At 31.8% G+C, this 144,179-nt stretch overlaps 3 protein-coding genes and 2 long non-coding RNA genes across 5 annotated transcripts in view; 3 read left to right on the top strand and 2 right to left on the bottom strand.

The window, feature by feature from the left end:
* LOC133189672 (polypeptide N-acetylgalactosaminyltransferase 5-like) overlaps positions 1-3,424 on the bottom strand; it is a 12,796-nt gene extending 9,372 nt beyond the window's left edge. The window contains exons 1-4 of the mRNA XM_061325069.1: positions 3,274-3,424; positions 1,001-1,154; positions 598-764; positions 1-31 (exon numbers count right to left, since the gene is read on the bottom strand). The exon at positions 1-31 is cut by the window's left edge and continues 134 nt beyond it. Coding sequence (XP_061181053.1) covers positions 1-31; positions 598-764; positions 1,001-1,154; positions 3,274-3,424 — 503 coding nt within the window. The remainder of the gene's footprint in view (positions 32-597; positions 765-1,000; positions 1,155-3,273) is intronic.
* Positions 3,425-11,509: 8,085 nt separating this feature from the next.
* LOC133189671 (snaclec jerdonibitin subunit alpha-like) lies at positions 11,510-12,439 on the top strand. The gene is made up of 2 exons (XM_061325068.1): positions 11,510-11,699; positions 12,201-12,439. The coding sequence occupies exons 1-2, from the start codon at positions 11,510-11,512 to the stop codon at positions 12,437-12,439; spliced, it is 429 nt and encodes a 142-aa protein (XP_061181052.1).
* A 48,323-nt stretch (positions 12,440-60,762) lies between these two features.
* LOC133189670 (cell migration-inducing and hyaluronan-binding protein-like) lies at positions 60,763-96,018 on the bottom strand. The gene is given in 24 exon segments (XM_061325067.1): positions 60,763-60,876; positions 61,088-61,135; positions 63,663-63,840; positions 63,971-64,150; positions 64,290-64,495; positions 64,709-64,921; positions 65,225-65,405; positions 65,514-65,645; positions 65,777-65,812; positions 66,004-66,067; positions 66,181-66,310; positions 66,530-66,664; positions 67,590-67,659; positions 67,811-67,941; positions 69,252-69,382; positions 71,455-71,527; positions 88,530-88,666; positions 88,764-88,868; positions 90,041-90,259; positions 90,588-90,767; positions 92,373-92,549; positions 92,645-92,881; positions 93,909-94,134; positions 95,896-96,018. Coding segments are annotated over 24 exon segments (3,342 nt in total). The 3' UTR covers positions 60,763-60,846.
* A 6,017-nt stretch (positions 96,019-102,035) lies between these two features.
* On the top strand, positions 102,036-102,770 carry LOC133189748 (uncharacterized). The gene is made up of 3 exons (XR_009721517.1): positions 102,036-102,119; positions 102,469-102,499; positions 102,735-102,770. It is a non-coding gene; the product is annotated as an uncharacterized LOC133189748 (long non-coding RNA).
* A 919-nt stretch (positions 102,771-103,689) lies between these two features.
* On the top strand, positions 103,690-107,470 carry LOC133189747 (uncharacterized). Its single transcript, XR_009721516.1, has 3 exons — positions 103,690-103,746; positions 103,901-104,005; positions 107,344-107,470. It is a non-coding gene; the product is annotated as an uncharacterized LOC133189747 (long non-coding RNA).
* Positions 107,471-144,179: the final 36,709 nt, after the last annotated feature.

Genomic DNA, 144,179 nt, shown 5'->3' with positions numbered 1-144,179 from the left:
ACCTCCTGTTCAAGCTTCTTTCCCAGATGTTCTGTAATTAATCCAGAATAAACAATAAAACCCATTTCTGGGTAATTTATGCTTTTGTTTGAAATGGAAAATTCAGTTGTATAACAATTAAACAGTAGAATATGCTTACAGAGAACCTTCAGGCGTAAAGCTCTCCTATAGTCAGTAGGCGACATTCTTGTCATTGCGTTGTTTATTGACAAGATTTCAATTAAAATTATGAATTTATTTAGACCATTCCAAGTTAATTATGTTTAGAGTCCATCTTAAAATCATAAACCTATCTTTGTATCCTGGAAAACACACAAACCAACACATTTTAATGAGATGCCGATACCAAAAGAGCAAATGATATCGCAAATATTTGTATGTGTGTATTTTTTGATGTGTTTTTTTTTAGCTTTTCATTTTCTCACATTATCTTAAAACAACCCGTCCACGTACGCTAAACATGGGAAAAAAATCCATGGTTTTACTTATCGACTGCAAAATACTATATCTAATACAAAGGTATCACTTAATCAAAAAAAAAATTGTAAAAGGTTAAAAAAAACCCGGTTTCCTTAAGTATAAATTATGCTGAATTACCTTGGACCGAGGCGTCATCTACCAATATCACTTTCTTTAGAAGATGGGGTGGTGAGTTGTTCCATATACTGTGTACTGTCCGCCAGAGGACGCTCCAAGCCTCGTTATAGAAAATTATCACCACGGAGGCTGTTGGTAGGTCCTTTCTGTAGATTTTCATTTTGCATCTAAGGAGAGAATACCTTAAATTTAGATATGTTCACACTTTGCATTTCTGAGCAGTAGGCTTCATTTTTGTATTATCATTAACTGAGCATCGTAAGACAAAAAAACTTTAATATGTCTGTATATAGAGAAACATATTTGCAAGCAAAACATTTTCTTTTATGAATCTACTCCAAAAAATGAATTAGACTTTTTCGTCTGGGGTGTTGAATACGTTGAATATATAGAAGCATTATACTCTTTATTCTTCACATCTCCCACATATCTATCTAAAGGTATCTGGTCGCTGACAAATTGGTTAAATCCGTTCTTTTTGTACCCTTCTTCATACACCTGCCGTTCCTTGTCTGTAAGTAACGCTTTGTTTACCGACATACCTTTACCAAACTGACCTACAAATAAATTTTTAATTTTGAGAAGAAAACATGCGTGTGTGAAACACAACTCCACCATCCACTTTCTATCTTAGTGACATGGCTGTAATTGGCACAAATTGACCTAGATCTTGATCAAATGACCATGTCTTTTGACCATGACACAAACTCTGATTAAAAACGTACTTTATGTTAAGTATCAACTTCTAATATTTTTTTTCCATTAAAAGTTATAGATCAGGAAAAATCAATGCGTCCAAATGACATAAAGTCAAGGTTATGACACACCCCCTGGTCCGAGACCGTCTTTGAGTCGAGTCCATGTATGGATTATGGATTTTCCCATCTCTATGTACTTTTCTATAGTTATGAGGTAGATCAACATTGTGTACATAACATGAGACAAAAAGATTTGATCTGGATAGTGCAAGAATAAGTTGTAGACTACATCACTTGTCTAAATTAACCTTTACTTATAATTTAAGTGTAAATTTTTATTGCAGGCATATGAGGGGTGTCCTTTAAATGAAATATGGAGACAACGAATAGTTTTCAAGCTCAAAGTCCATTTGGGAGCAGAGCAAACACGGACCTTCAAAAACATCAGAGGTGGGATCAGGTGCCATGAAGAAGTGAACATCCCGACAACAACCGATCGGTCAAACCGTTTCTGATGCGAGGTGAAATATTTTACCTGTCTAACATTTTGATCATTTTTGATCATGTTAACACCACATCGCTTGACATTAAAATAGGACTTAATTTCTTAATGTCCCATATCTGCTCCCAAAATCAAACTTCGATGTAGAAATATTTAATTTTATTATATAGTCTATTTATAGTCCCTATATAATCTATACAAACGCAAACAGTTCATAACACTACATATTCACTGGTTTTGAAGCCGTATTCACCGGAGGGTCGGTGCGCGTGCAGCGACATTGTGACGTCACAATCAACACTTCAAACAACGATGTAAACAATGGTTGCAACGGCTGGAGCCAGCTGTGTATCTGAGCAGGGAAAACATTAGCCAAGCCTATTGCAGGATTATTTTCTAAACATTTCGATGCCTTACAAACAGCAAAAGGAAAACATGGAAGCTATAACTTGTAATCTGGACATTTTTTAAAAAAAAATTTCCACGACAGAAGTTCGTAAATGAAAGTGATATCATCATGCAGCCTTCAATGTGTTATTTATTCAAATCCAGACTATATAATAAAACAATTATGGACTCTTTCGGTGGTAAATATGGTTTGTTATTCACCAGAAAAATATCAATATTGACCTCGGCTTCGCCTCGGTCAATATTGATATTTTTCTGGTGAATAACAAACCATATTCACCACCGAAAGAGTCCATAATTGTATAATATTCTAATCCAGGATAATATTTACAGACTTCAAAGCAGTTAATATTTTAACAACCATGACATCATAAATTAGTTATGAAGTCATGAAAATGGCGTACATTCTAAATCACAATGTTTTATAAGAAAATGGTATCTTTTACGTCAAATTGTTTACTGGAAAATTCCAAGCGCAGATCTGCTCAGACTTGATTTTTATATACAATGTGAAAAATGATTATATAAATGAAATATGTGGATATAGTACCTGAGCAGGTCTGTGCTTTATTATTACTTTAGTTCAAACTGATCAAAATTTTTGCATTTTGACTTCTTTTTAAAAAAAAAATGTTTAGAAATTCCCATAGTTTTGGACTTTACAGAGACAGAAAATGCCATTTTTTGTTTCCAATCCATTATTAAATCGATTAATTCATTTTTTATATACAATCTAAGCAATTCTGTACATTTCAAGAGCAAATTCAAAATTTGACCATTATGGGGAGGGGAGAGGGGTGGGTGGGCAGAAATTTGCCTTTACCGTATACAGTTCTTTAAAATTTTGGTTTAACAAATACAAAAAAGTCCCTTTATGAAAGATTTCAATAAAAATGCCGGACATTCTCTTACAATGAACATACAGCTATATACATTTTTTCTTATGTTGTAAAAGCTTCATTAATTGCATTCTTATTATCTTCGGTAATTTTAGTGTTTACAGCCAAAACGAGGTACATGTATTTCATTTGCAATATAGACGTTTGTAACATACTGCACGAACAATACCTGGAGCTGATAAATTGTATCTCTGATGTAGTGGAATGGTGGCTTTCGAAATCCTCTGGATCTCCTGGGATAGAGATCCTCTATGAACCTCTGAATCTTCAGTTTTTGAACGGTGGAATGCAACAATCTTTTTCTCGTATTTGTTTGTCATTTCTATTTTTTCCTGCTTAAACTCTCTCCTTTTGAAATTAATTTTCCACTCCTTTCTGAATTTAAATAACTCATTTTCTCTGATAGACTGAAGCTGAAAATTTTCTTGCAAACCCCGTAAAATCAGCATTATTGTAAGTATCCATATAACTCCAAATGTTGTCATGATATAGAGAATTCTTTGCTTCATGGCTAACGTTTTATATTTAGCAAAGACAGGCTTCTAGTAATCTACAAAATAATAGAAAATCAGTAATTAAATCGTATTTTACATTTACACTGTAAATTCTAGTCAGCATATTTATCCTTTTTTTTTTAAAGGATTATATTTAATATATTATCTTGTATGTTGATGCATTAAAGTTACATGCTGGCATAAGTATCGGGAATGTTAACATAATCAAAAATATAAAAATTCAAAAATTTATTTACAAAAATATAGGGTAAATAAATACGATTTTTCCACATAAGCTGATACTCATTCGAAATTCAGTTCTTATTCCTCTTGACCAATATGCTGATCTTTAAACCAGAGTAATTATCTGAAAATATGTTCTGTGTAAATCACTCGCCAGTGATTAAATCAATGATACACATGCACGAGCACAAAATAAATAAATTACTTAGTATTTCAATAAAAATATATAAATGTTTATATTCTTTTTAAATACGACATCTCTTTATCCAGAATAGCTCATTCTTATATTGTATACAAGTACAATTGAATCCCTTAGTTTAATTATTTACAGAAAGCTATCCAAATGAAAAACCCATGAAAGTCATAAGAAAAATAGGATTTTTTTCATTCATGTTTTTTAAAGATTATTTTTCCCCTATTTATGCTATGGTACATATATTAATGAAAATTTTAGATAATTATTAATCAAGTGTGTGTTTTTGCATCAATCATTTTTAAAATTCGAAATATTCTTTTTATCTTCCTGAAAACTTAGTATGTACATGTAATATTCATTGAATAAACATACTTTTTTCACTCTCAATTTAATTACGAATTATAACACTTTTTGTTCTGGTTTTTACCCAGAGTGGGTGAGGCGAATATGCCTTACCGTATACAAACACTTGCGTCAATAAATTTCCTCTTTATATGTAATATGAGAATTCATAAAATGGTCGTTTAACATCTATTTGATGATCAAAGATTTCAAGGCGATATGGGTGAAAAATTAAACAGAGGAAGACGCAACAGATTGAGTAGACAACGCAATCATAAAGAATCACCGGCAGATGCTGATTGTGTGGCTATGGTGTGGGCAGCTAAAACCTAACACCTTTGTCAATATAATACGATTAAACAAGAATTATCAAACAACATCAACAACTGAAGACCAATTTATCAGTCCAGCCTTTGGTTTAAGATCACATTCTTTCATACTTATCCATCAATATTTTTCTTCAAATTTTGAACACCTTTGAAGAGACTATGATTTATACGATGTGTCACTTAAGGACACATACTACGATGAAAAAAAAAATCAAATGTTGATATATATTGTTGAACTTATTTTTGGTTGTAATTGACTTATATCAAATCCTTAGAATATTAAAAAAAATGAAAACTTTCTATGATGTTCAAAATTCTTACTTTTTTTCTATCGTCCTTAATCTATAAAATATTTTATCGCTTTAACGACATTTTTGAGAATTTTGAATGAAAAAATGAAACAATGCGACTAACTTACTTATGTAAAAATAAATTAAGTTATTTTCACAAATTTTTGGAAACAATTATATGATCCGTCCTTCATACATTTACAGTAAATCTTTTTTTTATTATCTAATAAAATAAAATTTTCAACATACTAGTATGTTATTATTTTTACAGAAAAGAATGATGATCAAAGAAATTTTTTAAAAGAAAACTTAACGAACATCCAATTCTCCACGTAGAGAAGTATCTTGAAATTTAAATTTCCTTTCAAATAGAAAAAAAAAGCTTTGAAACAAATATAAATTAAAAGGCCTCTTGACAAGACAATGTTCATAAATCAACTTTCCTAAATGCAGCCTTCACTGCTCATTCTACATTTATCTATACATAAAACTGTGATGCAGGCCAACATAAAGAATGATCCATACAAGAACAATAATTGCTCACTACTGTTATGTAGAAATGTCTGCATGTTATATTGAAGTATTGTGAATTCATTTGTCTTCTAAAATTGATTATTCAAATGATTATTTTTCACATTTCATCAAAACATAGTTAACATCTGTTGCAGCCCATCCTAATATAATATATGTACAGGTGCTAAGATCTGAACAAACTTAGCATATCATTATGGATATTAGTATATTGATTTAACCCCTGTTTTACAATATCATTTTTTTAAGAGTTTACCTCTTGTCACACTGCTTACAAAGAAAGGATACATGAACTCTTTATTGAGACTTTAAAACCTTAGTATGGTCCTATTCTTTCCCCCAGACTACGATTCAAACAAATTATACATTAATTATAAGTAAGAAATTAAACTATACTCTACAGTATCTATACTCAATGTATATATAGAAAAACTACATACCCTATTCCATATCACATCCTGTATCAGCCCGATATAACCAGAGGGCTGATATTGGCCGAGGGCTGCTACAGGATGTAATATGAAGATAACGAACAGTATTCAATATCGAAAGTGGATCTCAAAAATTTAGAGGTGGGATCAGATGTAATGGAGGAGTGAGTATCCCTGCCGACCGATCACACCCGCCGTGTGCTCCTTCTCATAAACGAAAAAAAACCCCGGAAAAATCTGCAGATAGTTCAGTGTATAAATAATGGCCTAACAATTAGTATGAAAAACATCAGTCAGCTTTTGACTCAATGATAGATTGTATGTGCTGACAAGGTCATTGTATCGACCATAAAACTTGCGAATAGAATCCTTTCAGTAGGAATTTAATCGCTTTGATGAGTGAATTAAACAACATCAGTCGATCTAATTGTTTTCATTCAACATACTATGAGATAAACGTAATTTCTTGTATCTTTTGATTCATCTCCTTATACATGTCAATCTCTAATTCATTTACGATAAGAAAGCAATACCTTAGCATGTTACGTATATATTCAATTCAAAATATGTTTCAATTATAAAGTGCATGCAAATAAGGTAAAAATTAAGTTTTATACACGCATTTATATTTCGGAAAACACAGTCTTAACAGTGAAATTTCTTAAGTAAGAATAAAATAATAACGAATCTTGCCTTGGAATTAACCGTATTAAAAATATAATCTAATTAAGGACAACATACCTGTGGATATGAGCTAAGGAAAACAAAAAAAAAACAAAAAAAAACAACAGCAGCAGACTTTAACGGTGCAGTGTAGTGATAAGAAATATATTGAGTGTTATCGTGCCGCGATAGGTAACCAGACCTCACGTTTATGTTAGACAGAAATCAATCAAGTGATAGGGTATTCACAGGAATATCAAGGTACCTGCATAATCACCGATTTCACAGCATATTTGCATACTTTTGCAAGAGATCTTTAAACATTGCACTAAGTCTCCAAATATAGAAATAACAATATTCTTTTTAATTGAATAATTTTTTATTAAAATAAATGTATTTGCCAGATCCTGCGCTATAACATATAAAATATATATTAATATATGCTAGGACTTCAAAAATGTGAAAAAATCAAGGAAGATGACAGGGTTTGCTAAACGAGTTTGTTTCATTTTATCATTGAAATATATAATATCCTTTGTACTCGGTGAATATTGTACTTCGAGGTTGGCTAAATCATCGTATCGACTGATAAAAAAAACAGCAATATACAGTCAAATTAATACACATTTTAAAGATAATTCCTTTAGAAACATGTAAAATAAATAATTTCCTGTTTGTTCATTACTCTCAGATCATACAATGGTATATGAGGTAACAACAGGTATCTGACACACAAAACATAGTATGAATGATCCAACATTGAAACACTTAATAACGATATCATTTATAGGTGTGGGTACTGACAATTTAAGCTAATTTTGGATTAAAAACATTGAAAATTTTGAAGAAGAGCCCGTTAGTTTTCCCTCCTCCCGAATCCACTCTTCTAAGTTTATTTTTGCAAAAAATCAACTCTGCTCTACAGTTCCCGACTTTATCAAAACTGCAAACTGAAACCATCATTTTTTGATTAAACAGATTTTGCAATTTTTCATGTAATGAGGATATGAAATTAATTCAAATTCTAGTATTCCAAAGTTCTTATTATAAATAACTTACAAAATGTAATTCCCTTTAATCCGTTTCAGGTCAGGCGACACGTTCCTCAATAATATAAAATTTTTCCTAAGAATTTGTCATTGAAGTATTGCAACTTTAACAAGTTTCCTCACAAAAAAAATTGAGATACCTAACCAGGCATTTGTGCAAAATACCAGATGATGGTGTTTCCTACATAATCCTATTGGAAATCTCTTAAATTGTTATCACAATTTTTGTTGTATGTATTTTTTAATACGTTTTCAAAAAAAAAGTTTAAAAATCACAAGATAATGATAATTATGAATAATTTTCTATATATTATAAAGAGATACAAAACAGATATTCGAGGAAGGTGTAGTCTAACCTAATTTAAGTTCATACAAATAAACAATATCATAATTATTTGAAAATAAACTCAATAATTTTAAAATAAACTCAATAATTTTATACTTATGCATATTCGCTAAAATTTATCTTTGATAGCTTACTTGGCACGAAGTAGTTTAATATAAAGTAAACAAGACGTATTTGTAAAACCTGATGTCTATGACAGCCAATGGCGAAGTTAAAGTTTCTCAAATGCAAGCCAAACTCCAAAGCTAATATCAAGAGATCAAAAATGTGATACCAAAAGAAAGGCCTTTTCACAAGAAATACACCTGTGAAATGTGAAAGCCTTTGCGCAACCATTCAGAAGTTATGGTCGTTAAAGTTTTTGAAAAGAAGCTGAAACTCCATGGTTAAGGTAAAAAATATTCATATCCAAGGAAAGGTCTGTCTTGTCACAAGGACTACACATGTGAAGTAGGAAAGCTCTAGCACCAGGCATTCAACAGTTATGGCTTAGGTCAAAGTTATTCATAGGTAAGGTAAACTCCAAGGTCAAGATCAAAAATTAAAGTTGTTAAAACCTTAGAAAGGAATTGTCACAAGAAATACACATGTGAAATATGAAAGCACTAGCATCAACCGTTCAAAAGATATAGCCAAAGTTAAAGTTTTTCAAAAGTAGGTCAAACTCAAGAGTCGAGATCCAAAAATCAAAATTATTGATACCCAAGGGAAGATCACATGTTTGGTATAAATGCTTCTCAATAAGCGTTCAAAAGTAATGGCCAAGGTTAAAACTTGGAAAAATTTTGCAAAAGTGAGTCAAACGTCAAGGTCAAGAGGTCAAATTTGCTGGTACCAAAAGAAAGACCTTTTTTTTTTTTTAAAGAAATACACATGTGAAATATGAAAGCCCTTCCTCTTTCCAATCAAAAGTTATAGCCAAGGTTAACTTTTTTTGCGGACAAAGAGACATACAGACAGAGCAAAAACTATACGCCCCCAAATCTTTGATTATAGGGGCTTAAAAATCTGATTAACAACATGTCATAGACTAACAAAGGTAAACAGATTAAAGATACGATCTGTAAAATTAACGATCTTTGTAACAGCTGCCTCTCATGTAATTACGGTCAAATTAATAAAATGAAGTGCATAAACTAGATAAAATATTAAATGTCAAGAAAAATATGTATGTATCTTTATATCCTGAAGGAAAATGTTTTTAATCATCGCTCTGTTGTAAATATACAACATATGTTAAAAGAGGGAAGACACTTGGATCTTGTTCTAGATACTTATATAAGGATTGTCCCAGAAAAACCGCCAAGATTTTCAAAATTTTTGTTTCACTAATATTATTAACTTTAAAATTGAAATTTTCAATGAATTTAGATAGAAAATTTCCAATCATCGAGAATAAACCCAACTCCAAGTATGACGTCCAGCTACTGAATTTTCTTTTCGTTCGTCATATGTGTTTGTTTATCAAACGCCTCTTTCGCCGAATTCGTTTCCATCTCTATTCCAGTATGAACAGGAGTCAAATCACGCTCAACAAAGTAATGGATGATAATTTGGTGTGCTGCATTATCGCCCGATGTCGCCAAGTTTTGACAATCCTTATATTTTGGCATTAAAATGTCAATTTAATTAATTTTTACACATTAGTATTTAACATCATAGAGTTATTATGGTTGTATGGATGTATATTTTGTCACATTACATTTCTGTACAACATATGGTAATATAGAAAATATCGCTGGCAATGCTATTATTAAGTAAAAAAATTGTGATGCGCCGACCACCGATTTCAAGCACACTTTAAATGCTGGTTCTACACGCATATAAAATTTCAACCATATAATATTTGGTCAAAATGACAAAAATTTCAATTCCGTACAATGAAAAAAAAACAAACTTTTGGTCTGGTATTTTCTGAAATATTAAAAAAGTTAGCATTTTTCTGGGACAACCCTCGTACTTAATGTAGTTGTAATGACCCTATACTGTCAGACTGCTTTTGATGCATTGTTCCAATATGTTAATCTCATAAACTCTAGTCAAACTGACCGTATCTAGTTATTAATTAAAAGGACAATTATCTATCAGCTGACTAGTATGTGATTAATTAATTAAATGGCAACATTTGGTCGCTTATTTATAAATGACCACTATCAAGTCCTCCTCAGCATTATGTTCTGTGATTTCGCTACAAAAGTAAGTACAAGCTATATTGGTCATTTGTACTTATAATGCAATTATGAATAAAATTCACTGTGGCGTCATTTTTAATAATATACACATTTCTTAAAAAACATTCTCCTTCAATGATACTGAATCGTTAGATTAACTGCAGGAGTGACTTATTTTGAATATTTTCAATATAACACCTTTCTGATCAAAAAGTTGATTCCTTATACGACCATACAAAAAATGGGAATGCAATTATATAGAACTAAAATGTAAGCATAAGTATACCTACCAAGTTTTTATTATCTGGTGTAAAATTCAAAACATATCTTATTCAACACTTGAATTAATCAAATATTTCTAAATCATCATAATTACAATATTCATGTTTATTTATTTATTTATTTATTTGTATGTTGTTTAACGTCCCTCTCGAGAACTTTTCATTCATATGGAGACGCCACCACTTGCCGGTGGAGAGCTGCAAATTTTGTCCAATTTTTGTCCCAGCACCTACTGCGACACGGGACCTCGGTTTATACGGTCTCATCCGAAGGACCGGTCTCCAAATCCCACAGTGGGATTCGAACCCGCGACGTAAGGATCAACTTCTTACTTCGCGACTCTAGAGCAGACGCTCTAACCACTGCGCCAAGCGGGCGACTACAATATTCATAAATATATTTTACAAGACTCCAGCTATTCTTACGATGAGTGCCTTTAGTGCAACAGACGTAGTGCATTAAGACTATGTCACTGATGTGTTCAACCAAAACGATTTTGGCTTTAATACTGTCAATAATTGGTAATGAAATAAGAATATAATAAATGACTAATAATATCATGATAATATATGTATACTACAAATCTTTCTTTCAAAAAAAACAAAAACAAAAACAACTAAAATCAATCGAAAAGTTTGTAAAATATATACATGTATACATGAATTTAACGCATTACTCTTTAAACAGGAACGTTAACTTTAATGATCTTTATAAGATCAAGAATCGTATGATTTTGTGCTCAGTCTTACTACTCTTTAATCATTAATGTTATCTTTAATGATCTATTTTAGATGAAGAATCATATGCTTTTGTTCTCAGTCATTCTTGCTTTCCTCATCTTAGGTATGTTTGTTTGTTTTTCTTGATTGTCAAATTTTTTATTTAATAGTTGTCATTGAATTAAACATTTACCAGATAAAAAAAGAATGTAATACGCAGGATTTTTTTTAATACTTTCTATTTTTAACTACGGTCATAATTATTAGAGCAATGAATTCAACATCATAAGTCATATGAAAAATATATAATTTGAATGACATGAATGAAATCATAGAGGCAGTCTCTGGTCGTCGACATTGTCAAACATACGACATTAACCGACAGAATTCAAGGATCCGTACTTGGAAGGATGCAAAGAGAGCTTGTGAAAGGAAACGCATGTCCCTGTTGAAGATTGACCATTTTGAGGAAGATGTCTTCCTTCAAAAATTTCTACAAAGAGAAAATCGTAAGCACAAACAATCATATACAGCTGATGACAAGCATTGTCAAAACAATCAAATTGATAAAGATCCTCTCTAATTGATACTTAACAACACCTGAACAAAAAAGAAAATATACTGAGTTAAAAGACGAACTTATTTTCCAAAATATGTACGTATAAATTCTAATATTTTGTAAACATTTTAGGTAATATTTCATACTGTGGTTTGAATGTTATGTGTTATTCAATAAAAATTCTTTTAAAAAGGTATTTGAAACCACTATGTAAATTAGAAAGATTTACCTTATTACAATTATAATCATAATGTAAATTAGAAAGATTTACTTTATTACAATTACATACATAATGTAAATTAGGCAGATTTATTTTATCACAATTATAAACATGATGTAAATTAGGAAGATTTACTTCATTACAATTATAAACATAATGTAAATTAGGCAGATTTCCGTTATGATAATTTATATATAAATCATAATAAGGGGAGTACTCTTGCTTTTGCAGCTGGATTTGATGCCGACGGATGGTTCATTGGAGGAGAATATCGTAGAGGTGAATGGAGATGGACCGATGGGTCCAGTATGACCTACCAGAATTTCCCCGGGTCCGACAATGCTTTTATGGCCCGCTCCCAAGATGTCACAAACTACGCTTTTATTATGAAGAGAGGTTACCAGTGGGGTTACGTTTCTCCTTTTGGGACCCAGAGAATGGGGTACATATGTGAAAGTACAAGATGTTGAGCTTAAATAAATTAGATTCGGAGTTACATGCATTTTTCTTTTGCCATAGAATGTTATATTTGCTTTAAATTGCCAATCTTTTGGAACCATTATATGAAAGAGACCGATCCTTTCGTATATTGATGTCAATGAAGTAAATATCGATCTTGATCCTGCATGAAGGTCATCTCTCAAGGAATAGACCTTTGCTTGGTGTGTTCGGGATATAATAAATACAAACTTCAGGTCTTGAACCAACGACATTGTCCGAAGAACACATTTTTTTAAAAAAAAAAGTCCCGTCATATCAGTAACTTGCCATGGATTTACATGTTCTAAATAATCAAATTCCCACTCACAGACACATGCCATTTCCTGTTTGTCAGGCACTTACTAATAGGAAGTTTTACGCGTATTTACGCGAATGTAGTTTTTGCAAAAAAGGTTGGTCTCAGAAAAAATCACAGCGTATTCGTATAGAGAAAACAAATACTAGTAGTTATTTTTATGTTAAAAATTTAAATTCTGAAATCACGAATCTAACGTCAACTGCATATGGAAATTAGAAATAATTCATCTCGATAAAATACGCTAATTAAATTTTTAATCTTAGGTTCTGAGCACAAATTGCAATTAGTTCAATGTGATTAAATATTCTCTAACTACATATATCAAACACCGAACATCAAAATAATACATTTCGATGTCTTTATTTTATGTCTTTATAATTATCACGGAACTTTATCTATCATTATTAAAAAATAAATCGCAGAAAATGTCTGATACTATTTGTAATACAAATCACTATGTCTATCATTAAATAACAGATATTGTTTGGAAATTTTACAGTCAATTCATAAAATAGTTTTCGTCACTTAACATATATTTCCTAATATATATTACACAAGCAAATAATCATATTTTGAAATCTAGAATATATATATATATATATATATATATATATATATATATATATATATATATATATATATATATATATATATATATATATATATATATATATATATATATATATATATATATATATATAACATGTCGTTAATGATTAAAAAAAATATCAAAACGGCGAATTGATTTACAAGCTTTGAACGAGTTATTGTGTGTTATAATTTTTAAAACAATGCCTGATAAAATACACATCAGACGTCAGGAGTGCAACGAAGTAAGAAAAACTAGGATAATTCAAAATCATATTTTATGTAAGAAAACTTGTTTATCAAGATTCTTTTTTGGCTTAGATTTAAAGAATTGACTTAAATAGACAAAAGTAATTTTTTTGGAATTCAAATGCTGGTACTACACGCCTATGAAATTTCAAACTTAAAAAGGTTAGCTTTTTTCTGGGACAACCTTCCTACTACAAATTTTGTAGTGACCCTACATTGTCAGACTGCTTTGATGTCTTGTTCCAATATGTTAATCCCATAAACTCTAGTCAAACGACCGGTTCTAGTTATTAATTATAAGGACAATTATCTAATCAGCTGACGAGTATGTGATTAATTAATTAAGTGGCAACATTTGGTCGCTTATTTATAAATGACCAATATCAAGTCTTCCTTAGCATAGTGTTCTGTGATTTCGCCACAAAAGTATAAGCTATATAAGAATTATCACATGAATTTAAAAACAGGAGGCAGACATGAAACTGTCCACAAATCTTCTTTTGTTATTTGGATTAATATATGCAATTATGAATAAGATTCACTGTCGGGTCATATTTTAGGTGACTGTACTCATTTCTTAAAAAAACATTTTCCTTCAATAATACTGAATTCTCATATTAGCTGCAAGAGTAACTTGTTTAGAATATTTTTAAAATAACATCTTTCTGATTTAAAAAGTAGTTCTCTTACACGATCATAGAAAAAAAAGGGAATGCAATTACAATTGTAATTAAATTCTAAGCACAAGTTTACCCACCAAGTTTATATTATCTGGAGTGAAATTCAAAATATATCTTATTCAACACTTGAATTAATCAAATTTTTCTAAAACATCATAATTACAATATTCATAAATATAATCTAGAAAACTCCAGATATTCTCACAATGAATATGCAGTTGGTGCCCTAGATTTAGTGCCTAAAGATTTTGTCACTGGAATGTTCAACCAAAACAATATTTGCTATAATACTGTAAATAATTGGTGATAAAATATAAATATAATAAATGACATACTATCATGTAGATACTTACAGATCTTTCTCTCTAAAAAGCATGAAAAATAAAAACAACTTAAAGCAAGTAATAAGTTTAAAAAATGAATTAAACGCACTACTCTTTAAATTTGAACGTTAACTTTAATGATCTGTTTTGGATGAAGAGAATAGATGGATTTTTTGCTCAGCCGTACTACTCTTTAAACACTATTTTATCTTTAATGATCTATTTTAAATGAAGAATTGTATGATTTTGTGCTCAGTCGTTCTACTCTTTAGACATGAGCATTAACCTTAATGATCTATTTTAGATGAAGAATCATATGCTTTTGTGCTCAGTCGTTCTTACTTTCCACATCTTAGGTATGTTTGTTTGTTTTTCCTGATTGTCAAATTTTTCATTCAGTAGTTGTCATTTAATTAAACATTTACGTCCAGATAAAAAGAATGTAATATACAGGATCTTTTTTTTTATACCTTCTATATTAAACTGTAATCAAATTTGTTAAAGCAATGAATTCAATCTTATAATTCATATAAAAATATAATACTTGAATGACCAATGAAATCATAGGCAGTTTCTTGTCGTCGACATTGTCAAACATACAACACTAATTGTCAAAATTCAAGGATCTGTATTTTGAAGGATGCAAAGAGAGCTTGTGAAAGGAAACGCATATCCTATATACTCCTCCATGGCACCTGATCCCACCTTTGATGTCTTAGAGGTCCGTGTTTGCTCTGCTCTTATTTTGTAATGTTGAATGAACTTTTGAGCTCGAATACTGTTCGTTATCTCCACATATTTCATATCTCTGTTGAAGATTGACCATTTTGAGGCAGATGTCTTTCTTCAAAAATCCCTGCAAAGAGAAAACCATAAGCACAAACAACCATATACAACTGATTACAAGCATGGTCAAAACAGTCAAATTGATAAAGATTCTCTCTAATTTATGTTTAACAAAATCTGAACAAGAAAGAAAATGTAATGACTTAAAAGACGAACTGTAGCCCTTTTCACAAAAAATCTTAGATTTTTGCGTAAGATTTTAACTTAAGAATCTCTTACGACAAATCTTAACGTAGGTCGCGGGTTTGCAGACCAGTTAAAAGTGTCCGAAAACATACCATGAAAATTAGTTATATGAATCCTCTACCTTTGTTTTATATTCGCCGAAAATTTTATAAAATTCGTCTGCATCGTTCTTGTGTAATTAAATCCCAAACATGCCATTGTTGTCATTACATTTTCGACGTTATTCTATTGAATTATATGAGAAAAACGTCTTTTTCAGCTCGTTTTGAGGCAAGATTTTGTTTCAAAAAATATCAATAACTTTTAAATGGTGCAGACGAAATTGTTTTCCCTTTGGTATTTTAACAAAGAATTGATTTGAAATAAATCAATGTAAAAAAATTAATATGTCTTCGGGTTAGTTTTCGCGTAATTTAAATGTGAATTATTGCTTTTATATCGCAAAATGTAACATTTTTAAGAACGACGTCGTAAAATATCGCGACGTCATGCTTGACGTATCTATCCGGTATTCAGTGCAGAAAAATAAGCTAAACTAATTTTTATAAAAAAGAAATTCACATCTATCTGCTTTCAAGTGACCCGTATCATAATAGCGAGCGCAGCGAGCGGCGCGAAGCGCCGCTCGTCACTGCGAGCTCTAACGACAACGCCTGGGCGAAGAGAAAATTCGGACTACTGCACATTCATTCAATAGAATTTTTTTCCGCAGTAATTCTGACCCACAATGCATCGCTTCTTGTTCTCGCTGCTAACTTCGTTCACGCGGTGACAACAACTAAAATTTCACACAAAATTAACTCACCTTAATTTAATGGATATTGCATGCAGATAGTAGATTAAACGTTCTTTGTTAAAATATTTGCACTTTTTAAACTTTGTTTATGGAAATGCAGCTAACATACGACGTCATGTGACGTCACAGTCTGTCTCGTGCGGTTTGAAGAGGCGGATCATAATAATGAAGTGAACACTGCGCTCGCCCCAACGGTCGCACCGTCAACATATTAATTGAATATCTATGAAATGATTATTAGATGTTTCTCTTCAGATTAGGGTTTTTTACGTCTTATATTAGTGAAAATTCTCGCAAGGGACATAAAACAACAGTCATTTTCTTTAGTTTCGTTCTTCCAATTTACTTTCTTTATGTGTTGTTTTCTTACCGTTTCTTTTCTGTTTGTTTTGTCTTGCTTTTTTTCGTTGATTAGACGTATCCTTACATTTGGCTGTGTATTTTTCTTTTCAAGCGTGCTGGCGGAAAACGGTATCCTTTAAATCAAGTAATTCAAGTATATAAAATATTTTTATTTAGACCATGCAGCAAAGCGCTCAAATCTACAAATTTCTGCCAAATATGGTCCCGGCTAAATACAATATATTTTCAGTAAATATTTATTTTTACATACCACATTTTCAGAGGGGTAAATGGGACAAGGATTTAAAAATTAATTTTATTTGACGTAATCAACAGCCAGTTTTTTTTAGAACATTAATTCTACTTGTTGGACATGGAAAGCAAAGTAGCGAATAAAATCTGTAGGTAACAGCATTGCAAGCTGTTGCTTAGGGGACGATCATTTCATGGGGGGGGGGGGCTTACAGATTTTGGAAATAAATAATCTGTCCTCGAAAATGTTGAAAATAAATAATCTGTTCCCGACTGGGCAAGAAAATAAATAATCTGTCCAAGACTAGTTCTAGCACCCCCGTGGGAGTTTTCAACTTTGACGTTTTTTTTTTTTTTTTTTTTTTTTTTGGCTTGTCAGACTTTTTTCAGTGAAGAAGAAATAAATAATCTGTCCTTGTTTTTTTTTTTGTGGAAATAAATAATATGTCCTTCACCGACATGAAAATAAGCAATCTGACTCAGTAAAATTTGCCACCCCCCCCCCACCCTCTCCCTCAGAATCAAATAGTTGTCCCCTAACAGGAGGTCTGTGTAGCTAAAAATTGTCTTAATGTTTCATCGTACCTTAGCAGTATTTAATTTATGATAATCTTGTACATCTATATATTTTAAAAAATATCCTGTTTAAAAATAAAATTTAATTTTTTGATGTAACAGATGTATTTGCGATTGTTTATTTTAAAATAATGGCTTCTTTCTTAATAAATCAAACTGATAATTCAAATACACATGTACGATCAAAGGAAAAAAGGTCAGTTGAACCTTGTGTCCATATCGTTTCGCGATACCAAGTGAAAACAAATCAATCGCAATTTCTCGGGCCTTTCCGACAAGCCGAAAAAGAACCACTTGTTTTTCCAAGCTTGCAGGAAAGGCCCGAGAAGATGCGATTGATAACAAATAAATAAATTAAACCTTTTATTAATGTTTCCAGTGTCGATCATTCGAATCGTAATAAGCCTTCTTCACTAAATTACCAATTCCAACAAAAGTTTTATCTAAATATTGTATCAACTATACAAATCGTAAAAAGCCCTCATTATTTGTGATAAGTTGTTGCTTAAATAATATAACACTAAACTATCAATTCCAAGAAAAGTTATAACTAAATAATGATATACTGAAGAATTTAATAAAACAAAAATCATCGCAGATTTCTTTTTCATTGTGACGTCATAATCAAATGTGCACAAGAAAGTCGCCCAAATCATATAAATTGCGTACCCAGTTTTAACGACGTCAGCAAACCCACGACCTACGTTAAGTGCGTTTCCCGAACGCATTCGTAGCAGATTGAACTTAAGATTTTACTTACGACAGACTTCATCCCTAGCAACGACTTCAATATGCTTTATAATCCTCAAATAAGTGGATGAAAATAAAAATAAAACATAGTTTTCAACATTTGTCAGCATAACAAACATTATTGACAACAAATATCGAATGCAATCGTTTGTGAAGCAAGAAAGTTTAAAATCTGACGTCACAATCACAAGTCTGACGTAAATGTAGGTCATACGAAAATCTTAAGTGAAACTATTTTGTAGTGTATTTCATTTAATTTTTCGACAATGATTGTGAAAAAATTTAAAATGTTATTGGAAATTGCTTTAAAATGTTTAATGTAACGTGTATTATGTTTTTTGCGGTTATATTTTTACAATAAAATCGATTTTAAAATACTTAAGAGAGGGTTGGGGCTCTCGTAAAGTTACGACAGATTTTGCACTTAAGACTTTCTTAAGAATTTTTGTGAAAACGATTTTTATCATAAGTTTTCACTTAAGATAAAAATATGTCGTAAGATTTTTTGTGAAAATGTCCACTGATTTTCCAAAATATGTGTAATTCTAATATTTTAAACATTTCAGGTAATATGTCATACTGTGATTTGAATTTTATGTGTTATTAAATAAAAATTCTTTTAAAAAGGTATTTGAAACCAGTATGTAAATTACGAAGATTTACCTCATTACAATTATAAACATTATGTAAACTATAAAAAGGCTTTTGTATGGTGTATTCTGGAAAAGGTGAAGATAACGAATAGGGATTGATCTTTAAAAAATCTACATACAATACTTATCTGTAAAGAGGGCATAAAACACGGACTATTGGAAATTTCAGAGGTGGGATCAGGTGCCTAGGAGGAGTAAGCATCTCCTGTTGACCAGTCACACCTGCGTGAGTCCTATGTATTGATCGGGTAGAGAGAACATTCATGGTCAAATTTAATATAAAACAAAGGTGTTACTATTGGTAAAAACACGTCAGTCAAAATACGACCAAATGATAGGTCATATTTGCTAACAAAGTCATTATGACGACCATAGAATATCTTACTAAGATGAATGCAAAATTCAGTTCTTGAACCAACGACATTGCCTGAACACATTTTTCAAAACATCCGTCATAGCGGTAACTGGTTTATTTGCATGCACAAAATAATTCAACTTCCCAACTATGTAAAAGTGTTATATTTTTTAACGTTTTCTAGATTTCATAGAAAATATCATATGGAAATGAATATTTTTATTACATCGTGTTTTGAAAGTGGGTATAACTCTCAAAAACGAAGGCTGTAAATCTCATAATTTTTGACTAGATTTATTCAATTAACGTCTGTGGTTTTCAACTCTATGGTTATACTTCTTTTAAAAAAAATAAATAATAGGATATAAAACCCATTTCATCCATTTTTTTCTCTAAACGGGCATTTTAGACTTTCTATATATATCATGTTTTTGGGTGGAGGGTTGCATTATTGCATTACTTCCTTGGTGCAGATTTGACCTGTTCAAAAAAACGACAACTTGTCAGTAATCGTGTCTTTCCACCGAATAAATATACATCTGTACCTGTATTTGCATGACAATACATGTAAATATTAGAATGCAGGAATTAATAAGATTAAATGAACAAATGAAGAACATTTTTCTTAATATACAGTTTCTTTTTTTTTTTAATTATTTTTTCCCCAATTTTCTATATTGGAAGTTGTCCAGGGAACAGCATTAACATCAAACACTATTTATAGATAAAAAAAAAAAACACTCAATTTAAAAATACCATATGGTTTCATAGTTATGAAATCACACTACAACGTTAATGGTTATTAAAAAAAAATTCACAAGAATGAAACCAGGTTCTAATACCATACTCTGATAAAAGGCATTATTCAAATTTTCAAATTAATGCTTTATACATATATAACAATTGCTAAATTTTTCCTGAATTTTCCTGAAAATTTTACAGAAAAATAAAATACATATGTACATACACACATTCTACACTTGAAATATACATGTCGAGTATAGTAATATAGAGCAAAACATTCATCCATTGAATAATTAAAAAATAAGATAAGGATAAAGCACTTCTTATTCTTTAGCAAAAATCTATAAGTATTGTATATACGCTGAAATAAAGAGCGTTCATAGTAAAATAATCCAAAAATATTTACACGAATAATTAAATTTCAGCCACAAATAGAAACTTACATTTTCAAAGACTTTTTAAAAAGTTTGCAAGAATGTACTAAAACATAAATGTTTCTGAACATTGTAGCAGCCATATCCAAAAGTTTTTTGTCGTAGATGAAGTTCTTATTGGCGGTTTTATTAGCAATGCAGTTAAACTCAATGCATTTTGGTGCTAAATGATATTCATCAAAAGGAATTTATTGTTCTTTTGGAGGAAATATTTTTTAGAATAAAATCCACTTCACTTATATTGACACTCTAACTTCACAAAGAGTTAGAAGGCCTTTCGTTTGTAAATTCTTGATTTGGATTTTAACAAACTGCCCACGAGCTGTATTTTGACACACTATGTGAACAACCTCTGCATTTTCCCCCGGTCCTTTGAAAGTTCCACAGTCGCTTGTAAATGCCGAATTTGTTTCGCCAAAGCTTACAAATACGTCATGAAGACGATGACCTAAAAATAATTTAATCATTATTTCCAGCATGCTATCTAATTCTTATGTTCTTAAAAATAGTAACATCTCATTCTGTAGAACCATGCAAAGAGAAAGCAGAGATGTAAAAGAGTACATTCATAAAGAATCAATGAATTTAAGCATTATTGGATAACATATATTTGATGTACACTGCTGCTTTGTGTACTTAGTTTGCCTGTTGAATTCTGACATGGAAAATTAACACCTTTTTCAGAAAGCAAACAAACAGTAATTTGATACTAGGCATATTCTGCACAGTTACTTTAAATAACTTAATAGTAGTCTATAGTTAGTTTACATGTAACGCAAGGATTGTAAAAGATAAAGATAATGAACAGTAATCGATCTCATAAATGCAGATTACACAACGAATTGTGAACCGGGCAAATACATAAACCATCTAGAAACACGAGGGCTGGGATCAGGTGCCTAGGAGGAGTAAGCATCCCTGTCGACCGGTCGTGAGCCCTATTACTGATCAGGTAAACAGAGTGATCCGTGTCATATTTTATACAAAACATTGGCCTAACAAGTGGTTTGAAACATGTCAAACGAAATACGACCCATTGATAGGTTACAACAAGGTCATTATAACAAACTAAGAATTTGAAAAAGCTGACTTTAAAAGGGATTGCGGAAATCCTTGTGATATAATTTTTTTTTGTCAGTTTCATGCCTCGGTTTAAAAATTGATCTTTCTCGGAGCATGCTCTGAGAATGGAAGAAGACAAAACAAAGAAGGCTTTAATCTTAAACTAAAATCTTTGAGTTTTTTAAAAGATGAACCTATTACTTTTGATAAGTATAAAGTAAAAGAAGTTTATAGCACTAGACGGAAACCTTAATTCCAAAGGCGATAAAAAGTACATATTTAATTAAATCTCGCCTTTCAACTGAAGTAGATTCACTTAATAAATGTTGTGAAACTCATCAATAATTTGTAATGTCAATTGATCTAGCCCAATTGAAATGAAAAAAATGTGAACGTTTTGCGGTAAATTCTCTTAAAGCTCCAGTCCTATTGATCTAAAGTAAGTACGTTACCATTATCGTCAATTCTGTTAAATAGTGTGACGTATTTGATGTTGAAGATTGAACCTAAATCAATGACAATCCATGGGTTGATTTCACCCTGAGTGTGCACACACTGACCGGCAGAACCGTCAAGAACAACTCTACCATCAACTGCATATGTCCGATCATGATATGGCGGGTTGTATTCTGTGCTCAAACTTACAGACTTTTTGAGTGCAACATTCACGGATTTTATTTCTGTAAACAAAGATCTATTAATTACATTTGAATATTTTAAAACAATGAAATCTCGAAATAAACTCAAATTTTAATAAATGCGAAATCAAAAGATAAATCAATATGTTTTTATTTGTTCCTAGTTTTCTATTTACCAATTGTTTTAAAAGACAATTAAATAAACATATAACATAAATAAATATATACTATGCCCAGTAACCTTCAAAGAGGAGTACATGTAAATGACATTCTCGGCGAAAAAGTATATAATACAAAGATTGTGGAACTGACAAATAAATACTTCATTCAACGTGAACATCTTCATTGAAAAAAAAAAAAACAAAAAAAAAAAAAAAAACAAAAAAAAAAAAAAAACAAAAAAAAAAAAAACGTAAAAAATATTGCAGTTATATAGCCTGTGTTAATAAAGAGAACAAGTATTTAGTACCATACTTTTTCAGTAAGGGACCCGTTTCATAACTAGTCGCAAGTTTTGGACTTACTTTAGTCTAGTTCCTGGGCCCGTTTCATTAAGGTCGTACGACCAGTAGTAACTCCAAGCCGGAGTAAATTCAGGACTAGCCCAAAGATCTGCGTTTCATTAGAGAGCGTATCTTTAAGCCGGACTAAATTTAAGCAAATTACTTATGATTAATAGAGTGTAAGCTATTTTACTCAGGTCAGTATTCATTGTCTTCCAAAGGAGTAACTAAAGCATGGAAGCAATGACTCTGCTTGACAAAGTATGCTTAAATTCTTATTTCTTTTTTAATGATGAAACAAACAACCCTTTCAGGTCCATTTTCGATGATACGCATAAAAACCTGTCTCCATTTAGGGAAATACTTACACAGCTACTCCAATGTTGCAAACTGAGTCATTTTGAAATTTGAATAATTTTTTGAAAGCAGTTCATTATTATTTCAAAGATTTCAAATATAAACACACCTACCCTAAGAATACATAGACATAAAGGAAGATAAAATAAATTAGAACAAGTGAGGAATCAATACACATATATATGGACTTTAACTTCCTTTGGAGCAACAGGTACATGTGATTATTCCAATTATTTGTTTGTGAGCGAAAAAAGAGAGCTGTCCCTAATTTAAGTTTGCTTGGCTATTCTTGCCATAATTTATCAATACTACATAAGCTGTCTACTTTGGATGGTGAATTGAAGGATTAATTTACCTTGCAACATAGCGAAAAGGGTACCTTTCATTTTTTTTGTTTGGAGGCAAAATAAGCAAAAAATACTTTTAATGCCTACATAAAATGATAGTTTCTCTAATCAGGAATGTTCTGTATTAAGAAATGTTTGATTTCATTTAGAAATTTTATGAAATTAAAAGAAAGCAGAAGAAATTCTCACCATAATAATGCCATGGTCCTGCATCACTGAAATCAAAGGAGAGATATATTTTCCCATCAATCTGGCATAAAAAATTGAGAATATTAAAGAAAAATGAAACACAGCTGGCAATCTTTTCACACGTTGAAGCGCAGACGGAGATACTGGGTACTGGAAAATTAAATGCACTGATTTGTCTTCTGTACTCCAAATCTGTTCTTCTTTGGTACAAATTAGACGACATCACTGATATAAAACACAATAGGAAAACGACATTGGATTGGAATTTGCAAAGCATTTTATATCGGTGACTGATAAAAATGCTCAAAAGTCAAAAAAAAGATTACAGGAATAATGATTTAATCTCCTACTATAGGCATGTATATATTATGATTTTACAAATACAACATCCTTGACTGCAAATGAATATCAATAATGTATGACTAGAACAACAGCAATAAGAGACTTTATAGCACTCCGAGGTAAAGTGTTGATGTTTTATAAACATAACTATTCCCTGGCGTAATCATTGTTTTGTAACAGACTTTTTCCATTTAAAATTTGTTGCTTGCAACGATCAATTCTTAAGAAGGAATTGATGAAAAAGATGAAGATAATGATCGGTGATCGATGTCATGTAAATCTTTTGATCTTTCAAACCGCAAATTCTATGTTGCAAGCATTCATTTTGAAAGAACTGCGAACGATAGTATTGTTTCGCCGCCTACCTTTAGGTCAATTTTCAAAAGTTGTCATTTGTAAATGAATTTTTATGTCAATATAGATATTTATATGAATTTTCATAAAAGTGTATTTATTTGACAAAACAAAGCGAGGTAACTCTGTAATTTGGGTTAAAATCACGTTTTTCACAATAGAAATCAATGAAAAACGGAAAATATTTTTAAAACATCTTCCCCCCCCCCCCCCATGAAACACAAATTCCTTTTTACAGGTATTATAAATTGTCGTTTTGCAAATTTACACCAAAGCTTTTGTTGTTTCACGGGGGGGGAACATATGTTTACAGACCAAAATACGGCGAAAATGTACCCTTTTTTGATCAATTGCAAATGGGATTAAACTATGAAAATTAAAGTTAGAATCTGATAAGGTTAAATTTATATACGTTAAATATATTGTTGCTTTTATATACTGGTACTTTGCTGATCAAAAATAATGTATCTGATTTAAAAGGGGATTAGGGGATCAATAATCTATATCAATAAAACATTATTACACTGTTCACGGATTTCTTTTCTATTTTTTTTATTTTGCGTGTTAGTCCTATCTAAATTTAATCTCAAGCGGAAAAAAAGAAAGAAAAAGATGTACATAATCTGTAAAAAATCTATTTAATAAAAAATCTCACTGATTTAAGAAAATAACTAAAAGCTTAATAAAAGGACTTATATTACTAAAGCAGCATAATTTGTTCACGCTCTCTCTCGATAACGATTCATATAAAACTCCTTTCTCTCTTTCCGACTCTCGTGCTCTCTTTCTCTCATTTGTGTGTATTTTTTTGTGTGCATTTTTTTATTTTTAAAATTTTTTTTTTCAATACGATAAAACTTAAAATAGGGACAGTAGTTCGCACTGCCCGAAATGCCTATTTCGCTTTATTAACATCTTTTACCAAAGATCTTAATTTTCGTTTTGGCTGAGGGTTGCCTACATGTCTTCCATGACCCAAATACCCAAGCACAGATGCTACATGGGCACAACAACCGACTGTGTGCATCCCTGCTTTACATTGACAATACCACGAAGTTATTGGATCTTCTTTATCTATCAGGGAATACTGAATCCAAAGAAAATATTTCTTTGATGAAATATGTCTTGATTGTATCCTAACACGAATAATGTCATGGGCTTCATGGTGAACTTCAATGTTATAGTCGCCCTCTTCGTCTAAATGCTCTTGGGTGTAACTGGAAGCCTTTTTCAACTGATAAACTCCAAAAGTAACCACTCTAAGTGCAGACTGACTGAGAATGGGAAAATCAGGAGCAGCATCTGAATCTTGCAGGGGTCGCCACTTACCCCTGCTAGAGAGTGAACCATGCTCAACCCTTTCAAATAAGACGTTTTACTTTTCCTGACTCTTCCTTAACATGTCATGTGCATGTTTTCGATCTTCTGTAGAACTGGTACAAAGTGGGGGACGATATGCGTTAATAGCCGCAGATAATATGCTATTGACTTTGCCGATGATTTGAATAAAATCATTTTCAATAACGCAATCAAAAAATTTCCACCTTTTCATTCGCCCATGATAAGCTTCCACAACCCACCTGACCTTAGTTACTAACCTTGACTCATTTGCTTCCTCGATAAAATGCTGATTTCTACCTTTTTCGAGGAAAGCAGGCATCTTGCATTCAAATCCCAATTGCTTAAATGCGTCCAAGACATCTCTGAAACCCCTGTCAACTACACAGACATCCCCAGACTGTAATAATTCAGTTAGCTCTTTATTCGTATCAATTATATGACGCGTGAGTGCAGCATCATTGTGCTTTCCATCGCTTTGGTATGGACCAAGAGACTCTAAAATGTAACCATCAGGCAATACAATGGACATGAATTTTAACAAAGGGCGATGTTTGTGAGCAGAGTAAGTTTTTCTTGAGAAGTCATACTGAGAACTTTTTTGTATGTAATAGTAAGTACCGTCCCATACAGTGGCCAATGTCTCCTCGCCATAAAAAACTCGAGCAATTTCCGTCATGTGAGTCAGGGCGTCATCACGCGAAATGTGTGACATACCAAGAAGAAAAGGGACGAACTTCGAAGACAGTTCTTCAGTTACCATTTGAAAGGCTCTGGATACGGCCATACGACCACTGTCTCCTTCACCGATATCAAATAGAGATGCTATTTGTGAAAAGGACAAGTTTGTTTTTAATTTAACCCAAAACAACAATACAACCAAGAGTTTAGAACGCACAGAAGTGTTACGGCATGTCACAAAAACCATCATAGCGTTTATTTGCTCACGACTCCAAACAGTCCAAACCTTGCACTCTTCATTAGTGAGAAGTTCTGCCGATAAATGAGACTTATCTGCATTTATTATTTCGACTAACAATTTTATTATTTCTTCTTCATTATTCTGCCCAATAGCAAGTGTCTGTTTGTTTGCCAACAAAACAAGACCGTTTTTAAGTTTTGAATTGACAATATGCTCACTGCACAGTCGAACGCCTTTGGGTGCATATGTCTTGTACATAAGAAGGAAATCAATCTGTAATGATCTTGTAATTGTTTGACAACCCTTTTGAACAGGACGGCGGCAAACAACACAACGTGTGTGTTGATTTCCAAGGGAGTTAAACCCCTCTAATACGGTGACTTTACTCGAAGAATCTATATCTGAAAACATTACAGCGTCCTCAGACGTATGTCTGTTCTGGTCTGCCATAACTTGGCCGGATATGACGCTCGATTTGCTTATTTCGATTCGTCTTCTTGTACTAGAAATGCATTTCATACATACAACACTAGTTTTGGTGCAGCTTATACCCCTAACCTCAAGTTCATTTTTCACCCACAAAAAACCCTCCCCATTTACATATCCGCGCCCTTTGTACGCCTTTTGTGTCTTTTTAGTATTGTAATTACAAAGTACACACTTGTCAGACATTATGAAACTTTTTTCTTTGTGATAGTTCTCACATCTTTTATACTCAGGGTGTCACGTGGTTCTGCTAGTGTGTGACTTACGGTGGCCGAGAACTTCCAAAAGACAGTCTGGCGCATATATTAGGTTGTCAAATAATTTTCCAGAAATTGAATATTATCCACTTTTTATTCAATAAAATACAGTAATCTGACAAATAAAATGAATATTTATTTATTACAATAAGCATTCTGAAGTATACGATGTTTTAAATCCTGATTTCAAGGCGCAGATTTTTCTACCCCCTAATCAAAAGAAGTAGTAATTAAGAGCAATTAATTAATTAATCCTGGGATTAAAGTTAATAATAAGTTCCAAATGAATTCTACTTTGCAATTAAAAAAAAAAATCTTCAACAAAATTGCAAAGCTTTTTAAAATATACGAGTCTAAAATGTAGGCGGGAATCGAGAGTTAGCGTGCGTGGTTCTTTAAACCTTTTTGTCTTGTAATACTGCTTTTTCCACGATAAAGAAAAGTAACATATTTTAAATTCAATAATTGTAAAAACATTCTTAATACATACAAGTATAATCTGTTTTGTAAAAGTTGAATACTGTAGATTCCTTATTTTACGCGAGTACTTAATATCGCGAAATGGCCCAAGGACGTCAAATCGCGAGAACAATAATTCGCGAATGGGTGATTTATCTAGAGATTTTACATACATTAAAGCATCATAAAAATAAAAGCGAGTAATTTTATTTCGCGAGCGGTGCTTCTCGCGTAATTACGCGATAATTTATTCCTCGCGTATATTTAGGAATCTACAGTAATTGAATTGAATTGATCAAGAACGCAGTAATTGCAGTCTCTGTCATGCCTTTATTTGTATACGTTTGATTTTGTCTCATTACACTATTTTCACCCCTCTCCACTATTACACTAGGAAAATTTTTTACCCCTTTTAAATTCGCCCAGACACAGTTTTGATAATGAAATAATGCTGTTATCTTTGAACTCGCCCTATTCGACGAGGGCGAAAGAGGTGGCGAAAATTTCCCTGTATATTGTATTATCAAATATAAAAATTTACAAAAAAAAGAAAGAAAAAAAGAAAAAAGAAATTACATGTATTTCAAAAATCTTAAAAGCAATCATATCTTAAATACCAAAATAAATGGTAATGTACATGTACATCAACTTTTGATCGATATAACATCAAGAAATAACTCAAAGTAATAAATCAATCGGTCTATCACTCACTCACTAACATACTCATTTACTCAATGTTTCCTTTGAACAATGTATCGATATATCAAAGAACTTCAATCAATATTTCAATCAATGAATATCAATCAAAAATCTAGCTCAAATAGTCAAGCAATGAAATAAGCTCATTAACTTATCATTGACTCTGGAGATATATAGAATCTGGTTCCGCGCTTAAGTAAATTTGGCCAGTTGACTTCATGTTAAAAAGGCATCGTAGATTCCTCAACCGTCATAATTTTTTTAAAAGATATACACGCTATAACTTGCGTCAGATAAAAATAAAGTTGGAAATTTATTTATTTTGTTTACCAAATAAAGTTACGAAAATACTGTAAATTAAATAATTAAAAATGAACGGGTTATAAAGATCTCAAATTATAATTCTTTATTTTCCTACTAGGAAAGTAATGCTTCTATATTTAAATTCATGGATCATGTGACACCGTCGCTACTTTTAGAACGATAAACAAAAATGGCGTCAAGAAAACGAGGTAGGCTGTTTGGTATACAAATAACTTTTGAAATGGATGTCACACGTCTCATGCTTAAAGATACTTATCCTTTGAAACAACTAGTATTAACCATCTACTCCGTAATGACCTTTTATTCATAATTGTAGTCAAAATGAAACGTACCTCGTCGTCTATGATTTCCCGCGGACATGCGTGTCTATATACTGTTTACGCACTTCCTTCATCAATATTCATGACAAGGCTGAATTCTTTATTGCAGATATTGCTTAATTGTTTTGTAATTACAACGACTTATTTAGTAAATCTTTGTGGAAAGTATTATTTTTTATTACACATCATGTTTCTCAAATCATTCAATCATTTTGTTTCACCTAAAATATGGCATTTATATAGCGTGTATATCTTTAAATTTTCACCAATAGATGCGATAGATAAGGTTTACTACACTCTAAGGAAGCCAAAGAATATGGCGATTAAGAATATGACTTTTACAGAACCGATCGGAAATTCTATTTCTGTCTTATAACCACTGCTAAGATCAGAATGAATTTTGACACACATATAGTCATAAACATATGTGCTATTTCTAAATTTACTACTCCATACCTGTATTCATGCAATGTGTTAACATTTCTATATAATGGTCCACTTTGAGTAGTATCATAACCACATCCTTCTGTAATAAAGATTTTTTCTCACCGAAAGTTTACATAAAGCCATGCATGGTCAGCAATGCTTTCGATTCATCCAAAACATTTCCATCAGTTTGGAATTAAAAAAAAAATCTTACAGAAAACTTAAATACAATTGGCATTTTTTTTAAAGTCTTTTGCATTTTAAAATTCTTGTAACGATAAATCCATGGCATTAAACAAACATTTATATTTAGATCTATCTATTTTTTGTGCATTAAAGATTTATAATGTTTTTATAAAAAGATTAATACTTGAGAGAGGAATACTTGCATTATTTATATTGTTTGTATGTTTCCGATATTCTTCAAAATTATATGTCAGTTTTGAATATTTTTAATATTCCCAACAACCAAAATGAATTTGAATTGCTATACTTGTATTTTTTATATTGGATTCCGAAACTTCATTACAATCCTTACAAACAAAGATACATAGCGGATTCCAGTAAATGTTCTACCAAGCCTCTCTTTTTACTCCCTTCTATAATATTAACAGCAATGAAGGAGAGCCTTCAGGAGTACTGTGCAACAATACATTCGAGAAGTGATGTAAATCAAATGTGAATACTTAAAAATTCCAAGGAACTTTTGGAAAATTGAAATTACAAACTTTTATTAAAATCAGTAACACAAAAACTTACGACTTTGCAACTCTAAATACAACCATTCCCAAGATAAATTAAAGTCCAGGCTTTTTGATATCATTGACAGCTGCTTTTTCAATCAAAAAAGAACTCGTAAATTAACTTACCTTGTCATTGGTCATTTGCAAAATTATTTTGTTAAAAAACATTCTGATTGTACACACAAGTACGCTGAAGTTGATATCGAACAGATGCTTGATTTTCTGATTGTCAATATCTATGTGGTTTTTGGAGACAATGTCTTCAAACAATCTGTTGAAATTCCCATGGGTACCGTTGTAAGCAGGCCTATTTTTGTATTCATATTAAGCAGAATTTATTCAAAATTTTATACATGAGAAAAAGAAGTCTCTGTGGCCTTCAACTCGACATTTAGATATATCGACAACGTTTTATCAATTAACAATAGTTATTTCCATTCATATCTCGACACAATATATCCCAGTGAGCTTGAAATAAAAGATACCACAGAGTCCGACACATCTGTTTCGTATTTGGATATTTTACTAGAAAAAGGCGTTAATGTTAATCTGACGACAAAGTGTTATGATAAATAGTTTACCTAAAATATTTGTACTCAATTCTTTAAGCTGTTAAAATTGAGATATTTCTATCTCTTAACATACAGTTCTTTTAAGTGTTACAGGAATTTATCATATATCAGTTGCAAAATTTTCAAAAACATTTTTTCCCCTAAAAGATAACTCTATTAAACTGAAAGATAACTCTTCTAGATAGATGCATTTTTATTTTACAAGCACAGGAAACAATGTGATATTCTGATTTAAAAAGCAACGCTTCATTATGTTTTCTAATATGAATTTAATAGGCATAAGAGTAAATATTATTTTTATATATATACCTCAAATTTTTACTTTTATGTTGAGATAAAAAATTAATGATCTTTCTATTCACTGTCTCAATTTTTTTTCTGATATCATGATTAGACAATATTCGCTGAGGAAAAAGTAAGAAACGCTTCATATTTCAAACTATTTTCCATTTTAATCCAATGCTATTGCTGTTGATGAAAATCAATGTTTGAAATTTTAGAAAAAAAATTGGTGAAATTTAGAGCAGAGGGATATTTCATCTTAAATCATATGTTGACTAACAATTTTCAGACTAATTGTTGGGCCATTATTTACACATTGAATTGTCGACATATTTTCCCGTTATTTTCCGTTATTTATCATGACAAGGATCACACGGCGGGTGTAACCGGTCAGCAGTGGATGCTCACTCCTCCATTGCACCTGATCCCACCTCTGATGTTTTTGGATGTCCATGTTTGCTCTGTCCCCGATTTGTATTGTTTAATAGACTTTGAGCTTGAATAATGTTCGTTATCTCCATATTTCATTGCACAGAGAATCTGCATCAACTGCAATTGTTCTAATTGTACTAAAAGATTTTACTGTAATATCAAAAATGTAAACAAAAAATTCTTTATTTTTATATATTTACATTTGCAGATGTTTTCTTTTATATAACACTATTAAAAGCAACGCGTATCTATATCCGTATAAACACGGGTACCTCGCGTCATAAACGTTCGACGTAATTTCTCAGTGACGTCATAAAGGGTCGAGGAATCAGAGGATCAAACACGTGCTGTTGGGTTTGAAAAATAAAACGTTTCACGCGTTTAAGATTATAATCAGGCAAATATAAAATATGAATAAGTCATAAATGTAAATATAAGTAATAAGGTATCATTTGAAAACATCTATCGGGCTATAAATACGGGTTGGTACGAGATCAAATTTACCATAAAGCCATTCGGGCTTTATGGAATTTGATCTCGTGACCAACCCGTATTTATAGCCCGATAGATGTTTAAAAATGATACCTTATTTCTTAAATACTCTATCAGTCCTTTGTACCCCCGAACCATCACGCCATTGGTGACCGTGTATCTATTGAACGTGACGTAATTTTCTCTCTAGCTATAGTCAATGCATTATGACGTCACAAAATGCGTCATTTTCCCATATCCTGTAAATTCCCTTAAAAAATGGCCAAAAGTTGAGGTATATTTTCAATATTTCATATAGAGCACAACCTCTACTCCAAAATATGTAATTACATAATGAAAGATCTGTTTCTGAAGATCACAAAACATGTTTTAATTTTTGGATCGTGGGCTGTGCTCATATTTTAATTCTTTGCTGAAGGTAGTCAAATACGCATGTTTTCTGCAAAATTCAAGAACATTGCATTTTCTCAAAACCTGTTTTCCAATACCTGGATTCTCAAAAAGAAATGTTGTTGTAGAAATGAAAGCACAAAGTCTCTACTTTATTTTGATATATGAAATGGGACTGAGGGTGATAAACAAATAATTAAAATAAGGACAGCGCCATTTTATGCATAAAGTGATCCTAGCTCTTTAGGGCTATATTGTAGGAGCTGGAATTTCCACTTCTCATGGCATTGTGATATCGCACTGTCGTCATCGCATTATCTTGTCATCGCACCGTCAACCCAAACCTTGATTGCGCGATACCATACTTTACAGAATTAAAAGTGAAAGTTATGAGATAACGCAGAAATTTTGTGAATAACATAAAACACTAACATCTAAATACTAATAGGGCACAATTTTAAATACATGTATTTTTGGGTATATATCAATGTTTTTCATGTGATCAAATAAAAAAAGAAGATAGATTTGATCTGAAATGAAACAAAAATCATCCAGATACATACACGCATTCATTCCCTTCTAGCAATTTCATTTCAATTCTTCAATTTCATTTATTCATTCACCAAAACTATAAGCACAGAACCATGATGACATAATATAAAAATAAACATCAAACGATTATTTAGATATGATTACAACTTTTACATATAAATATATATACGAGGGTTGTTCGGAAAGTTCGTGGACTACCGTCATAACTTTTTTACTTAACGTAATATCATATCCAAATTTGGAAGAAATATTTCAAAAGTAAATTCAAGTGATATGTATTAAAAAAAATTAAAATATCATGGTTTCTTTGAAACTTATTTAGACTTAGAAAATGCGAAAATCGGATCAAGGAGCAGGTCAAAATTTTGTAATTTACAATCTATACACTAAATAATGTCTGAAGTCATCTTCTGTAAAATGACACAGAGACGAAAAAATTCTACACATTCAAATTAAGAATTGTTTCATCGTTTCTAATTCCAAATTATGACTTAATATTTTGCTTCGTTGAAAAGAAATCAGTTTCAGAAGATAGGCGGTATTCATTGAAAAAGGCAAAAAAATGACGTCGTAGAACGTCACGGAGCAGCTGTTAACCTTACGATTTTGAGTTGTACTCTGGAAAACTCCAGAAAAAAAACTGAAAATGCCGGAGGAGGTAGTAAATATATGAAAAGCGAGGCATGATGTGTATGTACATGGTACAAGCGGTATTCGAATGGTAGACTACTCTGCTTAGACAATTGTGATCTGTGAGAAAACGGATTATCTGAAAAAATCTTATCAAAAACATTGAAAAGTTAGTAACATCGTGCTAAGAGTTTGGCGCTTCACAGATGCTGATGTTGTGAAAGCACACTTATGCACTGAAAAAAGTATAACATTGACAAATAATGCTATGGAACGATTGTTAGCAACATAGATTTCAAGTGATAGAGAAATATTTTATTGAGTGCACTGGTATAGGGCAATACTATGTGAAATGTATAGGGATAGTATTTTTGAGAACCTCATGTCAGTATGTTTTTGACGTTACAGTGTTGTTGAGTTTACTCAGTGGTTACAAAACGTATTGATTTTAAAATTTAATAACATGGACTCTATTAAATTACTTGGAATGAAACTTCACAATTAAACAAAATTAAATATTTTTACATTTGATAATGTGCTCATTTTAAATTTCTTGAAGATAGTATAACGAAGATTGGCATAGTCCACGAACTTTCCGGACAACCCTCGTATGTATATATATATATATACTTGTGTAAAATGCTTTTAATATTTCTTGTTGCAGTTTTTTAAGCATTTTACAAGCCATGATTTAAACTAAAGGAAACAATGTTGGGAATACTGGTATGAAAATATTTTGCGTCTCTGAGAAAGCAAATACGCGTATAACTATAACTATATATATATATATATATATATATATATATATATATATATATATATATATATATATATATATACATGTATATATATATATATATATATATATATATATATATATATATATATATATATATATATATATATATATATATATATATATATATATATATATATATATATATATATATATATATATATATATATATATATATATATATATATATATATATATATATATATATATATATATATATATATATATATATATATATATATATATATATATATATATATATATATATATATATATATATATATATAGTTATAGTTATACGCGTATTTGCTTTCTCAGAGACGCAAAATATTTTCATACCAGTATTCCCAACATTGTTTCCTTTAGTTTAAATCATGGCTTGTAAAATGCTTAAAAAACTGCAACAAGAAATATTAAAAGCATTTTACACAAGTATTTCAATTCGTGTTATATAAACATGAAAATGTTTCCTGTCTCTATAACATTTTAAAACGTGATGAATATCATCAGTGAACAATTTTAAATGCCAGTAGTTTCATTACATGTTTTTAATGGAGCAATCACAATTTCAAGTTGAGCATTCTTGGTTAAATGAAGGGGAGTGCTTCAGTGTCTCAATTTTTTTTGGTAATGAATACAAATGAAGACTTGATAATAATTACTTATTATAAAGTAGCATTGATAATAATTACTTATTATAAAGTAGCATCAATCATGTATAATTATATTTGATAATATTGTAATATTTTGAAATGCTAAAAGTAGAACTACTTTAATAGACTTAAATAAAGTAATTTATGAACAAAAAAAATAATTTTATTATCATTTCATAGAAAATCCGGGTATAAAAAATACCCCCCTCGTCTACTTTATCGCCAATTAAATGATAAAATCGTTTCCGTGTCTCATCTGTTTTGAAGACAATTGGGCTGAGAACCAGAAAATTAAATTTATGTAACCTAAGGACGTTACCATCAAAGTAAAAATAGAAGTAACTCCAGCATATCTCTAAATTACCATCACAATTACATTGTATTACATAATACAAAGTAAAAAGAGAGGTAACTCCAGCATATCTCTAAATTACTATCACAATTACATTGTATTACATAATACAAAGTAAAAAGAGAGGTAACTCCAGCATATCTCTAAATTACCATCACAATTACATTGTATTACATAATACAAAGTAAAAAGAGAGGTAAATTCAGCATATCTCTAAATTACCATCACAATTACATTGTATCACATAATAAAAAGTAAAAAGAGAGGTAACTCCAGCATTTCTCTAAATTACCATCACAATTACATTGTATTACATAATACAAAGTAAAAAGAGAGGTAACTCCAGCATATCTCTAAATTACCATCACAATTACATTGTATTACATAATACAAAGTAAAAAGAGAGGTAACTTCAGCATATCTCTAAATTACCATCACAATTACATTGTATTACATAATACAAAGTAAAAAGAGAGGTAACTCCAGCGTATCTCTAAATTACCATCACAATTACATTGTATTACATAATACAAAGTAAAAAGAGAAGTAACTCCAGCATATCTCTAAATTACCATCACAATTACATTGTATTACATAATAAAAAGTAAAAAGAGAGGTAACTCCAGCATATCTCTAAATTACCATCACAATTACATTGTATTACATAAAACAAAGTAAAAAGAGGAACATTGATCAGGATTAGAGAAATCTTCGTACCCGCTTTGATACCATGTTTTATCATCATATGCTTCCATCTGGAGAAGAGGTACGGGGAATTATATGAAATGATTCTAGAAAACAAAAGACTGATTTCATTTATGAAACTCTTATCAGAATCCGATAATACCACCATAGGTGAGTTTTTCTCCTGTCATGTTTGGTCTTTCAAGGCATGAATTTGAATCACAAAATATTACCAAACCGCAATTTATATGATTTTATTCCACTCTTTAATACTATGTTCAAAAGACAACATATATAAGTAAAAAAGAATTAAAGGAAAAATAGAAAAGAAGATAAAATCAGAACAAACCAATATCCCTAAAACTGGGAAAATAAAATAAAAAAAAAAAACAAACAGAAACGAAAAACAACAACGTTCAATCACACACTCACACACAAATCTGTATTTATGAAACCTACTATTACGTCATTTAGTAAATACTTCTTTTATAAATTGATTTTCTTCTGCTTTTTAAACTCATCAATAAGCGTATAAAATTGTAAAGTTAAATTCAGTTTTAAGGAATGACTACACTGTACAACATTTGTTGTGGAGATCTATTTTCGTAGACGATATTGTCCAAAAGAAAAACCAAGAACATGATGAGAAAGAACATTCTTATATATCTAACATAATTTAAAAATCTATTCAGTTCTCTTTAGTATGCTTCTTATTTTGAGCTCAGTTTTCAAATTTCAGAAATAATGAAGATGGTAGCAGAATTCAAAGACAATATGCAAAATATTGGCGGTAAAATTAACGAATTCGAAAAACAAATGAATAAACAACCAGCACCAGAGCCATTGGTCTGCAGGGAAAATCATGGTAATTATCTAAAATAAAATCATGGTAATTATCTAAAATAAAATCTCTGACAGAGAATATTGACTTTCGAAATAATTTTTTCATAGAATATATTGAGTTATCATTGCATTTATTTATTGTATGGAAGTTCTATTTCAAAGTAAGTTTTCAAACAATGAAAAAGGTGAAGATAACGAACAGTGATCGAACTTAAAAAACCTACAATCAATACAAATGTGTAAGCAGGGCAATAAACATAGACCCCTAGGTATTCCCGAGGTGGGATCACGTGCGAAGGATTGATTGATTTAATAATCATCGAGCTGAAGACAATCAACCATTTATATTTTCTAATCTTCATTGTTTATTTGGAAATGTAGTCACAAAATATTTACAGACAACACACACAAAAAAATAGGTATCATAAGCCATTTTACAGGTATCACAAAACATTTTACAAATATCAAATGCTATTTTCAAGTATCACAAACAATTTTAAAGTACATGTATAAAAAATTTAATATATGATACACAATATCCCGAACCATCGCATTACAGACACAGAGGAAGCAGTGCCTTGGTGGATGTGGATAACTCAGAAACTGATTCATATGACTGGAGGTGTCATGGTTATAATGAATCTTTACATTGGTGGAATAATTCTGACTGTAAGTTGAAGTGTTAAAATATGTCATTCATTTGTCAGTTTAAAAGGAGAATTACATATGTCGATCGGCTGTTTTCTTATCATTATCGTTTAGTTGTTCTCTAATTAATTTAAGAAAATTCCCACAGAAACAGATTTTGCACAATTTTGTAAATCTAATGAATAATAATAAGGGAATAATGGAAAGAAGTGTTAAAAGTCCTTTGTGGAGAAAATGCTAACGAATATATGGTGCGTTTTTCTTTTATTTTTCAGGAACTAATTGGAAAGATCAGGAATTTTTTAACATGGAAATAGGGAACAGATATATATATATATATATATATATATATATATATATATATATATATATATATATATATATATATATATATGACTGTCGTCATGAGAAAAGGGCCCTTATCTTTTGACGTCACAATGCGCAGAAAACGACGTCAAAGTCGCGGTAGTGTAAACACGGAAGTAGTTTCTGTCGACTACGTTTTGTGAACACGAAATAAAATTGGATTTCCAGGTGTTACAAGAAAATTATTAAATCATATGAAATATGATGCGGAAAGTTGTAATAAATAAAATAATTACACACTAGTTCATGCATTTGTTAATTATTCTGTTTAAGCATATATCACATAATTAAGCTAAACGCGACATTGAACGCATTGTTAATTACGACGATTTATGGCGATGTGTATATATGATGCGTGGCTAAAGATACGGTATATGTGTTTTCTGAGCAATTTGCAAGTTTAAATTTGACTCATTTTCAGTAGACTAAGTCTTAATATTAAATGGTATTCTACATACACGTATATTTTTTTCAGAGAGAGAGAGAGATCGATCAATGCACATATACATAAAAAGAAATACCTTCGTGTAAAATGTACGAGGGCTGTTCCGAAATTATTGGGACGTTTACTTTTACTCCATAAAGGACAGAGATAAATTCATGAAAATTCGTCAACATTTCATAAAGAACGAATAAAACAAATGTGCAAAATTTCTTATTTATAGGATAATTAGACAAGTTCCCGTGAAATTATAAGCATGCATATGTCTATCTGGAGCTACGTCATTTTAACGTCGAGTCAGCCGGAAATGTTTTCGCATTTGTGAAACGATCGGGAAGCGTTTACTCTTCTTTCTCTGTTATCACATATAAAATTCTAAAAGTCAAATGTCTCTTTTCTTAAACGATTCTTTAACAAAAAAAAAAAATAAAATAAAATGTGTGCTCTTGCTACTCCAGTGTAAAATAAATTACATGACGTGTTATATACAGGTTGACTAGTGCATCGTGCAGTACCGATTTATGCAACGCGGATCAACGTTATTTAGTCCGTAATAATTGATGGTCATCCGAAGCTTTTGTTTTTACTCTGGTTGAATTATATGTAAGAAAAAAAATATATACCAATGAAAAAATAGAACCTTTAGACATGGGTTTTTTTTCTCATTGTTATTGTTTTAGCAGGTCGTTTAGTCTGGAAAAGAATTAGCGCTACACAAAATTTTATGCATGTCCGCTGCGCCGCCTTGACGTCAAAATCCATTTTGTCGTCGTTCTCAGATTTCTATGTCGCGCTTGAATTTATTTATGATCTCCGTATTTCTGAACGAAATTCTAATAAACTTGCACAAAATGAAGTCAAAATAAAATTGAAAAATTATATACATAAATTGAATTATTATCGCTCTTACTGTGTGTCCACCGGGAGTTTGAACGTTGGTGTTACATATTTTCAATAACTCATTTCGTGACTGCGCCGGGTACCCCTACCATTGATACATTAATATACATGTACCATTGAAAAGAAGAAATAAAATATTTGTTAAATATTTTTTGCTTTTATGAATTCTTAGTGTTTGTTAAACGTATATCAAATTTTCACTGAAAGACGTTCATTACAAAGAAGAATATACACAATGTCTCAATAATTTCCAAACAGCCCTCGTATTTAGTCATTTTAATTTTGATTCCTAGTTAATCATATCGATATGCGCAGTTAGACCACCTCAGGGAGAAGCGTCGATATCCAAATGTGTGTTTGAGGGAGAAGGGGGGGGGGGGGCAGAGATCATTGAAAAGCAAAGAAAAAAAAGAAAAAATGAATGCGAATGAAAAAGCATGAATCGGTAAAAGTTCAATCTAAAAAAGAGAACCTATCTTTTTTTTTTTTGGGGGGGGGGGGTATAGATACTGGTATCATGGGAGATTCGAACCTCCTACTAAAACAACGAATGAGAGAGGGGGGTCAAACGACCATTATATATATATAATTCTTTGCTAAATTAACATCAAGAGAATATGCTAAAGGGAAAAACGGAAGAGGGGGATGCCACGGAAATTTTGCAAAAAATAAATTGTGATAAAAAAAAAAACATTTTGAAATGATCATATAAATACATTTTTAAAAAGTAGTGTCTGATACAAAATACTATCGTATGAATTTTCTTAAATTGTTCCGATAAAAGCTGACTTGAAATTTATTGCAATATGTTTAAGAAATAAATGCAGCTAATGTGGACTTTTTCCAAAAGCATTATGATCAATGCTGAAGAAAATAACAATTACATCGACGGTGATATTAGGATTAAAATATTTATGAAACAGAAGAAACAACAGATTAAACAATAGATTAGGCTGTCAAGAAATTACAAACGTCTGATAAATGTTGAAATGGCGACATCTTTTGAGAATAAATCACTGATAGATTAGTAACAAGTGTTTATGGGTGTCATATTCAAATGTTAAGAAAATGTTCAAAAATATCAACAACAAGTCGTAAGACAACAAAAACAATCAAGAAATCTTCATTTTGAGAAAGATGAAAAGAAATTAACACTGATGATGTTTCGAGCGAACTGCTGAATTCATGTACATTTGCATGTAATAAATTAGTCACAGTTCGTGTGGAAATCTTGGACTTCGAGTCCCAGCTCTGATATCTCGATGCCCGGATATCTCAACATTTTTTTGAAAGTTCCGTTGATGTCGGGATACTGAAGGAAGAGGATTAAACAAGCACATACATCTTTCTGATTTTAAAGAAAAAAAATATTGTTATTTCAGTGGTGTGGTTACAGGCAAAAATAAGAGTCATGTTCTTTAATTTCGAGATTTTGACAAATTGTTATTTTTTGAAACAATAACTAGGAAGAAATGGTTTGTATAATTTATCTTTAGATTTCAAGACAAAATCAGATACTAAGTCGCCTATGAAGGTCAAGTTAGAGTGGTAGAGTTACAAACATTCAATGGGATATTACTAAACCGAATTGCCTCATATACAAAAAAGTATAAACATGTGTGTTGGACGTAATATTTAATTCTTGTTTAAGAATATAATTTTATGTACATTTCATCGCACCGAAATATATGAAAGCTTAGGTGTCAGGTTAGCTGATACCACAGAGGAAGATGATCAGAGGACCTTAATTATGTTAAAATACATATATTCAAGCAGGACCGTAGCTACAGTTTCAAAAGTTTGGGGGGGGGCTTCCTCCAAAAATATGACAAGCAAAAAAAAAAATAAATACCTACACTGACTCAAGAGTGTGGTGTTGGGGGGGGGGGGGACTTCTTAAAATAATCTGACAAGCAGAAAAAAGGAAAACCTTATCTGTAAAAATCTTGGAATTTGCCAGTGCTCCACATTACAACAAAAATCAAAATTGGGGGGGGGGGGGAGCACCTATAAAAGGAAAATTTGCTATAGCAAATTACTATACTCAGAAAAAGTGGGGGCAGGCCCCCTCTGCCCTGTTAAGTCTCGCAAGATACTCGGTTTCAATTTCTAATAGATTTCATAAAAAATGTAATGCAACCGTATTTCATTTCGCTCAAAAGTCTGTTTAGTATGAGTGTATATTTGAGCAGTACAAGCATCTCTTTGATCAAATTATACAATATATACGTAAAGGATAATGTTTGATTGGTTGTGTTGGTTTAAATTAACGGCCCTTTTAAGAAATGATGAACGATAATTGATGTGTTCAAGTGATAAAGCAGTAGCGTCGAGGGCACAGCTGCCTCAAAATAAAGCAAAAGTATAGAAATATTTATAACCGCTTTTGATTAAGTGTGATTTACTTAAAAAAGTAAGAAGTTGACAAAAAATTTAAACTTTCATGTACTGAATAAACGTTCCTAAAGCAATCCTTGACATCATTATGTGCCTCTGTGAAAATATATTTTTTTTTATATCGGGATCGATGTCCTCTTTTGCGAGGGGATGCCCCGCTTTAATTAAACGAGGTGCCCCTCTGGGAAATCTATATAGATTTTTTTAAATATATATTTTAATATTACAAGTACTTTATATCTTTTATAAAATGAGCTAGAGTATTAATTATAAAAAAAATACACTGTTGGGAATTCAACAAGAATTAATTTTTCGATTGAATAGAAACCGTTCCTAGATCCTGTCTAGACCCCCACTCCTCCCTTTACAAGACTACTAAATCTGCTCTAATACAGTATGAAAATAGTATGCGACTTCCCACATGAATAATCACATAATAGTTGTTTGGAAAAAAAAAATAAATTCTCAAGTTTATATGTGTCAAAACGATAAAGGTTATTTTAAAAAATGTAGTTTTAAAGAATGTTTGACGCATGCGACGTCATTACGTATTCAGTAAATAACGTCAACGTTGTTTTGAAACGGCCTCACTAAAATGCTCATAAAATACTAAAAACGTGAGATATTTTAAAAATTGATCTATATTTGTATTCAGAAAGAGTCAGGCTATCAAAATTTATCAAAAAGTCAATTTGTGAAATTTTGACCTTAAGGGCCCTTTTCTCATGACGGCAGTCATATATATATATATATATATATATATATATATATATATATATATATATATACATATATATAAGCTCAAAATTTGTTTTCAACCTAGCATGCTTTTGTGAACTAATTAAATGCACTTTTGGAAATAAAGATACTGTTCCTAAAAAAAGGCACAGAATTTATAAGAAATATTTTCCAACTTTATTTAAGTTTTTACCTTCAAAGTTGATAACTTACTTTGTAGTATATATCTGCTTCCCTTTTTGGACGAATAATATCCTTAAATGCATTTGGTATTTCATAAGTTTTCACAGAAATTTTTTTTTCGATTTGAGCACTATTCTCGCTGAAACTGTTTTCCAAATATATTTTAATTTATAAGTTATTAGAATTTTTTAAGTAAGATCCGGACTTCTTTATTTGAACCCAAATATATATTTTAATTGGGTTTGAATCAGGACTGTCCAAGGACAACAAAAGTATTCGTTTGAGAAACTCTCTTATGTGCTTTCTTATATGTAATGGTATACTGGTACATAATACATCCAAATCATTTTGTGGAGAATGCTTAACAATCACACATGGTATTGGCATCTTTAAGTATCTTCTGATGAGCAAAACGTCATGAAAAGGAATTTTAGGGTGGAATATAAAGAATTTGCCTAAACATTCCAACGGCTAAAAGATACTTCAGCGGAAAGGTACTTAACTCAAAATATGCTCTGTGAAAACATAGTTAATAACATGCTTAATTGCATTTAGGCTGTGACTCGTGCAAAAAGATGAGCAGCTTATTACTTCAGGAAAATTGTCAATCGTGAATATGAAAAGTTCCCTGAAATTTCAAAATTCATCTTATCTTTTCTTTACACCCTTGCTTAGTAGCAAAATCTTCATTTCCTCAATGTGCATAAATTATATATACACGTATAAGATCAACTCATGTTGATACATGTAGTATATTGAAATAATTATTTTATGTATGAAATTTATTTCTATTAAATTCATTGAGACTTTTGCTGCTTTTTTTGTGAAAATTTCTCAAAATTTCTCTTCCTCATTATTTCCGATACTGTCTGTACCATACCCATTCATTACTATAACACTCGTCTGTTTTCAATTGCTTGAGTAGCAAAACTTAGTTTGTCCGTAATTTAATTTTTTTTTTACAGTGCCTATAATTCGTTTCCTTGCAGACTGTCTATCAACCGATTCAATCTCTACCGCTCAAAAACTATCTTTGCCACCAATATATAAATACATGACTCACTTTTTACATATTTCCTCCTGCATTTTCAGAGTTTGTATTTGAGGTTTTTTCGAGTGCAATAAAAGCTCATGAAGTCCTGCGAATAGTTTGACTCTTTTGATGTCGAGATTAAATAATTTAAAAGTTATGTTTGCTGTCCTTACAATAAACCTTTAAAATCAAAGGGATTGATATATGTAATGAAACGATATGAAAATACACTACTGGTTTCTTTAAATGCATCACAGCTAACGAAAAACAAAGAAGTTTGAATGAGAGCAACAAAAATAAAACATTTTAAACGGCTTTGATTGTTTGATTCATTTCAACATCTCTCATCTTATGCATTCAAGCATCAAAACTTATCTAGAAAACTTTAATCTAATAAATTCAGAACACGGATCAAGTGCATTTTTATTGCAATTGACTTTTGATGGCAGTGTCAGGAAAGAGAATATCTAATGATATCCGACTATGTAGGTATTTTAAATCAATTATTAAACGATTCTGCTAATTCCGTATGCTTTAGGCCTACATATAATATATCCATGTGTCTTCTACAAAAAAACTGAATTAAACTTAAATAAAATATGCTGAATTCATAGATAGTTCATAATGATATTCCCAATGAGAATTTGTACTATTTTACTTGCAATGACCATAAAAATTCTGGTGTTGATGTTTGTCAATATTTTATCAATAAATGCAACAAATAACGACTAAATATACACTTCAAATGCGTTGATATGTAGCTCGCTCAGAAGGAAAGTGCATATGTTTTACCAATGAATTGCTTAATTACACCGTTCTTTTATTTCTTCAAGGCAGTTCTTTTGTCCTGCAGATACATGTTATTTTGAGTTATAACTAAAAATGATATGATGCTTCATAATCAATTTAATCTTGTACAGGTGGCCTATCACATCTTAAATTTTACTTGAATCAATAGTTGTCACCCGAATGCGTAAAATCATGCATATTTCAATATTAAGTAGAGATGATGTCTTGAAATCTTTGGATAATTGATATTTGGGGATTTTTTTTATCACAAACAATTCAGGGTTGGTAACATTTGGAACATTCTTTCCACATAAGACATGTATCTAGTTTTAAAATTTAATTTAAATAGCAGACATATAGATTATAATGTATTGTACAAAACAAAGGACACGTAGAATGTAGTACATATTCCACATTCGTAAACCAAGTAATATGGAATGATTTTGTAGCAAGGCACCGATTGCATGAAATTTTCATATTTTTAGATTGTGTTTGAAAACAAAACCATAACTAGGTTGTTCTTTTGCCAAAAATACCTTTAATTATTACATATATTACAGGAAGCATTCGTTGCCATATATTACTGTTAGGTTCTTTTCTGTCTTAATCACGTGAAGAACCAGCACCCCAGGACTAAAAAAAAAAAAATAAAGGCTTAAACAACTTGGTTCTTTCAGCAGAAATGTTAAAAATCCAATAAAGAATTAAAAAGAAAACAAGAATGTCAAGATCTAGAAAATGACTTTAGACTAACTTTTTGGTGCTAGAACCATTATGACGTCATAATCATTTTCAACTTTCTTTTACCCGTACTTTACGGCTCTAATAAAATTATGTAGAAATTTCATGGAATCCAATTTGAAATCACGTGAAAAGTAATCCCGATACCTATATTTAATTTCATATTATTTTAAAGAAGAGGCCAAGAACATGCAAATTACCGTTTTCTGAGAGACGGTAGGCAATCTGGATACATTTCATTTGTCTGATTTATTTAAAAAACTCCCCTATTCATGACAGGTTTTCTTTCTTTTTTTTTCATTGAAAATGACAGTTTAAAATATGATTTTTCGTCTTATTTACCTAAAAATTATGACCCGAAACAACTTCTTTGACCAAGCTAAAATTATGAAGCATCATTAAAGAAATTTATTTCTCAAATTTGAGAAATCTGTAGGCACGTTTCATTTACTAGATCTTGACCCTAACAGTGATTTCAGTCTCCTTGAAAAAAAAAAGAGAAATGAAATCAAAACTTCCAAGTCTATACCATTAGTATATAGAGGATATTCAAAGTTGTATAGTTGGATATGGAGTTTATTTCGTAAGTGGGACAGGATTTTTTAAAACTTTTTATGAGTGAGAAGCACGAGTGAAAATATCAAAGTATCATATATTACGAGGTTAATTCTATATCCAACTAAAACATATTTAATTTTCTGTTTACTACATTTTTTGATTATCCTTTTGCCCCTGTTTTTCCCTTGCTGTAATGTCACAGTTGAAGGGTTGTGAGACGTCATAGGTAGTTGATTAAAATGTAAACAAGAATGTTGAAAAAAGAGTTTGTCAATCTTACTCCATGTCAGGATGGTTTACATATTCTCGCCATCTTACAACACGGAGTTTTGCTGCACTTTTGATATTTTTACTCAGAGGAAAATATCATTTTGATATTTTTTCTTTCACCCAGAAAAACAATCACTTTTATACCATGGATAAATTACAGTGATTCACTGTTGACAATGTAAAAAAAAGTGGCTAACTAAACCTTGTGTGCGCTAAAAATAAACGCAATTCTGAGAGTAAGTCACACTACAGATACATACAGGGGAAGAATCACGTGTCTCCCGCTTGTATTTCTCAAATGCACAGGAGGTGCAGTCCGAATCAGAGGGATCCCTACCAGTCGTCTTCACCACTACACTGGGACATTGGCCATCAAGACAATACTGCACAGCACATCTAAGGAGCTGTATTCCCGTTGATGCATCATATTGAAAAATACAACCCTAAAGATATAGATCCAAGTAATTGTTTGAAATATGCTTTTGTTATTTAAAAAAAATGTTTTTTTTTTTAAATCCACAAATAAAATTGTTTAGACAAAAAGAATAAACACTAAGCTTTGAAGTGTTCAAAGCTGCTTACTCAACATCTGAGTCTAAGAAGTAATTTTTAGCATTGGTACTTGAGTCAAGGTCATCAATTGCTGTCACAGCTGCCCTTTCGTCCATTCTTTCTTCTTTGATGTGAGATACAGTACTTTAACAATTATAGTAGCATCCCTAGGTACACAGAGCCCGATCCTTGCAGTTTTAATTTTTTAAAAATTGATTTCACTTTCATTCAAAGTTAATAAAGTTGGATGGAAAGATAAGAAAAAAACATTCTTGAATGGAACTCACTTTAACCAAAACAAAAAATGTCAATATACATCTATGTAAATCATGTAAATTATCTCTAACATTTTCAATGGAATGAAGAAAAAACTAATTTTGTGAAACCAAGTCCTTTAAAGGTAACTGACGGCGGGATGTTTCCGTTCACTTTAGCTAAATAACCATATCTTTCTCCCAAAATAGTCATAATGGAGCCATTTTCTTGGCGTCTGACTCAATTGGGTTATCAGAAAGGTCATCCCGGTAAATGGAAACATTATTTGCTACATCTTTTGGTTTGTTATCCCACGAAATACGAACCTTTTATGGGTTAGATGGAAAACAGTCTTTCAATTTAAGAATAAAGTATAGTACTTCCATCGTACAACCTAGATTTTAAAAACATTACTTCAGCAAGTCGTCATATCTTATTGTATAATGAACATGAGTAATACTCCCTCAACTATATAAATTACGGTAGTTCTTAAAATTGTAAGTCAAATATACATAAGATCTTTCATGGTTTATGGTTGGAAAGGATATTTATCTTAAGAGTTGTGTTTTCAATCCCCGAGCCTTGGCAAGATAAAAAACACACAAATCGTATAGCTAAAAATTAAATCCAATCGAGGAAAAAAAAACATGGGAGTTTTTTATTATCACATGTTTTACATAGTTATTGCATGTTTACCATGGTGACCGTTCTTACATACGAATCATCTTAACTTGACTTTATCACTTTTTACACAAAAGTCATTGTGACGGTCACAACTACCGATACAAAAACCATATCCGCTGTATAAAGTAGTAAACCTGTGACAAACATAGATACTTGTAAACTTGTCCGAAGGTATTTGTACAGGCCATCATTTTCCAGTTAGTCCTCTGGTAGCAGTTTGAGGTTGAGTGGAATGAAAGATCTTTCACAATCTGTGATCCGGTAAAAAAAACACCGAACCATCAATATCCCGGAAAGAACCGATCAAATCATCGTCTAGTCCAGAAAAACCATTGTCTGTAGCATTGCCGGCCCGTCGAACACTCGGTTACCCTCAATAAACTTAAAAACAATACAAGATTCTTATTTCCTTATTCTTAATGTGATAAAAACCAGAGAGGGATTTTCAGTGTTACTCGATTACAAAACTTACTTTTTATGCCCCTGTATCGAAGATTAGGGGGTATATAGTTTTTGCCCTGTCCGTCCGTCTGTCTGTCTGTTTGTCCACCAAAACTTTAACATTGCCCATAACTTTTGATTGGTTGGAGCTATGGCTTTCATATTTTACATGTGTATTCCTTTTGACAAGACCTTTCTTTGGGTACCACCATATTTGACCTTTTGACCTTGACCTTGGAGTTTGACCCAGTTTTGCAAAATTTTACCCAACTTTAACCTTCGCCGTAACTTTTGTACAATTAGTGCTAGGGCTTTCATACTTTACATATGTAATCCTTGGGTGAAGACCTTCCTTTGGATACCAACAACTTTGACCTTTTGACTTTGAAGTTTAACCTACTTCTGAAAAACTAGTTTTTTTCAAATTTTTGTATTATATATTCCTATGTGAAACGTTGATCGTCTATTGTGGCTCCACCCTAGCCATGATTTAATCTACACTACTTGAGGATGTTTTCAAATCAATGTGACTAAGTATGCCTTTGCTGTTCTCTAGAGAAGATTTTTAAAGATTTTTTTCCTAACATTTATCGTCTATTGTATCCCCACACTACACCCCAGGGGTAATAATTTGAACAAATTTTAATCTACACTATCCATTATATCAATGTTAATAATCATGCCTTAGTTGTTCTCGAGAAGATTTTCAAAGATTTTTTCCTATATATCCCTATGTAAAATTCTGATCTGTCAATTATGGCCCCATCCTACCTCCAGGGGTTATGATTTCAACAAACCGGAATCTACACTATGTTTTTGTTTATGAGAAAAGCTCATGATATCTTGAGCTTTCAGCTCAGGTGAGCTAAAACCCCGAATTGACAGAAAACTTGTTAGTTAGAAAACTTTTAAACAAAAACTTTTTAATGTGAATAAACTAAAGCTTCCATTTGAGAAGCCAAAAATTCCTTTAACGGCGCAGGTTGGTAAACTATGACCATCATTATCATGTTGGAAACCAAGCGCTCCAGATCTATAATTCTCTGTGTCCTTAAATCCCCGAAAAACGTGTCATCAACAAAAACAGGGCCATGATAAAACACGAACCCTTGTTGAGGTTGTAGTTAATGTTAAAACAGTTATCAATGCCTTAAAATTAACTTTCAAATGTTACATTGATATGAAAAGAGGCGAATCTTTTGATGCTAAAATGATTTGTTACAAACTATGCATATATACTTACGCATAAGGCTATTGGGACAGATCTAGGGTAGGTTTTAGATGCTCCTCCACTGGAAATCACTGTGGGGGACCCGGTGTTTGGAGAATCCCCAATAAAGACGCTCTTTTCAATATACTTATTTTGTTCAGAACTTCTGTTACGATAAATTAAAATCAAGCATGGTCCTCTGTATATATTTACTTCTTAGTTATAAATGAATATTATACTTTATAAAGTTTCAGTTAAATAAATCATAAAACTTGTATTTAAATGTATATTCATGTAATGAAATATGTTTCTACGAATCTTTTAAATATTAGTCCAATGACGCTATCAGAGAATCTAAACAAAGAGAAGAAAGCTAGAACATGTGTTAATTCCTCGATATTTCATGGCTTTTCTTCATGAAAATACAAAAAGTGAAATTTTGTACATGTATTGCTCTTATCAATATTTCTATATTCTAACTCCTGAAACAAACTTAATTTTTATTTCATAAAATACTCAAGACTTACGAAGATTCTGTGACTTTAAATAAACCTCCATTAATCCAGGCATTTTCTTTCATGTTCTTGTAAGTTGAAAAGTAAGAAGGAAATCTTATTAATTACAAACTAAAGAAAATACTTTCATATCTTCGGTAAATGTTAAGATTCAAGTCTTGAAAATGTGATTTCCATAGTATATTATTGCATAATGATAAATGGATTGTTTGAAATAAATACATTTACATTTTATATCATTTAATTAGGTACCTTTTTACCCGAGAGTTTCCTTATCGTCACCATTTTGGCCCCGGATTCTGCATCTTTTGGATCATTCCAGGGTTCTTAAGAATTACTTGATGATGTACTTCCGTCATATCTCAAGATATCATCAATGAATAAGCCACTCTTTCATACAAAATGAAATATTTGACCAATCTGTTGCTTTTTGGAAGAAGCATGCTGCGGTTGTTGAAAGTTAATATATGAAGGATGTGATCTGGAAGTGTAATATTCAGAAATCAAACTTGTGGCCTAATGGTAGACGAACGGCAGAGTTTGTACAGAACAGTCAATTACCTAATAAACAACAAAGAACATATAAACTTTAATCTAAATGAAAGGTTGTAGTTCCGTTTTGGAAGTCCATGGAATTCTTGCAAATGTATAGGAAACGTAAGTGTATTTATCATACACCTGTATAAATATTTGCATCTCAAAGTAAATGAGTTAAAAAACTCCATTGTACGTAAGATGTTATGATAGATTTACATGAAGCTACCAGTGCATATTAAACAAAGCAGTCCGTGAAGTGTGCGCAAATGCTTAAAATTTGCCGGATGTCTCACATGGAATCAACTGTTACCGACCCATGTCGACCACAAGAAAAAAAAAACAAGAGGCCCAAGGGCCTTAATGGTCACCTGAGTATAATACAACAATTTAGAAATTAAATACACTGATAGATGAAGCTTTGTTCCCCTAAAGCAAGAGAAGTAGGAAGATCAGGATAACAAAATAATTAGCCTAGTATTCAGTATCAACTCATAACTTAAGTTCTAATCTGTCCCCCACTTAACACTATCACCAAGCAGACTATTAACAAACTATTAGTGCTTCTGTACTATTTTTAAACCCATATTAAGACCTCTAGCATTGACCTCTCTTATGGTCTTTGAAGAACTTTTAATAAGATAAGTTATTTTTGTCTCATTTTTATTTATCTATTACTTACAGGTCTGCCTGATTATTAAAACTAAGAAACTACTTTTTGAATTATACGATAAACATTCTTGCATAATAATCTTATTCTATTAACCTTTCAAATACATTATTTACAGTGATTAATTATCAAAGGTGAAAGGAAAAGGGGAATAACTTCTCTCAGTAGAATACAAATTAATAGAGCCCTGCCCAGGATCAGAATGCTTAGACAAATGGTCCAGATGTTCACAAATCTGGTAGAAATACGCTTACTTATATCATTTAAACTTTTACTCAGTTTGCTTCCGATATGCCCAGAAGCAGAGAAGAATTTCACAGGTACAATGCATTTTCACTACAGATTCAACAAAGCCTTACCCTAACACCAGAACCCAAGACCAAAGGTGAAGAAATTTACAAATTTGGAAGAGTTACCCTCATCATCATAACTATGGACTTCAAAGAATTAACACTTTTCCACTATATTATCAAAAGCCCCCCCCCCCTCCTCCTCGTTATGCCAAAACCCCTGACCCTAGGACCACAAGATATAAAAATTCTGTTCGAAGCTCCCATTTTCATCATAGCTAAGCAATTTATTAATCAACACTAAGGAGCAGACAGGATTAATTAATGATTAATTAATAGAATTAATGCATTTTCACTATATAATCAATAGAGCCCCCCTCCCCCCCCCTCCTCAAGAACCCCAAAAACTGAGGCCATATATTTAAAAATTTTGGAAGAGGCATCCTTGCCTATCATAATCATGCACTTAGTTTGTTTAAATAATCTCCAGTAGCAAAGAAGATTTTCATAGAATCAATGCATTTTCACAATATAATCAATAGAGCCCCGCCCTAACACCAGACCTGACCCTGGGGCCATGAAATTCACAATTTTTAAAAAGGCATCCTTATGCATCATAACCATGCACTTAGTTTGTTTAAATAATCTCCAGTAGCAGAGAAGAAGATTTTAAAAGAATTAATGCATTTTCACTATATAATCAATAGAGCCCCACCCTAACACCAGAACCCCTGACCCAGGGGCCATGGCTTTCACAATTCTGGAAGGGGCCCACCTCCACATCATAACTATGTACTTAGTTTATCACCTTAATGCCCAGGAGCAGAGGAGAAAATTTTCAAAGAATTAATGCATTTTCACTATATATTCAATAGAGCCCCGCCCTAACACCAGAACCCCTGACCCTGGGGCCATGAAATTCACAATTTTGGAAGAGGCTCTCTTGCTCATCATAACTATGTACTTAGTTACTTAATTCAATACACAGGAGCAGAGAAGATTTTCAAAGAATTAATGCATTTTCACTAGATAGTCGATAGAGCCCCGCCCTAACACCAGAACTCCTGACCCTGGGGCAATGAAATTCACAATTTTTGAAAAGGCACTTTTGCTCATCATAACTATGTACTTAGTTACTTTATTTAATACCCAGGAGCAGAGAAGAAGATTTTCAAAGAAATAATGCATTTTCACTATATGATCTTTAGAGCCCCACCCTGGGGCCAGAACCCCTGACCTTGGGGCCATGAATTTTGGAAGAGGCACTCTTGCTCATCATAACTATGTACTTAGTTACTTTATTTAATACCCAGGAGCAGAGAAGAAGATTTTCAAAGAATTAATGCATTTTCACTATATAATCTATTGAGCCCAGCCCTTACACCAGAACCCCTGACCCTGGGGCCCTGAATTTCACAATTTTGGAAGAGGCACTCTTGCTCTTCATAACTATGTACTTAGTTACTTTATTTAATACCCAGGAACAGAGAAGAAGATTTTCAAAGAAATAATGCACTTTCACTATATGATCTATATAGCCCCACCCTGGGGCCAGAACCCCTGATCCTGGGGCCATGAATTTCACAATTTTGGCAGAGGGCTCAATGCTTATTACAATGATGCCAACAGTTTGACTGCTTGATGTCCTGGAGTAAAGAAGAAGATTTTTAAAGATTGCATTATTTTTGGTGGTTTAAGCCCCACCCCTCAGGCCCCAGGGGGGCAGGGACCATGAAATTCACAATTTTTGTTCCCCTTTACCCATAGATGCTATATGCCAAATTTGGTTAAGCGGTTTCAGAGAAGAAGCTAAAAATGTTCAAATGTTAACGCACGACGCACGCCGACGGACGAGAACGGATAGCAATAGGTCACCTGAGTGACTCAGGTGACCTAAAAAAAATTTATTCATTCCATGGTTTTTTATTACTTCATTCTAGACTTATAAGATTATCCAATGTTTCACATACATTTTTTTCTAATATTATAAGCTTCAACTGTTTTGCCTTTCAGTTAAGAATGCAATATGCCAAATAATAAGTAAAAACGAATGAAGCCCTTTCAAAATTACCTTGACATTTGAATGATCAATGTTGTTGTCAAATTCAAATATTGCGGTGGATAAACCAGAATCCATGGCCCTACAGAAAAAGGATTCAAACACATCATGATAAGCATAGGAACTATTTAATTTTTTTTTCTTATTTTATACGTTCTCTTACTCATCATTTCTCTTAGATTGCTATAATTGTTTCTTAATTAATGACTTTTACTTTTTGGTACAAAATCAATATTTTAACATTATTGACATTAAAGGTGCTTAGACACATATTTGAAGTTAATATTTTCTCAAAATTTCTGTATAATATCACGACTTATATACATGTATTGCAATAGCATTTCACACGAAAATATAATTAAAAACTTATTTTATCTGGAAATTATTGGAACTACGAATTCCTGGACGCGTTTGATTAACACATCCTTGCAATTTCACAAATTTTATCTTTATCCTTAATATTTAAGAAAAGAAGCGATTTTGTTTTGTATTAATGAAAAACATTACATCTATAATCCAGAAAATTCAGAGTAGAAATGTGCGAAAGCAAACCCCCTCACTAATATCGTCAATCAAACGCGTCCAGAAATTTGAAGTTTCAATAACTTCGAGATGAAATAAGATTTTTCTTATATTTTAGTATGAAATGCTATAGCAACATATAAGTCATGAAATTATACAGAAAATCTGAGAAAATATTAACTTCAAATCTGTGTCCAAGCACCTTTAATGTATAGACAGCAGTATGCTATTTTTAAACAAATTACGATTTACTAGTCTAAGATGTAGAAATTTGAATAAAAAGAGTATTTTGGAAATAAATTTTAAAGTCCACAAAATAATACTATGAACTTTCCGAATTAGACTATCTACTATCTAAAGTCCAACCGTCGGCAATACTTTGTACTTTTGGCATACTAAATTGTTCGAATCAATCGTCATTAACAGTTTTGTGTTCTGGAAATCTTGTAAGATTTAGACCTTCCTCGACTATGCCGTAAAAGAATAAGTGGGATAATGCTAGGTAATCGTGATACTTAATTTCAACCCTTACTTATGGCTGATTTATTGTTAAAATGTACCTCTCCGCCTGCAGCCACGTTGTTTCTGACGTATGTCTGTGGATTTGTTATCCAGAATGTTGTTGGATTCCTGAATGATAGCAACGAAATGAAACATGAGAAAAAATATTGTAAGCCAAGTAATATGGAACTTGTATATGCTTGAATAAGTCGGAGCTCAAAGTGTTTATTTTTCTGAATTTAGTAGCAAGTACATATAAACATTTAATTGAAACACTGAGCAAAACATGATGAATAACTTGTGAGTTTCCCTTTCTGCTGTCCTGCTCCTAGATTAACATCCAAAATTGGCCTTTTCTCGCCCCCGTCTTCCAAAAAGTATCCATGACCAAGAGTTTCAAAGCAGAAGTTGTTTCTAACCTATGTACAAAAAAGAAGTTGTTTCTGTGTACATAACATGTAACATTTAAACAACACGTGGAAATCTTTAATGAATGAACAGTAAAAAGTACTTAAATACATGTATATTTATTTTATTATATTATATGACCATTTACACTTTGTCGTTTGTATACAAAAACAGCAGCATCACATTAATACTGTCAATTTCCAATGATCCGGATATTTTAAGAGATCATATTCATAAGGTTAAAATACATTATGAAGTGCATGAAACATTGTGATTTGATGATTAGCAATTTTATCTAATACTAAATACTAATAATAAAAAAAACATCACAAATAAAATGTACTTACCTGAACTCCATGACTGCCATGTATTGTGATGTAGCGAGCAAAGGAATCGTGAATACTATTTCCGCTTAAAATTGACGGTTTGGTTCTGTCATCTACATCTTCACACATATGGAAATGTAGAGGATAATTTCCTATGGATTAGATAAATGCTATAAACAATTATTATGGAAGTGTATTAAATAATTTTCCTTTGGCGAGAAAATTTCAATCGACTAATGGACACAATTATAAGTCGTTCTGAATCAAAATTCTCTTAAGTTTTCTTACTCTTATTTCTTCGCTCAACTACATTCCTGCTGGACACCTCATGCCAAGTGATGTTGATATAGTTGAAAATAAAGACCTAATCATCTTAAGAGGTCCTCAATACATGGAACTTAATCTTTTAATTGGCAACAGAACTTCATTTTTACGGTAGCTCAGTCGAAAGAGCACTCGCTCCGTGATCGGAATGTCGTGTGTTCGAATCACGGCTGACCTAAGTCTAGAAAAAATAGGTAGCGACTGTTCCTCCGCCAAGCTCTCGACACTTTGAAGTGAAAGTGGCGGATTTTTCGGATGAGACCTTAAAAATTGAGACCCCGTGTCACGGTAGGCGTTGGCATGATAAAGAACCCACACTGCTCAATGGTCCTTAGTGCCAAGTAAATGACTAAATGAAATATGAAGATAACGAACAGTATTCAATCTCGAAAGTCCAATGAAACGATACAAATTTGGAGCAGAGCAAACCCGGACCTCAAAATTTAGAGGTGGGATAAGATGGAGGAGTGAGCATCCCCTGCCGACCGGTCACATCCGCCGTGTGCTCCTTGTCATGATCGAAAAAAAATAAACCCCGAAAAAAATTTGAAGCCCTTCAACGGTATATGGTGACGTATCTATATGAGTGAAAATTCTCAAACGGGACATTAAACAACATACAATCAATCAATCAATCATTTTTATTATGAATTATTTCGAAGATTATGCCAGACGTTGCGCTAAATAAGAAAGGGAAGACCTTAACACTTTACAAGTGTTCAAGAATCGATTAAGAAGGTTGAAATGCAATATGCAAACCATCTATCTTTTCTTCCGTTTCTTCATACTTGAACAGTGTGTTATGGTTTCAGCAGACAAGGCTTGAAACAATATTACCTTTCTTTGTAAAGCTCATTGTTATAATTCTATTTTAGAAGAACTTTGTTTTAATTCTACATCTGGAAACCCAGCTTGTTATCACAGTTCACTTCTAAGGATGGAATTCTTCAAAATAACATTTCTGTGTTTAATACTTTTAACATTCCACTCAACCAAGCCGAGTTCGATCTACCCTTTATATACTGGATTCTTTAACTTCATAAAAATCCTTACAACAAATATACATTGCCAGGCCAAGCGAATGCTCTACCAAACTCCAATCTTTACTCTTTACAAAAAATATTAACTGCTGTTACAGCACATTCTAGAAGTAATGTAATTCAGATGTGGATTCTCAAAAACTCCAAAGAACTTTTAAAAAAATTAAAATCACAATTTTTTTTTCTAAATTCATTGACATCAAAACATACGACTTCTCTAAACTTTGTTCAACCATAACTCACGATAATTGAAAACTAAGCTTTATGATATCATAGACAACTGCTGCTTCTTAAATAAAAACGAAACTCGGAAACTTTCATATCTTGTGTTAGCTCATTTAAAAATTACTTTCTTAAAAATCACTCTGAAGTTGATGTTAAAATACTTCATTTGATCTTGAAGCATAGGTGAGCCAGAATTAGTCCTATGAGTCAAAGTTGAGTATACTAGGCAATGACAAACATCGAAAATTATAATTTCATACATTTAGATATATCGACGAGGTATTATCAATTAACATACTGTAGTTACTTCCATTCATATGTCGACTCGATATATCCCAGTGAACTTGAAAGATTCTACTTAGCCTGCATCTGTTTCATATTTGGATATTTTACTAGAAAAAGATGGTAACATAACAGCAAAACTCTATGATAAATGTGAATACTTCAACTTTTTTCTACCAGTTGATTCGATATGCAAGAGCATGCTCTACATACGTGCAGTATCTTAATCGAGGCAAACTATTGACAAAGAAGAGATGAAAACAAGAATATCAACAGTTTAAAGTCATAATTTCGCAAGTTCTACGGTCGATACAATGACCTTGTCAGCAAATACAATATATCATTAAGTTGATTGCTGACTGGCGTTTTTCATACTAATTGTAAGGACACTATATTTACACAGTGAATTGTCTACGGATTTTTCCGTTTTCACGATCATGACAACTAGCACACGGCGGGTGTGACCGGTCGGCAGGGGATGCTTACTCTTCCATGTCTCCTGATCCCACCTCTGATGTTTTTTAGAAGTCTGTTTTTGCTCTGCTTTTGATGTGTATTTTTATGGACTTTTGAGCTTAATTACTGGTCGTTATCTCCATATTTAATTTATCAGAAAATTAGTTATAGGGAATAAAATTTAATATTTACAGTATCCAGACTGAATGAAAATGTATACAGCCACACTCAGAAAAAACAGTCACGGTAGCTCAGTCGGCAGAGCGCTCGCTCCGTGATCGGAAGGTCGTGTGTTCGAATCACGGCCGCGGCTGACCTAAGTCCAGATAAAATAGGTAGCAGTTGTTCCTTCGCCAAGCGTTCGGCACTTTAACAGTTGAGACCTTAAAAACCGAGGACCCGTGTCACGGTAGACGTTGGTACGATAAAGAACCCTTATTGCTCAATGACCCTTAGTGCCGAGAAAATGCGTCTAAATTTGAAGTCCTTCAGCGGTATATGGTGACTTCTCTATATGATTGAAAATTTCTCGAACGAGATGTAAGACAACGTACAATCAATCAATCAATTACCCTGAAAAAGACTTACAAGATACTCAATGTTTTGCAGTTGGATAGGATTTGTTTTCATGAGTGGGTCAGGATTTATTTTTTTATATTTCCACAACTGAAGCACGAGTTAAAGTAAAAAAAAAAGTCCTGTCTCATAAATGGAATATATTCCCGAGGACAATAAAAGATATATAGCCTATAATTTTATCATAATTTTTGCTTATACACAAATTTGCAGACTGAAAAAATATCCACTGAATATCATCAAAGACCATAGTTTTTTTTACCATTGTTTGTTTGTGTATTGTTTAACGTCCCTCTCGAGAATTTTTCACTCATATGGAGACGCCACCACTTGCCGGTGGAGAGCTGCAAATATTGACCTATACTCAGCACTCAGGGCCATTGAGCAGTGAGGGATCTTTTTCGTGCCAGCATCTACTGCGACACGGGACCTCGATTTATACGGTCTTATCCGAAGGACCGATCTCCACGTCCCACAGTGGGATTCGAACCCACGACATAAGGATCAACTCCCTACTCTAGAGCGGACGCTCTACCACTGCGCCACGCGGGTGACTTTTTACCATTGTAATCTTCATAAAATAATCAAAAAGTAATCATGATTACAAGACTTTTCAGAGTAATTGATTAAATTACAATTACTTGTAGTCAGAAAAATGCATGAATACTGATTACTCATGATTATACAGCAAACTGTAATCGATTACAGCTGATTATGATTACTGATTACAATTACCCCATCCCTGCTTGGTACAAAAAAATTGGACGCCTGGATAGGTATATGTTTCTGGACATTTTTGGTTACAAATGATGCAATTATCAAATTCTTTAAGTATTAAGAAATTGTAAACTTTCTATGATGTTCAAAATTCTTACCTTTTTCCCGTTTCTTTTATAAATCTATATTTTTCAATTATTTTTTTCATTCTTGATTAATCTTGAGAAAAATGTAAACTTTATCCGGCTAAATTTAATTCATTTTACTAATATAAACATAGTTTTAGTGTGTATTTTCATGATTTTTGAAAAAAAGTTTCTTTGTAGCAAGTGATCTAAAACTAGATGACCATTCATTATTTAAAGAATGGCAAAAAACTATTCTATAGCTAATGCTCTAAGATCTTAATTTCATTATAAAGTTTTAAAAATAAGTAATATCAACTTTAATAACAGAGCTCAATTAGTACAAGTCGTCTTGATTTAATACTTTGTGTTTGTTTGGATGCTTTTTGATATATTTTTTTTTTTACATTTTGGAAATTTGCGACCGTTTTTTAAGTTATTAAAAGAAATATTGATAATAGGGAATTTAATTATTCAGATCAATGAAACGTGTACTTTAATTGTAAATTAATTTTATTTCTTTTTTTTTTTACATCGTTTTTTTAATTATTGCAGTACTGTGTACCTGTTACTAGCTCATGAAAATCAATAAGCTTTTGATTATGAATTGGTCAGCTTTATGAATAAATTGACGTCGCATAAATATTTAATGCCTAACAATACATGTAGCATATTTGAAAAATCCACACACACAAAAAAAAAAATTCGATGAAGTTGAATTTAATTCACACACAGAAAGTTTTTTCATAATTTTTTTTTCATAATGAAAAGTAAGAGTGATGTTAAAAGCGTGAACACAACAAAGGAATCTAATATTTGTAAAATCTGATCTGCTTACATTTATCCTCATTTTTTGAAATAAAGTTCATGTAAAGTTCAATCTAGCCTTTTTATTTGCTCTATTAGACAATGCTAAACAAGATGGAGGGAGTTTATGGCAGTTCAAATATATAAATGGGCTGTTTTAATATTCCCTGAGGAACTGTGCAAGTTTCTAACAAACATCTAAATGCTTATGTAGATTGATTTAGAATAGATATACACATTTATATATTCACAAATGCAATTAACTAAGCTTGTATCTCAACGAATCTTTCACAATCAAAGAACAAAAAAGTGTTTGTAATTGTTTCCTTTGTGCTTTTATTTTCAACTGTAATTGCCATTATTTACACACTGAATTGTCGACGGATTTTCCGTTATTTCCCGATCATGACAAGGAGCACACGGCGGGTGTGACCGATCGGCAGGGGATGCTCACTCCTCCATGGCACCTGATCCCACCTTTGATGTTTTTGGAGGTCTGTGTTTGCTCTACTCAAGATTTGTATTGTTTTAATGGATTTTGAGCTTGAATACTGTTCGTTATCTCCATATTTCATACAATATGAACACACACGGCATAAATACAGATTATATTTCTATTCGATAAGATGTAATTCCTATTCGATAAGTTGTTATTTCTGTTCGATAAATTGTTATTCCTATGGGAAGAAATATGATTCCTATTCCAAAATATATCATTCACATTCGAAAACATGTGTTTTCTGTTCGATAACATGTCATTCATATTCGAAAACTGATTCCTTTTTGATATTTTTTTTATTCCTATTCGATAATTTTGTCATTCTTATTCGATAATTAAACGATTGATATTCGATAAACATGTTATTCCCATTGAAAAAACACAGAATACATGTTTTCGACTAGGAATCACATGTTTTCGAATAGGAATAACAATTTATCGAATAGGAATGATAAATTATTGAATAGAAAGCACATTTTTTCGCATAAGAATAAGAACTTATCGAATAGGAATCACATTTTAACGAATAGGAATGATATATTTTAGAATGAGAATAGCAAAATTTTTGAATAGAAATAACAAAAAAGTATAATAATGCAACGTTTTACACGCCATAGTCAACACCATGAAATACTAGTATTCAAAATCATAAAATTGTGGTTAAAAACAGAAGATATAACTAAGATGTTCAAATTCAAATAATTCTATTTTTATTTCATATAAAAGAAAGCATTCAATATAAAGTATTACAGTATTACAGTTCGGTTATTTCTTCTTTTAATCACGTGAGGAGCCAGCACCCCAGGACTAAAATAAAAATAAAATGAAACTAATTCAATTTTTAAACCCCTAAATGAAATAATTTTTTGGCAAGACACTTCCATTATTTTTCAACAGAATTATAATAAAGAAACTGAAATAAATAAGCATGGACATTTTTAGAGAATTTTTAAAGCATTCTCAAAGATGAATTTTTAATCAAATTGTGAGGGTTAATTTATTCAATAACAATACTTACAGGAGGTGGGTAAAGGTCACTTGTTGGCAAGGCAGTAATTTCGGTCTCCTTGAAAAAGAAATGGATAAATCTTAACTTGCATGTCTATCACATTAATACATAAAAGTGTCCACTTACATAAACTTTAATTTCTTTAAAAATCAGCAATATATCTAATTGATTTTGTTCATATAGTTGTCCAAAGTAAGTGTAAATATTTGTGAAATTTTGTTATAATGTCAGAAAATGCAGACGAAAAATGTACTCATTTTCAGAGAAAATAACACCAAGATGCATATTTGAACACCAAAGAAAATGAAAGTTTCTTTATATCTAATCTATTATTTATGAACATTTCTATTCAAAATCAGTCTCTCTCCCTCTTTATATATATATATATATATATATATATATATATATATATATATATATATATATATATATATATATATATATATATATTAGGGATGTCAAATCGGTCAATATTTGATAATCAGTTACTCGGACGATTTTCCGATCGAGTACCCGGGTACTCGGAAAAAGTGTTTATACATGTAGGGTTTGAGACCTGTTTACCACATCGATGTTTTCTTTCGTTTATAACATGTTATAATGCATGTACATAAACATCGAGCCCAACGAGAACGATTCTTTTTGTACTAAATTTATTTATCAAACAAACACAAAAGACATGATCAATTAATACACCAATAATTACAAATGCTTTACAGTTCTTATTTATGAAGACAATTTGGTCAACGGAAGAGAAGGACGCAACTTTGTAATGATTAGACTAGCGAGAGAGTGAAATAGAAAATATAGAACATCTTTTATATAAGTGTAATGATTCCTTGTATATATGGAAAAAAGTAAGCCAATCATTGAAGTTCAATATTGGCTGGAAAAATATAGTAATTGGTTTTTTTTTAAGAAACTCAGCTATCTGAAATGTTGAACATACTCATTTCTTATATAGCTCTGAAAATATATAAATATGAAATGAAATGTCGTGTAAATTGTGAACCATGTATTACTGAAAATTTGATAAAATTTGTGAAGAGCAATTTATTGATGTACTATAATATTATAAAAATGTCATATAAAAATTTCAAACTAGCTGAAATGTGTATAAATGTTGAAAGACATATATAATTCATAGTTAATAGAGCATTTTTCCTTCATGTTATAATTACGTAACAACTTATGAAATCCAAAGCTTCTTGGGTAGCCTGACCAAAGAAGCATGTTAACAAGTGGGGGTCAATATGGACTTTGGAAGGTGAAATGGGACCTCTATGATAACACGGATTTCATAAGCAGTAAATTTTTATACACATAACCTGTAGATTTTAATTTTACCTCGAGTCTTTTTGCATTATTTGACTGTTTAAAAAAAAAAAGTCGAAGATAACTCAATGTTTATATTCAAAGTTACAACCGGATATCATTTGTACTGTATAAATTTTGACATTACAAAACAGAAGAAAAAAAATATGGAATACTTTTATATCATTTTTGTTTAGAAATTTATCTTTTTTTTCATTGTCATTATACTATTATTTTTAATAATATCAATGTATACATAGATCTATGCTATCCAATCCAGAAAGCTGTAGGCACATATGGTGCGGATTATGAGGGGGTCTCTGAGGAGACTTTACCCCAAAATGTCTTTGTAAAATCTGAATAAAAAAAAAAAAAAAAAGACTAGCGATAGAGAATATCTTTGGGAACAGTGGGGAATGGACTCTGTCGTAATCGCGAGTTGTATATTATTAATTTTACGTTTGCAAATGTTTTCTTTGTGATAACTCTGAAAGTTAAGTATGTTAATTTCTCGATATTTACAACTCCATCCGTTATGGATAAATTATTCCACGTTTCCAACTGCCGTTGATGCCCTGGTATGCACAGCAAACTAAAAAGTGATTCCTTTAATATATGGTTGTTTCCATCCTATACGCTAAATTTACTAAGCACATGCAGGTGCCTTTTAACATTTTTTAAATCTTCGGTTATTTATAAATATTTCTTCACTTTTGAACAGTCTGGTGAATTGGTAGCGGTATTTCTATGTATGTCAGATTTCGTTTTCATATGCTAATTGAATAATCATAGAATAATTAATAGATCATAATTAAACGATGTTCATTGAAAACAAATAATGAAAGCCATCTAGAAATTAGGGTCACAAGAGGTGAGAACGGCTGTGTACAGTGTCCAGTGATTAATTACTCTATATACACGAACACAGCCACAGGCGATAACGGGTATTAACTGGTGTAGGTGACGGTAATTACTGTACAGACATGGACAATGCATATTTAAATCACATTTTTTGATAAGTTTTTAATAAATATATGCACTTTGAAATATGAAAAAAATACACATCCGAGTAACCGAGTACCGATTTTAGTATTCGATACTCGGACGTTCGAGCGAGTACCCGGTAAACCGGGTACTCGTTGACATCCCTTATATATATATATATATATAAAACTTCAAAACAAACCACTTATAACTGAACCTTATGTGCTCTGAAAATCAACACAAATGAATGCAAATGGAACGTCACACTACTGATTACTATACGTACGGGGGAGGAGTCACGTGATTCTCGCTTGTATTTATCAAACGCCCTGGAGGTACAGTCCGAATCGGAAGAATCACCACCAGTTATCTTCACCACTACACTGGGGCATCGTTCATCAAGACAATCCTGCGCATCTGAGGAGCTGTATTCCCGTTCATGCATTATATTGAAGAAGACAACCCTGACAAAATAGATCCCAGAGATTATATTTGAAATCTGTTTGTGTTATGAAAAATATCAACACTCAAAAATTTGAGTTTTTCGGACATTGAGAAAAAACATTGAGGTTCAAAGTGTTCAAAACTGCATACCCAACTTCTGAATCTAAGAAGTAATTTTTAGCATTTGTACTGGAGTCAAGATCCTCGATAGTTGACAAGGACTCCCCTTTAGTCCATTTGTTCCATTTAGAAGTTGATGTGAGATCCAGTACTCTGACAAATATTGTAGCATCTCTAGGTACGCAGAGTCCCATCCGTGCAGTTTTAGTTCTTAAAATTGATATCATTTTGCAAAGTTAAGTTGAATGGAAAGGATAACAACCAACATAAAAAATGTCAAGATACGTTTATAAATCATGTAGATCATATACCACATTTTAATTTAAAAAAAAAACAAAACTAAACTAACTTGGTGAAACCAAGTCCCTTAAAACCAACTGAGGTCGGCACGTTTCCGTTCATTTTAGCTAAATAACCATATCCTTCTCCCAAAATGGCCATAAATGGAGCCATTTTCCTGGCGTCTGACTCAATTGGGTTATCAGGGAGGTCGTCCCGATAAATGGAAACGTCATTTGCTACCCCAGTAGGTTTGAAATTCCATGATAGACGCACCTGTGATTGGATAGATGGATTACAAATGTCTTTCAGTTTTAAGAATCATGTCTAATTCTTCTTCGGTACAGCCTACATAATACTATAAACATGTGCTTCAAAAAAATCAATTAAAAACTTATTTGTACAATTATCGTAATTGCACAAATTCACTCAATTAGATGAACTACTGTAATTGCTAATATAGTGAATCAGATATTCATAGACAATTACTTGTCCGAAAGTGTTTGTACAGGCCATCATTTTCCAGTTAGTCCTCTGATAGCAGTTTGAGGTTGAGTGGAATGGAAGATCTTTAACAATCTGTGATCCGGTAGAAAACACTGATCCATCAGTATCCCGGAAAGAACCGATCAAATCACCGTCTAGTCCAGAAAAACCATTGTCTGTAGCATTCCCGTCGAACACGCGGTTACCCTCGGATGGCTTTAAACACAATATTTGATTATTTTTACTTATTCCTATTGTAAAGAAAACCAGATACAGAATACCCAGTTTGATGGTATTATAAGTGTTACTTATTAACCTATTGCTCATTTTCAACATCTTATATACATACATACATACATACATATATATATATATATATATATATATATATATATATAAGTTCATTTATGCACATAAAATACACCGTAGTCAAATGTGATAAAAGTAAACATTTTAAAAAGAAAGAACTTATGAAATGGACAACCTAGATTTTTCTCCTCTGAATTAATTAAAGCTTACATCTGAGAAACCAAATTTGATTCCACTGACGGCGCTAATTGGAGAACTATGACCGTCGTTGTCACGTTGGAAACCAAGAGCACCAGACCTATAATTCTCTGTGTCTTCAAAGTCCCCGAAAAACGTGTCATCAACAAAAACAGGGCCATGATAAAACACGAACCCTTGGCGAGGTTGGTCGCTAATATTAAAATGGTTATCAATACATTAAATTATCGTTAAAAGTTACAACTATTTGAAAAGAAATGCTGCCAATGTTATTTGTCACAAGGTATATTTATATACTTACGCAAACGCTATTGGAACAGATCTAGGGTAGGTTTTGGATGCTCCCCCACTGGAAATCACCGTGGGGGACCCAGTGTTCGGAGAATCCCCAATAAAGACGCTCTTTTCAATGTATTGATTCTGTTCAGAACTTCTGTAGCAATAAAATAGAAGCAAGCATGATCACTGACTCATGTATACTATCACTGGAATAAATAAGTCTAAAATGGCTGACAGAGTTTGGGTCAGACAAAGATAAGTTACGTGATACATGTTTATACATACCTTTTAAATGTAAGTCCAATAACGCTATCAGAGAATCTGAGTAAAGAAAAAAAAAGACAAAGTGCAAATTCTTTAATTTTATGAAATTTAATGGTATTACTTTATGACAAATACAAAAAGGTTCATTTTTATGTGCACTTATTATTGTTACAATGTTTGTAATAAAGGATTATTAATAAAACTGAGAGCAAATGGAATCTTTATTGTATGAAATTTACAAGACTTACGAAGACTCGGTGACTTTAAATAAACCACCGTTAATCCAAGCATTTTCTTTCATGTTTTTGTACGCTGAAGTGTAACGCACATAAATTTTTTAAGTGTTTATTGTTAATATATATTGATACATGGATTGTTTGCTGTAAAAACAAATGACATTTCAAAATAATTAAGTAAGAACCTACCCGTAAGTTTTCTTATCGTCACCATTTTAGCCCCGGATTCTGAATCTTTTGGATCATTCCAGGGTTCATAAGAATTACTTGATACAAGACTACCGTCAGATCTCAGGATATTATCAATGAATAAACCACTCTGTCAAAGAAAATAAACATAAAACAAATTAAACTATGCCTGTAGCATGAGTAAATAGCTCCAAAAAAAAAAAAAAGAAAAGAAAAAAAAAACAATATAAATCTATCGATACTAATGATTCGCATACTATTTTTCCTAATAAGCTTCCTCAATAAGTCATGCAGTTAAGATTGTAACTCATCGAATAATAGAATGAAAAATTAATTCCTTTGAAGTTACCTTTGCGTTTGAATGGGCAACGTTGTTGTCGAATTCAAATATTGCGGTGTGCATAGCTTCATATTGGTCCATGAATCCACGGCTTGCTGAGGGACCAACGGGTGAGTTAGGGTAGACAAACCAGAATCCATGGGCCTACAGACAATGAATCAAACTATCATAATTGGTACATAAACTGATTATTTTTTTTTAATTTTAATCATCTCTCACTCATTACTTTTGTTCGAATGTAATTAATTCATGATTTTTATTCTTTGTGTATTTTTTTTTTCTATGACATTGACGTAAAGACGACAATGTGTGGTTTAAAATAGTTTACCATTTATCAGGTTAAGCGATATATATATATATATATATATATATATATATATATATATATATATATATATATATATATATATATATATATATATATATATATATATATATATATATATAGAAAGGACCTTTGCAAGAATTGAAAACAAGAGAAACTATAAATGCTCTACGGTAGAAATTCTTAATATACTTCGCATAGAAAATATATATACTCAGACATTTCATCATGCAATTTAAAATTGCTGCCAAAAAATTCTTCGCATGAAAAACAATAAATATGATCACACATAACCGATATTAAAAGCAAAGAAATTGATTCTTGTTACGTTGCTCAAGTAAAACAAAACGTTCAAGTCCCTTGACAAGCTGAAGATTTTATGTGCTTCTGGCCTCTATCCCTTTGTCTAACAAATGCATGGATATTTCAAAATTGACCTTTGGGTTAGTTAGTTTAATATTTCTAAATTAGAAAGTCATGGTTCATAAAGTTTTCCATACTTTTCCTCTAAGTAAATACACAATGCCTGCACCTTTGTTCAAGTCCTGAGATATCTAAGGTTTTAAGATTATAATAATGGTGTACTTTGTAGTGGAGGCTTCAAATTGACAATATTATGATTTTTGACGAATAGCACATCAAAGAATTATTCAAATTTAACTTGCAAACTTTATCTTGATGACCTATACCTATATGATACCTAGTATTACTACATAATTTTGATGGCTTATTGTTAAAATGTACCTCTCCGCCTGCAGCCACGTTATTTCTGACGTATGTCTGTGGATTTGTTATCCAAAATGTTGTTGGATTCCTGAATGATAGCAACAAAATAAAGACGAGAAAAAATAAATATTGTAAGCAAAAGAATGTGAAACTTGTATATATCGGTTATATCAATCGGAGTCAAAATATATATTTTTCTGAACTTGACATTAAGTATAATTAAACACATGATGACTAACATGTCGGATCTTATGAGATTCCCTCTCTTTTGTCCTGCTCCAAGATTACCATCCAATACCGTTCTCTTCTCGCCTCCATCTTCTAAAAAGTATCCATGACCAAGAGTATTAAAGCAGAAGTTGTCTTTAACCTAGGTAAACAGAAACATTTAGAACATTCAGACTTACATAACATGTTACACTGGAAAACTATGCAAAGAGATCTTATCCTATTAAACAATTTTATAGAAGATATCTCGAAGTGAGCACTGCTTTTTTTATCATAAGAGCAATAACATATTACTATTTTTATTTACTAAGATTGAAGCGAAACTAATTAAAGTGAGACAATTTCCGATGATCATGGTCTTCGCAGAGGTATTACTCATATTAGACATATATAATGGTGAACAATTGAAGAATTTTGATAAGCTGGCTATCAGTCGTATTTAAGGGAATGTTTTTAAGCATTGAATTCTTATTTTTTGGATGTCGTCGGTCGTATAACAGCACATAGCCATACCGACAAATTAAACACCGCGGGTTAGCGCGGTATGATAATTGCCAGCACGGAAAAGTACTGTAATATACGACCGACGGCATCCAAAAATAAGAATTAAATGCTTATTTTTATATTCTCCATTTATCTATCTTCATAATTTATGTTTATTCCATTCGTCTTTATTTTGAATTTAGCGCCTTTCAGAACTAGTATGTTTTTTCAACAGACGTAAAAGTCGTTTCGACATCGAAAATTAAATAATGCGAATAAATATTGCAGGGGAATTGTAAAAGTCTAATTGTTAGATTAGAACTGCAATAATTGTTTTTAATTAAATTGGGCCAAAACAAGATCCATTTTGATTTCCTGGTTTATTGAAAGTGTGTGCAGTTCCTTTTGTTACAAGGTTTCACGTGCGTTTATAGAGGTTTGAGTGTTGTAGATTTTCAATGGATTTTGAAAAAACTACATTGAATGTAAATATATAATAAATAATGGACAAAATTACAAAATATTTAGTGCATGTCAATGTTATGCAGCATTAAAAACATAACTTGACAACTGGTGAAATTTTAAAATTGTCCGCATACTTGTTATGTACTTCCGTGCATTACATGCATTTGTAAAATGTAAAAGGTGAAGTTAACAAGCAATGATAAATCTTAGAAATCAGTAAACAAAATGCATTATTAACATCAAAACATTGACTCCTGCAAACACCATAGATGGGATCAGGTGTCTGGAAGGAGCCCTATGTATTGATCTGTATTGATTTTGTGGAGAGAGTATCCGAAGTAAAATTTAGTATAAACTCAAATCACAAATGGTATGAAACAATACAACCCCATGAAAGTTTTATTGTAATAAAACAAATATTGATTTGCATGTATTTGAGAGTATCACTAAAGTTTTTTTTTAAAGTCAAAATTACTTTGCAGCATCACAATCAAATGTACCTACCTGAGCGCCATGTGTGCCATGTATTGTGATACAGCGAGCAAAGGAATCGTGAATACTGTTTCCGCTTAAAAGTGACGGTTTGGTTCTGTCATCTACATCTTCACACATATGGAAATGTAGAGGATAATTTCCTATGTATTGGAAAAGCCATACAATTAATCAAAGAAGTTAATCTGTGTGGCTTGAAAATGCCATTTAGTTATATAAATATATAAAAGTTAAGGTAGTCCTCAGGTTCTGAAAATCAGGCACTGAATAATTGAAAATGCTCACAAAAATGTCTCTGAATTCTCAAATTAACGTGAATTTACCCACAGCAATTGTTCCAACTTCATCATTAAAGTTAATCATAGTATATAGGAAAAATTAGTAAATTTCAAATAAAGGATGACTGCACTTAAAGACATGCGAAAATTGCGACAAAATAAACTTTCAAAACAAGCATTTTTCTTTTAAATGCACGAATGGTCAACATCTAATCTACAACTTTATGTAATTACATTAAATGAAAGTACGTATTTACGAAGTACGAAGCTGTTTTCTTAGGCGGGGGTCATCACAATTTCTTGAATCTCCGTACGATAATGAGGACGCCCACTTTTTCACTGACTTTATACATAGTCAGCGCATGTTTGTCTATTGTTCTCCGTTTAACAGTAGTTGTATATTTGCATTAACAATGTTGTGTCAAAAGGAGATTAATAGACAAACATGCGCTCATGGTTTAAACGAGAAAAAACTGCTTCTTCTTGCATTCGCTCTCTCTGCTGTAACCAAGGGCTGTAACATGTTGAATATTATAATTCACCACGTGATTTCTTACCTCAGGTAACTCTGTGAATACTAAATTCCGTCACGTGACTTGTAAAGTAGCATGTTTTGTGCTAACTAAGGACAGAGTACTCGAACACGTTAAATTGTTAGGCATTGATTTAAAAGATTCTTCACTTACATGGACGTCACTCATATTGTTAATTTTGTTTTTGAAACCTCTGAATATAGTGTACTTGTGCCATACAGAATAAAGAGGGAATGGGAAAGAGTGATCTCGTATTTTTTTAAATACATGTCATTGTTATTTATCTATCTAATTTTAGACCCATTCTTACAATATTAGCTCCACCTCTCATGCAAACCTAATGTTTAATCAAGGGCAGGTAAGTGTAAATTCTCTATATTTGGAAAGAGTAAGGACAGAAAACATAGAATCATTTTATTGCATCACAGTCTAAGATCATTTTAATATTAAAATTCGGCTAGAAATGGACAGGATTCTTTCATAAATATATAAAGATGAAATAAGATTATGATATAAAAGCAACAGAAGCGACCGAAAAAGACCCAAAACCCGGCGTTAAGTGCAGTCATCCTTTCAGGAAATGCGAATAGAGACACCTACTATGCATTTTCTAACTGGAAATTGATCGACAAAAATATTTCAGGATTAAAAACTATACATGTAGGTATCCAGGCATTTGAAGAAAATTGCGTGATTTTTCTACTTATACAGTACTTTAGTTTCTTCTGTGTACTTCAGTTATTTATAATGAATAGTTTATAAAGTGTGTCATATCATTGCAAAACATTATAAATCATTTCTAATTTCATATCATGCTAATTAGCGTTGGTATCTACGGCTAAATTAAAGGAAAAGTCAATTTCTTTAAATCTGTACTTTTAACATACCTTTATAGGGTAAAATATCAACGTTTTAAAAGACTGTTTCTAAAACTTCAAAGAACCTTGAATCACAATGAGATGCATAAAATGAAAATTGTTGCATGAAAAGATTTCATATTTAAGCTTCATGTTGAGACTTTTTGAATTAAATAATAAATTAAAGAGTTGTCCTTCCTAGCTGAGGATCGGATATCCTTAAGAGGTTAATTTTCCTATCGAAAAAAGATGCCAATTATCTAATACCAAGACGTATAAAACCAACGTTTGAAAACTGTGGCCTTTACTTGAGCTTGTTTTTTTTTTGTTGTAAGCTTCATTGGATCTGTATTTCCATTGTGCACTTACTTTTCTTAATTTTACAATCTTTCAAAATTGTTATTGTATTGTATGGCTATATAGCATTTTGATGTTTGCTTTGGTAAATCTTTTAAAGCAAGAAAAATCTCTGCTTGATGGGTGGCTGAGCTAAGTTTAGATATTGTTGATATAAAATGTATTCTTTAAAAAAAAACGATGTGTTTACCTAGGGAGGTCTGCTGTCCCATCCTGTTTAATTCCACATTCTTCACCTGTACCGTCTTAAATCCTTTCAAAAACTGCAAATATTAGAACCCATACTTGTCAGAATAAAACGCAATTCAAAAAGTTACATACACACATACACACTCACCCTTACACACACAAAAACTAAGTTTGATTTATGTTTCAACTTTAATTTTTTTTAGTTTATTTTTTCAAATTATAATATTTGTATGTGTTGTATTGAGTCAAATTCGATAAAATAAGCCTTCATATAATGTGAAGCATGTATTTGTTTAGGAATGGAAGGGTTCAAACCTAGCAGACCTCCATAACCGCCGTAGTATAAAATACTATAATTATGTAATTGATAAAGAAAGGTAGATAAATAAATTAAGCTGAAACACAAAAAAACATGCAGTGATTTGAACAACTTCATTAACCGAAAGTGCTTGTAAAAACCATTTGAAACATAACATATTTACAGAATATCATTAACAGTAAATAACAGTAACCAATGACAGTTAGCTAATACACTTAACAGACAAGCTCTCATTGGAAAAGAAACTGCATGAAATATTTAGAAATACGGGATTTAAAAAAAATGAGAATGAATGACATCATCACTAAGAAATTTAATTTTCTCCAAAGGCTCACAACTAGGGATGTCAACGAATAGTCGACTATTCGACTATCAGTCGAATGGACCGACGATCGAAAAACGAAACGACATTCGAATAAATAAATACAATAAAAGAGTGATAAAGAGATGGAATTCTCATCTTAAAATTGAGAAACCGTCTTTCCTTGGATACAGTCGATAAGATAATTTTCCTCATTAAAAACAGCTGACTTTACATGTAGATAGTACAGTAATTAGAAATGCTTCACTTCCGCGAGAATTATTTGTCAACTAGAGCCGAGCTCGTTGCAATGCAACGAATAGGTCTTCCGTCGGAGCTCCGGACAGGACATAGCGACCTTGAGTCAAGGTCATGCAACATTTTAAGGTTATAAACAATCCTGTAAGGGGTATCAACTTGCAATGTTTCAACAGTAGAAAGACAGTAAAGGAATGTAGAATTCCCCTGTCAGTGAACTTGAACTTGTCCAAGATTATAGATTTTTTGTTTGTTTTTATTTTGTATGTTGTTTAACGTCCCTCTCGAGATTTTTTCGATAATATGGAGATGCCACCATTTGCAGATGGAGATCTGCAAATTTTGAACTATACTCAGCACTCATGGCCATTGAGCAGTGAGGGATCTTTTTCGTGCCAGCACCTACTGCCAGACGGGACCTCGGTTTATACGGTCTCATCCGAAAGACCCGTCTCTGCGTCCCACAGTGGGATTTGAACCTGCGACGTAAGGATCAACTCCTTACTCCACCACTCTTGAGCAGACACTCTTACCACTGCGCCACATGGGCTACTAGACCTTTTTGAATTTTACACTTTTTATATCAGTGACCTTGAACTTGACTAAATGACCTATGCTAAGGTCAAAAACAACCTTTGAACAAATTATGAGCTTCCAGTGATACTCAATGACAAAAGGTATACCTGGAAAAGAATATTGCACTTTTCTGTCAGTGACGTTGAACTTGCCAGGATCAAGGTCAAAACATATCCTTGGATCATAAGCAATCTCTGTATCAAGTAAAAGCTTCCAGTGATTTTATATTACAAAGTTATAGCATGGAAAAAAATTAATATTTATCTGCCAGTGACCTTGAACTTGCCGGAAAAACCTTTGTTCAAGGTCAGGACAAACCCATCTTAAGCAATCTGAGAAAAAGTTTTCTGTGTTCCTCCCACCCCTTATAAATTTATAATCCAGGCACAAATTTTGCAACTTTTTCTACCAGTCTAGTACAATGTTATCTCAAACCAGTGGATCATAAGTAATCTTTGTTCCAAGTATGAGCTTTCAAAATTATAGCACATACAATAATCTTACACTTTTCTGTCAGTGACCTTGAACTTACAGGAATAACCTTGGATGAAGGTCGTGGCAAACCCTTTTGTCATAAGCAATTCCTATATCAAGTATGAGCTTGCAGTGACTCTCTATTACAAATAAATAAATGGGTCGGACAAAACTGCTATTTTTTCCAGTGACCTTGAACTTGCCGGAATGATGTTGGAACAAATCCATGACACACCCTTGGATCATTAGTAATCTTTGTACCAACTGTGACCTTCCAGTTTCTTCATAAAGTTATATCCTGGGCAAATCATCACGTACAGACAGACAGCTAGGCAGAGGGACAGTGTGATTCAAAAAGACTCAAAACACCCCCACCCCAAACCCACACACTTCGTTTGGGGGGATATATAAATCCGGCCCAAACCTTCTCCCTGGAATCAAGATTTGAAAAAAAATTAATGTATACTATGTTGAAAATGTTCTCATTGTAGTCCAGGGGTTCTTGAGAATACTATTTCAAATCACCCCATGCGCTGATCTAGAGGGGGTGGGGGGCAGTTCCCCCCCCTTAGAAAATGCGGACCCTTCCTCGATAACGCGGATCTGTGTTAAAATGGTATGAAAAGTCTTAGGTATGAAGCTTTAAATGTCAACGAACCCCCCCCCCCCCACACACACACACACAAATAGGTTTTTCACGTTTGGGAAAAGTTTCTTTTTTTTTGGCTCGTCAAGAAATTTCTGGGTTGAAATATTTTTTTATTGGGATCCCCTCCCCTCCCCCCATGGAAAAAATTCCTTGATCCGCGCCTTACCCCATCTAATTTTTACTACAATGTATCGTCGCCCGCGTGGCGCAGTGGTTAGAGCGTCTGCTCTAGAGTCGCGAAGTAAGGAATTGATCCTTACGTCGCGGGTTCGAATCCCACTGTGGGACGTAGAGACCGGTGTCGCATAATATTTGGTCCGCCTCGTTTAAAGGTCCGGGGGGACCTAATACGATAACATATAAGGTCCGGCCTGCCTCTATAATAAAAGGTCCGCCTTCGGTTTAATATGCAGATTTTTCTCCTTTATTGATTCGAAATTAATTTGCTTAATTAATCTTTTTTAATTATTTAAGGTATAGTTGTTATAAAAGTGTCCCTCCCAGCAAAATGGAGTTCCAGGGACGTACATGTATGTACATTGTATATATACTAACAGAATCAAGTCTTGCGATATCTCGCTAGTTGCTGGATTTCGTAAGTCAATTTTAATTAATTATATTTCTAATACTATGATATATTTCAGTACAAAACCTCAAATTATCTATCAAAAAATTATTCAAAATTTGATGTTAGCACTGATTAACTGTTAGCTCCTCATCGTAGTACATACCTCCCAGGTACTGCACAAAACAAAAATTATAAAGATGCAAAGATCTGTTGATCGAGTTACCTTATGGGAAAATCATGTACAACTTGTGTCTTTTATAGTTTAAGTGATATCAATATTATCATTGCAAAATAAAAAAAAAATACATATATATAATACGTATACCTTCACTGGCACATTGTTCAGTATATAGTGTTCGTAAGTCCAATTAACAATGATCATTTCATTACAGTCTCTTTCCTAAAATCGTTCGACTTCCACTTCCAAAAAAGGATTTTCATATCTTTCGAAAGATATTTCATTATATTATTAATAATAATTATGCATAATTCTTACGATTCATATTGTACCTAACTATAAAATAATTGGAGGGTCACTGTGACAGGGACTTGTGTTAAGGGGTACTAGCCTATCCCGTTGTTGTTAAAACAACATGTCTGTGCATTGGGGGTAGGCCTATTGTCTCACTTGACGAAACTTGAAGCCGCATATCCCCCATGTTTTTATAACCACCGTTTCTTATCCAGTTAAAGACTAACGATTATTTCATTCTGCTTGGCATTACCCCGGGATTAACACTGGTTAAGGAAGATGTGCATTAATTGGCAAGATCAAACCAAAGTCAATCGAGTTGAACATTTTAAGCAATAAAATAACCCCCCCCCCCCCAAAAAAAAAGAAAAGATTATAAATGGTCTTGTTGTATTTTTGGTGGGTGGGGTATAGCAAAATTATGCTGATACATGTCAAATAGTTTAAAAAGTACTGATATTGTAGACTTTCCTCCCGCATTAATATTTTTCCCGGAAAAACGAGCTTGGGTTTAAAGACCCCCCCCCCCTTTTGGAAAATGAGCCTAGCATAGGATTTATTTCCGGATTTTTTTTAAAATATTGTTCATTTCATTCCCTACGTTTTGTAGTTTTCATTTCTGACATTTTAAAATTTTCATCTCTGACATTTATCACCATAAAGTACTTTTCCGGCAATGAAAACAGAATTGAAATTTCCCTTATAAAAAAAATTAAAGAATAAATCAAGAATAATTCATTGATTTCCAAATAATAAGTTCTGCTTATATTCAAAAGAAGCTTATGATGATTTTATCCTCGGACACATGTACGTCTTGTGAATTTTTTTTCATCTTTTCAAATCAACATAATCAGATTGAATTGGTTAAGATAGAATTTATGACATAGAGAAACTATGTTTGAGGGAAAGAAGTAATAAAAGTTGAGGGGATTCTGTTTTTCGGTGCTTTCAAACACATATAATTTAGTGGGCATTAAAATTTGGTGATCAAAAATTGCATGTTTTATTATTGAAATTATTGCATTTTATTACTAGACTTTGTATTTTTACTAGACTTAGTGTTGATTGTATTGTAAAATGAAAACAAAAAATGATGGAAATGCAATGCATAATTTCGGAAAATTTTTTAATGACATGCAGCGAGCTTGGAAGAAACAACCCTGGCTTTATTATCAACCATAGGAAATACTCAGTACGCTTCAGTATAGAATTTTCTCCTTTTCCACCTTCTTACTAGGGAGAATCTTATCCACCAATACTATTTACAGAGGGGTTTTACAGAGCAACTTGACATGTATTTCCCCCTAAAGTAAAAAGGAAAGTGTCTGTTGAGATCGTGGCCGATATAAAAATTCATAAAACACCACCAAGTCGTGTTCTTTTGTTAATATTTTTATATTTATTTTGATTTTGGTTTAAATTAGATTTTCTACGACTTTTAGCGGCTATTTCTTCTTTATTTTATTTATGTGTGTGTGATAGGGGGAGGGGGGGGGGTGTTGTAGTTCTCTTGTTGCACGTCATCAACATTACTAATTAAATAATAATATATATCCTTGGTCCCTTCAGACAGATGTTTATGGATGCATATAGATATACAATACAGTAGACACATGTCATCTCCTGCAAATGTACATAGATGGATAATTAATTTACATTAAAGTTTTGTCTTTTTGTCAGCATAAATGAAAAAAAGTACACTACTACATGTAGTATATGCAATGCTTATGCACAATTAGGCCATTCCAAGAGTTTTCTAAGTAAATTTAGCGTCCATCCTAAAATTAAAACCCTAATTATCTTTTTACCCTGGAAAAACACACGAACCAGCAAAAAAAGGAACTTACAGCATTTCCATAATTTTTGCTTTGTAACAGTGAGATACATGTATCTGGGAAAAAAGGAAAACAGAGGGCGGACCTTTTATTATACTGCGTTTTAAGGTCCTCCCTGCCATTTTAACGAGTTTTTACGCGACGAAAACTTTTAATAAACCCTATTCAAAATATTCGCCTTGTAATAGTAATAGTTCGCCTTGTAATAGTCTGAAATGCAGAGGGCGGACCTTTTATAATACTGCGTTTTAAGGTCCGCCCTGTCTCTTTTTCTAGTTTGTATGCTACGAAAATAAACCCTGTTCAAAATTTTCGCCATATAATAGTTCCATATCTGAAAAACAGAGGGCTGACCTTTTATTATACTGCGTTTTAAGGTCCGCCCTGTCATTTTGACTAGTTTTTATGTTACGGAAATAAACCCTGTCCAAAATGTTTGCTTTCTAACAGTAAGATATTTGAATTATAGAGGGCGGACCTTTAAATATACTGCATTTTAAGGTCCGCCCTGTCTCTTTCTTTAGTTTTTATGCTACGAAAATAAACACGGTTCAAAATTTTCGCCTTGTAATAGTAAGATATCTAAAATACAGAGGGCGGACCTTTTATAATACTGCATTTTAAGGTCCGCCCTGTCTCTTTCTCTAGTTTGTATGCTACGAAAATAACCCCTGCTCAAAATTTTCGCCTTGTAATAGTAAGAAATCTGAAGTATAGAGGGCGGACTTTTATTATACTGTGTTTTAAGGTCCGCCCTGCCTCTTTCTCTAAATTTTATGCTACGAAAATAACCCCTGTTCAAAATTTTCGCCTTGTAATAGTAAGATATCTGAAACATAGAGGGCGGACCTTTTATTATACTGCGTTTTAAGGTCCGCTCTGTCTCTTTTTCTAGTTTGTATGCTACGTAAATAAACCCTGTTCAAAATTTTCCCCTTTGTAATAGTAAGATATCTGAAATATAGAGGGTGGACCTTTTATTATACTGAGTTTAAAGGTCCGCTCTGTCTCTTTCTCTAGTTTGTATGCTACGAAAATAAACCCTGTTCAAAATTTTCGCCTTGTAATAGTAAGATATCTAAAATACAGAGGGCGGACCTTTTATTATACTGCGTTTAAAGGTCCGCCTTACCTCTTTCTCTATTTTTTATGCTACGAAAATAAACCCGGTTCAAAATTTTCGCCATATAATAGTTCCATATCTGAAAAACAGAGGGCGGACCTTTCATTATACTGCGTTTTAAGGTCTGCCCTGCCATTTTGACTAGTTTTTATGTTACGGAAATAAACCCTGTCCAAAATGTTTGCTTTCTAACAGTAAGATATCTGAATTATAGAGGGCGGAACTTTAAATATACTGCATTTTAAGGTCCGCCCTGCCTCTTTTTCTAATTTTTATGCTACGAAAATAAACCCTGTTCAAAATTTTCGCCTTGTAATAGTAAGATATCTGGAATAAAGAGGGCGGACCTTTCATTATACAGCTGTACTGCGTTTTAAGGTCCGCTCTGGCTCTTTCTCTAGTTTGTATGCTACGAAAATAAACCCTGTTCAAAATTTTCGCCTTGTAATAGTAAGATATCTGAAATATAGAGGGCTGACCTTTTATTATACTGCGTTTTAAGGAGGTTGGATCCTGCCATCAAAAGTAATGAGAATTTTTTATCAAGTATATTTTTAGAACTTATGCACATAGCTTTATTAAAAATCAAAACAAAAAATGGGGGTCAATGCGCTTCTTTTGGCGCTACAGAGCATTTAGTTTGACCTTTTTGCACTGTAAATACGTCTTACACATAAATCAATTTTTAAAGTTTCTACTCCAATAATTTTTGTTCAAATAAATAATGGGGACAAAAACAGTCTTATTTCATCTTAAATAGACACATTAAAATTTGTGACAACGAAGAATTTTTCAAATTACTCCGCTTGTTCAATTATTTGACCTTTTTGCACTCAAACATTTTCATTTTTCTGGCATTAAAAATTTAACAAGAAAAAAATCATTTGAAAGTAATGACATTTTACTGAATTTAAGAAGAATGGTTAAAGGTATCATATATATTCAGGAAAGAAAATAAAATGTGGGGGTCTGTGATGTTAATTTTTAGATATTACTAAAACAGTGCTAATTTTAAGCTTAAATTAGGGCTATTTTTTTCTTCATGTTCACAATATATTTGCTATATTTATCATATATGATGATAAAATTCATGACAGTTTATTTAATAGATAATTTAGGACCAATATAAAACAGTCCACTGTACAAAATAACTATGTGTGCAGACTGCATGTAACAATAGGAATCCAAACTTAGCATACTTTAAATACTTCGAAAGAGAAAAAATGATCATTTTCTTCTAAAAAAACCTTCCGCCACAAAATATAGTTCCTCACTTAATGCTTTTAGTATGGAATTTAATCATGGAGTTTTAACTGAATATAGTTAAATTGGCATTGTAGAATCCAAATTTATTGTAAGAATTAAAACATTTTGCAGAATTTTTGAAATATAGATTAAGATAAAAATTTGCTCAAAAGCTCAGGAGCGAACCTCGTTAAGGTCCGCCCTGCCTCTTTCTCTAATTTTTATGCTACGAAAATAAATCCTGTACAATGTTTTCGCCTTGTAATAGTACGATATCTGAAATACAGAAGGCGGAGCTTTTATTATACTGCGTTTTAAGGTCCGCCCTGCCTCTTTCTCTATTTTTTATGCTACAGAAAAGAACCCTGTCTATAATTTTCTCTTTGTAATAGATAGATCAAAACGGGGGATAAATGTTTTACATAGGAATATCTAGGAAAAAGTCTTCAAAAATCTTCTTAAGAACAGCAATGTCATGATTAGTCATATTAATATGGAAGCATCATCAGTTAGTATAGATGTACGTTTGTTCAAATCATGACCCCCGGGGTAGGGTGGGGTCACAATGGGGGATCAAAAGTTTTACATAGGATATATATATCGAAAAATCTTCAAAAATCTTCTCCACAAGAACAGCAAAGCCATCTTTAGTCAGATTGATATGGAAACATCCTCAGGTACTGTATTGTAGATTCAAATTTGTTTATAAACCATAATAAACGGTCATATAAAATTAATTTTCCGCCGAAATATAGCCGACTCGGCGTTAAACCCTAATCAATCAATCAACCAAACCATGACCCCCTAGGGGCAGGATGGACCACAATGCACTATCAGGGTTTAGCATGTGAATGTATAGGGAAAAAATTCTAAAACCTTTTTTTCAGGAACAACAAAACCATGTTTAGTCACATTGATATAGAAGTATCTTGAGGTAGTGTAAATTCAAGTTTGTTTAAATCATGACCCCGAGGGGTAGGGTGGGGCTAGCGCTACATCTATAAAAATCATGGCACCTGGGGTAGGGTGGGGTTCACAATAGGGATTAATGTTTTACATTGGAAGATATGTTAGAATAAATTTGCTGATGAAAAACAGCAGGGCCTTATTAACTCAGGTGAGCGTTGTGGCCCATGGGCCTCTTATTTTATATCAAGGTCTTGGAAAATCGTAGGACGATTCTTTTATAAAAGGCAGTGACGACTCTGAATGTATAATGGTAGTACAATGTATATTTATCTAGAATATATTCGCCACATACAATCAAAGGATATGAGGTCAGATTTATTATCCATGTATATCACAAAAATGTTATGTTAGAATGATCATTAGTTGTACTGTATCCGTATCTATAGACTTTGGTTCATATAGCATCAAAAAGAGGGGGTATTTTTTCTGTATTCATACAATGAATTGGGAAAATAATCACCTTAAAAATAAGAAAGGGGGTCATCAACACTACGTACATAATGTATGTGGTAAATGCCTTGTGTGACAAGTAACAAGAAATCTGTAATACATCAGATTAGATTAATTGAAGTTGGTGTTTATTTTCTATGTACAGTGTACCTGATACGCAAGGAGCAGATGGAAATATAAAGAAGGTGTTATTGCCACCCCCTCCCCCTGTTCCTCACTCCAGCCAATACCGAAATTATTCATATAACATGCGCGGATCTGGGGGGGGGGTCGGGGACCCCCCATCCGGAATTTGCAGAGTTATTAAAAGTATATACTGCAGTAAATAAAAAAAATTACTTTGGACCCCCTTAAAAAACGTGGACCCCATCATCACCACCACGAAATAGGTGTTTTTCACGTTTTGGGAAATGGATTTTACGTTTTTTTTTCTTCCTTGTCAAGAAATTTTGGGGTTAGAATTTTTTTTGACTGGGATGGACCCCCCCCCCCCCCCGGAAAAAAAATTCTTGATCCGCGCCTGTATAATCATTATTCAAAATTGTTAGGTAATATCCGAAACAACAAACAACATATGTGCAATGTATAGCATTTATGAAAGTCGAACTTCAAAAATTCTGTCATGACTAAATGAGACCGATTGTGTTATTTCCTCCATGGTTACCACGGAGAATGACTGAGGACTTCGAAAAGGATAATTTAATGACATTGGCAAAGTTCCTAGCTTTCGTAAAGAATTTTTCAAAAACTCTTGAGCAAGTGTAGTGGTACTAAACAATACACTTTATTGGTTTTCACCGCGTAGAAAATTCTACACGGGAGATCACTCTCAATCAAGTTCCAGACAGCTCGGTATTACTCCATATCATTATTCGTAGGGAAAGAAGTCCCGGAGAGTATGGAGTATGACTCTCAGTCATTCTCCATACAGTGTCAATTCTCCGGGACTACTTGGTATGGAGTTGTAGCGTAACGTAATACTGAGCTGTCTGGAGTTTGGACTCTCATGATGGAAAACCCGATGAATTACCTTTTTTCTCCGGATAACCGTGAGTTGCCACTTTCCATAAATGAATAAAATAAATAATCATTGGGTTATTGCACAAATTAATATAGAAAATAGAAATTCCTTGATACGCAAAAAAAGGAAGAGGATCAACTGATGTTCCTTCCCCCTTCCCCCGTTCATACAGACGTGAGATACATAAATGACTTGTATATAGAACTGGACATTCAACTTTGCCCAAAATGCTTCATGTCGGTAATAAAAGAAACTATTTTACAATAACGATTTCAAATTTTAATCGGTCATGCAGTACAGCCTGCTAGATTATCCCACAGTATGGTATTATAGTCACAGTAAAATGTGTAATTTCTTTTTCTTTCTTTTTTTTCTTTTGGCAAAAAAAAAAATTACAAACATTATTTCATGTGTAGTTCATTATGACGAGGAAGAGTGATATGTTTATAAGAAAGAATTAAATCCAAACCATGATTATACTTTAAATCTGATGTATATGTTTTCAACATTGAGTTACCTGTTTTAAGCTTTAACATTACATGTACATGTATTTTGTTTCTGCAGTAAATATAGATCGAATACAACATTAGGCTATATATTACCCTATCCACAAATAAAGGGCCAAAATATGATTATAAACTGAAAACAAGTTAATTGTTAAAACTAAAGGGAAGCATATACATACTTTTATTTTTTATCGGTCTTAGTATTAAACTCTACACTTGGAATAAGAAATTTCTTTAAATATTGTATTAAAAATAGACTATATATAATTATATATATCACAATTTTGATTTGTACGCATGAATATCATAATAGTATTATAATTTGTTCTTCGGCATAATTTATTAAAATAGAGAATTCATATCTATTGATTTAAAGCAAAACATTGTCATTGCTATCTGCCGCGGGCTCTATCTGCGGGTACCTGTCAGGTATACGAATACTTCACACCCCCATTGTTTTATTGCCTATACACACCGGCAGATTTCACACCTTTAATCGTCCTAATTTACACAAAGCAAATGCTGGGAAAAAACAAACACAAGCCAAATAAATGCGACATTTTTTTAAAAAAAATCATTGCCCTAAACGGCATTGCTAAAAGCACACTAAACATGGAGTAGCAATTCCTGCCCTAAGAGATATATTGTCCAAAAAATAAACACAACAGCTAGCCTGAGGGTAAATCCTTAATCTTTCTTCATATGATGTAAACAAACTCTCTATAATTTTATGTGTTTAAGTCAAGATTAAAACATTTTGCACCACCCGGACCTTTAAACTTAGGCGGACCTTCTCTTATACGGAACGGACCTTTTCTTATAAAAGCCGGACCTTATATGTTATCGTATTAGGTCCCCCCGGACCTTTAAACGAGGCGGACCGAATATTATGCGACACCGGTCCTTCGGATGAGACCGTATAAACCGAGGTCCCGTGTCGCAGTAGGTGCTGGCTCGAAAAAGATCCCTCACTGCTCAATGGCCGTAAGTGCCGAGTATAGGACAAAATTTGCAGCTCTCCACCGGCAAGTGGTGGCGTCTCCATATGAGTGAAAAATTCTTAAGAGGGACGTTAAACAACATACAAACAAACAAACTACAATGTATCTGGTAAAAGAGGATGTGACCCGTCATTTGAACAAAACTTTACCAAAAATATTCTGTAATTTTCGTTGTTATGGCCCAGTGATTCTTGATAAGATAAAAATGAGAAAAATTTACAAGTACATGTACATAGCTTTAGAACGACAACGACGATAACGCTTATATACACTAAGAAAACAAACAAAGATGAAGAATTATGAACAGAAAAGCTTACTTGGGTCTTTGACTTGGGAGATGAGATACTTATTAAAAATTGAAATTATTTTGTCATTTTTTTTTTTACGATCGACGGGCCTGCATTTCAAATAGAGAGAGAGAGAGAGAATTTCTAGCTAGGTCTTTGAATAACAGTGACATCGGTTCAGAAAACCAGGTCCTTAGGAATGTACATGTATATAAAATAGGCAGTGCCTTTCTCTTGGAATTCATCACCTGCTTCTGTAAAGCTCTATCCTCACTTGTACTTACCTGTACCTGGTAAAACCAACCGACTGCGAAGGAAAACATTCTAGGCCTATTTATTTCGGGGATGGGTGTATACGTATAGTGATGAGAGGAAATTTATTCACCTATACGTTCATTAAATATAAAAGATTGTTTCTGAGTATTTGTATACGATCGTACGACTTTCGTGTTAATTTATAAAAGATTATGTAAGCAAAGTACTAAACTAACATTTGTTAGATAAATTAAATAATTATTTAGCCGTTTATAAGGGTTTTTTAAATATCTGTAAGAACCACTTTATTTTAAAAAACAAATAATCGTCCTATTATGGGCGTTCATGATATATTAGATAGGCTATTTAATTAAAATGTAATTCAGATATCGACATCCAAGAGAACAACACATTCTTTTTCAATGGCGGATACAGGAATCTTGAAAAGGGGGCCCGACCAGTTTTGGGTCGGGTTAAGGGCCCAAAGCCACACAAAAAATGATCTATTAAATCTTGTGTATATTTTGGATACAAAAGGGGGCGGGCCCCCTGGACCTCCTCTAAATTTGCCAGTTTTTTTTTTTCATTATAAAGACTTGCAGAAAAAGAGAAATACTCCAGACATTTAATAAAAATCTCGAACCTGATCTAAAACGCGTTGACAAAGTCAAACCAGACGGTTTTATTTTTTAGGGCATTTTTACAGTGATATGAGAGAAGTCTGATAATTGTGTTAATTCTAAGAAATAATGTTCGGCATTTTTCAACCTCGTTCGGTATAATATAATTTACTGGTAATTTTTTCCGTATAGGAGGAACACATGGACGAAGGATAAAAAAACGGTATTCTGCATGTACATGTAATCACATCATTGCTATTGTGTACTTGGATTAAACCCAAAATCCTTCGTTACATTGTATTGGGTATAATTTTCGCATGTTCTCAGGCGGATATTCATTTATTTTTAGCTGTGTAAAGACAATAATTTCAGTTAATAGAGAAATGTTTTTATTTCATCGTTTTTTCCATCCTTTTGATTTACATGTTTGCTTTGTACACAAAAGTGTGTGCTCATGTACCGCTGTTTCTACGCGCTATCGATGTGATCAGGGAGAACATGATATCCTCCAGCAATTTACTTCTTATGAAAACACTCAATGAAAACATATAAGGTGAAAATATATATACTCGTTAGTATCTTAATACCTTAGTATTTACCTGTTTAATTGCAATGTCACCAAGCGTAACGATCGCTGGCCAGGACTTGAATATAATTTATTACCGTTATTAAAACAACTCGTCAGCTGAGCGGACCTATGATTTAAACAGTAAAAAAAGGAAATTCCAGAGTTCGAAGTGTATTTATTTTGGGCGCTCTTCCACATAAACAAATAAAACCGCATTTACACGTACTTACATGCATGTACCAGTAATTCGTATCATGTATATATTCAGTTTAGAAATAAAACAAATGCATAAGATTAATCTTCCTGAACAACACGTTTTTAAAACAATCTATCTAATATAACTAACGGTATAAAATAACAAAGAATTAACGGGTTTGTGTTTGTATTTAATTTGGAATGAGAACAAATCTTAACCTGTCATATCATTTATAAAATATACTTCGTTTTCCAGACACTAATTACCATGCGTAATCTTCACATGCACTGACCAAGAGGTCACAAGTTTGAAATGTATGGCTTCTCATTGCGCGAGTTTCAACACATGTCGTAGTAGACTTATCTAAGCCAATTGATTTCCAAAGAAAACTGCTTAGGAAGTTTTTTTTTTGTACACTTTTAAACGGGTAAAATTCATTCGACGCTCAATAGAATTTTGAAATACAAGTGAAATATTTAGGTTACTTGCGTCCGACCTAGTATTTTGTATGCAATAATATTGTACGTTAGGAAGAAAATAATACAAACTCAAAAGTACTTAATTTTATTTTCGAATTTCCTGACAATTAAAAATATGACCTTCATGTACAATTATCGTGATAATTATATACATGGTGTTTATTGTTCATAAAAGAAATAGCAACTCGTTAAATAATAACATTAGAGAGATAAATCAACTGTTTCTTTAATACGCAAACAAAGTGGTCTTTTCGGCATTCAAAACGCATTGAATTTGAAGTGAATAAGTGAAAGGCAGTTAAGACTAGCTGATAAAAACAAGCGAGTGATAAACAGTAAGACGAAATTATATGAAAGATTCGAAATGATTTTAAAGTAATTTTCCACAAAGCGCAATTATCTCGATATCAAGAAATACAATGTTTGTAAAAATAAATATGCAACTTTCTTGTAATTCAGCGAATAAAATATAAATCGAAATGTACTAGAGACTTAATCAAAGATATTATGAAATAATCTGAAAGATTCAACATATTTATCCACTCATCACATAGTTTACAAAATGTCTTTGGAATGGCCATTCTATGGTTTGTTTCGTGTATGACCTTAGGTCGCTGATTCACACGCCGATTGATCCCCGGTGACCTCTTTTGCCACGCGCTATCGAGTGAGGGGTTATATAATTGTAAACACACAAGGTGAATGGAAAAGGCGTGTACTTAATGGCTGTGAATAGGCTATGTTTAAAGTTTTGTTTTATTTTCTAACGTTATTGTTTGTTTTTATATGATAAGAAGAAAAGGTTATCTTTTTTCCCCTGTTTAGTAGACTGGTTTATCCAAATTTGAAAACAAACGAATAAAAAGGGAAAGTTGTCAGTAAATAATTTGGAAATAAAGCACAGAATACTTCAAGAACTTGATTCTAAAGAATATTAGCATCTAATGTAGCTAGGTTTATTATTTACAGTAAGTTTATCTTAATTACATGTATGAAGAGCTCTTGTTTACTTGCTGAATGAAAACAGTAACCTGTATATGTGTTATGCTTCTAGCTCATTTAGAACACAAGACTCAAACAAAATAACGTTTTCATGAGATCAATAAGATGTTAAAGAACAACTTTATTTCCGGCAGCTATTTCGAAATATTTACCGTTTTTGAGTTATAAAGCAAAAACTTTAAAGGGCCCCAGATCCCTAATTTTAGGGGCCAGCCCCTTTTTAGTGGTGTCAAATGAAAGGCCTTAAAATTGTGCACAACTTTTATTCTACATGTCTTATCAAAATATTTTTAGTTTAGAAGATAAAAAGGAAAATATGTGTAAATTTTCGCTCTTTTAGGCGTTCTAATTTTTGACCCCTCTCTAGCGCCATTTTGAATACAGAAATTGAAAAACAAAAACCGATGTGCACAACTTCAGTGCTTCTATTATTTAAATTCGGTAAAATTTCTACTCCAGCTTTTGTAGTCTCTGAGCCTTTGTCTGGAAATGAAGCCCCCTAAATTTTCATTTAAAGGGAAATAACCCAAAAGCGGAAGTAGATTTTTGAAATGTTTGACAGCATTCTGATAGAGTTTTGTAACGTCTATAAACCCTGCAAATTTGAGCAAAATCCGTTGAGAAATGAGCGCGATATGAGGTCTCAAAGTTGGCGTCTAGGAAAAAAAAAGAATAATAAGAATAATCTTAACCATCAGAATCAGTAGAAGGTCTTCCGCCTGGAGCGGAAGACCTTAATTAATGTGTTGTTTTTGTAATAAAATAATCTCAGTATCCTGGACTTTGTTTGTAATATGATTGATTGGACTTGATCTCATACCATGTACCCATTATAGCCGCAACATGTTTGAACAATACGATAATTATTATAAAATTAATATTCTTTTACAAATTTTTAGACATTTTGATAGCCGGGACAAAAAGTATGTTCAGCTGTTTAACATTATCAAAGACATCTGGTGTGTGGATAGTATGTGTTTTAACCCCCACTCCAATTTTTTCAATGAGCTTTAAAAATATATAGTACTGTCATTTTTTATGCTTACTAAAAACATCTTTACAGACCGATTTATGGACAAGATTTAGTTAATATAAACACGCTATCCCCATTTTAGGTGCATGTGAACATCTCTGTGTAACATTAATTTTGTTGTTACTTTTTAATAAATTTGAAAAAAAGGTTTTGGGGTTAAATACGTCATGTACCAATGAGGTTTGAAATAAAATTTTATTTTCCGAAAAAGATTCGAATATATTCGACTATCGTTCGAATAATGCAATACGAATATTCGACTAAAGAAAATAAATATTTTGACATCCCTACTCACAACGTAAATTCGAAAAAGCTCTTAGTTGCCAAAAGGTTCTTTATTTGTTTTATTCATGCAATTTTAGTAATATTAGAGTAAAAGTCACCAGTAAAAAGACACACTTCAAAATTTATCCTTAAAGCACTCAATCGCAAAACTATCAAAAGTCAAAATCGGTCAACTGAAGTAACATTGACAGAGTAAATCAATTTCTGGCTTTCACCACTACACAGATTAGACGGCATAAAATGACAATAAGAATTAAAATCCAGAAACTTTTATGTTTTCGAGGACTCCTGAGACACAGAGTTAATCAATGTCTGGCTTTCACCACTACACAGATTAAACGGCATAAAATGACAATAAGAATTAAAATCCAGAAACTTTTATGTTTTCGAGGACTCCTGAGACCGTATCAAAATTCCAAAATTTTATTGGTATCTACTAGTATATGACATAGCCTATCATATGCAATTCTTTTCTACAGATAAAATGTAAAAGATAAGAAAACAGGACATAATGGACACAATCTACTCAACTTTCCTAAAACAGATCGGAGAATTAGCAAACACAAAGTTTTTTTTCTGCTGACCTTTATGTGTCCTCCAATCTTCTTGTCCTTATCCGCAGGTCCTCCTTCGATTAATATGTTTCGGTTTACCAAAGCAATCTCACCGCGCATGTCCACGTTTTTGTATATTTCGCCAAAATGAGTGAATTCTGGTTCAACTATATGAAATAAAACGCATTGATTTAGTGATTAAAAGATACATAACTTCCTGTGGTGATATATGTATACAACATACACTATAGAAACCCTACTTACTGTTAACTTGTATCTGGGTAGCCGTGCAAGATGGACAGTCGACTATTGTCCCAAATTCCGTTTGCTTCCAGTCAAAGTCAGTGGACATCAGTGCCACAGTATCACCTACAACAAAATGTAAAGGTTTTGAAGACTTGCTATGTAAATTAATCAAGAAGGAAGACAGCGAGATTTCCACAAAGATTCCCTTTCTCCAGCCTGAGATCTAGGATCTTTCCTTTCAAATGAGACAAAATACTTTTATATATCAATTTAGGAAGATCAGTGCTTGCAAAAAGCTATTGGAGGCCGTTTGTGTACTCACAAATCCTTTTTCAACAAAATGACAGGTCTCTACAATGCCAGGGTTTTGACCATTAATTTTTTTAACCTTTGCAAAGGTGCTTTTTTGTACGAGACTTGAATTTGAAAGCGTTAAATTTTATTTGGAAATTATTGATATATATGTGATTGAATTGTTAGTACTGAAATCATTTTAAATAAATTTGTTTTCAATTTCTTTTATATCCTTCTCAATATTGAAAATACATGTACTACAAAAAAGTAAATACATGTAGTTATAACTAGACAAGAAGATTATCTAGGGTTTTCAATCAGTTTAAACTGTTATTGTAAAGTTCTTGTGGATAATAGAGTTTGAACAATTGAAATAATTGAAGAAATTAATGGAAAATTAGGTATCCTGCATTTAAAAGTCCTGATGAGTGACTGGCCCTGATGTGTACATTACATTGGTAAAACATACCAGTAATTGTGATTTCAGGAAGTGCGTTTGATTTCTAATTAACAACCTCTCAACTGACTTATCAAGGGACAAGATATAATAAAACGGCCTTTTGCTACCAGTAGGTACCAAATCTAGCAATATTTTCTTACTCGCTTTTAGGAAATCTGGTACTGACATTGATCTATACAAAAATGATTAGTTTGCTTTGTTTTGAGAAAAATGTTGAAAAATGGAGCATCACGTATGAACTTTTCTTTTGTTTTCAGGAAATTCAAATTTTTCAAAATGTGAAATCAAACTTTTAAGTTAGGGTGAAATTATAAATTTCCGCTTTTTAAATTTTTTAATGAAGATAATGGTATGTCTCAATAAGGTCATGGTCATACACCACAGTACTTCAGTAACATACTAGTTAAGTTCTGCTACCACGAAAATCGGTTTTAACATGCTTTCTATTAGCGTTTATTTTATAATTGATTTGTTTATATTTGCAAAAAAAGACACACTCTATGTACTAAATAAATTCTTAAGGGTTCTAGGAAAAAATTACCCGTGCGCCATGTTTGTGCGTCGTCAACAACATTAATCACGGGGAGGGAATACTGCATTAAGCTGGACTTTCCACGAGAGTAACATTGACCTCTCTTGACCGTATGAACCCAGCTACGCACTCCAAATTTGATATTGTTCTCCAAGTGGTAAAGCTCAGCAATGCGAACATTTTTTCCATCATCATTCAGCAGAAGTTCTTGGGTACTTGCATCGTCGCCTGTGTGCAAAAAATTAATCTTAGCTTACATTTATAATTTATCTAAATTTATAAAAAGTTGCATGACATTTCAATAGAACAATCTAAAATAAATCAGTTAAATGAAAGAATGGTTAATATCAATGACTTTTATACAAATAAATCAATTATTGTTTTTAGATTTTTTGTGTGTGTGTTAATTTAAGTTTTTTATGATACATCCGATTCTTGATATATTTTATCTGCTCTAATTGATACTTTGAACGAAAATGATTTAAATTTTTTTATATCAATATTTTCTTATCATTTTACAACTTTACACATTATTGAAGTAAGAGAATTATATAACCTTGTTTCTTGATAAGTGACCAAGCACCGTGAAACTTGTAGTCTCTGAACTGTAGAGAGGTGTTATCTACTGTGCCATAGGCCCACTGCTCTAGCATATCAAACAGCCCGGAGGGGTCAACTCGCTCCACCCTAAAGCGCCTCTTCAATGCCAACCCTATTATCTTTCCTGCTGGGATATCTAATCATGAAATAATTAAATTATATGTTAGATAATAAAACATTGATTATTAAATTCAATGAATCAAGTTCAAAGAAAGAGAACCCGATCACGATGGAATTGTATATAAGTAATTTACGAATTCCTTACCATCTTTTCTTATTTATTTAATTGTTCCCTTATGGACGTTTATTTTAAAAGAAACGAAGAAAGCATGTCGCTGGATTATGTAAAGGGTTTGGTTAGTTTGCCTTTTGTTAATTATAACTGCTTGTATCAATTTATCGTGATAAACAAAATAAAGTATTCGAAAAAAGGAAGCATAACATAAAATTTGCATCAATGTGAGAGAAAACTGTATTTACGAGGGGTGATAAAAAAGTTTGCGAACTAATTGAATTACTTCCTTAAAAGAAATAAAATGAGGTTTCAGTGTTCATTATTTTTTAAAGAGTCCTCTCCGATTTTAATGAACATCTGCCATTGTTCTGCCCATGCGCGAATCACGTGATCCAGGCGGTCACGTGACATGCTCCGTAGCGGCCTGTTCACAGAAGCTATGAGATTTTTCCGAGTCTTATATTTCTTACCATGCAAGTTATTTTTTTATAACAAGAACAGACCATCTGTCAGAAATGGCCAAATCATGGCAATAAGATGGGTGGATAATGATATCCCTTCCCAGAATTAGCACGGTAACCATCACAACCCGAGTCCTCTGTCTCGGGAGCATCGTTTATCCAGTGTGGAAAAAGTATGGACGCCTTCTAGTTGTTTTTCATATCTCATATGTTTAAAGTCTAAAGTAAAAGATATTTTAGGGTTTTAATGATCATATTATTATTAAGATATTCAACTATTTTTATTAACTTGGCGATCTTTTAAAACAAACTGCTCAACTAAAGACACATATTTTTACCAGCTTGCTTTCGCTTGGCAACAGAACAAACATCATTTTTAACCATCTCCCTGCCTTCACTAAAACAATCAAATTAATGATTGAACTTCTGGTAAGTCTTTTGTCTTCATACACCTTGTACAAATTACTGCAAATAAATTTCCGGCATATACGTTAAACTTTACAGCCGTTCGTTGCTCGAGTACGACTGAGTCAACCATTTTTTGTCACAAGTCACCTACATATTGACGTCATTTTCACATTGTGACGTCACAAACACGGAGCAAATCATAATATGACATCTGCTATTTATAGAACATGTGTATAACTATATGTGTGCCAAATTTCATTCTGATCTGAATTGTGGTTTTGTAAATATAGAGATAGTTCGCGAACTTTTTGATCACCCCTCGTACAGTGTTTCAGTTTACCTAATTTAACACTTTACTTGCTATAAATTAGAAAGATGGGCATATAAAATAAATATCGTACTAAAACAACAATATCCATTTGTTTGCAAAACTGTGAACTTTAAATCACTGTTAAATGTTATTAATATTGTCATTACCGACCAATGTATACATTTATTTTAGTTGTGTATAGATGACAATGTGTAGATGATGAAAAATTATAGACACCGTATTCATAACTTTCAGTTCTGAATATATAACATCTTATCTTTCATTTGATAATTATCTCTAAAGAAGGGTCGCTAATACAAATCTTACCATCGAGTATTTGTTTAGCTTTTGCGACATTATCGGGAAAATCTTTGGCTTTTCCATTAGTATTCACCAATTGTGCCGCCGACTCCAAGACACCAGTTTGTTCATTGAAGACATATATAACAAGTGCCCGAATGTTTTTGCCTACGTTGTCCGTCTCGTTAGCATCTTGTGACATATCTATATTCTGTGAAAAAAAAAATTGCAAATTATATATCTACTATCAATTTCTACTTTTGAAATGTTCTGACATATGTAAATCATGATGATTTTACAGAATTGTTCTAGGATTCTGATTATATCTCTGTTTCTGTATTGTTTTCAGTCTGGAATAAATACAAAATTAAAAGGTGAACTGACCCTGACGTTAGAAATGTACTGGACTTTATCGACTGTGTTGGTGATCTTTGTCCAGGGTAGGCGGTATTCACCGTGGATTTCAAGAACCCCGCCATTTTCTACACCAATGAACTTCTCTCCAAAACCTGGTATGTCATATTCTCCAAGGTTACCTTTGTAAAAAAAAAATGAGTAGTCATTCTAATGAGTGATAACAATTTTAATAACAGTGAATTTACTTCGCAGAGTGTGTGTAGTTTCATACCAAAGACTTTACAATACCCAACCTAATTGAAATATCAGAGAGTTATAAAAACAAAACTTTATGATAAACATGATGACTTCAACTTTTCTATCGTCAACTTCCCTTACTTATGTAGCAATATACCTTTGTCACCTGCATATGGAATTTATATCTCCCACTTGATTTGATACATGCTCCACGTTCGAACAATTTTTAACACGAGGCTAGCTATTGACAAACAGGTTGATTAAACAAGGATTAAACAGTCTCATTTAAAGTCAACTTTTCGCAAGTTCTATGATCGATACAATGACCTTGTCAGCAAATACAGGCTATCATTAAGTCGAATGCTGACTGACGTTTTTCATACTAATTGTTAGGCCATTATTTAAACACTAAATTGTATACAATTTTTTCCGTTTGCACGATCATGACAATGAGCACACGGTGAGTGTGACCGGTCGACAAGGGATGCTTACTTCTTCATGGCACCTGATCCCACCTCTGATTTTTTAAAGGTACGTTAGCTCTGCTCCTTTCTGTATTGTTTAAAAGGACTTTTGAGTTTGAATACTGTTCGTTATCTCCATATTTCATTTTATGTAGTTTTATCTTACCTAAAATATATGATAAAACAGTTGTTAAATATTTATTTATGTACAGGTATATACGTTATATACGTACCTCTGATGATTTTTACAGCTTTGTTTTATACTTTATTTTCTATTAAGTACGGTTTGAGCGAAACAAACTGATTCTGATTCTATAGCTTCAAGTACAATTAATTAGATACAAATAATTTATCTTGCAGAGAAATGAGTATTATACCGAATCAGACATAACTGATAAAATAAATAATTCACAGATTCACAGGTTGAGTTTTAACCAAGCCCAGACTGTTATTGACTGATAAAAAACTAACTGAAATCTAATATAACTGTAATGTCAAAGTTTACCTTGCAGAGTTATGTGCAGTTTTCCCGTAAATGGACAATTTTCTGAGCCCACGTGCATTTCTCCTTGGATTTTAATGTACTTGACACTTAAACTAATTTCTTTCTCGTCAGCCACGACCAGTACCCCGCCCGACTGTATAGTAATAGAGCCCAAAGGAGGAGGGGAAGTGTCTAAAAGCAATTTGTCCCCATTCTCTATAACAAGGTCGTCTCCTTCTTGTGGGATCTAAAATATAAATGGCTGTGTGAGTGAATTAAAAAATAATGACCTGTAAATTGAATTAAAAAATCATTTTTTTTTAAAAAAAGAAAAATCAAAATCATTAACATTAATTTTAATCATAATATCATATGGTATATACATTCTTGTTAAAAATTTCAAAGTGGCAATAGAATATACAAATGCATTTTAAAGATTCAGAATTTTTATTAACAGATTTTTTTTTGAAAAATAAAAAAAATGCCATTCAGAAAGACTTTCTAAAATATAGAATGAAATTAGATGATAGTTTGTATTTAAGAATTGCCTCTATGATATAAATGAATAAATCTAAACCTTGATTTGAATTTCTTCTCTTCTATTTGTGAAAGAATGTGGAATTTTGATTGATATTTTACATAATTTGTCTGAATTCTGATTTGATCATTTTCAATGTGAAAAAATATGATACAACGATTTTCCCAAAATTAACTCATTTTCACCATTTCTTAAAGTGTTAAGTAAAAAAGAATTTTCATAGAGTAATTTATTTTGCAAAAACTACTAGGCTTTGAAATGAATCTTATTTAGCTCATTTTATTGCACTCCTGGCTGCCGACTTATTTATTTAATTTGAATGTCCAGATTGATAAATTGAAGGAGTCGGAATCCAATAACAGCGTTGTCATAAATTAGTTTCAAATATATCAATTAATCAAGTAGATACAAATTGGTCAAATTATAGAAATTAGTATAAAAAAGTCATTGTATCTTTAGTTTTAAACTTGAATCTTAAAAATAAGTTGTTGTACTTTTGACAGTGGAAATACGGATCTGAAACGCAATCAGATCATGTACTAATAATTGATAAATTTATGGAGTAAAAACTTATTTGAATATTTGTTTTCAGAAAAATAAAGCACAAAAATTATATATACTGATTAAAGTTTTTACAAGATGAGGAGCAAACCATCATATCTTTAAACAGATACTTTACTTTTCTTCATTCTGTTTGTCATTCATAAAAATATTAAAATACCACATATAAATGTAATTGAATCACCTCCAAATATGGTGTAGAAAAGATTGGACAACTTTTTCCTCAACCAGTATTATAGAGTTTCCGTATAATGATTTTAAATTATTTTTTTTTCTTTTATGGAAACTAAAAAATATTTTTTATCAATGGTCTAAAGGTTGCATACCAAAATATTTTGAAAAGCGCTTGAAGATTTCAATTCAAGCCATGTGATATCTTTTAAAGTTAGACAAAGGCTATTATGTTTGATTTTTGTTTATAATTTCCTTTCAACTTTCGTTCAATCAATATTACTTTGCAAACATTTTCAGCTAAAGCTGAACTTTTTAAAGCCTACAACAATTTGTCAATTGGATATTATTATGATTAGGCTAGATTTTCAAACGTTTCTTAGTTTTTCAAAGAATAAAAACATTTTATAAAGGAAGTTTTTTTTTAAATATCAAAACTGCGAAAAAGAATTGTAAAAAAAAATATTTACTCAAATTTCAAAACATTGGCATTAAAATTTCAGAAAAAGGTCTCGGTATCAAAATTTTGAAATTTCTGATTACTCAATGTACATTGTTTTCACTAATATCATGAGAAAACGGATATTTAGATATGATTACGATCATTTTGATATGATAGCCATGTTCCTAGAATTCTGATAACAAACAACAGATTTTTAAAAAAAGAGAATTTCTTTCTTACAAATCACTTCAAGATTTTAGAATCAACAATTTTGAATAAGAATTCTAAACTTATACCTGTCCATTCCACGTTGCATCCTCTGACCATTTTTTCAGCTCCGGATCCTCATCTGGACAGGCCTGGGAAGCCACGAGGGCAAAAAGACAAAATAGCGTCCAAATCACACCTGCTCTGGTCATCTTTTACCTGGTACTGAACCCGCCCTTGGTTCCAGAGGTATATATAGGCTAGAAGGGTTGTGTCCATTTAATCTCACGTTTACCCTTAAGGTTGCTTTTGTAGCTAAATTGAATCGACACAGATAATGATAAAATTTAAAGTCTGTGAATTCATTCGACTGATAGTTTGATTTCAAGCAAAATAAATATTCATTACTAACAGAATGATCACAAAATTTTCTAAAATTGAAGTGAAGACTATGATACCTTTAAAGTTTTAAAATTAAATAGATTTGCTCCAATAGCAGGTCTCAATTGGTACCAAGCGTCCCGATTCATCACTTTCTGCTTAATTGGTCTCTTTCTTCATTATTTACACTTAAGAAATTCTAGACGATATTATTGCAAAAAATAAAAGGGTACTAAAATTATAAGATACACGGGCACTAATTTTTTGCTAGTAAAAATTCAATTTCAAATCACTTTCAAGCTCTGTTAAGATTTGTTTTTTATTTTAATTTACAAAAGACACCAAATAGTTTAATTAGTTACTAGCCTATGTTGATGAGCATAATGAATAAAATGACTTCCTTTAGATATTAAATTCATAATTTCAAAGTTAAAAAATCAAGTGTAAAAGGTAAATTTTACGTTGAGCTTTCTTCAAAAACAAATTTTTACTTTTGTTGATAAAAAGTAAGAATGTACCATTTGTTAGACAACTCTTCACAACAGAATATAGCATCCTTCAAATCTTTTTGTTTATATACCTTTCCTATCAGTTTTCAGATTTGACAAGTAATGAACACAAATAGAGTGAAAATACGAACTTTTCACCGTCTTGACCATCTGATAATTAGTCATATTGAAAAAAAATGGGCATTAGATAGAATAACTAATTACTTCAAGGCTATCTGGCTTCTGATTTTTGACACAAAGTCCATGTTCACACTGTCTGTATTGTTTCACTGATATAACTGTAAGAAAAGATAATTTTAATGAAAAGTACACCCGAGTGCTTTGTTCTCCCATGAGATGCAAACAGGTTAAGGTAGTTAATTAAAATTTTCTTGCATATTTTATAAACAAATATTGTTTAATTATTTTTTCCTTCGAATTTATTATAAAATATAAGTAGGTGATGTGACTGATGTCGTTTGTTCACGAACCAGTACAATTTTAGAAATCCACGAAAATTGACCACACCCTCATGAATATAAAAGTTTATATAATTCCACAGTATAGGAATAAAATGTTATCTTTTTACTAAAATTAATCTTTATATTTGATATAGTTTCATGCATACAAACCAGCCGTTTATTATAAACCATTTCAGATATCAGCTTTTATGAGGTCAGAGCAATGCAATTTTTGGTCGATAGAACAAACCACAGACATCTATGTTATTATGTTTATATATTATAAATATATAATTTAGTAGATTGTTATTATAAGGTGCAGTATATGCTTAAACTTTGTTTGAAATAAAAGCGCAGTATAATTTATTTCTTTACTATCTTCTTTATCCATAATAAGTATAATAAATTCACGAAAATATATTTTATCCTGGCTTCTTTAAGTGAAAACATTTTATTTTTATTTTATATCCTTGAACTAAATTCATATTACCTAAAAATATTATGTACAATACATTTAATAAAACTGTACTCTTATTTATAAATTCGTTATAGTAGTTTCCGTCTATTAGGATTAATTATCAATACCAAATTGGCAAAATTCAACAAAGTCTATATCTGATAGCTTTTTGATTGAAATTGCTTTGAAAAAATACATATATCTTCAATTTCTTTTTAAAAACGAGAGGTCCATTAAAAGTTCAATCTAGCCCCTTTATTTGCTCCATTGGACAAGGCTAACAAGATGGAGAAAGTTCATGACCGTCCAGTGATATTGCTTGAATGAACAACTTTAATTTTGCCGGAGGAACTGTGTAGGTTTCTACCAAGCATCTAAATACTTTTGTACATTGATTTAGAATAGATATATACATATTTATGTATTTACAATTATTATTGACTGAGCCTGTACCTCCAAGTATCTTTCACACTATAAGAACAAAGAGGTCATTGTTTATTCTTTAAGTATCTTGTTGTTGTTGTTGTTTTTTTTTTTTTTTTTTTTTTTTTTTTTTTTTTTTTTTTTTTTTTTTTTTTTAGTGTTTTATAAAATCTGTTTTGGGTAACACATTTGTTTTCTTTTTGTTATTGTTATTTTTTTGTGATAGGTTATATTCCCATATCTTGTTCTGGAGCACAGATGTTACTTCAATTTTTGCGGACAAAATTTGTTTACAAATAACAAGAAAAAAACTTGTCAAATTGATGCATTTTTGTTTCAAATTTACTTTTGAAAGCAAAACCAAAAACAAACAAACAACCCCCCCCCCCAAAAAAAAAAAGAAAAGAAAGAAAAAAACAGAAAAAATTTAAAGGTCATACCCCTGAGTCCCCTTCTGACCATTGCTATTAATAAAATTAAGATTTTTTTTCAATTCCTATTCCTATGAAAAAAAGTTTATCAATTAATATTAGTTATAACTAAGGACGCTTCTTAAACATTAATTTCCATTTCCAACTTCTGGAGCTCACTTTTTTTGCTTTGATGAGAGAGAAAACACACCTGAACCAGCAGAAATAGTTCAAACGATGAAGCAAGATCATCGGGATAATAAAACTAAGTATTTAAGATTAATTCCACACCAGGTGATTTGACACTCTATATGAAAGACCTACGTTGCATGTTTTCTGTCAAAGTTGACTGTGCTTTAAATTTCTCACCTTTCCCATAGTTTACCTTCAAGTACTCTATGTGCTGCCGTATTTGCTCCCTAGTACATACTTTTGCACGTGATCGGAAAGATCTTTTATTTTACATTTATTGGTTGTTATGTGGAAACTTTCCAAAATTTCAATTATCATGTAAATTCACGAATCATTCATTCAGAATCATACAGAATCAATTTTCAGTAATTAAATGCTTTGCAAATTAGCGTTGAAAAAAAACTTATTTGGAACAGGACCTTTTTTTTAAAAAAATAATCAAACCATGGTACAAGTATCTATTGTTTGAAAGCTCTCTCACATTGAAAGGTAACGATTTGCAAAAACATGAGCAGAAATTCTCTTAGAAAAATTATTAGATAGAAAAAAAATGATTTATTTAATCAATAAATCTGCAGGATTTAATTACGATTAAAATCAAATATGTAAAGCTGTAAAAAAATAATCAAATTAAAGATAAACAAATAAAAAATGACTTGAGGCTCTACAAATCTTTGGTAGATTACATGTATAAATAATATTTTTAATTGGAAATATCAATATGCCAGCTTTAAATCTTTTGTTAAGTAAGTCAAACTATTTATGTTTGATAAACTAGAGCATTTGTAATAAATCTTGGTGATAACCAAATTAGAAATTTTTGTTGTTCGCAGACTTCACAAATGAAGACAAAGAAGAACCACAATCCATTCCAGCCACTAAAAGAAACACTATCTGAGATTTCTGTGTAAACTGTGTGTCCACTGCTTTTACTTGATTTCTTCATATCATTCAAACAAATGCACAATTTCAAGAGTTTTCCTTTGATAGTCATGCCGATTTTTGTTGCTATTAAAATTTTTTCCGTTAATTTCTATTTCTTGAAAAAAAAAATATATATATATATAAAAGTGTAGTTATAAGGAAATCATTATGTAATTCATTATTCTATTTTCTGCGTACATTCATGTACATGTACTGAATAAAAACACAATCTTGGCTTTTTTTCTCTTTTGTTATTAAATCCGTATGTCTACTTTTCCTAAATTCAATGGAGTTGATAATTATTTCTCTATCGTTATACATTTAGCACCTCCAATGCACTTTTAATTTGGCTCGTTAAATATCTGAGTTAAAGAGTAAATAACTTTAAAATATTTACACATAAGATTAGATATTAATTATACATCAAAGCATTCCATTCACTTGAAGAACTGAATTATGATAAAAAGTATATTTCGTTAGGTTATGTTTCCTAAAATATTTGATAGAATACCACTATATTACATCTGCATAAAGTTTTTAGTGAAAAAGGTGAAGATAACGAACAGTGATCGATCTCAAAAAATCAACAAACAATACAAATCTGTGAAGAAGGCATAAAATACGGACCTCCTGAAATTCCAGAGGTGGGATCAGGTCGCTTAGAGGAGTAAGCATCTCCTGTTGATTAAATATAAAGATAATGAACAGCGATAAAGCTCAAAAGTCCACTGGAAAAAAAAACAAATTGAGAGCAGAGCAAACACAAACCTCTAAAAACAGTAGAGGTAAGATCAGGTGCCATGGAGGAGTAAGAGGAGTAAGCATCCCGCCTGGGGGTGGTCATGATTGGTTAAAAATCCGTAGGCAATTCAATATGAAAATAATGGCCTAACAAATTGTATGAAGAGCGTCAACATTCTGCTTAAGGATAGATTGTTTTTGCTAACAGGTCATGGCATAGACCATAGGATTTGTGAAATGTTAACTTTGCACGAAACTATTGTTATCCTTACAACACCTACTTATTTGTCAATAGCTTGCCTTGTTTTAGAAAGTGCTTGTACATATAACATGCTCTAACATGCCATCTGCAGATGATAATGGTATATACAGGGACGTCGACGATAGAAAAGCTGATGTAATTATTAAGTTTTGCTGTAAGTTTACCGTAAATGTCTTTTTCTAATAAAATATCCAAATATGAAACAGAAATGTCAGACTCTGAGGTGTCTTTTATTTCTAGTTCAAATGGATATACATGTTTATGTTAGAGATGTCTCTAAAAATGGTCTCCATTAAATTGAATGATAAAACCATTACAATCCAAAATACAAAAGAGTGCCATAAACTTATCCAGTTCCACTTGTGGATTATGAATAAAGAACAAGGTTTTGGGGTTTTACAAAAAAAAAAAAAAAAAAAAAAAAAAAAAAAAAAAAATCATGAAATTGAAATCTCTAAAATTCAATGTATGTCACAGTATTGTCATAAATTTTATAGGGATCTTAAACGAAAAATCTATTTCGGACACAAAACAATTTTTAAGAAAAAGTTTGTTAACTTTTGTTTGTCTAAAACATATGCTGCAGTTTTTAGACAATTTACTGGGAAGCTGTTTTTCTCTAACAGCCACATTTATCCCCTCTTCTCTTTTTCTTCATTTCCTTTTTATCTTCTCAATTTAGGAGAACAAATTATAATTAAGTACTCCTCTCCTTCTACTGAATACTCAATAAATTATAGAAAGCAAGACTATTAATTAAATACAGTCCAATTCAGACGTTCTTAATCTTTTGGAAAGTAATTACTGGTCCATGTGTTTTTGGTTCCTGAAGCATGACATGATTAGGAACATATTTACTTTTCGCCATAACTCATATATAATTATCTGACAACAGAACTTAAATATCTAGCCAGCAATTACGAAGACTATTATTATTATCATTTCATCAACTTGTTTCATCTTTTCTATATAAAGGTTAAACTATATTTGACGTAAATGTCTACTTTAAAAAAAATGATAATATTTCGAGAAGGAAATACATAAATGTAATAACGAAAACCAAAGTAAAAGATAATGCTAAATGCTAAACATGAATAGAAAAACGTTACATGAACTTTGTGTATAATAATAGAAAGAATCCTTAACTTTTCTCAAGCAAAGAATGGTGTTAATTGATAGTTTTCAAAAGCAATTACACGTATTAAACCGTGCTAGTCCATACAAAATCTTTCAGATCCCAAGGTATTCCGCAACTTTTCTTTATCCTTTCATGCATAAATTTAAGGCATGACAGAAAACTAAATAAAATTTCAAATACTGAATAAATTTTATCTTTTTTTTAGTTATAAATAAAGTAATCAAACTAAATGGTTGATCTATGATGATTAATTTCAGTACATTAGAGGGTCAAACGGCCCACGCTCTATGTCTTCGCTTAAATAGGACAAGTGCAACTGTTTGTGTAAATAATTCGGACAAAAAACTTACAGGAACCAGAAAAATGAAGTTTTTGATCCTCTTTATTGTGACTCTTTGTGTGGATTTCTGTTCCCCCAGAATATGCTGCTCCGCAGGTAAGATAATTTATTTATAGTAACACAAAAAATCAACATTAATCAATATTACAATTATTCTGAGGAAAATTGATTTTTCACACTTTAAAATAGACAATAAATTGACATTTATATAAAATGCTATAGGAAAACTGCAATTTAAAATCAAGATAACATTAAAAAAATGAACAACAGAAATTAGCATTTATATGGTGCTGTTTTGCTATTTGCATGTACATGCCCCAAACGCTTCTAAGTTCATTTTCCATAAGAGAAGTATTTAATATTTAAAGTGGAACTTTCAATCAAAAATGAATGTTTCGACAACACTGTTTTGGAAAAGTAAAATATTTTATTTTGTTCCTTGTAGCAGGACAATGTCGGATATGCAGATTTCCTACGTGAGTCCATTAAAAAAAAATCAAAGAATGTTTTACCCTTTGTAAAAACCATGTCTCAAAAAAGTATTCATATACCTTATCAATATACTCTCTAATATAACCAAGAAAAATAAATTCTGACGTTTCAAATTAAGGATTGGTATATCAAAAGTATTATAGGTAATATAAAAATGTGAACATTACTTTCATTGTTATTTTACGTTAATTTTTAAATTGTGATTTTATCTTTTTTCAGGGTAAATTTTAAACGTTCATTTCCTGTGTTATGGAATAGAAGACATAATTCTAAAGGTATGTTTCATTGTGAATTGAAAGATTATTTTTTTTAAATGCGTTTAATTTTAAAAATGACGTTCTTAATTACTAATAATTGACTGTTATTTATAAATAAAATGTAAAGCTAACGAACAGTGAACATTCTCAAAAGTCCATATAAACAATACATAAACAATACAGTTAATGAGCAGAGTCAACAACTGGAAATAATAATAAGGCATTTAGAATTCACCAGAGAGAGAGAGAGAGAGAGAGAGAGAGAGAGAGAGAGAGAGAGAGAGAGAGAGAGAGAGAAGAGAGAGAGAGAGAGAGAGAGAACAAAAAGCTAAAGCACGTAAACACGTAATACTTGTATCCAAAAGTAATACAACTAAATGACAGACTTGATTTTCTCACGTTAGATTGACATTATATTATATTATATTATATTATATTATATTATATTATATTATATTATATTATATTATATTATATTATATGTCATAAAATTATCATAGGGCTTTAATTTAGCGATCGTTTCTTCTTTCCTCAGTATAATTTTTTTTTTTCATTTGTCCCTAAGAAGGGGCAGGTCTTCAAAAAAATAAAATGAGAATTTTATTGATGGTGGTCATAATTTTTACAGCACATATATATATATATATATATATATATATATATATATATATATATATATATATATATATATATATATATATATATATTAGATTTTTGTTCAATAATTAAGTTATTTCAAAGAAATCCACATTTAAGGTAATAATCGTTATTTAAAGGCTCTAAAGGTTTACAAAATTGAGCGTATTAGAGCACAGAATCACAGATTTCAAACTCTATAGTTTGTTGTTAATGTAAAAATGTAAAAATGAAAATTGATATTAATGCATTCTTTCATACGTATTATTTGTTTTCTTACCAGTTTCAAGAAGCTGCGGGACAGTTCAAGAATGTATACGTAAGGATATTATAGCAAGGTAATTTGTTTCTTGTTATCATCATGTACTGCTTGATTTTTGATAATTTGTTTAAAAATACTTATGAATTAAATTTTCAATTATGAGCTCCTAGTAATTCCTTCAATTTGCTGCGAACATCTTTGGTTATTCACCTGAGTGCTTTACTTAATAGAAATTTGATAAAACATCAGATGCTTCGCTTACACCTCCAAAAGTTAGGACTCCAAAGGGAAGAGAATCTACAAACCAGAAGAACGTTAGTGAAACCAAAACCAGTGTAAGTAATCCTATCAGATTTGCCATAAATAAATGTGAAATCAATAATCGGGGGGGGGGGGGGGTGGGGTGGGGGGGGGGGATAATTTACGTTGTTTTCGTCGTTTGAAGTGAACTACGAATATATATCTTCCACATAAAAAATTAAGAAGACAATGTACAGTATCAGTACATTTCTTATACCACGAAATCAAATCCCCGCCAAACGACATTTTTTTTCCTGAAACCACATTTTGACCCTATGAAAATATGGGTTTTTACAGTAGAATTTTTTTTAGGGATATGGAATCAATTTTTTTCTTTAATAGTAATTCTGAAAGGGGTTGAATAAAAAAAATTCAGTCCGATAACTATACTAAAACCATAGAATGTAAAAGGTGAAGATAACGAATAGTGATCAATCTCATAAATCTAGGAAACAGAACAAATCATAAACAGGGCAAACACACGGACTCCTGGACACCGGTGCCTAGGAGGAGTAAGCATCCCCTGTCGACCGGGCACACCCGCCGTGAGACCTATGTATTCATAAGGTAGACCTAGTACACTGTAGTCAAATAAAGACAATAATCTAATACATGCTTTGAATCATTTCGGTCAAAATACGACCCAAGGATAGTCTGTATCTAAAAGAACGTCATAATAATGACCGTAGAATTTTCGAAAAATTGACTCTAAACGTGAATTGTTGAATCCTTGAAACATCAAATTATTTGTCAGAAGCTTGCCTCGGTTTAAACACTGATCATATTTATACTCCTGGGGGTCATGATTTAATCAAATCTGAATGTACACTACCTGCAGATGCTTCCCTCTAAATATGGCTTTGCTATTCCTGGAGAAAAGATTTTTAAACATTTTTCTATGCTAAACGTTGATCCCCCGTTTCTGTCCCACCCTATACCCAGGGATTATGATTTTAACAAATTTCAATCTACTCTACCTGAGGATGATTCCATATAAATATGACTGATCAGGGCTTTGCTGTTCTTGAGAAGAAGATATTTCCAATATATTTTTTGTAAAACTTTGGTCCCCTATTGTGCCCCCATGCAACCCCTGGGGGTCATGAGTTGAACAATCTTGAAACTACACTATCCGAGGATACTTCTATATCAATATGACTAATAATGGCTTTGCTGTTCTTGAGAAGAAGATTTTTTAAAGATATTTCCTATATATTCCTATGTAAAACTTTGACACCCTGTTGTGGCCCCGCCCTACGCTCTGGGGTAATTTGTACAAACTTGGATCTACACTACCTGAGGATGCTTCTTTATAAATATGACTAATAACGGCTTTGCTGTTCTTGAGAAGAATATTTTAAAATATTTTCCCTATATATTCCTTTGTAGAACTTTGACCTTCTGTTGTGGCCCTGCCCCACCCCCGGGGCTCATGATTTGTACAAATTTGAATCTACACTACCCGAGGATGCTTCTTCATTAAATGACTAATAATTGCTTGGCTGTTCTTAAAAAGAAGATTTTTAAAAGACATTTCCTATATATTCCTATTTAAATATCTGATCCCCTTTTGCGGCCCCTCCCTACCCCGATGGGTCATGATATGTAAAAAAAATTGAATCTACAGTTTGTAAAGAAGCTCTCGCGTAAGTTTTATTTTTTCTGGCCCAGTGGTTCTTGAGAAGAAGGATTTTAAATGATGCCTCAAAATTTTCACGAATGAATAATTATTTCCCCTTGTAAGAGGGTGTGGCACTTTCTGTGAACAAACTTGAATCCCCTTTACCCAAGAATGCTTTGTGGCAAGTTTGGTTGAAATTGGCCAAGTGGTTCTGGAGAAGAAGATGAAATTTTAAAAATTTTACGACGACAACGGCAACGACAGACAACGGACAAATTTTGATCAAAAAAGCTCACTTGAGCCTTCGGCTCAGGTGAGCTATTAAAAACAGGTCGGCTTATAAAGGAGCACAATTAGTGCTCATTGCAATATTGCAACATATTGTTTGAAGACCTGATCTCCAAAGACTAGATAGATATTATCAATAAGAATTCCAGCATCTTTCTAATATCAAATTAAGAGTGTTTTTATATATAGAATCAGAATGTTTTAACAAAGTAATTTTGTAGATGACCTAATAGACATGAGATATGGTTTATTCATGTTATTAGATTTTATAAAGCTTTATATATCATAACATTTCTACTTTTTTTTACGTTGCTACAAAAATGCAAAGATGTCTCTTAATTTTTAAATCATTAAAATCCATAAGATTTTTAATATTGCATTTGATCCAATCTGTAATACGTTTTTTATTACATATTCCATACACAGTAAACACGCTTATAGAGAACACGCTTATAATGAATTAGAGCTTACAGTGAAGTGATTTTTATTCCCGGTGGCTTTAAAATATATTGTGAACTTAAGGGAAATAACGAATTACGTTATAACGAAGCAAATTAAACTGCCCCTAGCACTTTATAAGCGTGGTTATAGCGTGTTTTACTGTACATTGAAACATAATAAGTATTTACAAACAAAACATCAGATATATTGACTAAGAAAACCCTAGAACATTATACACAGCATATCAGCATACGTGTTCCAAAAACTTATATTGAAAAGTAAAATTTTCGTAAACTTACAAGTGGCTCTATCATGCCTAATCGAGTTTTCGTCTTGTGTGAAACTAAAGATAACCATGAAATTGCTTTCCCTATATATATAGAACTACTTGAATTATTGAAAAATATCTGGTCATGATCAAAAATTGCCACCAGACTGCTATAATTATGAAGACCTGACTCCACTCTTGAATGTTGAAAATTTCTGTCCAGAATAGTATATGTATATTTTTTTTGTCATAGATTCCAAAAAGTCGACAATCATATTATGGAAATTAATGATACTTCACTCCTTTGAAGAAAAAAGTATAACAAATGGAAATTTAAAAAAAAAAAGTAAAATAGGAAGGTTCGTATCATATTATTATGTAAAAACTGAAATTTACATTGGGAATTTCAAAAGACAATGAATTGATAAATATATTATTGTAAAAAAAACAAATTCGTCACTTGTGAACATCATAAATATAAGTCATATTTTCTTTTTTTGAGCACTGTTCTTTTTCAGAAAAGACTTAGTAATGTAACAATTGATCGTGTCCAAGGGATATTAATATGCCAATCGTTGTGGCTGTAATACCTTACTGTTAATACATATAATTCTACAATTTACATTTTACAGTTTTTGTTGCCCTATTCACTGTGTTGTTTACAGAATTTACGAGATTGATCATTGTTTACAGAATTTACGAGATTGATCAATGTTTCCTATTTTCGCTTTTTCATTCATGTCCTTTATTTACAGCACACAGAAGCCGTTTGTTATAACTAAACTAGCAGGAGCAACCCCTCATCAAATGCCACAAGGAAAATGAACTGATACCTAGTGTGCCTGTTTTGTGATGATATAATAAATACGTAGTGGTATAGGATGGGACAACCGATATGTTTTATTTACCTATATACTCTGATAGCCCTATATTATGTATCAAAGAGGGTGAAGAAAATAATTTAAAAAGAAACCTATCAATTTTCACCTAATTTACATGTCCCTTTCTTCGGAACTTGTGAAATTTTATCATCAAATAATGTAGTAAATTCTTATTCATTTGTTTTTAATTTTGCAATCCCATAAACATGTTAACCAAAGACAAGATAAAAGATACATTGTATTTTGATTGAATTGAAGAATTTAATAGAAATGTTCTAGTTATTTGAACAGTTGAGTTTACGAATGCGATCTTTATCGAATGAAATTAATTTCCTATTCGTTTTTAATAAGTTCCCCTGCTATGGTATAACATACAGAGCAGCATAACAAAGTGCAAAAAGCGATCAGGATGAAAAGTATTATAAATTTCATTATGTACGATTTCTTATAGATTATTGTCATTAAAAACATTATTCCCATTTTTATTCATGAAAAAAAAACTACCTAATGTATCCCATGTGAGAGAGAGTGTGTAATGCGAAGGCTCTTTGACTAGGTGATTGATAATCTGTATAATTAACATAAATGAACATAAACAATTCATGACTTGTCCTACTTATTACGTGTGCAATGTATATCTACAACATTTGAAATTTTATTTTATCATCCTATTATGTTTATTATAATGTTACTTCTTACATTTTTTTTTCATAATTAGAGATTAATTACTTTAAAAGTATTAGAAGCATCAAGCTATTTTTCATCCAAGAATTATTTTAATGCATGATCAAGCATTAAAGAGTAAGTGATACTAATTAATCACATCATTATTTGATTGGTAATGTGCTAGCTTTCTGTACAGAAAGTGATGAGCTATCAGGAATTAAGACTTTAAAAATAAGAAGTTAACATTCCTTCCTTTATTATTTGGTGTTTGCAAGTTTAAGTCATGAGTCTTTCTTAACACAAACGTTATAGTACCTAGATATTGAACATTCAAAACAAAATCCTCTTTAAGTATTCTTGCTCTTCTTCTTTCAACTACAGTCCCGCCGGACATGACATTACCGATGTTGAAAAATGACGACCTAAAACAATAATCTTAAAGCAATATGAGCTGCAACTTTGATGTCGGAAATTTTTGTTGCGATATTGCCATTAACTTTTTTAATGACATAAAAAAGAACGTTTTTAAACTTCTGTCGTTCATATTTGCGAAAAAAGAACTATTCATAAACTTTGATTGAAGGGAAATTACATTATTGTCGTCCTGTACCAAAATTGATTTCTTATATAATGCTATATACTTAAAAAAAAATTACTACTTTATTTTAGTCTAATTGATCATAAAGGATTAATTTACATACAGATTTACCATAACAGCACATTTTAACAGCAAAATAAAATTCTCAAAAATGCAGTTTATATTGCTTAAAAAGGTCCTAAATACCGGATCGAGCCCGATCTTTGAATTGGCAACAGAACTTTATTTCTATTATGAAGTCTGTCGAAGATTATGTCAGATTGGGCTAAATATGAATGAGAAGACCTGAACACTTTGTTAGAATGGATTAGTTGTTTTAGAAATATATTAAAGAATCAGAAAGATAAAAGACAATATGCGAACCATCTATAATTCCGTTTTCGCTAAATCGGAGTTGAAAAAAGAATTAGAAAGAACAATATGTTATGGTTCCAGCAGACATGGCCTGTATCAATATTGTCTCTGTTTGAAATGTCCATTTATGTAACTGTCTGGAAATCTAGCTTATACTGACAGTTCACTTTCTAAGGACAAAATTCTTCAAAATCACATTTCAGTCTTTAATACTTTTAACATTCCAGTCAACCAAGGTGAGTTCGATCTACCATACCTATACTTCATTCCTTAACGTCATAAAAATCCTTTCAAACAAAGATATATTGCATGGTCCAACAATGGCTCTACCAACCCCCTATCTTTATTCCTCACAAAAATTTTTAATGCTGTGTAGGAGAAGTTTCAGACGTACTGTGCTACAGAATATTCTAGAAGTGGTGTAAATCAGATGTGGATTTTCAAAGATTTTTCAAAGAACATTTAGATATTTAAAATAACCAAACTATTCAAAGTATATAAAATATACATATGACTTTTCAACACTTTATACAACCATTTTTGATGATAAATAAAAAAAAAACTAGGCTTCTTAATTTGATGTCATAGACAACGGCTTCTTCAATAAAAATTGATACTCGGAAAGTTTCATATCTCCTGATTGGTCATCAACAAAATTACTTTGTTTAAAATCACTCTAATTCTTCATATATGTATCCTGAAGTTTATATTGAAAGGACGCTGGAGCTCCTCATTGACAGCATTTATGTAGTCTTTTGAGACCAGGTCTTCCAACAAACTGTTGGAATTCTGATTGAGACTAACTGTGCTCCTTTATTAGCCAACCAGTTTTTATATTCCTATGAAGCAGAATTTATTCAAAAACTTCTAGATGAGAAAAACATAGGTAGTGAACTGTTCCTTCGCCAAGCACCCGGCACTCGAAGTGTAAATTAAGGGTCTTTCTGATAATACCTTAAAAACCGAAGACACGACAGGCGTTGGAACGATAAAGAACCCTCACTACTCAATGACCCTGAGCCGTAGGTTTCAATTTAAAGCCCTTCACTGTTATATGGTTACGTCTCAATATGAGTGAAAATTCACGAATGTGATGGGACGTAAAACAACATACAATCAATCAATCTTCATGAGAAGAAGAAAACACTTCCTGTGGCCTTTAACTCGACATTCAGATATACTGAGAACGTTTTGTCAATTCATAATAGTTAATTCCATTCATGTGTCGACTAGATGTATTCCAAATGAACTCGAAATAAAAGGTACTACAGAGTCTGTCTTATCTGTTTCATACAAGGATATTTTACCGACTATAGACGATATGGGCAAACTAACAATTAAATTGCATGATAAACGAGATGATTTCAGGTTTTCCATCGTCAACTTTCTTTATTCATGTAATAATGTTCCGCTATCACCTGCATGTGGGGCTTACAACTCCCATTTTATTTAATATTCAAGAGCATGCTCTGAGTACAATAATTTAAACTGAGGCAGGCTACTGACAGATTAGTTGATGTTACACGGAATTCAACAACCTCGTTTAAAGAGGCTGGGGGGTTGTGGCCATTTTTAGACTATATTGATCTCCTTTAGAAGAAGAGCTCCATATGAAGATATAGAAAATGATCAACTTTTAAAACTAAAATTTTTGAAATTTTTCTTTGCCAAATGATAGTTGACAGCTTAAGATATCATATCTAAAAAATTAAGTTAAATCTGGTGGTTAATTTGTGGTTAATTTGTTGACCCCCCAGCCTCCTTAAAGTCAATATTTCGTACATTCTTGTTCGTTATAATGATCTTGTTAGCAAATATAACCTATCACTGGGTTTTAATTTGGCTCAGGTTTTAAATCTCAGTTGTTAGGCCTTTGTTTTTATACTAAATTTTTCTATGGAATATTCCATCTACCTGATCAATACTTGGGGCTCACGGCAGGTGTGACCGGTCGAAATGTATTGCTTACTCTTCCTTGGCAGCTGGTCCTTCTTCTGGAATTCCGGGCTAGGGGAGGGCCGGGTTTAACAGATTTGGATTGTTTGTAGATTTTTTAGGATCGATCACTGTTCGTTATCTTCATTTTTTCATATTGAGTCCCTGGGAACCAAATTGAAAGCATTACTGAGTGCACTGGATTGAGATATAGCAGAGGTCAAAGGTTGGCAATTCATATACGGTTTGTTATTTCTCTATATCCAAAGATTTTAAATGGAATACAGATCTACATGTAAATAAAATATTTTTCGTGTATTATTTTATCCAAAGATTAAACTGTGAAATCACTATTTTTTAAGGGGGTGTCTTTGCTTTCGTTGTAGGAATGCGACCCACAAATCTATGCTCCCATGAAATGCTTAAATTTTAAATAGCAGTTTCATGTTTCTTCTTCAGCCAAGAATTCAAATTCCCTTGAAACAACTTTTTCTTCAGTCCAGAAAAACAGACCCCTAAAAATAAGTGATTTTACAGCGCTACCTCTTACATATTTACTCCCGAGGAAAGACTATGAAGGCAGTCTTCGTTTCCTCAGAATTAGATGGCGTGCTCAGATATCATCTCGCCCAGTCTACAGACAAGAATTAAATCTACTGTCATATAAAACTTGAAAATTCTTTCAAGCAAACAGACAGATGAATTTTAAACGTTTTCTTTAAGTCAAGAGGCTACAAAGGGACAAAAAGTTTGCAATGAAAATCTTTATTTTTAACAAATGTATAGAGAGCAAAATATGTTAAATTCTTTACTTTTATTCCCCCCCCCCCCCCAGTAACTTCTCTTTGCAATCGAATCCGTTCAATTCATAATGCAAGATTACTTTGTCAACAAAACGCACATTCTTAATACTCAGTCTTTTTCAAAGTTAAAGTGTAAGAAATGTCGCAGAATGTACAAAAACAGTCAACATTCTCATATACCATAGATATTTTCTCTTACTAAACAAGGTCAAAATTAGTTTTACTCGAGACACAAATGGATGGATTAACTTTTCCGAAAAGGAAAAGGTGTACTTCTGTTTCATAATTGAACATCAAGCCTCCGCTTGAGAGAGGTTACTTACTTTTTATGCTTTATGTAACTGCGAAGTGTTTTCTACATCTCAAAGGAAATGCAATTAAAAAGGCTTTATGGTATATAACAAGGCCTGAAAAATATACAGTCTATTGCAAAAAGTAGTCTGTTGCGTGATGTGCAAGCAAAAGGTTACATTTGCCATTAATTAATCAGCGAAATAGTGTGCCATGGCCGATTTCTTTTATTAAGCAGAGTAAACATCACTCCCACACTTGACAAAATAAAATTGTGCAAAGCCTTTTTCAAAGATTCAATAAAGATCTGATTGCCTTGTTCAGACAAGTGCACCTATCTTGTTTTTAGGAAGCTCGCGGCTTTCCTGACGTCACGTTGTTTGCTGATGTTAAAAGCTTACAATGTTTACAATAACTACAAACAACTAAAAAATATGTTTTGCAAATAAAATGAAATATTAATTAAAGGTTGTGGTGGTCTGTACAAATATTTATTTAAATGTAATTAAAAGTAAAGGACGTGTCAATAAATTAAAGCTTTCTTTATGTTGGAAAATGCAAAGCTAAAATGAATACTGTTCTTCAAAGTAAAATACAATATTTTGTCATTTTTTGCAAATTCAATTACATGTATTATTATTATTCATTTTGGTGGAGTTTCAGAATTGACGCTCTAGAGAGGCGGAAGAGATGTCTTCATTACGTATTGAAGGGAAAGCTGAAAACTGTTAATTCAGTGATAGGGACAGTCGTTTCGTTCCATGAAATATGAGTATCCAAGTTCAGTGTGATACCTTTAACCGTATAGAGATTCATACATATACTTAGTTAAGTTAACAAAACTTGACATTTTTTAAAATAGATTACAATAATTTTAATTTCGATTTGCAAATATAATCAAACCCAAATCAATTTTTTTTTATATAGATTTATTTCAATTATCTCCGCATTGCGTGATTTATTTGAATAAAAAAATCATATGAATTCTCTATGATTCATTGAAATAGTGCCATTCTGTGGGCAAACTATAGCAATTTCTAAATAAAATTATGCAATACCCTCGATCAGTAACAAATTAGCTGACGGATTGCATGCTTTTTTAAAAGACACACATATTTTTAGTCGCGCAGACATTTAAGAAAATAATACGCTAACGTAATATAACGACGTAATAAAAAAAATATATGTTGGATGGAAAATTGTTTAAATTATTTTTTTTGGTAGAAATTGAGCAAGAACACATATAATTTTTTGTATGAATTGATTCACATTCATTGTGTTATATAAGATAAAATTTGTCTGCTTCATTTTAAAATTATGAGCATAGTTTTGAAATGCGTTTACAGGTGAAAAGTTCAATTTTACTATATATTTCAACGAAATGGCGTCATCTGTATTCACCAACATTGGTGTATTTGAGATACATTTACAACATAATCACGCAGACGAATCTGAAAAAAAATTCAGAAACAAAATTTTGGAATGAATGGATCCATTTGACAGATTTCAGTCCATGTTTTCAGAAAGACAGTAAACCCGCGAGCTACCTTAAACAAGCTATAATCAATCGAAGTGAACTCTGGGTAGCGAGTATATCCCCCCTTGGTGTAAAAAAAAATATGAAGTTACTTAATTTGGCGTTATTTACTTTTTATCATAGAGAAACTATGCATTGTGACGTCACGGAAATTTACCCCCGGCTTTGTAACCAATCAAAGCACAGGTTACAAGCTACATAAGAAATAATAATCCTGATTCTAGTTATGTCAAGGATTTTTGACAAGTATATTTTAAATATCTACTCATATAGCGTAACTCATAATCGCAAAGAAAATTGGAGGTCAGTGTGCATCTTATTTAGAAAAGTTACAGTTAATTTTATTTTTTTGCACTTAAATTGTGACTTTTAGGTCTATCATTTTCACCTCTGTCATATTTTACTAGATGTAATCATGGCAGAGAGTATATCTTTGTATCTATGTAATATATACGGTTCACAATCGTGACAATTTTATATTGCTTAACATAAAGTACCAAAGGGCGAACAAAACATATGACACACCTCTTCTTTGAAGATATCTTCAAAATTTTTACCAAGGCCTCAATGACAAGTCATTGACAAGTCGGAAAACTATTTTCTTGTTAATAATTGCTTCCCCAAGCACGAATTGCTAGACAAGTTGATTGAGTTCAAGAAATGTCCCTAATCACTCCAGTACTAGGCCATTCAGTGGGCCACTTGAAAAACAACCAATGATTTCTGAAGAAGGCATCGTGACCTGAATCTGAAGTCCAGGTATTCTCAGTAAATACACATGTAGTTGGAATTGTTCATCTGCTATACCCAGTCAATTTTGGGAAAGGGAACAACGTCCATCAAACGAATCCGTACACTCAAGTCCTATTTACCTTCAACTGAACCTCTGATAAAGTGATATGGTTTTAAAACACCTTGCATGTCATCATTAACATGCCTAGCGAAATCCCTATCCGAGAGAATGGAACGCAACAAAGTTCAGTAAACTTGCAAGAACCTGGAATTCCTCAAGGTTTCTCTTCTTTTTTGTCATTAATTGTTGATTAAATCCTTTAAACTACTAAGCTTTTTCTGATGGGATTCTTATTATCATTCCAAGACTATTTCATAACCCAGAAGAGCTAGGGAAGTGAAGGTCACAATGTTTTATCACCAGCTAAGAGGACACCTAACTACTCACAAACTCCAACAATGACAAAAGTTCATCACGTATGTTGCTACCTGCTACGCCAGCAAACAAAAAGTCATCTATATAGTGCGCCACAGATTCCTGTCCAGACTGTAGCTTCATTATCCACTACAAACATGATGATTTATTTATTATTATTTTAGCCTTATTTCGGCAACCAAACATGATGAAAACTCATCAAAAAGACTACAAGACATTAAACACCCCAGGCATTTGTCAAAGAAAAAATATCATTTACTGTGAAATCACATACCTGCAGTTTTTTCGTAGGGTCAAATTTTCTAAGTTTGAAGAAAAAATATTGGTTCGGGGGCATTTGATTTCGTGGTTGGGGAAGCGCTGAGTAGTTATGTATGTGAAATTTTACATTTCGTGGTGGACATGAATTCTGTGTCTCTTCATACCTTGAAAACAATGGAAATTAAACCCCCACGAAAATTAGAGATTTCACAGTATCCTAAAACAGAAAAGTTCAAAATCTGACGGGTGGACAGTAAGCAATCTAAAAGCAGATTCGAGGTCTATTTTACCAATCAAGGCTCACTTACCCTATGAACTTAATAACCTAACAGCATCAGCTATTGAGCAATAATAGTCTGAACAGTAAGATTGGTTAATAAATGAATTAACACTTGAATTGGCAGGATAAGATAAAGATGCCTCAACCTAGAATGAGCCATCCTTTTAGGTTCTAAGCCTGTTAGTGAAAGTCTTCGATTGGGAAGACGTTTATAATGAAATGGGCATGCAAACTCTTTATCATGATTTTCTTTAATTTTTTTTTCTAGAATCTCAAGCACATTATCTCTAGCTGACTTTAAATTAGAGCCTACGATTCAACCATTGTAATTGAATTTAAGACCTACAGGAAACCCCTTTAGCACAATTTCTGATTTTTTCCTTTCATAAAAATGTAAATAGGCAGCAAGAACTTCCATGTATATTGGGGGAAGGGGAACAGGGCTCTGCAGATCGATCGCGGTAAACTCGGGGAATCTGGCTGTGGACAGGTGGGGGTTGTCTTGAAGAAGGAGCCTTGTTTCTGTGTGGTGAAGGGTATCTATGACCTGAAAAATAAATCCTTAGTAGTTGTTTAGTAGGAACACCATACACACAGTACTGATTGAAGTTGGCCACTACAACTCAAACACGTATGCAGATAATGGCACTGCTCCTTTTCTCAAATCTATAATTGTTAAAGTCATAGCATTTACGAAATCGGACCCCCCCCCCTCCCAACCCTTTGCACAGGACCAGTATCTGACGGTTCCATTGTCCAACATTTCTTTCAAGATCAACGATTCCTTACAAAGCACTGGGATTTCTTGCATTTCTTATTCGAAATTTCTCATCATAAAATTTTCACCGTATACCTTCACACCTCTTAGCCCTGTCATACAGTGTCGATATAATTAAAAAAGCCAAAATATTTTATAAGGTATGTACGGAAGTTAATTAAGGACCTATCAAAAGAATATTTTTGATTTCGATATAACAAATTGTCGAATTTGTCGTAACGAATTTTCGTTAGATCTATAACAATTTCTTTGAATTCGTTATAACGAATTTAATCTGTAATAACAAATTTATTGAATTCGCTATAACGAATTCTAAGCTTTGTTATAACGAATTAAATTCGTTTAAACGAATTCTAAAATTTGTTATAACGAATTAAATTCGTTTAATCAAATTCAAAAATCGGGGCCTGTTGAAAAATATATATTAATTAGATATAACGATTTTTTCGAATTCGTTTTAACGAATTTAATTTTATATAACAAATTAAGGAATTCGTTTTAACGAATTTAATTCGTTTTAACTAGTTTTAGAATTCCTTATAACAAATTTAATTCGTTATAACGAACTCAACAAATTTATAATAACAGATTGAATTCGTTATAACGAATTCAAAGAAATTGTTATAACGAATTAAATTCGTTATAATTTATTCGACAATTCGTTATATCGAATTCAAAAATATTTTTGATAGGTCCTAAATGGGCTTCCGTAGGTATGCAATAACATACACTGAGGAGAAATTCAACTGCTGCACATTTGTAATCTTTACTGTAGCCTGTTTGGGTTCAATTACTCATCAGGCACTGTTTGGGTTTGTTAATCATCCATCAGGACCGGATTAGATAGTTATTGACTTAAATTGAATGTACTGTCCCTTAACATTTTTTTAATTGACTGATTCTGAAACATTTGCCCCCAAACTACCAGATATACTGACAATTTCATTACCTGCTGTATCACCACGATCAGAACGCTCAAGACTGACCTTTGCTGCATTGCTGGAGGGGGTTGTTATACTTGAAGTAAACGTATCCATGCATGCTGAAGTACTTGCTGAAATAGCAAAATTTTCATCTTATACAGGAATAGAGTTGTAGGGTCTTGAAAACTGCGAAGATGCGACACTGCTACCCCAATGCCGACCATTTATTTGATGCTGGTCGGTCTGCAGGTTGACGCTTGGCAGCAGGTTTTATACAGGTTTTTCCCCTTGGCATAAATGACTCTTAGTCTGATTTAGTCTGACTTAATCTGAAACTACCTTAATGTGTTTATCAAAAGCAATTACTTAGACTTTTTATTCAAAATAAGTATTGATTTTCATCGATAATTTAAAAGAAATACTGCAATTAGGTGCGAATAAAAATTATATATAAGCGAATAAAAATTATAAATATAAATATATATATATATATATATATATATATATATATATATATATATATATATATATATATATATATATATATATATATATATATATATATATATATATATATATATATATATATATATATATATATATATATATATTCAGTGAATTAATTTAATAATTTCGCTATTATAAATACCTTTCTATTAAACCTAAATACTGAAATACAGTATATTCAGTTCGATCAACATTTAGTGTCTATTAAATATACGTAGGAGAAATGTCAATTAACTTCCGATAATAGATTAGTTTGCAGGGAGTGTATAAGATTACGTGCGTAATTGATAGGTCCACAATTGCTGCACCGCCATTGTAGCAGCGAGAGTAAGTTTTTTTCTTAAGTATGTTTTTCAAACATTTGCTTAAGTTATATTTTATTGATTATGAGAAGATTTTACTGGCTATGTCAAGAGTAATTAATGAAATTACTTTATATGTTTTTCTATTCTTTTTTAAATATTGCTGATCTAGATTTATGAAAAAGGTAAAGATAACGAACAATGGTCGATTTCAAAAAAAAAAAATCTACAAACAATACAATTCTGTGAACAGAGCTTAAAACATAGACCCCCGGAAATTCTGGAGGTGGGATCAGGTGCATAATAGGAGTAAGCATCTGACATTATTGATTAGTGATTGCATATTGTTGATTGTTGATTGTGCCGGTTATTATAAGCAGTTTTATATGTTTTAATCTTCGTATTCTGTATTAAACTTTTCCGTTTTTCTTTTCTTGATTTGCACCAAGGAGAGGAATTAAATCTTTCCTCAATGGTTTCCACTAAATTTTCCTACATTGCAGTTTTTGTGCTTCTATCATTCAGCTTGAAAGATTCATCGTCTCAAGGTAATATGCGTTTTAGATTCTTTTTGAACATTTATTCGTTTATTCAATGTGTTCGACATTTAAGAAATTCTTTCAGACTTTCTTAACAAATGCATTTTTTTTTTACAATTGAAGGTAGGCAGTTTTACACAAAGGTTAAGGAAAATGCGTTGTTAAATAAAATGGCATTTAATGAGCTAATTTCCCTTTGAATTATAATGAATTTGACGTCCTAGAAAAAGCAACGTAATGGAGCTTAAATGCTTTGAAGCAAGAAACTTCATAGAAATAATACTTATGCCAAGGCGCTTGAGGGGCAGTGAGGGAGAGGGGATGAAGCCACTGACTGCCTATATTTAGAAGAAAAAAATGTCTCTCTAGATCTTTATAAATAGTTCAATCAGTTTATCGTTATTTTCCTTGGGTGTTCCCGTGAGACTTTTGATAATTGAAGTAACCACTAATGATTATTGCATATAATATAACACAGCATTAAAAGATGACTAAATTAACATCCATTGATGATATTGCAGCATTTATAACCAGTAGCTACGTTAAGCCACTGAGAGATATTGGTTGGAAAATACATCTTACTTAATTGAAACAAGTTATGAAGTATCAATTCAAATTACAAAGTAATATGTCTTTTTCAAATATATTTTATAAACAAATTTTGCACCATTTATAATACAAAAAAATTAGTTTCTCAAATTTTCTGTCGAATTATTAAACATGTATCAAGAAAACTAAACATTTATAAATTTTGAACAAAAAATTAGAAAATTAGTTTAAATAAGATTTAATTTTTTTTAGTATATGTTTACATTTATTACTTCTGTTATATTTAAGCTTGTATTTTATGTTATTTTACTATTGCAACACCTGTAAAGACTATGGTTAATTCGCCGATTTTACTACTTCGTATATATGTAAATCTTACGCAATATTTCAAAATCAAGTCTCTCTCTAAAATAGGTGAACAATGGGATAAACTTATATATATATATATTTTTTCAAATTCAAAATTTTGTCAAAGGTGTAGCAAAAAAAATGTGCAAAATGCTAAAATTGTTGATTTTCACTTGACTATTCTTGATAATAAAATCACTTTTCCGAAATATTTTACAGCGATCTATTTCCCGGATTTGTATTGGGAAGGTGACACGAGTTTATCACAAATATGGCTGATATTAAGTCGAGTGACCAAAAGGTACAGTTGTCAGTTCTTTTAACTTTAGATTTATTTTTCAGTGTTGTATCCATTAAAAAGAATTGGCCTCCAATTTGAAACGTCTACATTTTGGTAGCAGTATTTGGAATTCCTTTTTTAAAAAATCGTGTCAATACGCTTTTGTAATACTAAAATGTACAAACAAAATATGAAAACAAATGTATATGAGGTTCATTTAATAATTTATGTTCCAATTTTAAATTCCAGACATTCCATTCCACTGTTTGTCAAACTTGTACAAGAACATGATGTGGGTGATGAAGAATTGGTTTTTGATGACGATGATGAAATTTGATTAGATATTTATATTACAAACACTTGCTACGATGCAGGATGATCATATAATGTGTTTTTATCTCGTTTTAGACTTTTTTGGCTTACTATTTCAAACATATATATATATTTTTAAAATAATCTTCTTGTCAACACAGTAAATACTCAGATGGGTCTGTATTTTTCCTTGAAATTTGATTCGAAGCTCTTCAAAGTACATAGTCAAAATCCTGTAAAAGGTAGCTGATTGAACTAATAATGCTGAATTTGCTGTTGATTTTTCAAAGAAATTGTATATAAAAAATAAGTTTTATATATAAAAGGAGGAAAGTTTTAAAATCATGTGTCCGTTTTAGATATTTTTAATATTCACAACAATCGAAATGAATTTGAATTACCATACCTTTACTGGATTCTTAACCTTCATAAAAATCCATACAAACAAAGATACTTAGCAGGTTCCAGTAAATGTTCTACCAAGCCTCTTCTTTACTCCTTACTAAAATATTTACTGCAATGAAGGAGAAACTTCAGGAGTACTGTACAACAGTATATTCGAGAAGTGGTGTAAATCAGATGTGGATACTTAAAACTCCAAAGAAATTGAAAATTTAAATTGCAAAATTTTACTAAAATCAATAGCATCAAAACGTACGACTTTTCAACACTTTATACAACCATTCCCAACGATAAATTGAAGTCCAGGCTTTTTGACATCATTTACAGCTGCCTTTTCAATAAAAATGGAACTCGTAAATATACTTACCTTGCCATTGGTCATTTACAAAATTATTTTGTTAAAAAGCACTCTGATTGTACACACAAGTACTCTGAAGTTGATATTAAAGAGAGTTCTGATTGACAATATCTATGTAGTTTATGGAGATCAGGTCTTCCAACAATCCGCTGGAATTCCCATGGGTACCAATTGCACCCCCTTATTAGCAGACCTGTTTTTGTATTAATATGAAGCAGAATTTATTCAAAAACCTCTAAATGAGAAGAAGAAAACACTTGCTGTAGCCTTCAACTGGACTTTTCGTTATATCGACGTCGTATTATCAATTAACAATAGTTACTTTCATTCATATGTCGACTCGATATATCCCAGTGAGCTTGAAATAAAAGATACCACAGAGTCTGACACATCTGTTTTATATTTAGATACTTTACTAGAAAAAGACGTTAATGGTAACCTAACAACAAAGATTTATGATAAACGTGATGACTTCAACTTTTCAATCGTCAACTTCCCTTACTTATGTAGCAATATACCCTTATCACCTGCACATGGGGTTTATGTCTCTCAGTTGATACGATACGCAAAAATATGCTCTACGTATGAACAATTTCTAAAACGAGGCAAGCTATTGTCAAACAAGTTGATGAAACAAGGATATCAACATTTTAGTTTGAAGTCATCATTTCGAAAGTTATAAGGTCGATATAATGACCTTGTCAGCACATACAACCTATCTTTGAGTCAAATGCTGACTGACGTTTTTCATACTAATTGTTAGGCCATTATTTATACACTGAACTTTCTACGGATTTTTCCGTTTTTTTTTTCGATTATGACAAGGAGCACACGGCGAGTGTGATACCACCTCTAAATTTTGAGGTCAGTGTTTGCTCTGCTCCAAATTTGTATCGTTTCACTGGACTTTCGAGATTGAATACTGTTCGTTATCTTCATATTTCATTTTTTAAAAGCTAAAGAAAGAAAACAGGCTTTAGACAGAATTTTCTGCATTTTATTGCATCAATAATGTTTATAAATATGAGTATCACATTTTTCATCCAAGGCTGAAAACTGCTCTCCAAGTCTTCCGGAATGTAATTAAACCTGAAGTTAAGAATTCTTCAATTAATTTTATCGCTCTGTACAAAACTCTCAAGGATCCCCATTCTTTTACTCATTCATATTTTCCTCAACGCTTATGATTTTCAAAAGAAATCTAATTTATAATTAAAATGCTCACAATTTCAACAAACCTTGCGACAAAAAATTTGACAGCAATGGCTTGATAAACAGATTTTTTGTTTAAGGAATAATTGTCATTTATCCCCTTTAGATATAATAATCTCGCTTATAAGAGTATCAGTGAACTTTAAAAAATAAAAATACATGTTCTTTAACTTTAAAATAAGAGGCCTATGGGCCACAATGCTCATCTGAGTCAAACATGACCCTGCTGTTCTTCATCAGCAGATTTTTTTCTATTATATATTTCTATGTAAAATTTTGACCACCCATTGTGGTTCCAACGTATCACCAGGGTCATGATTTGACCAAACTTGAATCTAAACTGTTTGATGATGCTTCTATATCAATATGACTAATCATGGCTTCGCTGTACTTAAGAAGATTTTTCCTATATATTCCTATGTAAAACTTTTTCGCACAAATTTCGCACCAATTCTACTCAGAGGGGTTATATTTCAACAAACTTGAATCTACATTTTCTCAGGATGCTGTTGAGAAGATTTTTAAAGATTTGTTCCTATTTAAAACTTTGAGCCCCATTGTGGTCCCACCGTATCCCTGGGGGTCATGATTTGGAAAAATATAAGTCTACACGACCCGAGGATGCTTCCCTTTCAATATGCCCAATCATGGCTTTGCACTTCTTGAGAAAAAGACTTTTAAAGATTTTTTTGTCATTTATATATCTATGTAAAACTTTGATCCCACATTGTGACCCCACCCTACCACCAGTTGTCATGATTTGAATAAACTTGAATCTACTCTACCTGAGGATTCTTTCATATCAATATGACTTATCATGACACTGCTGTTCTTGAGAAGAAGATTTTTGAAGATTTTTCCTATACATTCCTATGTATAACTTTGATCCTCCATCGTGGCCCCACTCATCCCTCAGGGGTAATGAGTTAAACAAACTCGAATATGAAGTTGATCTTCAGGAGATTTTTTTTTTAAAATACCACAAAATTTTCTCTAATCCTTGTCTCTCTTTAAAAGAGGGAGTGGTCCTACATTTGAACAAACTTGAATCCTTTTTATCCAAGGATGCTTCGTGGCAAGTTTGGGTGAAATTGGCCCAGTGGTTCTTCAGAAGAAGTCAAAAATGTGAAAAGTTCACAGACGGATGGACGTACAGACGGACGAAAAAATGTGATCAGAAATTCTCATTGAACTGTCAGCTCAAATGAGCTAAAACAAATTAAAAGAAAAATATAAAATACATTAATCTACTGGCTGTGAGTGGAATTGCTCTTTTATCAAACCGGCCGAGGGCCTGCCCGAGGGGAATAGTTCCTTTCAAGGGTTTAATGAAAGGACTATCCCACTCAAAGCCAGTGGATAAGAGTTTTATTATACTGATGTATATTATGAATTCTGAGTGTTGGATAGCACATTTTATACTCCGGATATAGCTTTGTGGAACTCTTCAGTGTTGTAGAAATTTAAAGAAAAGAAAATTGAATGAATTTATAGCACTAATAATACCCTGGGTATAGCTTTGCTGTAGAAAATTTTTTTTCAGACTCTTCTTAACTTTATATATGAAACATTTTAACAGAAGTGTAGTAAATTTAACTATCGCCAGGTTAAGATTTATTTTGCTTAAACAGATTAGAGTAGATTCACTTACCAGGTAACAATTCATATCAGGTAGATTTAATTTCACTTACCTGACAACAATTCATATCAGGTAGATTGAATTTTACTTACCTGGTAATAATTCACACCAGGTAGGTATATTAAATTTTGCACTTACCAGGTAACAATCCATATATGGTAGATTAAATTTCACTTACCAGATACCAATTACAGGTGCTACCTCCCGCTGAAATTGAAATTGATAACATATCATACATAACATTAACCTTTTTTTTGGAATGGGTGGGTGGATATTCATGTTAAGTTTGATGACAAAACTATGTCATGTTGGATTTCGTTAAAAAAAAAAGATAAGTGGAATATTTAATAAAAACGTTTTACTTATAATAAAGAATCATAAATCACAAAAGAGGCTGTCTATTGTAAAAGAAATAAACAAGAGAAAGAGTTAACCGAATACATACTATTGAGATATATTTAGACCGTATCCAAGTTTATCGCTATGTCTAGAAGCCATATAGTCCATTAGTAACAAATCCGCCATAATATTTCTAGGCTTTCGGCTGAAATGTAAAAATAAACCTCTGTCCAATCCGGAAACTTAATTTTATGTCCTTCTGTCTGTTAATACAATTTAAGTTTATGTTTAAATTTTTATGATATTGTCGAGGATCAAATTTTATTAACAGATATAAGAAGAATATAACGAATAACAAGAAGGATACTAAATATGATATTTTACACATATACACATTTTTGGGAAAGCATTTTCACAAGAAAAGTATTTTTATGACATTGTGACCTTAATCTTAACTTTGATCTCATAGATCCTGATTATGTACACTATGTAGTTAATCATTTATGTTTAGCGGCTTTTTTATTCAATACTTCGCGGATACTTCTTGCTTAGAGAAACTTATGAAACTTGAAATTTCCTATATATGTCTCTTGGATCTTTTGATTTAATGATTCAGTTTATCCCACATTGGGTCATTTCTGTTTATTAACATTTGCATTAGGTTTGAAAATAGAAAAAAAAAATAGGTTACACAAAATTGCATTTTATCTATTAATATTGATTACCTTCTGATCAAATTGGTTTCCTGGCTCATTGCAGCAATTTCCAAAAGGAAAATTGATAAGAACACAAAAAGGGCCAGAGTTAATGCGATATTTTTACACTGGAACATAGTGCTTGCCTGAAAAATAAGTAATATTTCGGTAATGAAATTTGAAGAGTTTGAAATGCAATCAAGCTCAGAATCCAAAAACAGGAGGCCCACAACGCTCACCTGATTCACAGGTCCTGCTGTTCTACGGCAGCAGATTTTTTCCAATATACTCCATTAAAAAACCCTCACTTCCCCGGGTTCACGATTTGGACAAACTTGAATCTACACTATCTTTGGGTGTTTCCTTATAAATATGTAGAAAATGGTTTTGCTGTTCTAAAGAAGAAGACGTTTTTCCATATATTCCTAGATCGCCGAATGTTGCCTCGATCTGGGCTTTGAATCTAAACTACCTGAGGTTACTTCCAAATAAATATAATTAATCATGGTATTCCTGTTCCTCAGAATTTTTTTTCTCCCTATATATCCCTATTTTAAACTTTGATCGCCTAATGTGGCCTCACCCTAGCCCCGGACGGGGGAGGGGGTCATAATTTGGACTTGAAAATAAACTGAGGATGCATCCTTATAAATATGATTAATTATGGTGTTGCTGTTCTTGAGAAGAAGATTTTTCAAGATTGTTTCCTGTATATTCCTATGTAAAACTTTTCTCGCCCATTGTGGCCCCGCATTAGCCTCGGAGGTCATTTAAATGAAATCTTTTCCTTGAAAAAGGGCGTGGCACTTCATGGAAACAAACTTTAATCTTCTTCACCCAAAGATGTGGCAAGTTTGGTTGAAAAATTGGCCAAGTGGTTCTGGAGAGGAAGTCAAAGGTTCCTAAACAACCCCCTTTTTATTTTCAATATTGCATTTACTGATCCAAATTCTTAGAAAATACCAGACTGCTCTAGAGGGCATAACTCACCAATCCAGTTTCTGCTGAATATGGCTTTAAATCGTCCATAAACGTCATGTCATGTACAACAATGACCATACATTTTAAATTGCATCAGTTTAGCTAAACTAAGAACATAATACAGTAAGGAAAATGATCAAGATATTAAAAAAGTTACTGTGAAAGAGCCATTTTCTTAATTGGCCCCTCAAATCCCTCATTCAATTTTCGTTTTTTTTTTTTTTTTTTTCAAAATCTTTTTTTTTTTTGGCTGAAAATAGATAGGAAATAAACGTCCTCGGTAGTCTGAATTATACCGTCCCTCTCCCAAATATTGGAAAGAAAATGAAGTGCTTGGATACTTTTTTTTAAAATGGTCAGTAACCTTCCTTTTCAAATGTTTATAACTCGATCTCTCAGGTACGTAAGTGATGCAGTGATAAAAGTGTTATATTTTTTTCTTTTGATTGATTTGAGGACAAAATCAATTAGCCTTTCATTTTTATTTATTAAATTTTTTGACTCGAAAAAAAAACTTTTTGTAATTTCTTTCGTTTTTTTGCATCTTCATTATGTTTGTTTTAACAATGCTCAAACAATGATTAAACTTAGTAGCTATACCTTTTATATTGAATTAGAAAAAAATGTTCCTAAATGGCGTATTTATGATCACAGGTATTAAGATGATTATCAAGTATTATTAAATGAGTATGAAGATTAAGATGAAGGGTAGATGTGCTTAGATTGCTGTCATGGGAATAAAATAATTATCAAGTTCTTTATACCGGTACTCAACTTTCCTTTTCGCCACTGAAGTCCATCTTCTATTTGATGATTTGTTTAAATTATCTTGATACTTAGGAATGATATCTTAATTAATAATAAGCAAAGAAAAAAAAATAAAGAAAATAGGCAACATACTTACGTTACTCCTTCTGAATCCGATCTGAAAAATGTTGAGAACAAAATCATATTTATACAATACAGAAAAGCCTTATATGTTTGGAAGCAACAGGGGTACTTCCGCAGTAGATGTGTAATAATATGTCTCATTGCTCATTTGTCTGGGAAATAAGTAATTTTGACATGCCACTGGTCAAAGCAATCGTAAATTACACTGGATATTTCGTTATATTATTACATTTTTTGTCCACGAAATTGCAAAAAATATGAATGAGTACCTTTCGATATTAAATTTAGTACATATGATACTACTACCTCAGGGTTGTTTCATTTTAGATTGCTCCACTCCCCCACGCTCTACCTCTTATGAAACAAATACTCAAACCCTTTACAGGAAATTGTTGTTTTCGTAAATAATTATTTACAACAATAAATTTTCCTTTATCAAATGCCAAACGGGTAGGGACTGAACACTTCGTGTGCAATATTGTAGATAGTTGTTCAGAAATATTCTCTTGCAAAAAACTTATGATCCTCAAAGAATAAATCACATTTAAGTTCACTGAAGTAAAAAAAAGTCAAGACACTACTTTGCCAAATTAAATATATTTGCAACATCCTAGGTTCTGATTTCATATCAACAAATGGGATAATATTTTAAAAGTAAATTTGTTCCAATTATGTGGAAGTTCAGTATACGTGCAATATCTTTCTTGTAGATTTAAATAATAAGTAAGAATACATGACCAGTTATAAGTACTGAAAAATAAGCATGACGGTTAAAGAATGTATGAATTAACTGATATCAAAAACTTAAGTTTCTAAACACGATGTATGAACGCTTCTAAAAATTCAATATGAAAACAAGATAATAAAAACAAACCTGGAGATAGTTAGCGACAGTTATATTAAATGTCAATTAAAAACATCAAATTTACAATTTTACAAATGATTCTTCATATATAATGCACACATTTTGAGATAAATCAACCAAGTAGGTGTAAGTACAATATCCAATGATTTCAACTAAAAAATCAAACTTATCTTCTAGAATATTTTTTTTTCATGTTCTGTCTGTGTGTGTGTTTCTCATCATAATGATTTATGTAAACATATTTGCTTTATTCATTACCCCAATTTAAAACGCTTTCCCATGACAAAAATAAGTAAAATAGGCCAGGTGCAAATACATTGTTAATGTTTTTCCCCTGAAAATTATAACAAGTTGCTGTAATACATGAACCACAGACATGTGTTTCTAACAGAAAAATCTTTTATTATGAAAATATGTGACGTAAATAAAATTCTTTTATCTTGAATCTTGTCATTTTTCAATAGAAAAAGGTGAAGACGAAATGATCGATGTAAAAAAAATCTATAGACAATACAATTCTGTGAAGAGGGCATTAAATACGGACCCCTGGAAATTCCAGAGGTAGGATCAGGTGCCTAGGAGGAGTAAGCATTATCTGTTGACCGGTCACACCCGCCGTGAGCCATATGTATTGATCAGGTAGACGGAACATTCTGTTATCAAATTCAGTATAAAAACAAAGGTCTAACAATTGGTATGAAAAATGTCAGTCAAAATACGACTCAATGATAGGTTATATTTGCTAACAAAGTCATTGTAACTACTACAAAATTTACGAAATGCTGTTTTTAAACGAGGTTGTTGAAATCCCTGTAACATCAACTTATCTGTCAGTAGCCTGCCTCGGTTTAAAAATTGATCATACTCGGAGCATGCTCTTGAGTATCGAATAAGTTGGGAGAAGTAAGCATCATACGCAGGTGATAGCGAGATATTTGTACATAAACAAGGAAAGTTGACGATGGAAAAGTTGAAGTCATCTCGTTTGTCATACAATTTAGTTGGTTTGGCCCCCTATCGTCTACAGTCAGTAAAACATACAAATATGAAATAGATGTGGCAGACTCTGTGGTATCTTTTATTTCATGTTCACTGGATATATCGAATCGACATGTGAATGAAAGTAACTATTGTTAATTGGTAATACATTGTCGATATATCTGAATGTCGAGTTGAAGGCCACAGAAAGTGTTTTCTTCTTGTGTAGAAGTTTTTAAATAAATTCTGCTTCATAGGAATATAAAAACAGGTCGTTTAATAAAGTAGCACAATTAGTGCCCTTCGGAATTCTAACAGTTTGTTGGAAGACCTGGTCTCCTTTGACTACATAAATGTTGTCAAAGAGGAACGCCAGCACCCACTATTGTGAGGAATGGTTGTATAAAGTGTAGAAAACTCGTACGTTTTGATGTTACTGACTTGTGAAAAAAATAATTATTAAAACTGTAATATATAAAACTGGTTATCAATTAAACTTGATCAAGACATCTGATACAGCATTGACCTATCACGTTGGAATAAAAAGTTGGGGTCATCCATGCATCATAATTACCCTGTATGTGAATCATTTTGCATAAGCTTAGAGTTAAAAATATTGTCAAGTTTTAAGCAGCGTTGTTCTCCTTGCCTTGACAGGGAAAATATTTCTTTTCCGCCGAAGACAGCAAATGATACCAGGCTCATAGGAACGGGGAGGGAATGATAATTTTGCCAGTAAAGACTTACTTTATAAAAGAAAACCAATCTACAGTACTAGTTGTGTCCCCTCAATAGTTTTGCCAGTAAAAACTAAAGAATTGAAATGTAAGCTAATTTAACAGTCGTACTCCTTCATGAGACGTTAAATGACCTTTCTTTTTTGCTTATCAAGAATTTCAGTTATCCCCCTACTGAAATGCCTCCTACGAGTCTTGTTGCACAAAGCTGATACCGGAAGTCTTATCTTTTAAAGCCTAATCTTCGAATTGAATTCAAGCTGTGAAGAAGGATGAAATTTTCCTTTTTTGAAATGCTTGTACCAAAGAAGCCAGGATCTTAATTTGTAAATATTATCTTACCATATATATACATAACTATAGAATGATTCTTTTTATTTACAATGAAGAGTCGGGTAAATGAGCGAAGACGTTGATTTTGGACTCCCAAAAAACAAATAAATACAATGTACAGAATATTAGTGAGTTTTCAATGTTGGGCAAGTTCTTATTCGAGGAGTGCGAATTTTCCTAAGGGCAAATTGTCCTAGAAGCGAAATGTATCGCATTCTGGGGCATGCGCATTCTTTTTTCTCCATAGCATCCTGTTTAACCTCATTTATATATATTTTCAGCGTGGACCTCAAGGTCCTCGCTAAGAGAAAAACAATATTAATAATGTTTGAATCAATTAATATATATTTCACATCACAGATTCTTTCTTCATGCAATATTTAGACAATTGCAGAAAAGTGTGAATTTCAATCAATGTCTAGTTGGTATATTTCGTATTTCACACATCTTCTTTTTATTAACATTTTGAATAATGAATTGCAGCAAAAATATGTGTATACACCTGTAATGACTAACTTAAGTTCAACAAATTTTACCCCCTTAACAGGTGTAGGAAAGGGAACGTATTTTCACATATATCTTTATTTTCGGTGCACAATATACTGGGAACTTTTTTATTGACAGTTTGAAAGTTTGACAACTTGAATAACGAACTTTGACACTTGAAACATTTAAAAGTCAACAAGTATTTCTTTTTTTTTATCTGATTGGAAATTTGACGAATACAAACACTGATAATTATTAGTCTTACGATATTTTTTTTGGTTTCCACGTGGTCAACATTTCCACTTTACTGTATTTCAAAAAGAATTTTTCAAATTCAATGAAGCTGTTCCCTTTAAAAGGGCGTCCTGGTGATCGAAATATAACAGATGAGGTCTTACAGTGAATCATTAAAGATATGCAGATGCTTCAATTTTTTTTCAAAGAAAAGTAAAGATGAATAGGAAATAAAGAAGGAAATCGAATTCCTATCACGAGTATAAAACATCCCTGGTGAAATGAATGCAATTCAGAAACCATTTTAATGTGTTTGGACAACAAAAGAAACTTTTTAACCCCCCTTTTTTCAGAGTTTTTTTTTCAATAGATTTTTACTCACTAATTAAGAAAATCTTTTGATATATCTCATTTCTTTCTAATGAAAATGGCATGATTTGAATCCATTTTCAATTTCCTCCGAAATATAAGATTAAAAATATTAAATTAATTGTCAAATTAAATGATATTGTTCTGGAATCTGGATGAATTAGACTATCTAAAATGGAAATACAGTACTGACCTTTGATTATAGTACAGAGTAGAAAGTCCTGTTAGCTATTAATGTACATTTGCCATTTCTTTGATTATTTGATCTGCGAATTTCAAGTCTAATATGAATCAATGATCATGAATTAACAACATGCTAGGGAAATTATATTGAGACAAAGCAGAGAAACCAGAGAATTAATCTAAGGAAAGACACACTGTTATATATTTATTATTCATTACGTATTATTTCATCAAGTTACATGTACCTCGAACATGAACTTCTGAAACCGTAAAAAGGATTGAATTTGACTGAAAGGTTCAATTTATTGGCAAAGACACGGGTTTTTGGGAAGACACAGACTTTTCCTATTCTGGTGGCAATTTCTCAAACACTTAAGTTTGTTTTTTTTTATATCACGAAAATTAAGCCTATTTAGGTTCAATATTAAGGATATGCTATTACTTTTATCACTTAACGAGGTTCGTTCCTGAGTTTTTGAGCAGATTTTTGTCTTGACCTCTATTTAAAAAAAATTCTGCATAATGTTTTAGTTCTTATATTAAATTTGGATTCTACAATGATTATTAAACTATATTCAATTAAAACCCCATGATTAAATTCCATACCGAATTCATTAAGTGAGGAACTATATTTTGTGGCGAAAGATTTTTGAGAAGAAAATGCTCAGTTTTTCTCTTTCAAAATATTTACAGTATTGTTAAGTTTGGAATCCTATTTTTACATGCAGTCTGCCTGCACGAAGAGTTATTTTGTGCACTGAAATGTTTTATGCTAGCCCTAAATGATATATTAAATTAACCGTCATGAATTCTATCATCTTATTGGACAAATATATTGTGAATGTCCAGGGGAAAAATACCCCACTTTAGGCTAAAAAATTAACACTATTCAAGTTATATCTAAAAATAAACATCACAAACCCCCACTTTTAATTTTCTTTTCTGAAATAACACAATTTTAACCATTTTGCTTAAATTCCGAAAAATGTCATTACTTTTAAATGATTTTATTGCTTGCTAAATTTTTATTGCCAGAAAAAATGACATTTCTTGAGTGCAAAAAGGTCAAATAATTTACCATGCGAAGTAATTTGAAACTCTTTTTGTTGTCACAAATTTTAAAGAGACTATTTGAGATGAAAAAAGACTGTGTTTGTTCCCATAATTTATTTGGATAAAAAATATTAGAGGAAAAACTTTGAAACACTGATTTATGTGTTAGATGTAATTACAGTGCAAAAAGGTCATATGAAATGCTCCATAGCGCCAAAAGAAGCGCATTGACCCCCATTTATGGTTTTGATTTTTGATTAAGCTATATGTATAAATTTCAAAAATATACTTCATACAAAATTCTGAATACTTTTGATAACAGGATCCAACCTCCTTCAGCTGGAAAACACTATGTATACTGTGCGCATAACTATCTAATTTGCACGAGTTTGTTGAGTATATATATATACAGCTCAAAAACACTTTTTAAGGACATACGCAAAGTACCTTACCTACTGATAATTTTTCAAGATATCCTTAAGTTAAGATTATAGTGCTATCAGATGTTTGTAGACAAAATATCAGCATGCATTACCAGTGGTTTTGAAAAGATATCAATTGCTGAAAATTCTTGTATAATTTAAGGAAAAATATACAAAAATTACTAAACAAATATTCTAGATGTTTTGTTTATCAAAACTTGTTTTAGAAGAAGTGTACAACAGGATATACATGTATAGACATTGAAATGTAGCACACAGTTCCTTTAAGTATTGGAACTCTTCAACTCCAGGGAAAAAGACAATAAAGTTCTAAGTACGTTGCGTATGTCCTTAACCTAACTTAACTTTATGAACATATTAAATTCACATTTTGGAAATATATTACTTCTAAACTAAGACTTCAACAAAAAATTTGATAAATTTTTTGAACGAATCATAGTTTTTGCATTCATGATTGATATCTTTAGCTTCTAGTATTTAGTTTCTTGCGCTTATTGCATTACATACATCTTTAACACTGCTAGGTATGCTATGAATTAAGCTTACAAGAAAATTTTTGGAATTGAGTAGCATTTCTCTCTGGGTGTCCTACAAGTATCTATTTTAGTGGTTGGCATGTTTTGACCAAGTATGTTCTTTAATTGGCCAAAAATGTTTAAACTGGGTTTGAATCGGTAGCGTTTCCCGATCACAGACGTGTACAAACTTCATTAAGTTTGAGAACGATCGTGTACTAAGAAGGAGATATCTAAAGCTTTCAGTGTTGAGTATTTCTCAGAAATAGGTTTGTACCTAGTTATTAGTGATAGAAATTTTGACTTGGCGATTTGTATTATCACCGTTTCATAACTCAAAAATTAAACACACGGAAGAACCTTTCTTACATAATATCAGCAACTTAATAAATATGTGGAAGAAACTCGAGCGAGAATTGTTCTCAATGCCGAAAAAGTTCTTTAAAAACCTAATTCATAGCATGCCTGGTCTCATTTAAGCTGTTATTCGTGTAAATTGGGTAACAACTACTTATTAGAAGGTAAAGAATCAAACAAACATATGAAAAAATCCCATAAAATTCAAACCATAATTTTTTTCTTTTCATCTTTGTTAAGTAGGTATTCATGTTTTTATTCAAAATGTTCATTTAATTTGTTCAAAAGAGCATGTTAGGTCAAAAGTTTTTGGAGCTGTTATATTGTTCAAACTAAATACATTCTCATATTTGCATGTTATAATGTCGTATTGCAAGATATTTTCCCATCCGAGTTGGATATTACCTCGCTAGCAAGACGTCATCTGGCTCCGGGGTCATAAAACTTAGATGAGCTCACTTTTGATCCCTGTCTCACTTTTCCACCAATAATTCCTTTTGTAAAAGTGAGACTGAGATCAAAAGTGAGCTCATCTAAGTTTTATGACCCCGGAGTCTGGTTGTATGAGAAAATATGTTATTCTAGGCGGGCATATTTAGGCTGCACTCACCAGATATTCTAACTTGTATACACTTTATGCCGTCATGGTAAACTATCTGACGTGAACTTTAGCGATAACGATTTCTTAATATTTATACTTAAAATATGTCACTCGTGATATCAGTTATATCAAGGATTTTTTGAAAAGTATATCTTAGATATCTACTTATATGGCATGACTCAAATCGCAAAGAAAATTGGGGATCAGTGTTCATGTTACTGAGCAAGGGTACAATTAACTTGACCTTTTTGCACTTTAAATTGTAACCCTTAAGGTTAATCACTTTAACCTTTATCATATGTTACCAAAAGTAATCATGGCAATAAATATAAAACTATTTTATTGTACAATAGTTGAAATAATGTTAATTTTGAAAAAAAAAAATCAGCAAATTAACACGCGTGAATTATTATGTGAACTTTTTGCACTAAAAATATCATATTTAGGGTATTAAAAATCTTAAATCAATAAGATATTTTTTTGTATCTAGCTTTTCATGACTTAAGTACTGATCGGTTGAAAGTATCGTGCAATTTTAAATAATGAAAGGAAAAAAAAAAAGTCTGGGACCAGTGATGTAAATTTGGAGATATTGGTCAAAATATGCGATTTTCAGGCGAGAAACATAGTAAAAAAATTTTTGACTTAAACTTACATCTACGTAGAATTATTTTAATCAATTCGAAGGACCTTAACCCTGTAACAGGAAAGGAGAAAATTTTTGGCTGGACCGGGAGTCGAACCCGGGACCTCTGCATCACTAGTCAGGTGCTCTACCGACTGAGCTACCCAGGCCGATATCCAAGGCGCAAAACCATTACATTCCTCACTCCTTAAATTGTCTTCGCCCTCGAAGACACAACCCAAGTTCTTACAAGCCCCTGGCAGGATTTTCACCTGCAAGTCCAGGGGTGGTCAGTGGCACCAAATCTGTAACAGGAAAGGAGAAAATGTATGGCTGGACCGGGAATCGAACCCAGGACCCCTGCATCACTAGTCAGGTGCTCTACCGACTGAGCTACCCAGGCCGATATCCACTGCCCAAACCATTACAACCCTAATAGATTTGGCCTTGACTGAAGATATACCTTTTATTATCGGCAACAACAAGGTATGTTTAATTTCAAGTCATCTAAGGTTTCAGAGTTACAGCCCGGAAAGCCTGATCTTGTATCTTCAAAAAGAACCTTAAGTCAGATCATGACAAATCTTATAGGCAAAATCATAATCTTAAAATCATTCCAGAGACGTTTTGAGGCCTATGGGATGGGCAGAAATTTGTGATAGACAGATGGACAAAGAGAAATCCATGTCAAAGTCAAAAGTCTACTTGTTGCCTCATAGATACTTTGTTTATGTTCTGTATCCTTTAAGAGATTGTACAAGACAGACTTTTGCATCAGCATGTTAGAATTCAATAAACAAGTGGAGAGAAACTAAAATGTGGCTTTTGGGATTTTATTACATCATAAGGTACAGTATCAGAAATATCACATTTCGCATATGTTTGGAAGGTGTCACCTTCGAAGTCTCCTGGATTGCAAGTGAATCTAAAACAGAAGAGAACCAATCATACTAGTTTCAATATTCCATCAAAAAATTTTAATATTTATATAGATCCCGGGAAAAATAAAATTCAGCAAAAATAGAATTTTTCAATGTAAATCTTTTTTCTACTAAAAATGAGAAAATTACATATTTTTTTTTTAAATTTTAAGTTACATAATTATATATGTAGTGGTATCACACAAAAAAGAGATTTTACGTACCGGTAAACCTTGATTTTGCTATCTTCCGCTGAAATCAAATGTAAACATTACTATCGATAGTTTCATTTATCGAGGATTTTTCTGAAACAAAAATCGCGAAAACTTCTTTGAAAATGCTAATTTTCACTTTTTTCCCAATAGGAGATTAAATTCTTATCATTACTTTTTAAAGACGAAGTTCTATTTACTAGGAAATACGATGAGTCTACATGAAGCGATTAAACTTGTAAATTGGATAAGTAAGACTCAAGAAATAAAATACGTACTAGTGTGATATATTAAGGCCGTATCCTAATTTATCGGTGTGTCTGGAGGCCAAATAGTCCATCAGCAACAGTTCTGCCATAATATGTCTAGGTTTCCGGCTGAAATTATTTTTAAAAAATACTTTGCTTAAGGATGAATATTGTACTATATAGCTCATTTGAGAAGAGAAGTTAAACTTTAAATGGTGTACCTTCTCAGCAAAATTGTTTCAACCTCCTTTGCAGAAACGTCCTTGACAAAAACTAAGAAAAATACACTAAAGGCGAGGGTAAATGCAACATTCTTGCACTGCAACATCGTCTTTGTCTGAAAATTAACGACAATATTGGTGTGTAATTGATAATTGATAATATTTATATTAATTTACTTAAAATGGTTTGTCAATACTTGTATTTTTCCAAAATTCTGATCAGACTTCGTGACTTAAAAAAAAATCTCATTCAGTTATAGACCAGGCAATATTTATTACCGGTGCAAAGTATGAAGGGACAGGTATTTTGGGTGCATGCATTAAGATGGGACAATTTTTTTTTTACAACAGTAATGTAAATGGGACATTCATATTTTTCCTCTAAATATATGTAACAAAACTTATCACTGAAACGCATTACGAAAAATACGCTAGTAAGTAATGGCATGTAAGTATGTAACTATGGGATTAATATTGATTTTTGATTATAAGGAAGCAAGGGACACTTAATTATCATATATGAATAGTAATTTATAACCCTGAACAAAATCCCCCTGTAATTTTTTTTAAACAATGTTGACCTGGCCTTTAGTGTGAAACTTCTCCTGCCCTTTTATATGTCAGATTATCTTAAAAAATGATATATCAATTCAGTTTTCATAAGTATATATTATTACAAGCAGAATGCCCTATCTAATTTGCCACATGTAATTCAAAAATGAAAAATGCTATAGTCATTTAAGAGATCAAACGAAATGAAAAATGCTATAGTCATTGAAGAGATCAAACGAATATCGATTGACTAACATGAATATATTGTTGGATTTTTTTTTAAAATAATAATTCAAGTCCTCTCTCAATCCCAGTCTAAATCAGTAGTATTAAAATTCCTTGGTCATTTTCAAATAAAGAGTCATGTAATGTGGCTCATTTGCTTCGTATAACTTAGCTTGTCTACTTTTGTCAGGTTGCTTGTAATCCAAATTCACATCTAAAAAAAATTCCGAAAACAATTAGTTATGAAAAGGAAAATACCAAATTTCCCCAAGTTATGAGAGCCTTTACCATACAAGTGGTAGGAATCTACCAAACAATTCTGGATGCCTTGTGCTGAATAAATGGGAAGTTATATGCATGTATGAGATAAGGAATTTTTTCTTAAAAATCGTAAGCACCGATGAAAAATATTGATTGGCCCCTTAAAAATGATCGGCATTTATTTACTATGTCATTAACGATATTTCACGAATTTTAATTTTTTTTAATTGATTGTTTTAATTTTTGTACTGAGAGTTTATTTTGCTGCTATACCCTTTAAAATGTTGAATAAAAGAAAATTTTAAAGGTAAAGTTTCTTCTTGTTTTTTATCGAATGTGATGATGTATATAATGTATTTCCCGGTTTTTTTTTTCAGGACAAAGGACATAAAAAGAAACTGAGTTTTAGCTTTTTTTGGAAAGTTATACAAAAATGCTTATCAGATTAAAATTCAAATTTCTAAGTAAACTACTTCATTTGCCCCTTTTCTATCCAAATTATAAAAGTTGTATATTTGATAAATAATGATAGAAGTTATATATATATATATATATATATATATATATATATATATATATATATATATATATATATATATATATATATATATATATATATATATATATAGTTGAAATGTATATTTCATTACTTTGTTCCAGAAAAGTTTTAATTTTTATCTTAGCTTTTTTAAATATGATGCTTTCTTGTGAACTCTTTATATTGAATAAAAGTACTTTTTAAACCTTTTGTTTTCTTTTAATCAGAAAATATTTTAAAAACATTCATTAAGCGAGATGAAATTCGAAAATGCTTACCTTACCTCTCTGAACACTTTTCTATGATTAAGACGTATGAAGATTATCATACTTTTATACGATACAGAAAGGGCGCGTTCTGTATCGCAGCAGCGGGGCACCTCCGTCTTATAAAGAATGGATTCCTTACATGTAATTGTATTCTCAGTAAATGACTCTAACATGGTTCTGGTCAGGGCATTTATCACTCATACTGACAACTTTGATTTATTATCGCAATTTTTGTCTCCATATTACAAAAAAATATGACCGATTACTTTAAAAAGTTGTTATTGTTTTACTGCATCATATTTTCGGGTCTTATGACCAGATACTTTTATTTTATTGTTATTTAAAAAATAAAATACGACTTTTTATTTATTTATTTTTGATTTTGTTTTTGTTTGGTTGTTTTTTTTTCTTTTGTTTTTTTTTTTTTTTTTTTTTTTTGGTTGTTGCTTTGTTTTGCAAAATGGATGTTTCTAAGATAAATGCCTAATTTTCCTCTAACAACTGATAAACCAAGAAAGAACACCCATTGGTATAATATTTGTGTAGTCTTTACAGAACTTTCTATTCCTGTTTTCTATTTCTTTTTCTGATTCATTGAGTACAGAATATCTATGTTATATTTTAATACGTAGACAAAACAGATAATTGGGAAAAAAGTATAAAAGTATGACGTGCCCTTTCTCACAATTTCTTCAGGGCATGCATAGTATGCAGCAGTGCATGATTCCAGTCAAGTCTCGTATTGGGGGGGGGGGGAGAGAGAATATTGATGTTTTTTTTTTCATGAAATGTGATGATATCGAACATTATTTAATTTCTAAAGTCCAATGAAACGATACTTTGGAGCAGAGCAAATACGAACGTCTAAAACATCAGCGTTGGGATCGGGTGCCATGGAGGAGTGAGCATCCCCTACCGGTCACACCCGCCGTGTGCTCCTTGAAATGATCGAGGGAAAAACGGAAAAATCAGTATAAATAATGGCCTAACAATTAGTATGAAAATAGTCAGCCAGCATTTGACTCAATGCTAGGTTGTATTTGGTGACAAGGTCATTGCATCAAACATAAAACTTGCGAAAAGATTACTTCAAACGAGACTGTTGATATCCTTGTGTCATTAACTTGTTTGTCAATAGCTTGCCTCGTTTGAGAAACTACGAAGAGCATGCTCTTGCGTTTCAAATCAACTGAGAGACATAAACCCCATATGCAGTTGATAAGGGTATATTGCTACATAAGTAAGGGAAGTTGACAATTGAAAATTTGAAGTCATCACCTTTATCATAAAGCTTTCTTTTAAGTTACCATTAAATCTTTTTCTAGTAAAATATCTAAATATGAAACAGATGTGTCATATAAATATCATAATTTCGATTATTAATAGTCCTTCATTTGCTGAAACGCATTCTATTTGACAACTGAAGGGGGGGAAATAATATGTTTTTTCCCTCTTCTAAATCTAATACGGTGGATTTGTCTTCATTAAGCAAAGAGGTATTTAAATACCGTAAACTTCCTTTGAGGTACATGCATGTCCTAAACAAATACTTAAACAAAAATAAGTACTTGTAAAGTTTCACCGTCTTCACTTGAGGCTTCATATATGGAACAATTATTAGTACTTTGACTTTTGATAATAATAACCTTACAACAAGTTAGTCACAAAATATGGACAAGAACCACTTTTGCTTGGATTATAATTTTTTCCTTTATAGGTATATAAACATGTCTGAACATTTAATAACATTGCGCTGAAATTATCTTCCCCTTTGTGAAGCTTGAATCAAGATCTGAACACAGTACGACAACTTAAGTCAACCACAATGTTTGAGTTTGTTATATAAATGATAAATTGAAGCTAAAATATTAATTAACAGGCTGGACAAAATGGGCAGATTGAAAGGCAGGGGTAGTAAAGAAATAACTCCACATCGTGTATTTAATGGTTTTCCAACAATCTATTGGAATTCCCATGGGTACCAATTGCACCCCGTTATTAGCAGACCTATTTTTGTATTCATATGCAGCAGAATTTGTTCAAAATCTTTTACGTGAAAAGAAAAAAAACACTTGTTGTTACCTTCAACTCGACATTTAGATATATCGATGACGTATTATCAATTAACAATGGTTATTTTCATTCTTATGTCGACACGATATATCCCGGTGAGCTTGAGATAAAAGATACCACAGAGTCTAACACATCTGTTTCATATTTGGATATTTTATTAGAAAAAGACGTTAATGGTAATCTAACAACAAAGCTTTATGATACACGTGATGACTTTAATTCTTCAATGGTCAACTTCCCTTACTTAATATGTAGCAATATACCCTTATCATCTGCTTACGGGGTCTATATCTCTCAGTTGATTCGATACGCAAGAGCATGCTCTACGTATGTACAATTTCTAATACGAGGTAAATTATTGACAAACAAGTTGATGAAACAAGAATATCAGAAGTCTTGTTTAAAGTCACCATTTCGTAGGTTCTATGGTCGATTCAATGACCTTGTCAGCAAATACAATCTTTCATTAAGTCAAATGCTGACAGACTTTTTTCATACTAATTGTTAGGCCATTATATACACACTGATTTGTTAACGGATTTTTCCGTTATTTCCCGATCATGACAAGGAGCACAAGGCGGGTGTGACCGGTCAGCAGGGGATGATCACTCCTTCATGGCACCTGATCCCACCTCTGATGTTATATAGGTCCGTGTGGCTTTGCTCCTATTTTGTAATGTTTAATGGACTTTTGAGCTCGAATACTGTTCGTTATCTCCACATATTTCAATAAATTTACTTAGGGATATTCAAAAAATCCTCAATTTGAAATACATTATTAACATCTTTTTAAAAGTTCTTACAATTAAAAGGCACGAAACTAAAATGAAGTCTTGGTAGTAGTTCAAAATTAGTAATCAAAATACTGGTATTGGGTTCAACTATTTATTTCAATATGTTTAAATACAGACACATTTAGATTAACTCTCTTCTAAGAATCATTAACCTGCAATAGAATGTTCAAAAAGAATGTAATGTTCAATATTTCAAGTTCTTGGAATGATAATGTTATATATGTACAGGTACTTACTTCTACGCAAGCTTGTTGCAGCTATCTTCCACTGTAATGTAAATTTACCAAGAACTTAAAGCATTCGTAACAAAGCAATATATTAATATTCAGTTTAAAAAAATGTAGGCTTTGGCCCAAATATAAACACTTGATAATTAATTTTTCTGATTACATCAACATAAAAATGTTATAAACCAGGAACCAATCACCTAGCAGATACTTTTCCGCAAAAAGATCGATGCTGTATGTTGTCTATGCAATGTTAACTAATATATAGTGCATATAGTCCTCTATCATTAATACATATATTTTCTAAAACTTCAAGTTAATTGAAAACCATTTAAAAAATGAAAAAGGAAACATACTAGTTAGATGCATTGAGTCCATGGGCAATTGTCTCATCCTTCAAAGCTAGGGCTTTCATCCTGATAAGATCTCCGATGGCTGACCTACCAGTTCAGTATACATTGTATAAAATAGGTTTAGGGATTTTTAATAATCGGGATTTATTTTTGATTTAAAAAGGGTATGTGTTTCAAATATAACTTTGAAACATAAGGTCAAGTTTATTTTTATTTAATTTTTGACGTACAATATAAAAAATTCATTTTTGAATATAGTAATATTTTTATTATTTCTACATCTAGAAATAAGGTAAAATCCAAAAAGAAATTAACAATACATTAAAGCAGAATAACATATAAGGGTATCTAATGTAAATAAATATTAAACCTTGCACCTTTTGTAACTGGCAGCATCACTAAAACTCTTGGAAGTGCCGAGTTCTGTCATTGAGAATATTAAGAAGACTGAGAGGATGACGTAATGGATCATGATGTTTGTCTACAAAATATATATGACGTAAACAAAACTCTGGATTACTCTTTTATAGAGTAATTTAATTATAAAAATGCCACAGTATCAAAAAAGAGATTGCTCGTAAATTAACTGTCATAATGGAGTGATTTTCATTTTGAAACTTTTCTGAATTGAAATTTGATCATTGATTTTTTTTATTTTTACATTTACATAAATACTTTCTTTATATCATTAACATTTATTTTTTTTTTTATATTTTCACACATACTGTCTGTATATAGTTGATGTTTATTATTCTTATATATACACACAAACTTTCTTTGTATCATTGACTATATCATTTTTATATTTATGGATTATATTATACCTTCCTTACTTTGAATATCATTAATGTTTATTTTTAATATATATGAATAAATACACACTTTTTAAAAATGTTCCAAAGAATTAAACTTGTAATTAATTGTTATTAAATGAATGAAGAAATTAAATTTATATTCAATTCTTAAACAAAAGGATGGGGCGAAGAGTGATGTACGCTATGAAATTCACCAAAGTGCAAAACTAAGTAAATATGACTTCACGAGTTCTGTATCTTACAGTGCATTTAAAAAAAATGGGGGGAAGGGGGACACTAAATTAAGCAGTTTTTTCAAGAGACATCGCCATATAGATAAGCTGTGCTCTACAGTCGACAATAAATATAACATAGCATTCAACCTAATGAAAAAGATCAACACAACATACGGGGAACTATCTCATAAATCTGATAAAGTATACTTTTTCAAGAAGAGAGTAAAAACATGGATCGCTTGAAAAATTAGAAATGTTATCAGGTGCCTAGAGCGAAAATACGGCCCAGTGATAGATTATATTTGCTAAGAAGGTCATTAGAAGAACCAGATTTACAAAATGCTGACTTAAAACGAGGTTGTTAAAATTCCTGTATCGTCAACTCATCGCTCAGTAGTCTGCCTCGTTTTAACAATTGATCTTACTCAGAGCATGCTTTTGAGTATCGAATAAGTTTGGAGACGTTAACACCATATGCAGGTGATAGCAGAATATAAAATGAGGACATATTGGTAAAATAGATTATACATTATTGAGAAACCCGACTTTATCCTTTGTGTGAAATAAAAGCATTGTTGCTTATCCAAAAAGTATTTCTTTCAATTCTTATTAAAATCTAAAATCAGAGAATATTACAGTATAAATCATGGATGAAATATATGGAGAAAACACCATATGAAAGTGAAAGCGGAATAAAAATGAGGACATGTTGGACTACAGAATATTCCGTTTACCTGAATAATACAGAGGGCACACAGCAGGTGTAACAGGTCGTCAAAGGATGCTTTTTTTCCTCTTAGGCACCTGATCCTAAGTCTGGGGATTTTCAGAGGTCCGTGTTTTGGCCCTGTGCACGGTTTGTATTGTTAATAGGATTTTATGAGATTGATCACCTTTTTCAGGGACCTAATTATAACTAATTTACTGATTAAAAATAACTTAAAGTTTATAAAAAAGAGTTTATATATAAATATATGAAAACTAAACTGGAACTGCGGAATTTAAAAAGAAAAGGTATATTAAATGGTTTGAGTGAGAAAAGTAGTATTTATTTAAATATTTAGTATTCAATTTGTATTTGGATTTGAAACTCAAATATATTCTTCTTTTAATATTATCAATTCATTCTGTAAATATTCTTTAACAAAAAATATTCTATAACGAAACTTTTCAGAATGTACAAGAATTCTTACCTTATTGGACTAAGCAAATCTCGATCAATTTTCTGTCAACTATGAATGGAATTTCTAGGAGATATTTATACGGAACTGTCCAATTACGTCCTGCCAATTAACAATGGGGCTTCGTTCAGTTTGGTAGATTATTTTCTGTCATTTAACAAATAAAGAATTGCAATAATATGTCATTTGTTTTATCTATGACTTCTAGTTATTAAAAAAATTCCATTACTCTTATTATTTTGCTGTATAATATTCCGATTCATGGAGTTTTATTTTTAATACAATGAATGTTGGTTTTTATACAGCTCTTACATTATTAAAATGATTATAAAAGACGCCTACGAGCTTTTAAATTAACGAAGCTAAAAGTCCTTTTTCTCATAAAAACGTCTCTATGATTATATTTGAGTATTAAAGAATATTAACCGTTAAACTTCAGAAGTATTTTATATTTTCTTTTAGAAATAAACGGGTTCTTAATAGATTTTTAAAAATATTTTTTTTCTTCCTAAGGTTTCAGGATCGGAAAAAATATCCAACTTTATATTTATTTAATCTAAGCATCATATTCATAAAAAAAACAGACAAACAAATTATATATGTTACAAAAAATCGAGGCAATTAAGTACGTATATCGTGCATTATTTGAAAAAATGTTGCCATGTTTTATCACCTCTCAACTCAACATTTTGTACTTTTAGTAATGGTTAAGAAATTAATTTCATTAAATTTACACGGTTTGGCCCGAGAGTAAGCAGGCTAGGTTATATTGGTTAACAAAAGTCCCATTGATACATGAATGACATATTTACAATGTTTAACTATGCATTCCTTGAAAAATAAAGTACAGGGAGACAATACTTGACTAAAATATCTAAT

Source organism: Saccostrea echinata, unplaced genomic scaffold (assembly GCF_033153115.1).
Source record: "Saccostrea echinata isolate AGI-Se365-2 ecotype Australia unplaced genomic scaffold, CSIRO_AGI_Sech_v1 ptg000019l, whole genome shotgun sequence".
NCBI lineage: Eukaryota > Metazoa > Mollusca > Bivalvia > Ostreida > Ostreidae > Saccostrea > Saccostrea echinata.
Note: the sequence above shows the minus strand (reverse complement) of the source record. Positions and strands in the feature narration are given on the sequence as shown.

Excerpts from the sequence above, each read along its gene's own strand:
- LOC133189671 (XM_061325068.1), top strand. The coding sequence starts at position 11,510 with ATGAATGAAATCATAGAGGCAGTCTCTGGTCGTCGACATTGTCAAACA. Across the intron at positions 11,700-12,200 it reads ATTTCTACAAAGAGAAAATC|CTGGATTTGATGCCGACGGA; the intron begins GTAAGCACAAAC and ends TTGCTTTTGCAG.